General features: G+C 33.3%; 1 protein-coding gene across 4 annotated transcripts; it reads left to right on the top strand.

Moving 5' to 3' along the window:
- Positions 1–2,616: 2,616 nt before the first annotated feature.
- LOC123556420 (neurogenic locus protein delta-like) lies at positions 2,617–102,188 on the top strand. Of its 4 annotated transcripts, none has more exons than XM_045347088.2 (11): positions 2,617–2,876; positions 94,648–94,752; positions 95,017–95,175; positions 95,540–95,671; positions 96,151–96,211; positions 97,378–97,632; positions 98,441–98,501; positions 99,185–99,315; positions 100,256–100,419; positions 100,786–100,999; positions 101,481–102,188. In XM_045347088.2, the coding sequence occupies exons 2-11, from the start codon at positions 94,654–94,656 to the stop codon at positions 102,131–102,133; spliced, it is 1,929 nt and encodes a 642-aa protein (XP_045203023.2). In that variant the 5' UTR covers positions 2,617–2,876; positions 94,648–94,653; the 3' UTR covers positions 102,134–102,188. The 4 variants fall into 4 exon arrangements, with proteins under 4 accessions (XP_045203023.2, XP_045203025.2, XP_045203022.2 ...); XM_045347090.2 differs by lacking the exon at positions 2,617–2,876 and adding an exon at positions 79,225–79,524; XM_045347087.2 differs by lacking the exon at positions 2,617–2,876 and adding an exon at positions 87,642–88,003.
- Positions 102,189–105,788: the final 3,600 nt, after the last annotated feature.

Genomic DNA, 105,788 nt, shown 5'->3' with positions numbered 1-105,788 from the left:
AAAACAATGAATTTGGGACTCATTTTATCCCAGTGGTAAAGGTCATAATTGGTCTACTAAGTCTTAGGCAGTGATATTAAATATAGGTATACTTTCAAAAGATGGCAGCTTGTTGATATGCTTTGTTAAAAATGTTGGACTTAAATTGATAATCATATATACAATTGCCTGTTAAATTTATAAACTTGATTATGTGCCATTGTTAGTGGTAAATTCATGAAAAATGAAAATAAAGAAACTTTGCAGAAGTTTGAGTTTTGATTTGACATCCTGGTAAATTCATGAAAAATGAAAATAAAGAAACTTTGCAGAAATTTGAGTTTTGATTTGACATCCTAGTACTTGTGTTAGCAGCTCCCTACTTTTACTTCACCAGGCATTTCAGTTGCAGACACAGGGGAGTAAAATCGTTTTTATTTTACTACAGTTCTGCATCCCAAAATCATGTTTCATTTTAACATCAAGACGAAATCGCATTCCTGGATTTTATCGTAATATTTCTTCTTGTTTTTCACAAAAAGTTCAGAGCACGTGAATACAAAGCAGTCGTTTTTTTTTCTTTGAATAAAAAGCACAAAGCGTACAAAACAGGTTGTTCTTGAAGTAAAAAAATAACATCCTGTATGAAACAGAAGTGAAGTTTTATTCTTGATATTTATCACACCTGTTTAAAGACCAGATCAAATGTATCAAACTTTAACTTCTTCAGCTCGAATTTCGTTTCTGTTTAAATGTTCACAGAGAATGCATAACGCGTTTAAGTATAAATGTCGAGTTAAAGATATAATATCTCTAAAAAATTCAAAAACTACGATGAATAAAGTCGAAGTCATTGTGATTCTGTTTTATGACCGTTTAATTACCCTAGCAAAGCCAAACTACTTTCAGCAAAAGACAGGCATCTCAACAATAGATGAAAAAGATTATTTAAATCCCTGACAGTAGAACAGAAGTAGAATAGACTTGTAATTTGTATATAACCGATTAGTGTTCGGCGCCGTTTGTAAAAACTAATTGAGCCGTGCCATGGGAAAACCCACATAGTGGCTTTGCGACCAGCATGGATCCAGACCAGCCTTCGCATCCGCGCAGTCTGGTCAGGAACCATGCTGTTCGCTAACGGTTTCTCTGATTGCATTAGGCTTTAAAAGCGAACAGCATGGATCCTGACCAGACTGCGCGGATGCGCAGGCTGGTCTGGATCCATGCTGGTCGCAAAGCCACTATGTTGGTTTTCCCATGACACGGCTCATTTCATGAATAATATTGCAACGATAGCATGATTTTGTACTTTTATCCAAGGCTAATAAATCAGTTCTGTTTCTCGTGCAATAGTTTCACAAAGAGGAGTGCTGTTTTTGTCACGAAACAAATTCATAGTATACATGTATTGTACCATTTATACTCACTCGGTTCGAGTATTTATAGCCGACTTCGAACCACTCGCCCTTCACCGCTGTGCGTCTTAAATTTGAGGAAACCATCAAGGTAGATTGTTCTAGCCAGGTACGTGCTCGTGTTTGTAATGATGTCGGGAGGGTCACTTAAAGTCTTTCTCCACCATCAAAAGCTGGAAAGTCGCCATATGACCTACAGTTGTGTCAGTGCGACGTTAAATCCAACGTTTTATTCTTTTCAAGAAAGGTGAAGTTATCTGACAGTAGTGTTAAATCGCGAATTCGTTTAGAATTCGCCAATATAAGTATAATTTTCTTACGAAGTTCATGATATAATCAAAGGCAATTCAAAAGAAAGAAGGGTAGATCTTGAGTGTTAGCAACCTAGCCTGGTATTTCAGTCGTGTAAGTAAAATGAAATAAAAACATACGTGAACACAGCAATTTGGCAATCGCTAATGTAAGATGAACGAATAATCATATGGACTTTAATTTCTCGTCTGCTATCCTACCTAAATTATCATTTAACTTTGAATGAAGACATAAAACACATTGCACACGCGTGTGATAAGAAAATCCACCCCCATTGTTAATACCAAGGACTTTGCTGATCAGTAATTTCTCTTTCAAAAGCTGTTCTAAATGTCGGCTACCCACCGTCTCACCGCAAATAGTAGAGCTATGAGAAACGGTTGTCTTGTTTGTGTTTTATTAGCCTAAATATTTAACAATTGCGTCTGTCAGATAGTGCATGTTACAAATGCGGTCGGTTTTTCAGCCGCCAGAACCTTCGTTGGCACTTCAAACGCTCATAATGTACCGATAAAGATAACATAATACATTAACAATATTACGGCTGTTTTGTTGTGTAAGTCGAATGTCGTCTGCTTGTAGAAGAAGGGAAGGACAATGCGCTGATTTATGTACAATAATATCATTTTCTTATTATATCTGATAACCAAAACGGCGCTCCCCCGCCTTTATAAACAAACAACGGCTACTGAAAGAATCTACAAAAATCATCTAGGATACAGACGTCGTTTCAATTACATTTGATCAGAGATAAATCTTGTCTCACGCAACGTTTTCAATGGCTGAGCGTGTACCATTTTATTTTATTCAAAAAATCTAAACAATATACCTATTTAATGTAAGATTATCAGTAGCAATTTGAAAACGACTATTTAAAATTTTTGAAATAAATCCTAAATATACGTTGAAAATTTCAAACTCCCCAGATATAATGTTAGTAACAAACGTTGAAATAATATTTAGGCAGAAAGATTTGCGATTTTAGAAAGAAAAAAAAAAAAGAGAAGCAATTACGTCTTATCGCGTTTTTAAATCTTTGCAATTTTTATCATATAAAAACAGTGTTTCACAGGACGTAACAATATAGCTTTATTTCAATTATAGTGGCAGAATTATAAATCACCATGTGATGTGAGCGGACATGTACCACAAGAATGCTAGTGAATGGTAAGTGTTTTTATTCATAATAATTTCACTTTACTGTTGCTTTGTTATGTTATATTCCTTTAACAGCTTATTTGAACATTCAGGAAGACGAGCGCATATGTATTCAGTTTTGTGTTGTGCCATTCGTTCAATTTGTAATAACAAACGTGCAAATTAATCTTCTAAAAGAAAATTAAATGTTCTATAAAATAGGGTGTCCATCAGCAAATTAAAAATATACTGGACGGACCTTCTATTAATTTGTCAACTTTGCCTTTTAATTAAACACATGAGAAACGGTAAGTTCATGTCTGAGTTATTTTATGTTTTGGCCGGATATAAATATTTTCATCCAATTCCAACAAATGTGGAAGGCGCCTCTTCAAGAGTAGGGTATGCCCATGGGTATACTTTATTTCGATTTCTCTCGCACTACAACCCACATTGAATTCTCTGCAATTCATGTACAATTATGCTTAATGCTACATACATTTAATGTGATATAGAAAAATAAACTGGTTTAACTGAAAAACGTGAGAAAATAGATGTTTTGAAACTCAGTGATCCCTTAAACGTAAAGGAAAATTCTTTTGTTAATAACAGTTTATCATTTTTTTGTGTTATTTCCAAGTGAAATAATTTGTCTACAGGCGGAGACAATCTAAATAAATGCTAAAAGATCTAAGTGCATCCTTATTTTTATGCTAAGTTAGATGGATGCCTGGTTATTTCAGCGTCTATGGTCTACAGTTTCTATCTGAGAACTCTGTCAAAATGCCACTGTTTCTTTTTTTTTTAAATAATTCTATCATGAACCTCTAAAGTCTTTTGATGAATGAATCGGCTCCAAATTTGAAACGAATTGCTTTTAACTGGTTCTTCGTCTAACGCAGTTGGTGATATTCTTTTGAACTCGAAGAATCAACTCCTACTTATTTTTAATATAGATATAGATATTAACCCAAACCCTGTTAAATTTCTATAATGAACTTGTCCATCTTTCAATTTGGACAGCACCACTTACTATTAAAAGGGGTGTTTACCAAAATATACTGAAATGGCGAACAGTGCAGATCATGATCAGATTGCACGGATGTTCGGGATGGTCATGATCTACACTAATCGCAAAGACAGAATGTGTCGTGTTTAGCATGATTACGGTTAAATTAGTCAAAGTTACAAAATAAAGCAAGTCGTTTTTGTTTATTAACAATATTCGGCTACATTGGCATTCCTCGAGTATAAAAAAAGATCTTGATAAAGGAAATGAAGTTAGCGTCAATCGTAAAATGAGACATAAATACTTAAAAAGCAGTACAAGTGCATTGGGTAAGAAATGGCACCAGTAAAAACTGATTATGAAATATACACAACAAAAATATGTTAGTAAATAACGTATTTGTATAAAAGACACTATTTAGGATTTATTCCTTGTAGTCCCATAGTTACGGAATCCTGTTTGGACCATGTCGTATATCGTCCGTCGCGCTTTGAGGTCGACGCACGACAATGCCACACGACATCGCGGCAATGCGACACGACATGGCCTAACCAGGATTCCGTACATAGTACCAAAGTGATGCATCGGAGAAATCTTTTAGAAGCCTTTTTTGTAGGATCGACATTGCCCAAAAATCGTTGCTATTGTGCTCTTACGAATTAAAATTTGTAATTGTTTCTGGGCAATGATTGAGTATTCATTCTTTGTGAACATTGATGCTATGTTCGTCAGACATACCATTTCAAACAATTATTTCATTTTATTTAGCTTATAACATCAGTTAAACAGCATGACAGATCATGCCTTACATTATAACAAGATGAATTAGATTCATTTATATTTAAAGAGTGGGCACAGCTATGTCTGATACACTGCTATGTCTGATACACTGCCGTCTCTGTCTTTCTCAGGTTAGAATGTAAAACATTTTGAATATCCTTAGTTTTTTTCGTAAGCAACAGCTGGTTTATAGTCATAGAATTGTCTAACACTCATTGTTGCAAGTACTTAGGAAGATTCAAGTATTGGTTTATTATTTTTCTAAAAATAATTTAAAGATGGGTTATGATTACATACAGAAGGAAGCCTTTATTCCTTGCATTGTGACAGAAGTGACTTTTTAATGCCTAATTTATAACACATGCAGGATAGTTAGAGCTTAAAAGAATTCACTGATTTTGACCATTTCCTTATTAAAATTGGTATTATTCGAAGTAATACGCCGAAAACGTTTAATCTAACTGAAGGGAATACCCTCCTTACACTTTAGCAGTTGTAATAATTTGGTCACTCGTAATGACACAAAGCTCTAAAGTTATAATTGTATGAACATTTACAGCAATTAATCCATATTTATATTTTTCGTCCTTACAGTTTCATCTCCCAGTATTTTTAGTCAGGAATTAAAGACTCCAGGTAGGTTATGCTACCCCATAAACCTTAACATTACCCTTGTCAGTTTGGCACACTAGACTGCAGAGATTTATTCAGCTACTTTGATTCAGGCAGAACACATCATTCTGTGAAGAAAGGGGCCGATTGCATCGATTTTGAATAAACTAGTCCAATTTTGATATTTTCTTTTGTGTTCATACTATTGTACATATGCCTAATAACAAATACAATAAAATATTATTAAACTAACACATCATTCTATAGAAAGTAGCATTATACTAAGGCAGAACATAGAATTGCAACAATATTACGAAATTATACTGAAATCAAAAGCAATAGTCCAATGTTTGAATATTTTCCCTTTAAAGGGGAATAACAACAAAATTTTGTAAAAAATGATAAAATATACATTTCTAATAAGGATATAACTCTGTAAAACGGGTATTTTTGTTCTGTAAATAATTCTCTTATAGGATATACTTAAAATGAAAAATGTCTTCAAATGTTGCTCAAACGTAATGCGTCACCTTTAAAACTTGCAAACGTCTACAGCCTAACCGTTTTGAAGGTTTGCTATAAAAAGCATAATTTTGAAAAAAAAAAAAAGACGAATTCTTTAAAATTCTAGCAGTTTTTCTAAACATCGAAATCTCTTTATCGTGACAGGTACCCTTCCTACAGTCACTGCTTGAATGATTTGGAAAATTATTTAATTTTAGAAACGTTCTGTCAGCATTTTTGTTAATTTGAATGACGGCATATATCTTAGCCGCCAAAGATAAATACACAAAAAATGTACGCAGAAATTCCACTGAACAATAGAAAACTCTTTTTGATAGATTTGGTATTTAAAAACATGCAAAAGCAAAATAATACCTGCACATTTCATTTCTATCTGAAGAAAGGTGCGGTCAACAATTTAACGTTACCTTTGGAATACAAATGTACCTGTTGGAAAAGAGACTTTAAGTTCTTCCTATCTACTGGTACATTTTTGTACCTTCAATTATTATGGACAGGAGTGCATACCATAAAAATAGACATTATAATATATGTGTTAAATAGTTAAAAGTAAAATGAAGTAGAAGTGAGAGAAAGTAAATATGTTAAATCATCATTTTCAACTCTGAGACAGCCTGCTTGAAAGAGTCCAAGCTACATGTAGGCATGATAGCAATGTGATGAGGCAGACAATTCAAGAATAAATGCCATCGTGAATCTAGTAGAGACAATATGAGTACAGTATAAGGAGGATAATCTTAATAGTGGACTGGTGGCGGTGGGGTGGGGGAGAGTTGTGTAGAGTCTAAGTTATTGTAAATCTTATAGAAGTAAGGCATAGTAAGCCTGACGTCATTTCTAGTGTGTTTATAGGATCTTCTTAACCTTAGCTCAATTAAGTTATGGAAACACTGGAATAAATGGAGTTGTCGTTTCTCACCCATCTTCTTGCACAGCGCTGCACCATCTCGGTATCATCTAATTACTTTTTAGTGCGGGGTGCGCATCTACTATTTGTGTGTTCACAAGTTAGGGACTGACAAGAGATTTAGGACATGTTCAGTTTTGGTGATAGCTGTTCCTGGGGATAAACCCCAAAGTTTTGTTGCTATTGTGCTGACTTTACTGGTGATGGATCTCCAGAAATATCAACCGCTAGATATTGTTAAAGGTGTTTCTCTATGAAGTGTAGAGTTAGAAGTAATAGTTTCTAGAAATATGTAGGGCCTGTCATTTGTGGTGTTTAACTCCCCGTTTCGCAGTTCTCCTCGTTATTCTAGTTGTTGGTCGTCACTTTGAAGGGTTTTGCAGTCAGAAATGGAGTTGATTATGATATGCCGTCAGAAAAGAGTTACACCCCCGTTTAATAGCTATATATATGTTCACGTACTGTCACGCGACGTTTTAGCAGGTTGAAACTACTCTACTAGTATACGGACGCACGGTAAGTTAAATAATACGTAGCAAGTAAACAACAAACTCTCGCGTAAGACAACGTACGTCAATCAGTCTGAAAAGAAAAAGGATATACAAATGCGATCGTGGTGAGATAAACTGAAAAGTTCGTTTTAAAAGAGTTATGTGTAAGCTAGATCTTACATGACTTTGCGATTAGAGTGAGTCAATAATTCTGCCATGTAATAACAATTCTACGCTTTATCTTACATCTTCAGACGCTTAACCCAATTATAATCAATTATGATCAATAGTACACTATCGTCAAATTATGAATTTGGGCAACACTCCAAGACGCATGACACGTACCATCAGTGAGGGCAAAAACAAATCTCGAGCATGATGTTGCTTCTGTTTTGTTTTAAGCCAGAATTCATTATTCATTTCTGGCCATTTCTCAGAAATGTTATACAAATGTATTTGCATCCTTGCTTTAATTGTTAACAGAGACCTTGAATAATAGATGAAGCACTTGGTTAACTTTATTGCGTTATTGCAGTTATGTCTTTATTTCCGTTCATAAACTGCCGTGGAGAAATAAATTGTTGGTACTTGCCTCTATAATCTTGTATCAATGGTCCACCGAAAGAACTATGTAAAATGTGATTGTCAAAGGAGATCTTCTAGTAGAAAATTTTATGTATCACAATGTTACTAATTGTATGTATCATTTATTTTAATGATTATCAAATAATCAAGGTCTTTGCGTGGCTTATCGGCTGATATTACATGACTTTTGAGTTCATATGCACAAAAATTAATTCAACCGCGAGGACATAGCCCGAGCAGTTAAATATCCAAATATCTGAACAATGAACCGTGGTACCACAAGAGCGCCCTAATGTTGCTGTTTTTTTTTTTGATTTTTTTTTCACGTCCTCGCGCCAACCATGTTCTATCGTTTTCCTTCTTTGTTTAACTGAACTACAAAGTAGGTCATGTTAGAACGTAGGTGAAAGAAAGTCATATTGAAGGAGTCGTCATATTTATGGTGCGCTCTGATAGGATATTTCTTCGTAAAGGTGTAATATGTTTAAAATAATCTAATGAATGACTGACAGTATCTCCTTTCTTCATAAACTATAACAAATTAACCGCGTAAGCTAGATGACGTACCTGTTGAACATTATTTCAGTATTGTAAACTAGTTAGTTCATGGTGTATAACTGATAAGACAGAATACGGAAAAAAAAACAAATCAAAGAAAAAGCATTACATTGAGAAATATCTAATCTCACTCTTGTTTTGTTTCTGTAAAGCCTTAGATACCATCATAATTCATTCTGCACAATATTTATTTCAGACGTTTTATATTTTGGGAGATCTCTTTTGTTTATCAAACTGCTGGATGTTTATGGCGGAAATGATTCCCTGAAAAATGATATTTTTTTAAGCTTCGGACCCCAAATGGGTAACCCCATTTAAAAATAAAAAATGATTTTTGTTAAATGCATTATTATTTACAAATCCAACCCTTTGTAAGTTTTCAGTAATCTTTTTTTTTGATTTCTACCCTTTACGTTTGCATGGTAAAAGCCTCCAAAGAAAGCATGCGTAAGTCTCCACCAGATCTCTCAGGCCTGCCCATCATTCACAGTGACCCTACCTCCACCAGATCTCTCAGGCCTGCCCATCATTCACAGTGACCCTACCTCCACCAGATCTCTCAGGCCTGCCCATGATTCACAGTGACCCTACCTCCACCAGATCTCTCAGGCCTGCCCATGATTCACAGTGACCCTACCTCCACCAGATCTCTCAGGCCTGCCCATGATTCACAGTGACCCTACCTCCACCAGATCTCTCAGGCCTGCCCACGATTCACAGTGACCCTACCTCCACCAGATCCCTCAGGCCTGCCCATGATTCACAGTGACCCTACCTCCACCAGATCTCTCAGGCCTGCCCATGATTCACAGTGACCCTACAGGCATATTTATTAAATGGCGATGTCATAGGAAATTGGGCCTTTTCTGCATGGTAACAGATGCTGCACATAGTTTGAACACTCTTCAATTGTGTAGAAGTAATTACCATATACTTCTCGGACTGATATACTTATTCCACCTATATTTTTAGTTTGATTCGTGAGTGTGTATACATGTATCACTATATGATGCTAAATTCTGATTGTCCTTTTTTACATGCCTGTATACGTCTAGACATAACGAGAATGACAATGTGCAAAGGTAATTGATATGAATTAGGTATTAATGGAATGCAGATACTGATAGATCTACATGGATATCCATCACATAATGTACACAAGATCAATGGTTGACAGTTACATTTACAGTGATTATGCAGGTTGTTTTTATATAAGATATTACTGTTTGTTTTTGTGTATGAAAGGATGTGCTGACCTTAGTTTGAAAATCAGTAAAAAAATACAATCTTCGACTTCATTTGAACAGTAGGATTTACATGTAATTTTATTTCTAATTCAGGCGATGGGTACATATAACATTGACGTCGATAAATACCGGCACACTTACTAAATATCGTACACACTTATTAATTAATGCAGTATACTAATAGACTGAATGTTATTACGTATACAAATAGGTAAAGACGTTAGTTTATTAACGCACGAAGGCATGCATGTGGAAAAAAAGCAGTAAGCAAAAGTGTGAATGATAACACAACAGCAGAAAAGTATAAGCTAGCTTTGTTTAAGTTTTTACAGTTTCTGTCAGTACATTCTAATCATTTTGTATATCGCATGTAGTTTCTTCGAGGACAAGGGTTTCTTAAATTTGAAAAAGTTTGGCCTTTTTGTAGTTAAATGGTTTTACATTGATCAAAATAAAATGGTTTTACATTGATCAAAGTAAAGGCAGTTAAGTAGGTAATGATATTCGTCACCAGCATCTAGTGTCTTACAAACATGGCAATTTTTGTCACTATTGTCTTCGTATAAAACTACCAGTTTCACATGGGAAAATGTGGTTGCCAGTTCTAAAATTCAACAAAAAGTTTCAGGTTTAAAAGAGATACCAATATTTAAGAATATCCAGGACTATACATGGGTTTGTTTCATTGATACGTGTTTATAATCTAACAAGAGGTCATTTCGTATATCAAATATTTTTCTACTACCAAAACTGAAGTTTCATATTCGATCACTGCCAAATTTGTGTGTATTTTAACAGTCCGGCTTTAAACAAGTGTAGAGTAAATTTGTATCCTGTCCAGCTATCTATGTTACCAGCTATACAGGATAACACAGTTATGTATCTAACAGCCCTGACATTGTTTTCTTTGATTTTCTCATATCTTCAGATATTTTTCCCATTGAGCTAGGTGTAAATCTACTTTAATCCTATATTTATAGTTAGAGCATAAAGGGTTTGACAGAAAATATTTACAGATTCTATTTCTTTCCTAATTAATGTCTAATGTTTTTACAGGTAAAGCGTCTCTATGAGTGCAAAACTATGGACATAATGATATTCTGTACACTTAAATCTTCAGACAGGTACACATAAAAATCTAGACACATGACGTAGTTTCCAATGATATAATCATTATAATATTTCCTTCTGTTTTATTTTAAGTGAAGATGTATTATAAGTAATTACTTCTGGCGATTTGACAGGTATCTGTAAACTGAATTTAGTTTTACCAGAAAGATTAAATAATTGATGATGTATCAGATTTAATGTATTGCGGCAGCGATTGTATAGTTATGACAGTTCTCGACACAAATATAGATTTGTTAATTAAACTAATGGGCAAGGCGCTTATCCCCTAATCATCAGGTCAAGAGCTCTAGCTAAATATACCAAAATAATATTTTGAAATAATTTGTATACCATGGCCATTTCGAGAATTGTAAATGAACTATGATAAAATACAATATTGTTTTTTCATTTACAATGGACTCACATAGTTTTTCATTTTATCAATAATGTCTGTAAATTGTAGATATATGCCAATGGTATGTATGTACATTACCAAAAGTCTCTTGTAATTCTTTTAAAGAATGGCCATTATAAACTATTAGTGTATTTTAAAATGTATTATATAATATCTTGTATATTTGCACTGTTATTTCTTCTGTGATTATGTTATATTGATGCACGTACATGGACCAGAATTGGCTTAATACATAATAAAGTTATATTTATAATTTTATGCAATTAATTGTATATGGGTAAGACTTAAATAAATGAATGAACACGTGTTTATCCTCTAGAAATTATCCTCTGTAATTGGCCGAGGTGTGTTATTTACGGGATAAAATGAAACAATTAATGCACCTCTACGTTGTTTGTAATTGTGCCTAAATGGAGAGTGATTTATAACTTACTTTCTTTGAAAAGTAACAACAAAACTGTGTTATGAACACAAAAGAAAATGTTATGTTTTAATACCATTTTGTTTTTAATACTGATCATCTATTTCGATGAAATACGATTGTCAACAACAGAAACACTGATATCGTGTATCAGATATATTTATGCTAATGAATGTGCGATTTCTCCAGCAGCGTCTTTTGTCTGCCACACTATTGAAATTTCACCAATTGTTTTATAATCCTAACATGAACCTCTCCCAAATCTTTTGAAAAATAATCAGCTCCAAATTTGAAATAAACTGCTTTTTACTGGTTCTTCTTCTACAGCAGCTGGCGATATTAATCCTACTATATGATATTCAAAGTTTAGAACAGTTTTCGTTCATATTTAAAATGTATTCTAGGTAGGATTCTAGAGCCTTGCAGACGTTTCCAGACATCACCGTTTTGACATTTTGCTATGGAAGCATGGTTTGATTATTTTAAGGTTTAGCAGTTATCTTACCCGTTTAAATGTATGTTGGACCTAAATTTCATTTTTGAAAATACTGTATATGGTTCATGTAAGCAAAAAAAGTTTGTATATGTTCATATGTTTATGTATGCATTATGTTTAAATATTACTCAATAAATGTATAGCTAAACACAGTATAAATGTGTACTACCATTAAAACCTCTGGCGTTTATGGACTTTAATTGTTGAGAGGAGAGGCAGCAAGAGTGGGCCGATCAGCTAGAATTACCCATAATTTCCCAGATAATGTTTGAACAAGCAAAGACATACTTATTGCTTATCTAACTTTAAAGTTGTGGGTAGGGAGTAGGTGGCAAACTCATTATGCTGGTTCTCTACTCTCAAAGTTAGGACGCCGCGCCTCCCCTGCACCGCCACCCCACTGTTCCTAACCCTATGAAAAACATTGGAACTTTTTCTAACAAACGACTATTATTGTATGGCGTTTAATTATGAATTACATATATTTAATTTATATATTAAGTAAAATTGATTAGATTTGATGAAGAACTTCAATTTTTGAAATAAAAGTCTATAGATACGATATTTTGATGAAAAGATGCATTGGATAGCTTTAATGGAAATCGTGGTACCGCTCCTGTTGAACATTAGAGATTATACCTACCTTTCTGACGGTATTTTTGTTAATTCAAGTAACGGTATGTTTCTAACAGTTATTTTCTTAATTTTGAGGTTACCAGAACGGTTATATATTTTTCCTCTTATAGGGTGTGTGTAACCCCTATCTTGGCATATCTTGCATGACTTTCCAACTTTAGGATGATTAAATGATTTTGTTATGTAATAACAATTTCTATCAATTTCTATGAAAGTTTTGTCTTACATCGTCTGACACCTATCCAAATCAGGTTCATTGATGATCAATAGAATACTGTTTAGATATCGATTTGGGCTGCACTCCAAGACTCCTGACATGTACTTTTACCGTGGGCAAAAGCATCGAGGATGACATTGCTTCTGTTTTGTTTTAAGCTAGAATTCATTATTCATTTCTGGCCATTTGTCAGAAATGTGTAAACAAATCCTGGATTTAATTGTTAACAGAGACTTTAAATTATAGATGAAGCACCTGGTTTAATTTATTGCAGCAATGTCTGTATTTCCGATTTTAATCTTGACATTTCCTGATATTATCGCAGTTTCATGAATAAAGCGCTGTGGAGAAAGCAATTAATTCTGTCTGCTTTCTTCCTTAGCTTTAATGTAAAAGCTATCTTGTGTCAGTTGCAAAATACCCACGATAATAATAATAATTATAATATATACTGTCAAAAGTTCTTTATTTCTAAGAAAGATTCTTTAGTCACCCGATTTTCCATGTAATAATGTTAATAATATTGACAAATAATACAATAGATCATACTGTAGAGACCCTTATAATTATTGTGTAGTTGACTTAAGCGAGTAGTATGTTAGAAACAAAACTAATTTTAAATCAATGGATGATAGTGCGTAAGTACGTAAATAAGTAAATTGTTTATTTATTTAGCTGACGTTCATCTAACACAAGTTCTCATAAAAACAAACACTTGTATATCCTTTCCGCAGCCTTAACGTACTAAAACGTATTAGCGTCTGATGGCCCTTTCACGCTTCCGTAGAAACAACATTTATTACACGAAACTTATTTTGAAAATATTTCTGAAATGTCTCGGTCTGCAGCTCTCAAATACGGTAATATCTTACATCTGAGGCATAAACTGACACTCTCAGACAACATCAAAAATGACATTTTGAGCGATTTGATGAGGTTCCAAAATTATCAATGTACCCTTGGTCCGTTACGGACCCCTATGGGATTTGTGTTTATCCAGAGCTCAAATATTTTTCCATAGATTAAAAGCTGACATGCTGTACTAAAGCCCAGGTAATTTCAATTTGTAATTAAGTGCTGAAAATTGGCTCCCCAATAGCAAAATAAAAACAAAGAAGTCCACGCGCATACATTTAGACGGGGTGACCCCTGCGCGTGACCCCTGACTATCTACGAATCAAAATGCGGCTTTCGTTTTCAAGTTTAGCATTTCTACTTTCATTTTATTTACTTCCGGAAATAGCTGAATGTCGAGTGACGTCATTTTCTGTGTTGTCAAAAACATATATATGCCTGGCGAGATTGCATAAATATGTGCTGGCCGTCCTAAGGATATACAAAAAATAATGCATACCAAATATGAAACATTGGAAGCGCATAGGCATATATAAACATTTATACAAATATATATACAGCAGAAAACAAACAAATTTACTCTATATTTTGTTCATCTAGCTGAGGCATGATTGATACGATACGTATTTGGTACATAACATTATTGTCTGTGTTTGATCGTAATGTGAAAGACAACATTAGTTTAAACTGATATTTTGGAAGTTGTTGACGAGTACAAATATCTAGAAGTTCTTTTTAGTCGAAGTGGTTCTTTCTTTAAAGCTTAAAAACATATTGCTAAGCAGGGAACTAAAGCTATGTATTGTCTGTTGAAAAAAAGCAAAAAGCATTGTGTTTACCTATTGCTATGCAAATAGAACTTTTTTCTAAAACTGTCCAACCTATCTTATTGTATGGCTGCGAAATCTGGGGTTATGGAAATATAGATGTCATACTTAGAAAGATTTCAATTAAAATTTGTAAAACACATTATGAATCTAAAATGCTGTACTTCAAATTGTATGATATATGGGGAAACAGGTGTTCAACCATTGTCTGTTGATATTAACACAAGAATTGTATGTTATGCTATTTTGCTTAGTCATTTTAAACATAGTAACTCAAATAATGTTAAAAATATTCTTCTCTCCTGCAGACTTGTCAATGTATGGGAAACGCATGAATTTCCTAATACAAAATGGCTTACCATGAGTGTTAAACAGACATTGTCAGATTTGTTTATTAATGAATGATTTCCATTGTTAGAGAACTCCAGCAACTGTAGAAACTATAGACTATTTAAGCGTACTAATGGTTTTGAACAATATTTAGTTAATACTCAACGTAACATTTTTAAATATATTATTAATTTCAGAACAAGAAACCATAAGTTACCTGTTGAAACTTGTAATTGGAATGGAGTACCACAAAATCATAGAACTTGTACATTGTGTAACTCAAATATTGGTGACGAATTCCACAATCTAGTAGAATGTCCAACACTTATTGATGAAAGAACGAAGTATATCAAATCAAAATTTCATAGATTTCCAAATAATTTACACTACGAATATGACAGGAATATGAACTATAATACTGTATTCTACAAGTATAGCCGGGATGTCAGTTGTTCGCAGTTCGAGAAAATGCTAGATTAAAGTCTAAACGTTCTGGATATGAAATAGTACTTCACGCTGTTTTCTGTTGCAGTTTTAGTTATTATAAATTTATAAGTAAGTTGCTTCATTGTTGACATTTAGCTATTTCCAAGTTTTGGTCAGGTGCTATCCAGACCTTTGAAGTTTTTTTGCAATAAATCTTGTTCTTTTTTATCTGCAGTATATGACAGACAACATATCCATTCTTCATAATCTATAACAAGTAATCCGAGCTAAGTATTACAAGGTCACAATCTAGTCATATAATAAGAATTCAAACTGTTACAGGGAAAATGCATTATCTTATCACACATTTATTACGTTCCTGAACTAGCTTAGATACTATTTGATAAATTTATAACTGCAGAGATTGTGTTTACCAGATGTTTATCACTTTTAAACTTCTCTTAAATAGATCTTCATTTAAATCTAAAATGAATATTATAAGCAATACTGAACATTAACACTTAGATTTTGATTGTTAGAATGTAGTTAGATGCCCATTTTTAAACATAGAATCTCAGGTTAAAGTTTTGCATGTAAGCAGGTTTCTCAGAAAATACCAGGCCAACTGCTTTTAAACTTACAGATGTCTTTGGTACTTTGGTATCATCATATGCCATTACAAAGCAAGTTACATAATTCTAGCTTTTATTTTATTAAAATTATGTCCTTTTTCTACATTGAAAACTTGTGACAGTATTAAACTGTTTCTCCGGAACTACTTGATCAAAGGTTGTCAGATTCTTCACACGTCTTTGGCATCATCAGTTGAATTCAGGGGACAAGTACATAATTCTTGCTTTTATTATGACATACTTATGCCTCTTTTTATCATAGAAAGTTTGCTTAAAGTTTTGCATGTAAGCATGTTTCTCAGAAATTATAAATTTGACAAGATCTTTTTAGATTCTCATCACGCCTTTGGCATCATGGGATGATCTCACGTTGCAAGTTTCATAACTCTGGCTTACTTGTTTACAAAATCATGCCCCCTTTTCAATTAAAAAACTGTCGCTTAAGCATTTGTATGTAAGGTAGCATTTGGTCGAAAGGGTTCGAACAGACGAGGAGCTGATATTAGAGAGCTATTATTACACTGTTTTTGTTAGCGTGAGTTGTGCCTGTTGTATCTTAGTTGTGTCACCTCATATGTTGCTTATTAAATATAATATCATACGAAATGAATTGTCATATAAATCATTGTACATTTGGCATGTTATTTGCGGGCAATGTACCATTAGCTATTTTGTGATAGATCATATTCTGAATTATGGCTAAAATCTTTTTTATACGCATAACTATGTGACCGATATTTGTCTGGGCTTACGTATGTAGGTTTATGGTGCAAAACGTTTTCCAATGATTGCTATTTGCAGTTCTACTTTTCATTCGTTTTTGTTACACTGGATCAGTAAAAAGATAAATAGATATAATCATTTTAATGAATAACATTTTGACACTTAGTTTTTTATACATGTTATTGCAAGAGATATGAAAATATTGTTGACATTTTTTTCCGTGCATGAACACGAGCCGCAGCAATTGCTATATTAACATATAGCGAAATCGCCTACACATGAATCTACGATAAAATATGGTTGCCTGTTACATTTCACCCCTTACGATTGTGACATAAGAAATTCTACTTCTGTTCCATTACATACGAATTATTTCAAGGCCAAACGGTTGAAAACAACATTTCAAAAACATAATTATGATAAAAAGTCATACTGAAGTATGTGTAGGACTGCAAAACACGTTTTGATCTCTACAAGCGAATTCAATTAGCTCAAGTATGATTCAGCGGTGACGTCATAAATGTATGACATAAAAGTTATGCTTGTAACGCGTAACACAGGGTCTTTGGTACGTGGCATTCCCTGTTTGATAATTGTCTTTGTTTTAACATAATTTGATTATTTTGTTCGTAAATAATTAGCGAGCTGTTAGATAACTAGTTATGAATACTTCTCAAAATTCCAATAATTTAAAAGAAGGAACAAATATCTATACGTTCCATTGGCTATGCAACACTTTGTAACCATGAAGGTAAATTGTAACTGCATATGATCCGAATGACGTATTACGCTAAAAATGTAGTACTGTAAAATACGAATTATTTGCGTTGTTAGAATCGAAATGATAAATATGTTCCAATAATTTTATGAGTTAAAAAATATGAGTAGAAACTAGTCGTTCGGATGCGAATAATTAAACCACTCGTGCTACGCACTCGTGATTTAATTATTACGCATCCAAACTCCTGCCCATATTTTATTAACTGATAAAATGTGGGAACAGATTTATTATTTCTAAGAGCTCCTTTATAATAAGGAAGCGTCCTATAACAGAACATGATAATACAAGTAAGTTGTACACAGCACTACTACGCATGTCAAGGTCTACACACAATCTGTCTGAAATTGTCCTGCTTATCAGAGTGCACCAGAGAAACATCGGCCTATTAAAATTCTACTTCAGAGTGCATGTTTTGTATGAAGTAGATTGTACCTATAAATCTTACATATCCGCCAATCACTTTTATAAATCATATATAGTCGAATTAAAAAATGTTTGGAGAAAAACGTGCACAATTGAGATGCAGTATTTTTGGATAATATCCAATACCCATCTTTCAGCAAAGTACCTTATATTTTCATATTAAAGTTGTACGTCAAATATTGTTTTGATTTTGGACATGTAGTATTTAGTAATTTCAACCAGTTTCTCGTTACTCTAGGCCACTTTCCATAAATCTACTGTTTAATGTGTAGATATGTGTGTTGGGGGGGGGGGGGGGGGGGGGGAGCGTTCTGTGTTTGTAAAGGATATTCTTACAGATTTCAGATGTCATTACAACTATCACAACAGCAGACTTTACGGTATGTTCGCTTGGTATATTCTTAAAGTTCGCACTGTGTTGCAATTTTTAAACAACTTTTATCGTACCGTGTTTTATATTTTTTTATAATTTATGATATTTCCTCAAGCTCAAGTAGAGACAGATTTCAAGGTGATGGCTACTGTCCACGTTTGCAACGTTTGCAGAGAACTCGTTTCACCATTAATTTTGATAAAAGAATCGTCAAACTATTGGTAAGCAATTATAAAACACAAAATAAAACTGTCAATAGCATTTTTTAGGGTGCCTCAAGTAAAAGGATTTAATGAGACAGAATTCTAACTCCAACATTGAAAAATAAAGGTCGAGTCCTTTGGGACTGTTTTAAATTTTGCTCACTTCATTCAAAAATAACCTTTTGGCAGAAGTAAAACCTACCTACATTTCTTCCACAATATGTCATCTATAGAGTAAAGGCGAAATAGAGAATTTAACCGCATGTAACTCTGTAATTTTTAAAGATGTCTAACTCTACCTCCTTCTGGTTCAGAGATAAATTCACTTTGAACAGCAAGAAATCGCTTATTAAACTTTTGTACAATAAATCAATAAAATGTCTTGAAAAAAGTAAGAACTGACTAGAAAGAAAGGAATATAAGGAACAACATTTGGTCCCAGTGGGGCTTGAACCTATGCCCACCTGAACATTTTTAGTCAAAGTAGGTCTATGGTAGGAATTGAATACTATTCAAAATGAGGTATGTTAATACCTTAAATGCCGTATGGCGAATGTAAAGAGTGTTCGCGTGCTTGGACTCGGTGTATATATTATCTGTTCCTTTGGGATTATAGAGCCCATTCAATTTTTTTATATAATAGAATTACGCTTAAACCAGTGCTTGGGGACGTAAGAGGTGTTGGTCAGAAAATACCAATTGTTTTCCAGTAGACTTCCATTATAACATATTGGTGTGTACGGCATTCAGTTAATCGAAAAATGTGTATCTAATAAATTATTTCAAAGAACTGTCTTAATTAGTTCCCCAATGTATCGGTCAAAAACAATGAATAGTGATACTTTATTCAAGTTGATTTCGTGTGAATGAGATGACCACCTGTTTACCTCGTTAGCATGGCGGGAGAAATTCTTTTGATAAAACGTCTTTTCAATACACATATTAAGCTGTAGCAAATCTTGTCAAAATGTATAGGATAGTACTGTAAAATGCAGTTTGCTAAAAATAATCACTTCTTTTGTTTATTTACATGATTGACCAATCAGAACGTACAATCATTTCCTTATTCCCGGGTATTCCCAGATATACGCTTACCTTATTCACATAAATTCCCTGTACATGTTTGAATTGGTGGTCTATGACCTATTGCACATCTAATGGCCTGTCATAAATAGATTCAGTCAAATCTAGTCTGCCATTATTTTGCTGGGTTACATTTTTTAAGGATCTTCTTACAGATTTTATTTACAACTTTCCGATACTCTAATGATGGTATGCAAGTGTGTCTAATCATTATAGTGTCGTGCTTATATAAAAATATATTTGACCAAGAGCTATCAAACCTCACAGGATTGTTATTCAGAATGTAAAGTTGTACACCTGGTGGTTGAATAGAGATCTTACTGATTCAGACAAGAGTTATGGCCCTTGACGTTGTCAAAATATGCACGAAAAGACATTATTTGATATTAGTATAAATAGTGTAAAAGCTTGTGTAAAAACTAGGGAAGGGTGCTCTGATACGTTTTCATGTCCCATAGGTTTGCGTCAAGGATGTAATTCAAGTCCGATTCTCTTCGATATGTTTATAAATGAGATACACATTATTAAGTAGTAATAATATACGAGGTCTTCAGCTTTTCCCAGATACTATTGAAATATATGTTTGCTGACGACATTGCTCTACTATCTGACACAGTTTTTGGTTCGCAAAAACAATTAGATATATTGCATCAGTTCTGTATTGAACGTAAACTGTAGTAAACAGATCTGAAACAGAAGTCCTTGCATTCAAAAAGGGAAGTAAATTGGCAAGAAGAGAGAAATGGTCTTATGCCAACACTGAACTAGAGGTTGTAAATGGTTTTACGTATGTTGGAATTCATTTCTCCAGTAGATTATCTTTGTATAAAATGACTGAAGAAATGTCAGTTAAAGCAAAAAAGGTATTTCTGCACATATTTAATTCTTTTAAAAATATACCAGGTTTGCCAGTTAAGTCGTTTGAAAAAAAATTTTGATTCAAAAGTTTCATCTGTACTTCTGTATGTATCAGAATTATAGGGGTTAAAGAATCCAACATGTATAGAATCTGTACAAACGTGTGCATGTAAACGCCTGTTGAAAGTACCAATTAGAGCATGTAACGACGCAGTACTTGGAGATTTGGGAAGATTACCCATCTAAACGTTGTATTTAATATTGGCTCCATCTGCTAGATTTACCAAGAAATAGATATATAAAACTGTGTTATGAAATGCTTTTAAAAAATAAAGAGCTTTTTGTTTTAGAATATATCGAAAGACTTAGAGATCAGTATATACAAGGCTGGAGGTCAAGGTGTATGTCTAGCAGTAAATTATATCACTGTATCAACTATAAAGCTGACTACAGCACTGAGATGTATTTAAAGGTGCTTGATATTGAAAAGTTCAGAAGTTGCATGATAAAGTTTAGAAATTCCTGTCATAATTTCTCAATCGAAGAAGGTAGATACTATGATATGTGTAAAGACTTTCATCTCTGTCAGTACTGTACGTGAGGGTCCTATTGAAGACGATTATCATTTTATTCTAATATGTCCATTATATTCTGATATTAGAGAGGAATATTTAGGTTACCAACTTTAGAAAAAAAAAGTTTAATGTCAAATACTGAAAACAGATGTAAATATCATTCGCAGTTTAGCTATGTATTTGACTTATTCTTTGCAGAGAAGGGACGAATTTATGTCAATGTTTAAAAATAGCATGATCTATATTTAATATTATTCATTGGTCTTTGGATAGCACTAATCAAAATATGTGTTACGAGTGTTATATATATGCATTTGAATTGACTGTGTAAATACATGTCACAGTATTTAATGTGTAACCCTTACTTTACATATTGTATTATAATGTTGACTTTATATTGCAATGTACTTGTGTATGGGCCGGAGGCCTTATTGTGGAATACACTTTGAAACTTCTGATGTGAAGTTGTGCCATGCATAAAAGGACATTAAAGGTTGTTTCGCACATATCTTAAAAAGTATTTGATTTAGGGTCATGAAAGTCGTCAGGAATATTACTCACCAAGTGAAGTTGTGCACCTGACATTTTGTTTGAATTTCTGTCCATCAGACCAGAGTTATGGCACTTGACTTAGTCACATATATGCATTAAGAGCGTAAACATTTGTGTCCCATGTATCTTAAAATGCACGTGACATAGAGTCACAAAACATTAGACGATTATTATATAACGTGTGAAGTTGTTCACCTGGTGTTCTCTTTTGGATTTCTCTCCTCTAGACCAGAAGTATAGAAAATACACAAGTGCTTAAAAATTATGTTGATACATCTTGAACATAAACATTTAGAGTCATGAAACCATATACATTGACAGGAATCGGGGCCCCTGTGTCCTAAGGACACATGAAACGCATATAGTTAAGTTAGTTCTGCACGTTTGATAAACCGGAAGTGATGGCGTTACGTCATTTATCCGGATAACGTAGAATAAAGCCTGTATTCGGCGTACGGAAATGAAAATCATTTTATGAATTATTGGCAACCCGTGAATAAATGTATTACAGTGGCAACGTTACTATCTTCCTATACACACGTTAAATAATTCAAAATAATGGTTTAAAAACAGCATAAAATGTGTGGACCACTTTAATTATGAGCAAATATCTCAAAAATTAACATACGGACTATACATTTTATTTCACCATATTATAGGCCATATGTTTATTTACGACTGTGAGAAGTTTAATTAAAATCTACATTGTAGAAAAAAAATTATTTGCTAAAATGTTATGAAAATTGTGATTTTCCCATAGACTTCCATATGAAAACTTGCGCGAGAGCCTATTTTTTTCTAATCAGTCTAGCAAAATATCAAGCACACGACCCTATCTTCTTTCTTTGCTGATTTTTAAAAGTATATTCTGAGGATTTAAAAAAATCAGGGTTTAATCAAATTCTACATTGTAGAAAAAAATTGATCCGAACGTGCAGAACTACGTTAATGAATAATTAGCTTGTTTTGTGGAAAAGCCTTGCAGATTCTGCAGCTTACACGACTGACTAAAAAAGATAGAAATGTATTTAAGTTGATATGAAAGGCCGAACTGTGTATTTTATACTGATATATACTACAGTCGCCGTTAGAATGTAAACAGGACACTCCATCTGAAGCTTTTTGCGTTTGAAAATAATTATATTATGACTTATTTCAAAATATATAAAAGTACAATTTAGAGATGCACAGCTTGTTTGTATCATAGGGTTTGCTTTCAATCCATTACCGATACAACACATCATCACGTTTTCACAAATTCATTTTGTAAGATATTTTGCATTTGTTAAAATCAGTATTAATTACAAGATTTCATCACCATATTTCTGTCAGCAAAACAGTGTCACCTGCATTTTTCAAATTCTTATTATCAAAGGAGTACACATGTTCCGTCTGTAATAGTTTACCCTTAAACTACCCGAATTCTATGGAACAGCTGTGTACATTTAGCATTAGTGCGCATATTGAGGATTTTTCTTTTCGTATCATACCAGAAGAGCCAGTGGTTTTACTATAGAAATTACTGCATCACAACTTTCCAAGTAAACGTCATAAAGATGCAGTATTGTTTTTACAAAAATAATTGATTGAAGCAATTTGCAGATTCGGAAACTATAGTAGCATTATTATCTTAAGATTATTTTCTTCTCTTTTTCGAGCCAGCTTTTTATTTGCATTTCAATCTCCTAATCGTTTCAGGTGGTAATGCTTCCATTATCCATCTTAACTAAATAAACTTGTAATTGTGGTTAATGCATTGACTATGATACGTAAAGCATGTATTTGGAATAAGGAAAGTATCAAATGCCACAATATTAGCAAAGTTAGTACTATATCTACCAATTTGCTTTGTTATTCAGCAATGGTTAAAATTAGCATTTAGCATGTTTCGACATTGAATATTAGTGCATGAGAAGGATAATATCTTGAATAAGAAAGTCAATATTGGGGAAGAATCAAACTGTAATGCATAACACCTGATTTCAAAGGTATCTGTAATAAAAAGGTTCCTTCAATATCTATTATAATGGATAAGTTCGCCAGTTCTTCCGGATGGATTATTCAACGGCACAAGTCACTGAAGTCTTTTATATCCATTTGTAAAAGGTTATCGATTCAGGACAGAGCCTGTTTCTTTTTTTCTGATTAGGAATTGAACATAATTATGTGATGTGACATTCAGACAGTTGTTTTATAGTTCGTTCACCAGTTCTTGCAGGTTGGAATGGAAGAAATAACAGAGAGTATTGGATATGAAAGCTGTCTTATACCTGCACATGGAAAGAAATAAAACTATAAAAGTGCGATGTAATTAATTCTTTTGATACAAGTACTGTTTTGTCTGCTTTGTTTTAAGCGAAAATGCATCGATCATGTTGGCCATTAAGCGGACATTTGTTAACATACAGTCCTTGTATTTATTTAGACAAGAATCATTAAATACTAGGCGTAATTCATCGCTGCTTCATGAAAGTACTTGATGCAATTGCATTTTGTAAACATAATGCATTTGGAGAAGAAAGTTTATGTGATTTCATGTATTGTTTTTGTTCATACTGATTGGAACATTAACATGCTGTAAAGTATTTTCTAAAGATTGTTCAGCGTTTTTGTTTTAATGCAGGGCTGCTAGACTACGTTCATATCCACTACTGACCTTGTTCAAACGCTAGTCAGACAATATATCTTTAAATATTTTCACATTTACATGATTCTTAAACATCACCACATAACAAAGACAACAGACATGATGCTACAAGAGGTGTAAAAGAATTCGGCATCTTTGAAAAATGTAGTTTGCACTGCTGACCTTTCAGACACTAGTTGGTGAACATGCTGCATGAATTAATGTTACCAGGCACAAGTTCTTTATGAACTTCTTTACCGTAATACAAAGTTTTAAGAAATCTTGAGAAGGGGAGCGATGGTCTAGTGGCTAAGGTGTCGGCCGCTCAATCCAGGGGTCATGGGTTCGAGCCCCACTGGGGTCACGACCATGACTTCTCATATGACACCATTACTGGCTTTTTCCAGGAAGCGGACTCGAGAGTGGTTCCAATAAGCTTGAAGCTTTCATCACAGTCGAGCTAAAACAAATTCGTATAAACTAAACTAAAGTCATTTTGTATATTTCTGATGACCTGACAATCATATACATGTCATTTACTATGTATACTGGTTGTCGGGTCGGCTGTTGTGTAAGTTATTTTACATCTGGAAATAGCTTTATTAATGTTTGAAACCTTCTTTCAAGATGATATAACCTCGAAATATTCCGACATATATAATTTCAATTAGCCTAAATAAAAAAAAATAATGTGTTATCAGTTTACATATTTCGTTGTTTACATATGTTAAGTGTTATTACAATATCAGTTATATGTCAACTGATAGCTAAGGTATCTGCTGTGGTCAATCCCAATAAGACGGGTATAAATGCGACTACTCTTACTTAAGCAATGACCAATTGGCAGAAAGTCTACCAAACAAGGGGAATAAACGAAAAGTTCCAAAAGCAAAGACTTATTGAACACAAAGTCACCAAAAGCATGAATTAATTGACAAAAAGTCCAAAACTCATGAGTCCACTGAAAGACTAGTGACAAAAGTAACAAGTGTAATTCAGCAGATATATAAGTATGTCTTTATACAAAAATATCAGTTAATTTAACACGATAACGATCAGGACAAATTGATTAGATTTACACTGATATTTCTTATCTTTTAGAATTCAAGCGAGTAAACAGAGTTGGGTAAACGTAAACCGTTGATATATGTCTGATGTATAATGATAAGCAAGAACATAGAAACACTTTTCGTCAGCAAAAATGATCACAAATATGTTATGTCAGAGCACATATTTTTGTCAGTAACAGACTGTAGACAAATAAATTGATACGATAGTAATACGATAATAATTCATGTTGCGTCCGGGTTTATCTAAGATTTGTCAACTTCGTTGATTGAAATCAGTTCTGTTTCATTAATACGTTAGATTTATATTGGTGTCTGTGATAGATTAAATGTATCACTGCATGATAGACTTGATTTATGTTTTGAAATTGCTGTCTGCTGCAAGTCTGCTGTTTGAGAATAAACAACGAAATGAGATATTGAGATATACATTTACTGGAAAGTTTCAAAGAATAATTGATTTGAACAAAAAGGTGATATACATTAACTTTGCATTACCAATCTACTTTTAATATATCATTTCATGGTAAGACTATTCTAATTATAATTTCATATCCATACGTCTGCAATATTTTAAATCATATTCTAAACAATTATTGTGTGATTGTATCTAAGTTTATAGAAAATATTGACCAAGGTGATATTGTCGGAGGCCAATTATACTCTATCAATTTATTTTTAAACGATTTTTAAAAACAAGAATTCAGAACAAATTGGTAGAACAATATGTAACCGGAACCATGGCTTTGTAAACGGTGCCCCATATGAAAGATACTCAATAGTTTATTGTTAAGGCCATTTATGTCATAATTTAACATCATGTTATAACACTTTATGGCACATTGTATAACATTTTTCTTACATAGGTTACATAAAGTCTATAAATGATTCTAGTTTTTAAACAGAAACTACCCTTGCGAAGTCTGTATAATTTACTAACCAGAAAAATGACCAATATGTGACCAGGTTCTTTAGTCCCATATTTTCTGCCATATATTTTGTGACTTTGCGCCAGTATGATTAGAAAATTTAAGAACATAATGATATTCTTTCAGCTTAAATCTACAGACAGGAACCAATAAAAATGTAGACGCAAAACATAGTTTCCTCTGGTATCCTCATCATGTTATTTCATTTTTATTTTGTTTTAAGTGAAAATGCATTATTCGTTTCTGACGACTGACACAGACACTTGTAAACTTAAAAGCCGTGGTTTTAGTTTTACAAGAATGACGAAATAATTAATGAAATACCAGGTATAATGTTCTGTGGCAGCGGTTGCATATCCGATCGTTTTGTTATGACTACCTGCCATACATATGGAGAAGTTTTATGTTCGATTCCGCAAATTTATTTCATTGTTCATAAATCGGATCAACAGTATTTTCTTTTATAAAGAAAGTTCTTCTCTCGTCATTCTATTTGCTTTCTGTCCGTCTGCACTGCACGTACATTCACCTCACACAGGATCCGCTCTCTGTTGGAAATGTACCAGTCTATTAGACTGAGCTTTTATTTCAATATTGTCCCAATTGAACACGGATGAGGTCTTCGAATACTGCAGACGGGTCCTTTGTTGTTCCGTTCTATAAAAGAAAGTAGTTGAATGGCAGAGGTTTTAGTACTGTAGGTCCGAGACTGCGGAATGAAATACCTTTGTGTATTAGGCTGTCTAAATCATTGGACGTTTCCAAGAAAAATCCAAAACCATTTTATTTAAGAGATTTTAAGCACTTATTTAGAACATGTTAGAAGATGTTGCGGTTTGTGGAGTTTTGTCAGCTATAATTTATTCTTTTCCTATACAGTTTATGTTAAAAACGTATTGTACAAATCTAGTAAAAAAAAAGCCGTTAAATCAAACAAATTATTTCAGTTTCAACAACTTAAACTTCTACGATACATTTACAAGATACAATGCATTGAAGTTAACTGTGTATGCATGATCGTAGGCGGAATGCGTCTGTAATGCATAATTTGCATATTTTCGGAATGTTTAAAACAATTGCATAAAGTTTGCTTATGTAATTGGTACTCGGACGAGAAACAACATCAGTTTGAACCAGAATGGATACATGCATAAATTAAGAGTTGAGCGACCTGTGAAGTTTCCACTTTTTTCTATTTTACTATTAGAAACAAATGTAGATGGTAGTGGTTTTGCGATAACTTGTAGAAACACGATAAATATGTGAAGGGTAACTCACGGTACTGTTCGAAGCTTTGAATATAGTAATTGAAAACTCGTTTAAAAAATTTGACCATACACGTAGTGGGTGTGTATAGACCCCGGCTCTTTCGACTGGTAACCAGCTCGTTGTTGAAGTTCACTTCACCGAAAACAGTTTACCACATTATGAAAATTTATTTATAATGGGCGATTTAAATTTATATATTAACAATGACACGAGTGATATTTCTAACTCAATGACTCCCTAGTAGCAATGGGCCTGGAACAACATGTTTATTTCGGTACTCATACAGGAGAACATGGCTTGGATCTATTTATGACTGACTGAGTAAATTAATGGTTTTCATGTAGAGAAATGTTAGCCTGTACCATTTTACCTGATCACTGTGTTATTAAGGTTCTCTTCGATGTTAAAAAAGAGACTATTAGTAGGAGCGTATCATTTAGAAACTTAAAACATTTGAACGAATCAGAATTTTCCAGTGACCTAAGTGCAATAAACGTTGATTCACAGAATATCAACAAGTTTGTGATTTAGTTTGAATCGGAAATTGAGGATGGCCTGAATAAGCACGCTCCTCTAAAAGAGAAAACTATAATTCAGAGAGCCCCCAATGCATGGTTCAATGAACATTTGCAACATCTTAAATAACAAGTTAGAAAGTCTGAGCTTACATGGAGGCGTAACGGTAAAACAGATCAGTTTGAGTCGTATAAAGCAGCAAGAAACGAATACAATTTTGAAATCAAACGTCAAAAGAGAAACACTCAATGAAAAGATAGAAAACGCTAAATGTGATTCCAAGACTCTGTGTGGATTAGTATCCGAACTAACTGGTACCAAATCTGAAAACCCACTGCCTCGAGGAGAGTCTAATAATTTATTGGCCGAAATATTTGCTGACTTTTTTTCATGGAAAAAATAGCAAAAAATACGTCAATCCTTAAGTGAATACCAAAACTTTGAACGTACACAATTTAGAAAATTTACTGAATTGGCTCAAGATGAAGTAAAAAAAAACAACACATCAGTGATTTGAATAATACGTTTTCAGAGCTAGATATTTTGCCAACACGTATTCTGAAATCTCATGTAGATGAACTTTTCCGTAGTATTTGTAAAATACAAACAAACAGTTGTTAGACCTTTGCTAAAAAAGCAGGTCTTGAACTAGTGCCTTCCAATTATCGTCCTGTGAGTAATTTATCATTTCTGTCAAAACTTATTGAGAAAGCTGTTCCTTACAGATTAAACAAACATGTAAATCAAAACAGTCTTTTGCCTAAGAACCAGTCTGCATCACTTATGTGAATCTGCGCTGCTTCTGTTGGTAAATGATCTGCTAAGTAGTATGGAGAAACAGGAAGTCACCGCCCTTATTGCAATTGACTTAAGTGCAGCATTTAACACTGTTGCCCACGACATTCTGCTAGATGTCCTAAAAGCACAGTATGGTGTCTGCAACAGCTCTCCAATGGGTAGACTCCTTCTCAAGGCCTCGTACTTGTAAGGTTAATATCAATAATGCATATTCATCAGACCGCTATCTTGAATGCAGTGTGCCAAAAAGCAGTTGCCTTGGTCCGTGGCTGTATCTCACCTATGCTGGAACTCTTTTTGATGTCATTCCAAAATCTACGGTTTTACTGATGATCATATAGCAAATGAAAGCGTTCGTCCCACATCTGCTTCCGACGAATCACAAGCGGTCGGAGATCTCGAACGGTGCGTAGTTATAATCTATGTCTGGATGAATAGAAAAAAACTGAAAAATTGAACACTTCAAAAACTGAATTTATTATGTTTGTTAGCAGACCTTAATTGAAAAAAATATTTTACAAATTCGATACACATTGTTGGTGATGATATCAAACGTGAAAGTACAATTGGATATCTTGGTGCATTTCTTGACGACGAAACCTTTAGCTTTAAAGATCATGCAAATCGCAAATGCTGTACAGCCATGTTGAATAACCTACGAATTAAGAACATCTGAAAATATTTAATGAAAGCAGCCAATGAAATTTTAGCTTTGTCTCTAACTATTTCACATCTGGATTATTGCAATGTCATACTGTATGGTGTAGCTAAGGGTGAGATGCGTTAGATGCATGTGTGCAAAACTTGTCCTTTGACAGTTCCAAACAAGCATGGTATGACTTACATTGACTGCCGGTGAAAGCAAGAATTGAGTTTAACATACGTTTCTTCATGTATAGCTGTCACTTTGGCAGAGCACCCATTTATTTAACAGAATTAATACAATATGTACCTAGTAGACAAGGTTTGAGATCGTTAGATACTTCTGAATGTCTTTATGTTGTTCCATACAACAAGTGCAAAACATTTAATACTAGAAGTTTCTGTACTATTAATCCAAAGTGGAATGAACTGCCGTTAGAATTACGCAAAAGTAAATCATTTGATACATTCAAAATAATCTTAAGTCACTATTTTAGAGACTTCATGGCATTGTTTTATTTTTTTTATTAACTGTTTTATATGCGATAACAGCACGTGTTAGTTTAAAAAAAAATGTGAGTTTTTACATTTCATCATTTATATATTTAAGGTTTGTTAAATTAAATTGTACAACGTCATTGAATATATGTCATTGTATAGAAATAGGCGTTCAATCAAATTGATCAGTTCCAGTTTCAGTTAATTTTGTATATAAGTAATATCAAATTTGTTTTGTTTACTTACTTGAACAAACGCAAGCATGAGAGCAAATGTTGACCTTTTATTAAAATGATTACCGCCTTACCGTTTCACACTGTTTTTACAAAAGATGAAATCTTTCAATTTCACTTGAATGAGAAGGTGTCATAGTTATATATCTGGCAACACTGTTTCTTACAAGTGTGACAGTTAGAATATTACACGTAAACTTATATTACAGTGTTTATATCATAATTTTGAGATTAAATCGCATAATTCTGATCTAGTTCATGAAAGACAAAACAGTTTCTATGTTGCTAAAGGCTCCTAATGCCTTTCTTTTTGTTATCAGAATAAAATTTCTTGTTAAATTCTTTTTCAGTAATTGTATTATTAATAATTGTCAAAGTTTGAACACTGATTAACACAGTAGGAAGTTCTATCAAATACACTGTTTATGACTACCTCCCTTTATGGTTTTTGATTTATAAATTAATGTACAGTATTGAAAGTATTTGCTTTTCTGAAAATATGATTATGCATAGCTTCTATTTCGATCGCTTTTTTAAATGCTTTATCATACAATTTTAAGCCTTATGAGAGCCTAAACAAAATCGTTTAACAAGGTAAAATTAATAAGATTCTGATATTTTTATGAAGTAAACGGACATGCTGATAATAGTATATACTAAGTAAATTGTCGGTGTTGTAACCATAGGAAAGTTATTTACTACAATGCAACATGCTTTGAGAGACCCAATGCGGTCTTTTAACACTCGTGGTCTCTTAATGCAATATAAAGTTTGTAAAATTATACAAAACGTAAACCTCAAGAATGCTTTTGCAGAAGACAGAGAATGAAGCAAATTACAACAAACATTCTAGAAGACCGATATCAGAGCAACTCAGCCACCGAGGGCTATGAGAATTGCATGCTATGCACTCTTCCGTCTATTCCGTTAGATACAATGAAGGAGGAAAAAATACACGGGGTCACAGTGGTCAGCAAAGAAACCTATTTTCAAAGTGCATTTGTTTTTGTAATAGCCGAATACATACAGTAGGGGAAACTTCCCGTTCGGGAAATTATTTACGGGGTTTTCCCTACTTCCCGGACACGAAACTTGTTACTTATTATAGTAACAAGCTTCCCGTTTGGGAAGTAAAACCACTATATTTTGTGTAGGTTCATTAAAAATGCCCAGTGCATAAGACTATACACGAGATCTCCAAATTGAATATGCCATATTAAACTTAAAAGACATATCTAGATTTCTACCGTTCAGAATTTTTTTTACTGTCTTAGTATTTTTTAAATATCTCATTGAATCTGCCCTTTTTCTGAATCAACTGCAAAAACACAGGGTTTCCCGATTTGGAAACCTAACTTCCCGATCAGGAAATTCTTCTTATTTGTGAAAACGTGTGGTACATATTTATATCATACTAAATGGAATATCAAGCTAGACGAAGTCATAAGAACCAGAAGAAACATTTCAAAGGAAGATCTAAAAAAAGTTGATAAACTATATAAATATGAATATCACAAAACTTTTGTCATTTTGAAAAGGTTGTGTCTCCTACATTGAAAACTTTTGTACAGAATGCAATGAAAGTAGAATAAGCAACACAGACCGATACTATTGAAAACATGTACATGTACAATTTTTACCTTAATTGATACCAGATCTTTCTTTCACAGTATCTAGTTTGATACAAAGTGGTTACTGTAATTTAGAAATACAAAAAGCAGAAGTATGTTTGTTGCTAAATGTTTATATATATCAATCAATATAAATGCTGATTTTGTTTATGAGGGATACCTAATGCTTACCCAGATTGTTTGTTTTCTTCATATGAATATTTTACAAAAAAAGTCAATTGTCAAAGTGATACAAAATGTATTTTTCAAAATGAAAATTTTTGAAGAAACTTTGGAAATTCAAACAAGTAGCTTTAAGGCATCTGACAAGGAAACACTAACAGATACTGTCATACACCAGAACCAAAAGTCAGTTCTTTAGGTAACTTATTATACATGTTAATATAACAGTATTAAAAAACAAAACGTTAAAATATAAAATGGGTTTACTTATAATGACATAGAAAGATAGCAGTGACAAGTCCCTATAAGCTCATGGTTAGTTTCAAATTATATATTGTTTTGGAATATATAATTTTCATATTTTTGTTTACTTCTCTTGTTAGATTTAACAGAGTCTGAAAGAGCATCTGTTGCCTTTGCACTTGGGTGTGCAGAAAAGGAAGACATATTAAGAGATTGTAATGCTGTATCAGCAATTAATAGAGACATAGAGTTCTTGATTAACTTAGATTTTGATAAATATAAAAGTGAAAGAAACAAAGTAGTTAAATCTTTTCTTGAAGGTATCAATTCTGACACAGTGAAAACCCAAATTCTTTAAGAGCATGTGCTGCAATTGAACGGATTTACAGTCTCGGGTATATGCATCTTATGGCTCCAGTTTCCTTTATGATAAATGTTTTACAATATTAAGCAGCACGTGGTAAATCATCTGTCAGTAGGTTTCAATTTTTAGCAGGACATTTCGAAGAAAAGGCGATGGCGTCACCGTTTATTAGTTTTTGATAAAGTTATTATCAAAGCTATTGACTTCGATCTTAAAAAAGTTATTTACTATCAAAGTCTGCACCAATTCACACAACTCTGATTTGAAATTTGACAGAGTTATGCCCCTTTTTAACTTTGATTTTTTGTTAAGTTTTTGATAAAGTCAAATATCTCTGTTACTATCAAAGCTTTTAATTTGAAAATTAAAATAGTTATTTATTATCAAAGTCTACACCATGAGAAACAATCCCCATTACACTGATCTGAATTTTGACATAGTTATGCCCCTTTTTTAACGAATTTTTAATTAAAATTTGTACTGGCCAAGCTCTTGTTTAGAGTCAAGCACTGATACAAGTTCAGCGTGCTGTCTTATGAACACCTCTTGTTATCCATCTGGTTGCTATCTTATGTTAATGAAGTGGCTGACACCACAGGGAACTTAGCAACTAGAAATTCCCCTGTCTGACCGTATAGTAGCCTTTGACAACGACCAAATAGTTGGAAAAACATGGTCAGTTAAAGCATGCAGTTGTAACATCATTTTGTGCAGTAAATTTGCATTCAGAATGTAATTTTGACAAGGATATACACCCAATACCTGGTTCCGATAAAGTAAAAACTTATAAAAACTAGAAAATGTAAGGAATATAACAGTCAAGTAATATGATTCAGTTTATGACACACATTATGAATATTTGTACAATTGTTTAAACAAGGTATTGAAGATTATATTTGAAGAGCAGAGATCCACATTTATTGAAAGCAATGTTTTGATAGTACTGACAATGAAGAAACTGAACAACAGAAAAGTCAAGAAATAACATATGCATTATGTAGCAACTTTTACAAGAGGTCTAAAAAGTGTTTTGTGTGTAAAGTAAATCTAAGGGAAAAACAAAAAGGATTCAATGAGGACAGTGAATCGGGTTGTTCAGTTCAGCAAGGTGATGCAAAAAAAAAAAAAAAAAAGAACAAGAGCACCGCCTACGGGTGCCATCGCTCGTCTGCAAGTACCAGACAATATGTAAGAAAAGAGTTATAGTTAAGATTTTCTAAGTACAAAAAATGGCCGTAATTCTGACAAAATGCAGGTAAGAGTTATGGTTCTTGAACTACATACTTCCTAATGATGACAAACAAGTGTGCAAAGTTTCAAAGCTGTAGCTCTTATAATTTTTGAGAAAAGGCGACCAAAACAAAATATTTAACCAAGAAACTCAAATTTTCCATATACAATTGAAAGGGCCATAATTTTATCAAAATACATATCAGAGTTATGGTTTTTGGTCTATATAGTCCCCTAATGATGAAAAATCAAGTGTGCAAAGATTCAAAGCCTTAACTCTTACAGTGTTTGAGAAACATTGGACCTAAACAAACTTGTAACCAACGCAGACACCAATGCCGATCAAGTGAAGACAATACCTCATAGATCAGACGAGCTAAAAATGAAAAGTGAGAAGGAGATTACGTTTATATTAGAAATTATGCTAGAGTCACACCAGACAAAATCTTGGAATGTACCTAAAGTAAACATTCAAAATATTGACCCACTGCCTTTGAACCCAAACTCATAAGAGTCTGTTAAAATCCTGGGGCACCAGACACACAAAATGACAGGATCACAACTCCTTGAAAACTTGAAACTTGAAATTATTGCTGTTTATAACAAAATAAAAGAATAAATTTTCTGAATGCTTTAAGTTTCCTGATTGTGAAGTAACTTAAAGGCTAGGTTTCTTGATCGGGAAGTTAGGTTTCCGATTCGGGAAACCCTGCTTTTGAGCAATTTTTGAAGAAAATGGTCAATTTCAGCGTCAAAAAAATTTTAATAAGACATTAAAAAGAATTTTGAACGGTAGAAATTTAGATGTATCATTCAAGTTTAATGTGGCATATTCAATTTGCAGATCTTGTGTATATTCTTATGCACTGGCTATTTTGAATGAAATGGGTCTAAAACTTGAGATATTGCTTCCCGAACGGGAAGCATGTTACTATAAAAAGTAACAAGTTTCCCGTTCAGGAAGTAGGGAAAACCCATAAATGATTTCCCGAACGGGAAGTTTCCCCTACTGACATATGTCGCCGTTGCAAGTATTTAAACCAGGTGCAGTTTCATGTACATCAGTCTGTAAAATGACCGGACAAGAATTCTCCCTTCAAATGATACAGAAGAAACAAGAGCTGTCTCCATAGGATGACACATGCCCCCGATGGCACTTTGAATGAATAGTAATGGCCGATGTTAGAGTTTAGGACCTTTGACCTACGGACCTGGGTCTTGCGCGCGACACGTCGTCTTACTGTGGTACACATTCATGCCCAATAGTTTTAAAATCCATGCATGAATGACAAAGATATGGACCGGACACGCCCATCAATGCACTATCATGAAATATGACGTTTAACGTCTAAGTGTGACCTTGACCTTTGAGCTACGGACCTGGGTCTTGCGCGCGACACGTCGTCTTACTGTGGTACACATTCATGCCAAGTTATTTGAAAACCCATCCATGGGTGACAAAGATATGGACCGGACACGCCCATCAATGCACTATCATGAAAAATGACCTTTAACGTCTAAGTGTGACCTTGACCTTTGAGCTACGGACCTGGTTCTTGCGCGCGACACGTCGTCTTACTGTGGTACACATTCATGCCAAGTTATTTGAAAATCCATCCATGGATGACAAAGATATGGACCGGACACGAAAATTGCGGACAGACTGGCAGACCGCCAGACGGTTCAAAAACTATATGCCTCCCTTCGGGGGCATAAAAAGTATATGGTATGAACACAAGGTCACACTTTACATGGAATCTATAAATCAAATAATCTGGAAACATTCCTTATAAAATCAAAGCGATTACACTCAAATTCTCAACGGCGCCTACCTTTAGACGCTAACCTTTAGACGCTAGGACAAAAAGGGTGAATGGATTTAATGGTATGTGTTAAGAATTAGTGTCTGGTTTCTGTCAAGCAAAATAAAACTTGACGGCTGTATTCAAAGAACGAAAGATATAAAATATATAAAATTGTAACAAATGTGTAAATGTAGATGTATTACAAGTACAAACCTTAGCAAAGACAATAAACATTGTACAGTGTGTACAAAAATTGGAACAAAATTAATTTCAATAAACCAGGTTTAGTCACTTCGGCTCAGAAAGCTGGTATCTTTTATCTTTATTAGTTATATTACAAGAACCGAATGATTGTTTAGATAGCATACAATAAAACGTTTGTACTGTTCCAAATTTTACTTCCGTCTTCTTTCTTATCAGTGTGCACAAGCGTTTTAAAGTTAACGTCAGAATACCATATGAATATGTTAACTTGGATATACCTTGACATGTTTATAAAGATTTTGAAGTTAGAAATATTGTTAAACATTTGTAAAATTGAGTGATAAAGTGGCGGATTTCTGTTTACAGGTTTATTACGCATCTTGCACTGGAAGCGTGATCACAGCATGACAGTCTTCCTTCTGTACCTACCGTTAGACTTTTAAGACTCCATTGAATTTTTCATCCCAAGGAAAATGGGTTTATTATATTCTGCCGAAGGCGGATGGATATAGTTTTGGCGTTTTCCGTCCGACTGTACGTCCGTTCGTCCGTGCGGACGCGCATCCGTCCGTCTGAAGCTACTTAACTTACGCAATGGCCAATTCATAAAAGGCCAAAAGGAAATAGTCAAGTGATCGAAAGCCCCAACAGTAAGGACTGATTGACAGAAAATCCTAAACAAAGAGTCAATTCACAAAAAGTTCCACAAGTAAGGAACAATTGAAAGGAATTAAAAAAAGCAAGTTCAATTTGCAGAAAGTCGCAAAAGCATGGGACAATTGACAAATTTTCCCAATGACAAATGTGACAAATGTTAGACGGCAGGTTTATTAATCTGTCTTTATACAAAATGTCAATTAAGAACATGATTATATAACGATCAGGACAAATTGATTAGATTTATACTAATAAATTTTTATTTTTAGAATGAAGCGAGTAAACGAGTCGAGTAAACATAAACCATTGATACCTTCCTGTTATATACTGATAAGAAAGAACATAGAAACACTTTTTCGTTAGCAAATATGATCACAAATATGTTATGTGAGAAAACAGTTTTGTCTGTAACACACTGTAGACAAATAAATGGATACGATAGTAATACGATAATAATTCATGTTGCGTCAAGCTTTATCTACGATTTGTCAACTTTGATGATTTAAATCAGTTTTGTTTCATTAATACGTCAGATTTATATTGGTATATGTGATAGATTAAATGTATCACTGCATGATAGACTTGATTTATGTTTTGAAATTGCTGTCTACTGCAAGTCTGCTGTTTGAGAGTAAACAACGAAATGGGATATACGCTTCCTAGCAAATATCAAAGCAAAATCGGTTTGAATATCCTAACATAGCATTAGCAATATATATTTTTTTTTACTTTCAGTAAGACAATTCTATCCAATAGTCATAATAATGATTTTACGTCTATACGTCTACAATATTTCACATGTTGGAAATAGTTGTTGTAAGGTGATGAGATGACAGTTCAAGTTTATGGACCCGACCAAGGTGATACCCTCCGAGGCCAACGGTCTATCAATGTATTTTCCAACGTTGGTAAAATAGGAATTTAGATTAAACAATTTGATAAGCCAATATATAACCGAAACCATGAATTTGTAAACAGTGCCCCTATGATAGATACCCAATTGTTATGACCATTTATGTCATCATTTGACATAATGTTTTTACACTTTTTGACACTTTGTATAACACTTCTGCTTCTGTTACATTAACTCTTTAAATGATCCCTGGTTTTACACGGAAACCACCCTTGCGAAAGTCTGTATAATCTGCTAACCGGACAATGACCAATATGTGACCAGGTTAAGTTTAGTTCATCATTTCATTCCATATATTTTGTGACTTTGCATCAGTATGATTCTAAATATTCTTCCAGCTTAGATCTTCAGACAAGAACCAATAAAATTCTAGAAGCAATACTTAATTTCCTCTGTTATTTCTTTTTTGCTAAAAATGTTTAAAGCGAAAATGCATTATTCGTTTCTGACGACTGACAGCCACTTGTAAACTTAAAAGCGGTGATTTTATTTTTACAAGAAAGATAAAATAATTGACGAAATAACGGGTATAATGATTTTTGGCAGCTGTTTATTTCCGATCATGTTGTTACAATATTACCTGGTAGAAATATTGAGAAGTGTTTTGACTGTTTATGATTGGAGGAAGATAAATCAGTCTGACAGTATTTTTTTATAAAGAAAGTTAATCTCTCGTCATTCTATTTGGTGTCTGTCTGTCGCAAATGCACGTACGTTTATCTCACACATGATCCGATTTGAATAGCTTTATATCTATTTATGTCTATTTTACTGAGCTTTTATCATAATATTTTTGAAATAGAACGTGATTGACGTCTTCAGAGACAACATTGTTCCGTTCAATAAAAGGAAGTCTTTTATCGGCAGAAGTTTTAGTACCGTAGGTCTGAGTGATATACATTTGAGTATAAGGCAGTCTAAATCATTGGATGTCTTAAAGACGAATCCGAAAACATTTTATTTGAGAGATTTTTAAGCGCTGTCTTAGAACACAACAGTTAGATGTTGCAGTATGCGGAGCTATATTGTACGCTTTTCCTTTTAATGTTAATCTGGATATGATTTTTTACGTAATATTGATGTTTTTATTGCAGATCCATCGTAATGACAGTTTATGTTAAACCCACATTGTACAATGCCATTGAATAAATTCTTAATATATATAAATAGGCGTTTAATCAAATAATAAATTCCGTTCATTAACACAATAAAGGGAATTTATTAAAGTTAACTATGTATACATGATAGTGGACGGGTTACGTACTTTAGTAAATGAAGTATACTTCAACGCCTGGCGGGTTGCGTTCTTAAGTAATTGAACTATATTTCAACCTCTGGCCGGCTTCGTTCTCTAGTAAATGAAGTATACGTCAACGTCTAGCGGACTACATTTTAGCTCACCTGTCATGTAGTGACAAGGTGAGCTTTTGTGATCGCTCTTCGTCCGTCGTGCGTCGTCGTCTGTCCACAATTTCTTGTGAACAGGATAGGGACCACATTTTGCAATGAATTTTAATTAAACTTGCACACAACTTGTATTGGCATAATATCTCGGTCCCTTGTGAAAACTGGATTTCAGAGTTATGACCCCTTAAAGGGCCAAAATTTACTATTTTGGCTTGTGAACACAATAGAGACAACATTTTGCAATCAGTTTTTATCAAACTTGCACACAATTGTATTGACATTATATCTCGGTTCCTTTCAAAAACTGGCCAGATTTCTTAATGGATTCTAGAATTATGGCCCCTTAAAGGGCCAAAATTTGCTATTTAAACCTTTGCAGCCATATAGAGACTTCACTTTTAGTTTGATTTGATACAAACTTGCAAAATATCTTTAACAACAATAGATCTTGGATTCCGTGATGAATCCATCAGATCCAGTCATAGTTTCCAGAGTTACGGCCCCACTGCATATAGAGGTTCATTTATGGTTTGATTTGACACAAACTTGTACAGAATGTTTTTCTTGATGATTTCTATGCCAGATTTAAATCTGGTTTATATGGGCTCAAAAACTAGGTCATCAGGTCAAATCAAACTCAAAGTTTTTTAAGACTACTGAGGCCATATTTATGACCCTATCTTTAAGAAACTTGGTCAGAATGTTTATTTTGATGATTCTAAGGCCAACTTTGAAACTGGGTACTGTGAGATCAAAACCTAGGATACTAGCTCAAAATCAAAAGCTTGTTAACACTCTAGAGACCATATTTATAACCCTATCTTCATGACAATTGGTAAGAATGTTTATCTTGATGATTCCTAGGCCAAGTTTGAAACTGTCATATGGAGTAAAAAACTAGGTCACCACTCAAATCAAAGGAAAAGCTTTAAAAAACTGCTGTAGAGGCCACATTTATGAATCTATCTTCATGAAACTAGGTCAGAATGTTCATCTTGATGATTCCAAGGCCAAGTTTAACAGGTGAGCGATATAGGGTTATCATGACCCTCTTGCTTGTAAATGGAGTACACTTTAACGTCTGGTGGACTGCGTACATCAGTAAATGAAGTATAACTCAACGACTGGCGTTTTAGAACAAACACAACTATGAAAAGGTTCTTACTGTTGCAAAATAATGTATACGTATTCTGCAGTGATTAACAACTGTCATTCAGAGAAACGAAGCTTGTTTGCAAAAGCAGAAACAGTTCAGATTCCATTCCTGTACTTATTTCAAAAAACGAATTTATTTGATAAAATTTTCTCCGCTACTTTTCAAATCACTACAGACCATTATCAGCAATTCGATTTTACCGCAAAGTTTTTTTTTTCAATACTGCACTGACAATCGTAATATCTAAACTGATTAAATAGTTTTTATCTGTGATGCCTAATTTGCATATTTCCCGAAAAATTGCATGGAGTTAGCGTAAGTAATTTTGTTTGTGAAATATAAGAATTCTTTTGTTCACATACTAGAGCATGAGAGCAAAATATTAAACTTTTATTTAAAGGATTACTGTATCACAGTTTCACATGGTTTTCAAAACGATGAAATCTTTCAATTTTACTTGTATCATTTATAAAAGCAATTTGCTAATATGGAAACTATACCAACATAATCACTTCAGATAAAACAAAATTCACTTTGAAGTTGAATTATAATAGTTTGATACCCGTCTGGCACCTACTGATAAGCACAATGTCAGAAATAATCATACAGTGAAAGAAAAGTTTACATTGTTAGATATCTGGAAACACTGTTTTTTAAAAGTGTAACAGTTAAATTGAGCAGTAGGAGTATTGCACGTTACATTATATCATAGTGTATATATCATAATTATGAGATTAAATCGCAGAATCCTAAGCTGATTTGGGTACTAAAGGTAGTTTTGCATGTTTGGATCAACATGTTTTCTACAATGTAGAATTTGATAAAATCCTGATTTCAATACTTTAGAATATACTTACACTACTGGATGCACATGCCATCAAAAGGCTCATGAAATTGGCCTTAATTTTTGCCAGACATTTTTAACAGAGTTTTAACAGGTCACCATTAAAATTCACCTCTTACTTTTTACTATTTAATGGCATTTTCATGACCATAGCTTTAATGCCATATATCAAAAAGCCATGTAATAAGTACATTAAAACCCTGGTAAAATATACCTTGTTAAAATGACTTTGAGATCCATGAAAAGCTGCTAAAAATAGACCATTAAAATAATTTGATTGGCTCCTTAAAACCCCATGAAAACCTCTTAATTGGCATTAAATTAATGAGCCATTAAAAAGGTACCCCTTAATTTCACATTAATTAGTAAATACTAAGAAGGTCATTAATTTTAAGCTCGACTATTCGAAGAATAGGGGAGCTATCCTACTCGCCCCGGCGTCGGCGTGAGCGTCACACGAATGTTAAAGTTTGCGTACCACCCCAAATATTTTCAAAGTCCATTTAGATATTGCTTTGATATTTTGCATATTTGTTTACCATCATGACCCCAGTCTGTAAAAAGGAGGAGAAAACTCTATCAAGCATTTTAACTGAATTATGGCCCATTTTCGACTTAGGATATGCTTATTGTAATGTTAAAGTTTGCGTACCACCCCAAATATTTTCAAAGTCCATTGAGATATTGCCTTGATATTTTGCATACTTGTTAACCATCATGACCCCGGTCTGTAAAAAGGAGGAAGCAACTCTACCAAGCATTTTGACTGAATTATGGCCCCTTTTCGACTTAGAATATGCTTATTGTAATGTTAAAGTTTGCGTACCACCCCAAATATTTTCAAAGTCCATTGAGATATTGCTTTGATATTTGACACACTTTTGTTTAACATCATAATCCCAGTCATAATGTAAATTCCTTACCCCACCAACTTTCGTATACAAATGCTGATTATTTGGACAGGAAAAACAGAAAACAGAAAAGTGGCATGCATCAATACGTATTTACCCTTACCAAAATAATGTAGATTGATGTTATCAAACAAATTAGTATGTTTTCATCTGACTTTCATTGATATAAATCCGATTTTTTGTAGGAACACAATTTGGCAAACATTTGAAGAAAATGGCGTAACTGCATCAAGGGGAAATAACTTTAATGCAACTAAATATATAACATCATGATATATTATAGACGATGTGTGCGTAGTATGTATTTATTGTGATTAAAGTCCATTTGAGAACAATATGGAACTGGAATGATAAGCATTCAATGGGGCAAGCACAAGCCAAAACAAATAAAAATAAATTTTGTGTTTCTGAAGATATAGGAATCACATTTTACAGAATGTAGGATTTAATGGGCATCACATTGCTGCTAAGGGCCATTAATTTTACGCTTAAATGTAATCGTACAAAAACTAAACATTTAATGGGCATTAAATCAAAGTTAAGGGCCATGAATAATCCTGTTAAATTCAAAAAATACAGAATATCATTATTTTTTCAAAGCCATTAAACATTTTAGCTACCAAACCAAATTTTTAACGGCATGATTCATGGTCAAAAATGGATGTTTTAATGGTATTTTAACATGTAACCCATTAATATTGTGAAACCTGTTAAATAAAGTGATGCAAGATTTAATGGGGTTAGTTAACGGATTTTTCTATTTGAATGGATATTTTACAGGGTTTTAAACCATGTTTAATGGCATGTGTATCCAGTAGTTTTAGAAAATTCGGAAAATGAAAAAATAGGAATCGTTTGCTTGATTATTTGCCAGACTGATTTAAAACATTTTGACCTTACACAAGTTTTCATAATAGGAGCTAATCTATGGGAAAATCAGACTTTTCGCAAATAGATTTTTAGTATAGATTTCGATTAAACTTCTCACAGTCGTAAATGGACCTATAATATGGTTGGTTTTTCTGCTTACACTTGAGATATTTGCCCATAATTAAAGAGATCCGCGAATTTTAAACTGATTTTAAGGCATTTTTAAAACATTATTTAACATGTCAGAACTTTAAATATCATATTTTAACTTTAGAAAATCAGTTACGCTACCTTTGTAACAAATGTACCCACCAGTAGCTGTTAATTCATAATATGATGTTCATTTCCATACGCCGAATCCAGGCATATACTATGCCTCCCTGATAACTAACGTTATGTCAATACTTCCGGTTTATCAAACCGGCAGAATCACCTCAACACAATTGGTATCTTAACGCAACATAATCCTCACCAATAGTTTTGCAGAAGACTATGAAGTAACACACAATTAAGGGTACGACGAAATATTCCAGAAGACTAATATCAGAGTAGTTCAGCACCAGAGGGCTACTGTCATGCAGCCTTTAGATACTAACAAAGAGGAACAAATACCCGTGGCCAATAAACTTATTTGAAATGCATTTGTATTAAGTGCTGTCAAAATACCTATGTCGTCATCGCAATCAATTACCCCAGGGACATTTTCAATTATTTAATACATGTGACTAGAATTGAATATGTCTGGGAAGTAGCCAGACATGAGAGTTTTACCTCTAAGTAGAATAAAAGAAAGAAAACGTGGTGTGGACGCAAGATATGGTTTGTTCAGTATAAACTAATGAAATCAACGCGAGCACACTAAATTGCTCGACGGCACCTTCTCTTAGAAAGTAGGATAAACTTCCGACGAGATGGATGAAATAAATGGTATGTTTTTAGAATTAGTGTCTGGTTTCTTTCAAGCCACCAAACACTTGACGACAGTATTAAAAGGACGAAAGAAAATATATTAAGAATATGATTTGAAAATTCTGCTAATACATATTGATTGTTGATGTGTTTATGAGTGTTGATGAGGTTCAAATACAAACCTTACCAAAGACTGTAAACATTATACACTGTGTGCACAGAAATGGAACAGAACCAATTTCCAGAAACTATGTATAGTGGCCTTGATGCAGAAAGATCGTATCTTTTATTTTTATTAATTATGCTTATAGTACCAGAACTAAATGATTGTTTAGATATTGTACAATGTAACGTTTGTACTGTTCCAAATTTTACTTCCGTCTTCTTCTTATCGGTGTGCACAATTTCCTATGAATCTGTGAACAAGAATATACCTTGATTTTTTTGAAGTTGAAAATATTGTTAAACATTAGTTAAATTGAGTGATAAAGTGGTGCATTTCTGTTTACAAAATAGTACGCACTTTCTCATTTTTAATTGCACTGGAAGCGTGATCACCGCATGACAGACTACCTTCTGTGCCTTACTTAAGTCTTATAAGAATTCATTCATTTTTTTTTTTATTCCAAGATAAAGAGGTTTATTTTTTCGAAGAATGTATTTTGTTTATTTACCAAAGATTTTAACGCAACAGTCGGTGTTTGCCAATATCATTTTTACTTTCTTAGTTAACATTTTTGACATTTTACAAACATTTAGGAAAGTCAGTTGTCAGTATCATGTCAAATGATAACTGAACAAAATCAGCTTTTGCAATCACGTGATATTATTTACTTAATATCTCAACCCGTTTTTAAAAAGTTGAAAAGTACGAGTCGATAAACAAATTGCATTTATGTAAGACACTTGCGGCTCGCAGCTTTATTTGTTATTGGAGTTACGTAAAGCACATACGGCATGTGCCTGTTTGTATTTTTGAAAGTTATATGCTCGATAATTATTCCGACAGAAACGTCTACAATTTGACCCTGTTCAGGTCAGGTCAGAATATTCCTCATGGAAGTAAGTCATCCCAACACACGTTCTAAAGGATGAATGAAATGAACATTTATTTTTATCAAGTACTTTCACGACTTTTCACTTCTTTCATTATTTTCAAATTTCAGCGATATGTACCTCATGTAACGCTTACGATAATTGCATAAACCAAGTGTTGCGTTAGAATATTTCTTGAGTAAACGTACTAAAGGCTCATGTTGACCTATTAACAATGGTGGATGGATACTTCAAAAGTTTATTCTCTGAAGCTACTGGTCAGAAATACTAAAACCTTGGTAAGAAGCATCCTGACAAACTTTACACTTGGTCCCCTTTTGGTGCCGCTGCAGCTAAAATTAGAAATACATTTAAACGACGTCTTCTGATGAACCGCATGATGGATCTTTATCAAGCTTGGTCAGTAGCATCATTATAAAGTCTTCTCTATTGTTTACTTTGTTCAAATCGAGGCACTTTGCTCCTTTTTATACGCCCGTTTGAAAAACGGGACGTATTATGGGAACGCCCCTGGCGGGCGGGCGGGCGGGCGGCGTCCACAGACCTTGTCCGGAGCATATCTTCTACATGCATGAAGGGATTTTGATGAAACTTGGCACAGTTGTTCACCATCATGAGACGGAGTGTCATGCGCAAGAACCAGGTCCCTAGGTCTAAGGTCAAGGTCACACTTGGAGGTCAAAGGTCAAATTCAAGAATGACTTTGTCCGGAGCATATCTTCTTCATGCATAGAGGGATTTTGATGAAAGTTGGCACAATTGTTCATCATCATGAGCAGGAGTGTCATGCTCAAGAACCAGGTCCCTAGGTCTAAGGTCAAGGTCACACTTAGAGGTCAAAGGATACAAGAATGAAAACTTTGTCCGGAGCATTTCTTCTTCATGCATAGAGGGATTTTGATATAACTTGGCACAAATGTTCACCACCATGAGGCGGAGTGTCATGCGCAAGAACCAGGTCTCTAGGTCTAAGGTCAAGGTCACACTTAGAGGTCAAAGGATACAAGAATGAAAACCTTGTCCGGAGCATTTCTTCTTCATGCATAGAGGGATTTTGATATAACTTGGCACAAATGTTCACCACCACAAGACGTAGTGTCATGCGCAAGAACCAGGTCCCTAGGTCTAAGGTCAAGGTCACACTTAGAGGCCAAAGGTCAGATACAAGAATGACTTTGTCCGAAGCATTTCTTCTTCATGCATGGAGGGATTTTGATGTAACTTGACACAATTATACACCATCATGAGACGAAGTGTCATGCGCAGTTCCCTTCTTTAGAATTACTTCCCTTTGTTGTTACTATAAATAGCTTATATTGTAACTTTTTCATTACTAGTCGTAGGGAAAAATCGAGACCACTTTTCTGTAGTACAACATGCATGCTACATCCAATTTTGAGGTGTATTTTGACCAGTCTCTACCTGGTAAAGATTTTTGTGTGGACTTACAATTTTTTTTTGATTTTTTTTTTTCTTTTTTTTTTTTTTTAAGATTAACTTCCCTTAGTTGTTACTATAAATAACTTATATTGTAACTTTTTTATAATTGACCGTAGGGAAAAACCAAGACCACTTTTCTGTGGTACAACATAGATGTTACTTTCCAATTTTAGGTGTATTTTAAGGTATCTCTACCTGGTAAGGAGTTTTTTGTGGACTTAGAAAAACAAAACACTTAGTTATTACTAAACAACCACAAAATTAAAATTCCATTTGCAAATACAGGTGCTAGAGTAAAGAAATTTGCTGTGACGGGCGTATATTGTGACATTCTTGCACTCTTGTTAGGGCTAATAGAGTTAAAACCAGAAATGCAGTTAAACAACATTTTTTCTTGAAATCCCTGATGAATATTCATTAAAATTAATCTGTAAATATTTCATAACTTCCTTTGTTCTTCTTTTGAATGGGGCACATGAACCCTAAAGCTAAAAGCAGAAATATCTTAAATGACATTTCCCCTTGAACCACTTGGTGGACCTTTATTCCACGTGGTCCGTATCATCCTTGTAAGATCCTCCATCAAATATGTTTAGATTAGGGCACTTGAAATTTATTTATAATATGAATTTCATCAATAATACACAAAACGACGTAATCAAAATTTATGAAACTTCATTCCGTAAGATACAATTAAAGTTGTCCATTGTAAACACGCGCGTTTGATTTCTATTGAATTTTTTTATGCATCTTGTGAACGTAGTCTAGCGGCCCTGTGAAAATAGACAAATGCACCGTTAGAGCTATTTTTATGTTAGATTAAATTCGATGTACTTTATACAATAATGAGAGACCCTTAGACACGTTATGGGTGAATGACACCCTGTTGCAGTAAATACAGCATGAACAAATCGAATGCAGAAAACGAAAGCTTTTCTCAAACGCAGTTTGTTTACATATACGTGATTGCATCAAACACTTTCATGAATAAAAGCGAGAAAACAATCACTGAAATACATTTTGTCTGTAACAGACTGTCGACAAATAAATGGATACGATAGTAATACGATAATAATTCATGTTGCGTCAAGCTTTATCTACAATTTGTCAACTTTGCTGATTGAAATTAGTTTGGTTTCATTAAATAAGTCAGATTTATATTGGTATCTGTAATGGATTAAGCGTAAATTGATGTCTACTGCAAGTTTGCAGTTTGAGAGTAAAGAACGCGATGAGATATACGCTTCCTAGTAAATATCAAAGCATAATCGGTTTGAGAAAAAAAGAGATATATCCTAACATTGCATTATAGGTTTCATATATCACTCTTGTAAGACTATTCTACTTATGAGTTATACCAAAAATTGTATGTGAATACGTCTGCAATATATCAAATGATATTTGGAACAGTTATCACATGATGATGAGGTGACTATTCAAGTTTATGGACCTGACCATGGTGATATTCTCCGAGGCCAACAGTCTATCAATGTATTTTCAAACTTTTTTAAAATAAGAATTCGGATTGACCAATTTGATAGGCCAAATTAGCCCATATTTAACCGAAATCATGAATTAGTAAACAGTGCCCGTATGAAAGATACTCAATTGTTATGACCATTTATGCCTTTATTTAATACTTTGTATAACACTTTTGCTTACATAGGATCTTTAAATGATCCTGGTTTTTACACAGAAACCACCATTGCGAAAGTCAGTATAATATTCTGACCAAACAATTGAACAATATGTGATCAGGTTAATGGTGTTCATTGTTTTATAGTTCCTTATTGTATGCCATATATTTTGTGACTTTGCGCCAGTATGATTAGACAATTTAAGAGCATGATGGTATCCTTTCAACTTAAATCTTCAGACAGGAACCAATAAAAATATAGACGCAAAAACTGCATTCTCTCTGGTACAACCATCATGCAATTTCTTTTTTGTTTTGTTTTAAGTGAAAATGCATTATTCGTTTCTGACGACTGACAGACGCTTGTAAAATTTACAAGAATGATGAAAGAATAAGCGAAATGTCGGGTATAATGTTTTGCGGCAGCTGTTGTATTTCTGATCATTTTGTTATGACATTTAATTTACTTGATATAAATATTGAATAGTTTTATGTTCGATTTCGTAAATTCGTGCGTTTTTTTTTTTCATTTAATTATTTATGATGAAATGAACATAAATCTGTCAAACAATATTATCTTTTATAAAGAAAGTCCATGTGTCACCATTCTGTCATGTCTCTGTCTGTCGTCAGTGCACGTAAATTTACCTTACACGGGATCCAATTTGATTTGCTCTCTTTCATGTACAATTATACTGTTGGAAATGTACCAGCTTCTTTCTAAATATTGTTCAAATACAAACTGGTTGAGGTCTTTCTTCAATGAAAGAAAGTCTTTTCATGGCAGAAGTTTTAGTACTGTAGGTCTGAGTGATATACCTTTAAGTATTAGGCAGTCTAAGAACTTTGAAGTTAACTTCAGCCTCTGGCGGAATACATATTGCAATGAATAAAGTATACTTCAACGTCTGGAGGATGACGTACGTCAAAAAATGAAGTATACTTCAAACCTCTGGCGTTTAAGAAACAGATGACTGTGAAAAGATTCTTACTGTTGCAAAATAATGTATACCTATTCAAAGAAACAAAGCTTGTATGTAAAAGCAAAATCAGTTTAGATTCATTTCCTGTCTTCGAGTTATTTGATAAACTTTTCTTCGTTACTTTCCAAATCATCAATTTGATTGCAGCCCTTAGATGTTTCAGTACTACACTGACAAATAAAAAATCAGAAAATACTTTTCATCTGTAAAGCCTAATTTGCATATTTCCCAAACAACTGCATAGAGTTTGCGGAAGTAATTTTGTATGTAAGTAATTTAAGATTTGTTTTGTTCACGTACTTGAGCAAACGCGAGAGCAGGCTTGAGAGCAAATGTTAGCCTCATGGTTTTCACAATAGATGACATCTTTCAATTTTACTTGTATCATTTATAAAAAGCAATTTGCTAATATGTATACTATACCAATGTAATCACTTTAGAGAAAAATCACTTTGAAGTTGAATAATAATAGGTTGATGCCTGTCTGGCACCTACTGATAAGCACAAAGCCAGAAATAATCATATAGTGAATGAAATGGTTACATTGTTAGATATCTGGAAACACTGTTTTTACAAGTTTAAGAATATTACACGTAAACTTATATTACGGTGTTTATATCATAATTATGAGATTAAATCGCAGAATCCTGAGCTTGTTCAGGAAAGAGAAAAAAGTTTCTATCTTTGTAAGATAAAATCGTTTAAAGTTAAACTTTTGTAACTGCCTATAAAGATAACGGATGGTTTGATAATAGTGTATCCTAAATATGTTGTCGGTGTTTTAACCATAGAAAGGTTATTTACTGGAATTAAGGGACAGTCGAAGGAAAGGTCGAAATACGGTCTTTTAATACATCTGGTTTCTTACTACAATATAACTTGTGCAAAATTATATAAAACGTAAGCCTCAAGAATGCTTTTGCAGAAGACAGAGCATAAAGGAAAATACAATTAAGGGCACGACGAAAAATTCCAAAAGACCGATATTAGAGCAATTCAACCCCGGAGGGCTACGAGGAACACCTGTCAGTTATGCAGTCTTTCGTCTGTTTATTTAGATACAATCAAAGAGGAAGAAATACACGGGGTCAAAGAAACTTATTTTCAAAGTGGATTTTGTATAAGCCATAGCCAAATAATATGTCGGCATCGCAATTATTTACAACAGCAGCATCTTCAATTATGTTCTTATTGTGATAACAATTAAATCGGTCTGTAAAATGACCTGACAACGAGTTCTCCCTTTAAATTAAACAGGAGAAAGAAACGTTTTATGGATGCAAGATCTGGTGTGAACGCAATGTCACACTTTAAATGGAATCTCTAAATCGCGAAATCAGTAAAAACTTCTTATGTAATCAAAGCGATCACACTTAAATGCTCTAGAAACTAGGACAAACGTCCGATGAGAATTGATTTATTCGTACATGTTTAGGATTAGTGTCAGGATTCTTTCAGGCCATCTAAAATTTTACGGCTGTATTCAATGAACGAAAGAAACTGTCAGACTATATATAATTGTAACAAGGCAGTCTGAAAGACAGCTAAATCCCCCGCCACTGCTATGGATAGTGAAAGGGTAAAACCTTTGATTTTAGCTGTGACCTTGACCTTGAACTGACATGGCTGACTCATGAATTCTGCATAACATCTTGATGAAGTGATCATTTGACAAAAGTTTCATGAAAATCCTTCAAGGGGTTAAGGAGATACAGAGCTGAAACCTTTGATATTCAGTTGTGACCTTGACCTTGAGTTGACATGGCTGACGCATGAGTTCTTGATGAGGTGATCATCTGACCCAAGTTTGATGAAAATCCTTTAAGGGGTTAAGGAGATACAGAGTGGACACCAAATGGAAGGCTCAAACCTTCGACCCTTAGTTGTGACCTAGTCCTTGAGCTGGCATGGTTGACTCATAATTTCTGCACATCGTTCTGATGAGGTAATCATTTGACCCAAGTTTTATAAAATTCCTTCAAGGGGTTTAGGAGATATAGAGCGGACACGAAATGGAAGGCTCAAACCTTTGACCTTCAGTTGTGACCTTGACCTTGAGCCGACATGGCTGACTCATAAGTTCTGCATATCGCCTTGATGAGGTGATCGTTTGACCCAAGTTTGATGAAAATCCTTCAAGGGGTTTAGGAGATATAGAGCGGACACAAAATGGAAGGTTCAAACCTTTGACCCTAAGTTGTGACCTTGACCTTGAGCCGGCATGACTGACTCATGGGTTCTGCACATCGTCTTGATGAGGTGATCATTTGACCCAAGTTTTATAAAATTCCTTCAAGGGGTTAAGGAGATATAGAGCGGACACAAAATGGCAGGCTCAAACTTTTGACCTTAAGTTGTGACCTTGACCTTGAACCGACAAGGCTGATTCATAAGTTCTGCACATCGTCTTGATGAGGTGATCATTTGACCCAAGTTTCATGAAAATCCTTCAAGGGGTTTAGGAGATATGGATCGGACACGATTTTGTTACGGACGATAGGACGGAAGGACGGACGGGTAACAATCCATTTTGTTCATTTAACAAATCTTCCAACGTAAAGTTTTTTGGGGTTTTTTTTGTCAATATCTGTCTACTTACTTAACTAACACTTTTGAAATTCTACACGTTTGGAAAGTCAATTGTTAATAACATGAAAAAAAACAACAGCAAAATCAAATATTGTTATCATATAACTTTGCTTATTTTAATACCTAAACCCATTTTTAAAAAGTCGCAAAAATGAATCGATAAATAAATAAAATGTTTGTAACTTGTTCGCAGTTTTATCGTTAATTGGAGTTATCTAAAGCATTTGTGTCTAACTGTATTTTTGAAAGTTGGAAGTTAAATACACGATAATTGTTCTGACAGAAACTTCTGCATTATGACCCAGTAAAGTAGTAGCTAAGGTAGTAACTTATCCCAAGACTAGTTAGAAAGAATACAAAATGAACATCTTTGTATTTTTTGTCGAGTTTTCATTTTTTTTGTTAAAATTACATTTTCAGAGATAATTTCAACACTGGGGTTACTGTACGTTTTATAATTTGTTTTTGTGATGTTTACTTATTTAAGTGATACAATTTCCTTATGTATTCCTTTGGTTTTTCAAAAATTGGGCGTGGTTGTAAAATGATTAAAATTATAAAATGGCTTATATTTTATTTTATTTGAATTTCTGTATAACAGATACAAATCCTGACAAAATCCAAGCGCATGTGTATTAAGAAGAAAGATTTTTATAGGCCATTTAGAGCTAAAAATATAATACATTTAAACGTTCGCTTGATGGATCTTAATTACATTTGGCCTGTAGACGTTTCCCATAGAACCACTTGGCGGATCTTTATTACAGTAGCAGCCTTGTAAGTTTCTCTCCCAAATTTGTTCAAATGGGAGCTTTTGAAATGTTTTATGTTTTTGTTACACTAACACTGAATGATACCATTCGACATATATTCACGGTCAGATAGTCAAGGTCAGGTGAGAGACTTAGGGCCACTGTGGCACTGCTGCTTATGTATTGATATATTAAGTGTATGTACTATTTAAACGATGATATTGGTACTTACTTGTATAAATTTCGCTACATAACAATTATAGAATAACTTTTATTCACCGATTTTGGGCCCTTTTATTCAAACGATAATACCGGTACTTACTTCATCACAGTTATAGAATAACTTTTATTTACCAATTTTGGGCCCTTTCGGGGATACAATTTGATGCAATAACATATTATCAAAAACGACTAGAATTTACAGTTAGTATCGAGGAGTTTCCCCTGATTTATCACTGCATAATATTTAAATGACTAGAATATTGAAAGGAAATGTGGTAGACCGAAATCAAAATGTCAATTTGTCTAGTCTAATGAAGTTTTCATGTTTCTAGTAAACCAGACACAGGGGAATAATATCAGGGGAAAATCCTTGACACTAAGTAATAAGAAAAAGAAAAGATCTACAGTTTAATATCAAATCGTTATATTATACCAATATCACATATGAATAATTATGGTGTTGAAAACAAGATGTTACTACATATAATCCATTGTTTAATGTAAACTCATTAATGTGTTTCTTCTTTAAAAGTAGTCGGCTGTATATAATGACAAAAACTTCAGTTTCATATGCTTTGCACGATGTAATAAAATGTAATTCATTTTAAGGAATCGTTAATCTGATGGTATGTTCTTATTTCTTCCTATCTAAATTTTTAATTTATGCGAACTAATCATAAGTTTTGTAAAACACTTTCTAACATCGCATTGTAACAGTCTATACGAATTTATGTACATTTAATTCATATATACATTGTACATTAATACATACAGTACTGTTCATTTTGATTGGGGACATCAAATAAACATCTGCAGACACTTAACGTCGTTATTTATATATACTTCTTTTGAAAAAGACATGCGACATTATTCTATCATTTTAAAAGAATGTGCGGTCGAACTGGTTCAGGACAACATTTTTTATCCTATATGCATTTTGTACCTTTTTAAATATGCAATTCATTTGCAATATTACAGATAGAAAAGTTTTAAACGAAACAGTTTGAAAAGAGATCTAGATAGATATTCTTTATTTCCTCTATGTAGAAGAGCATATAATATTTACAGACAATGCAAATGTAATTAATACACAAGTTAAACATTTACAGCCAGTTATAAACACATATTAACAGTATTCTTTATATACATGATATATACAATTTCAAATGTGCAATTATATAGGAAGTGATATAACAACAATATACAACATGTAGACCTTCCATTTTGACTCTGCACATAAACTGTCAATTGGCTTTTCAGATGTTTATCACATTATAATTCTAAGAAGCGGAAGTGACAAATAATGGGTTGACTTAGCAACAGTTTTAAAAAGGGATACTCTTTTTTCATCTTCAATATTAAGGGTTGGAAACCCCGACAGTAGCTCAATAAATTGCTCTTTGTAGTTTAATGAACAGAAAGAGAAGTATTTTTCTCTACCTAATAATGTATGTATTCTTTTCCATATCTGATGTCTGTTAGTGTCTTTAAAAGGGCTTAGTGCTGTAAAATCTAAATTTTCTTCATCAGTGATTACGTCCTATAGTTATAACAATGAGAACAGTAATCTAGATTATAAAAAAACGTTTAGGACACCATTCGTGCGGAAATATTTTAGTATAAAGTGATGAAAGGTATATCAAATGTTTGAGGAAATTATGGCAGTAAAATGTAAAACGCATAAATGAATAACCTCTGCATTAAGGAATAGTAGTCCGCCCATTAACAGGAATATATAACGAAATACATAGTTACACATTTACAATATGTACTTATCAGTAATACACAAAATGACGTTATCAAAAATTCTAATTTATCTATCCTTAATATACTGTACAATAAGTTAAAAAGGCCATGGCCTGTTCAGTGTAAGCAACGAAATATCATCCGGCCTTCAGTCTTTAGATTTGCATGTTGAATCGGGTCAGTTTTGGAAGCGGATACATTGTGTGGACGTAGTTTAGCTGTCCTGTGAAAATAAGCAATTTCACATATTCTTTTTCTTTGTTAAGTTAATGCGTACTACAATGACAAGAGACAGTGGGCACATGATTGACACGTCATGTGTAAAAGACACGCTGTTGCAGTACCTATCTCATAGTTGGATCAGCATTAACAAATCGAAGCTTTTCTCTTATTTACGGACACGCGATTTTCCTGAATAAAAGCGGGAAAACAATCAATACCACAATAAATTGTACCTGGTAATCCATCCATTATTTAATGATTCTGGTTTGATGTTGGTTTAATGGTCAATACGAATGATGTATTTTCGCTTAAAACAAAACAAAAGTAAAGATAATTGTATCAGCAGAGATGATTATATGGCACTTGTAGATTTTTATTTGGTCTCGTCTGAATATGTAATACGTTTTAATGTCTTAAATTACACAAGCGATACACTTAAAATAAAAAGAAATAGTGGGGAAATCAAAAGAGTTAAAAAATTGAAGAAGTAAAGATTGACATCAGTGTCATATCAAAAATGTTTTAGAACGTCTTTCTTATTAATTGATCAGGATATGAACATATGAACATTTTGTGACGTGTTATTCAAGTAATTATGTTCGTCTACATAACACTTGTGATTCATCTATTTTGTTGACCGAACTCGTTCAAATTATTACAATTGGTGGCAAATACTAAGTAACGGAATGGTGCTATCGGTCGCTTTAATCCACGTGCGTAATGTGGATTGCATTTCCATGCTTACCTAAGATTGGCATCCTTCTACAATAATTTGTTTTCAGATACAATACTATACTATGCAAACTGTCAAATTTATTTTTTACAAAACAAACTAGTAGATGTTTTTTTTCATGCAGTAAAAATAACATTTCAATAGTCATATAAATTATTTTAGTGATTTTCTTCGTCCATTTTCCCCGATGCGGATCAAAGGAACTTTTTATAGATTTTATCATAATTTCTTTATGGCACAGTAGTCGTATGATTGCTACTTGGACACTTTTATTTTTTCGCACTGTTGATGGTGTTTTCTGTCAAAGTTTGATTTCTCATCTCTTTGTCAGTATAATATGAGTTTAACTTCATATAAAAAATATTACACATTTTTGACATGGAGTATATAGATCTATATGACATTATTATAGTCCGACGAAAAAAAAAAAACAACATTAAAATTTATTGTACTGAAATTGCGCAATGTGTTCTGAAGATGGAACCGCGATCAGTTGATATCTTTCTGGTATTTACAGATAAGCAAGTGTACGGAAACATTCTGTAATCCGCCAACGATAAATGATACATCACAGTTTCATTGACGTCAATGTTTGTACAAGACAGTCTGACTCTAGGTTATGCAAGCGGTTATGTTTGATATATTTTGTCTACGTAAGATGTCTTTGACGTGTTCATATTTCAAGCTTGAAAAAAAATTAGTAAAACTTCTGTGGTATGTACAGCTGTGTGTAAATTTCAAGTACATTCTTGTTGGTTGAAACATTTTTATTTCGGCAATATATGAACATGGTTTTTATTTATAAAAATGTCTGTGAAAACATCATTTATTATGAAGATCTTCAGATAGTGTTTGCGATTTCTGGATAAACAAGGAGTTTGCAGTACTTAATTGATGCGTGACAATATTTCATTTCGTCTGTTAATGTATTCATTTTGTGTATGTAGAACCATAATGCTTTAATGTTATTTTAACATCGTGTTTTGAATCAATATTATTTTGTCTTTTGTATATATTTATTTGAAGACAAACAAACTTTCAACTACCTTGCACCTATATTCTTTCTTCTGGTGATATTTTTACCATCAGACAACTTTTGGTAGAAACTGGATGTCGGAATTCTTTTCTTTCACAGCAAATATCATTCTATAGTTTCTGTGTACCTGCTTGACACATAACATCATACATCTTGATATCATGACTGGAATCCAAAATAGGAATTCTTCATTTATTTGGCTGAAATTCCAGAAATGATAAAATGCCTGATTTCTAACGCAAGTTTGTGTTAGTGCCGTTTTCCGTTCATATCGGTTTGCAATATATTTGTTCGGTTTGTTTGATTTTGGGGTTAGCGCCGTTTTTCAACAGTATTTCAGTATAATATATAGTAAGACTTCAAAGGTCAAACCCTATACAAACAGTAATATTGCGCAATATATGTTTTATTTACTAGAGGTCTCCGTGGCCGAGTGGTTCAAATCACTTGCCTCTCATCAATGCGGGTTCGAAACATCGCTCTTCACGTGGGGAAGCATCAGACTGGCTTAAGGAAGATCGGTGGTTTTACCCAAGTGCCCACCTACGCACGAAACAATATCTGAAGGGGCACCTATGGTCTTCTTCACCATCAAAAGCTGGATAAGTCCCATAGAACTTAAATTGTGTCTGTTTGATTATATACCCTACAAATACAAATACTACCATTCATCTAACATGATTGTAGTTACCCACAAATACGCTAAAAGTGTTCAAAGAATGTATCATTGCAATGATGTTCTGACAAAATCAGCAGGATTCACAGACATGAAGAAAGTATAAAGCATTAATGTTTTAATGGGTTTATAATTCATCTTAATCTAAATAAACTATAATCAAGAAAATCTGATAATAATCACTAACTTTCATCATCCTACGTTTACCAATTAATCATGTTTGCGAAAGCGATCAAAGTCTTAAAGATACGTGCATACTGACAGAAGATTATTACCGATATATATTTTGTACTTAAAACGAAGCAAAAATAACTGGTTCAATTTTGTTTTCTTAACGCATCATTTCGTCTTTTTCACTGTATTAAATGTTTTCTAGATTTCAATTTCCTGTTAAGGCTGATTCATTGTTTCGTAGTTTGCTCAAATCTTTAAATTATTTTGCCTAGAAATCAAATAATGCACTAACACCATTGCAAATTATCCTGACTTTGACAAAAGGGGGATGAGAATAGAGAATGACAACATTGTTTGTGAATACATATATTTGAACGTAAGTTGTACGCGGGCTGCTAAAATAACGTAGTATTTTGGAATGAAAAGCCGTCTTTTGTATATAGAGCAATGGGAGATATATAATTGTTATAATTAGCAATCTTTGTGCAATTCGATCATACATTGTTTGTAACATTTTGTTGACATGCGAAGCGCATAGAACGTTAAAATTACCATAGTTACGCATAACCGGCGCAGTCGCTTTTTCATCTGTCACAATGTTCGCATTGATAGAAAATAAGCTAAAGCGCAGCACCTAGTCAAAAGTATGGCGTCATTCGGACATAGGAGGCGGAAATAAACCATGTTTGAACTCAATAAGTTTTGCTGATGATAACGCACGTAAAGTCGTCGTCGGCTCGCAAAGATATTCAGACATTTGCTAAATTATGTGGAGATTTTGGCAACACTAACTGTAATTTATAAAATAATGAAGCAGAAGCCATAACAGTGTTCGGTCATCTGTGTCTTGATCTTCAAGTGGTATATACGATTTGCAAATGACCCAGAATTGCTAAAAGACAGTACAGGTCGACAGAGAAAAATACGCGATTCGACGTTAACGTCAATTTATGACGCCTTCGATAAAGATCAATTGCTCATTATGCCAATCCAGTCTTAGATGCTTGGCATAAGTGTTCATATTGCTTTCAGTATTCGAACTGAACAACTTCTTATGACTTAGGTTCTGTTAATCAAACTTAATAAAACAAATATACATATATAGTCATGCAAACTAAATGAAAGCGTCTCGATGAAGTCATGACGTCGTTGACGTCGTTGAAATACAGTGCGCCGGGTTAGTGTAAGTGACCTTTATTCGAGGAAGCGTAACTCCGGATTGTATGATCATATTCAAGTCAAATTCGCAGTGAATTAAACAGAAAGATTATTTCTTGTTTTGCTTCATTTTCATTAAAGTATGTAAAAGTTAAGAGATAAAGTCTACGTTATTTTGAACAACCCTCGTACACTGTTTATTTTAATTTCATTGGATATTCAAACGAAATGGCAAACTGATTTTTTCCACTGTAAACAGATGTTCATTATTTTTGTTTATGTATTAACCCTTAGCCTGCTGCAGGCGAATTTAACAGCCTTTGCAAACAGCTTGGAACCAGATCAGACGCCGATTAAATCGGCGTCTGATCAGGTTCCAAGCTGTTTGCTACTCTGACAATATTTCTTCCAATTTTGGAGCAAATTGAATGAACTTTACAATTTTAGCAGACGAAATTTCCAGCAGACGACAATTTTTTTAGCATGCTAAAGGTTAAGCAGGTTTTGATGCACAGCTTGTGTAGGGCTAACTGAGTATACTTGTGATTGCACGAAACATATAGAAACATATAAGGAGACTATTATAAACCTTATGAAGAGACACTTTGGCCACACCAAATTGATAAGTTGTTCATCGGATTTTTTTCTGAAAAATTTGAGGCGGCGAGCGAAAAAATAATTTAAATATTTTTTTTGGTTTTTGAGAAAATCAGGAGCGAGCGAAGAGCGAAGAAATATATTTGTCTTCATTTGTCTCTCGACTGACTAATAAAAACCTTAAAATAGAATGTATAGCCCTTTTAAATTAAAAAGTAAGTCCCCAGGGGTTGAGAAAATCTGACATGCAGACGCACAAAAGAGTGAACCCGGGGGAAAAAAGGTAATAACATTGTCATACAGTACACTGTAATCAAATAATGCATGCTTTTGAAAATGCTGTTAGAAAATATGTAATAAACAACAATGCATAACCTTACACCATACTTATCACATACATATGTGACTTGAATATTTACTGCTATGAAAATGTAGCATTCTTAGCTAACTTTACAAAGCTTTTGATACATCAAATATCTATGTGAGTGTTACTAGATCTATTAAAGCTTCTGATTTGAAACTTAGAACAGTTATTTACTGTCAAAGTCTACACCAGGAGAAACAATACTCTTAATTCTGAATCTAGACAGAGTTATGCCCCTTTTTAACATAGAATATTTTTAATTAAGTTTTATATAATGACCAATAGCTCTGTACTTTAATAGCTTCTGACTATTAATCCCCTTTTACTGGCAAAGCTCTGATTCAGAAAAGTCGAGCATGATGTCCTATGTACAGCTCTTTTTCTAACTTTAAACTTTCATAACATATTAAATTTGTTGAAACAAAGTCTCAATTAAAGTCTGAAATGGAGATTAACGTGCATTAACATTAGTCTACTAAATGACTGGAAAATTTGAAAATCAAAACTGTTCTGAAAACAACTCGTAATGTAAATTCCTTACCCCACCAACTTTCGTATGCAAATGCTGATCATTTGGACATGAAAAAACAGGAAACAGATAAGTGACATGCATCAATAAGTATTTACCCTTACCAAAATAATGTAGATTGATGTTATCAAACAAATTAGTATGTTTTTCTTCATCCAGTTTTCAATGAAATAAATCGATTTTTGGAGAATGTAATTTGGTAAACATTTGAAGAAAATGGCGTAACTGCATAAAGGGGAAATAACTTTAATGCAATTAAATATAAGTGTTATGATTTATTATAGACGATGTGGCGTAGTATGTATTTATTATTTTGATTAAAATCCATTTGAGAACAATCTGGGACTGGAATTATAAGCATTTATACACTTTTACGTCCGTAAAAAGTAGTGCACCAAAAAATTTTGGATCGATTTTTTTCAATGGGGCGAGCGCAAGCCGAAAAAAAAAAAAATTTTTTTGTGTTTCTGAAAATATACGAGCGGCAAATCCGATGAACAACTTTTTAATTTGGTGAGGCCTTTGCTTAAAAATATGTTTTATGTTTTCCTATTAAGGTAGTTCTGCACGTTTGATAAACCGGAAGTGATGGGGTAACGTCATTTATCCGGAAAACGTGGAATAAATCCTGGATTCGGCGTACGGAAATGAAAATCATTTTATGAATAAATAGCAACATATGAGTAAATATTTTACAATGGTACTGTTACTGTCTTTCGAAAGTAAAAATATGATATTAAAACATCTGACACGTTAAAAATTCAAAATAATGTCTTAAAATTAGCGTAAAAAGTGCGGTTCACATTAATCATTGTCATATATCACAAAATTAAGCACACGGACCTATACATTTTATTTCAACACATTATAGGTCATATGTTTATTTACAACTGTGGGAAGTTTCATTAAATTCTACATTGTAGGAAAAAATATATTCGCAAAATGCTATGAAAGTTATGATTTTCCCATAGACTTCCATTATGAAAAATTGCGTGAGGTCTAATTTTTTCAAATCAGTCTAGAAAAAAATCAAGCACACGACCCTATCTTTTTTATTTGCTGAATTTTCTAGGTATATTGTGAAGTTTCGAAAAATCAGAGTTTAATCAAATTCTACATTGTAGAAAAAATTTCGATCCAAACGTGCAGAACTACCTTAAAGCACTACCAGCTCAATATTGCATTAGACATGTAATGGTTCAGTAAGAACACAAATATTCAAGAGTATGTAAAAAGCAAAATTGCTAAAATAGAATAATACTGAAAAGATGAGACAGTGTATTCGTCAAGATAAAATACTGGAAATATTTCTTAAATCTATGTTTGACGCCCGATAACCACACACAGAAAATAACTTTTCATTTTATCTAGGACTTCTTTGACGTATAAATGCTTCAAACAGAAAAAAAAAGAAAAGGTTCAGTTGAATCAATCTGCAGATTCAGTTGATAAGGAAATAAGCTTTTCAACAGTTGGTTCTGCTTGTTTGTTGTTTCGTTCAAAAACCACTGCATTTTATGTCTACAGACGACTGTCAAGAATATTTCTCACCAACCTGATTGTAAAAGTGCTTACTTTTGTTCAAGCTTACAAAAAATGTAGAAAATAAAAAGAATATAATCATTTATTCCGGCGAATACATTTGACTATGTTGCTTTTAGTGTGCCATTTGTTCAACTGTGTCTACTTGCGTGCATTTTGCCGTCTGCTTTCAGCCTACGTTCTATGTACAGATGCATAGATGATATTTATTCAGTTTAAAACACACATTTACAAATTATGAACACAGTATTTTACACATTTATTGCACTTAAAGCATTTGTTTTTGCAAATTATTAAAGACACATTGCAAGAATATCAGTCCTCGTGACGACGAGTATGTAATACACAGTTAAGTAGAAACGTTTGTCTGTTCGAAACTTTCCGTTAAGTGTGCGCCCACATCCCATTTTCGTTGGGATGGAGAAGGGGTGCCTATAGTTACCGTCAGTCCGAGGCTGTGTTGTGTGCATATCTAAAAAGTATTTGACCTAAAGTCATCAAACCGCGTAGGATTGTTAATAAGCATGTGAAGTTATGCAGGTTTTGTTTGGGATTTCTCATAGTCAGACTGGAGTTTTATAGTTCTTGACGTGGTAAAACCATGCCTAAATACCTTAAAACTCTGTCGCGTAGATCTCAAAAAGTAGTTGACCTAGGACCATGAAACATTACAGCAATTTTATTCAGTAAGTGTGAAATTTCGTTCAACCAGTCCAGAGTTATAACCCTTGTATATCAAAAGGTGTTTAACCTAGAATCATGAAACAATAGGGAGTGATCTAATGGCATGTGGAGTTGTGCACCCGATCCTTTATATAGTAAAAATATCGTAAAATATACATCTAGACCTTAAAAACTTGTATCGTATATTTTTGAAAAAAAATATTTGTCATAGAAGAGACCCTTTACATCCGCCACGGGGCACTATTTATAATTCAGTAGTAATATAAAAATATTTCTGTGACAAAGCAAATCACCCTAATTTTATGGGGTTATTTTTACAAACTTCCGAAGAGCCATGACTCTAATTACAGTGTTACAACCCATGAAATAGCAAAAATAGTTGATGTTTTGTTCTTCATGCTCATGGCTCAGAAAGTATACGGCCTAGAATTATGAATATTTTATATAAAATGATTAATGAGGCTATACCCCCTTAAGACTGCAAACAATTGAATTATTGCCGCTTATTTGTGACAAATGTACCAGTGGGGACACACCCTGTTTCCTACAGACACATTCTAGTTTTCATTTAATAAGACCATTGATTGAAATCATAAATGTGCTACTAGTACTATTGTGATAACGGATGGATAAATAAATAATAAAATAAAGAATTTGTTACTGTTAAAATATAAGATAGCACTAATGTTACCGCGAAAGAGCGATGCGATCAAGAGAACACACAGCACAATTTTAAGTTAAGATAACCAGTCTATTGTCCTAATGCTGCGTTTTTGTACTGCTTGTTACATAAAGATAGACATTACTGTGTTTACAGATCTAAGTAATGATCCACAAACCATATCACAATTGTACTTTGTCAAAATCAAGTTCACGTACAGAAAAAATAATTCGTGCAAGTCGTTGGACATTTTTGTACATTATCAAAGTTTATATCAGTGTTGAAATGTTTACATATACTACTTGGCAGCTTATTTCAGTCACACTTTATAAAGGAGTCCGTTTAAAGTTACAAACATTTTGTCTAAATTTTCACGTACGGAAAGATCCGTGCAGTGTAGCTTTTTATGCAAACACAACACGGCACTTCCGTCTGTTTCCTGCCGTTCAATGACATGAAATTGCGAAGGTATCTGATTATTTGATGTTGGGAAATTGAGCACATTAGCTTGTTGAGTTGCATGAAGATGAGTCTTCTTTTATTTGTAAATAAAAATGTTCATGTGCTCCGAATAAGAATAGTTTAGTAAAATATGACAATTTATTATAAAAACAATGAACTTGAACTTTAGTGCCAGAAACTGCAGAGAACGTAATCAGATACATTTTATTCTGTATATAATCCGATAGTACCTACAACAGGAACTGTTAGCCTTATAAAAGTAGATTTTTGCCCTTTTAAAATTCTGTTCATGTGTACTTAAAACATAAATAATATTAGTAGTATTCATCTGGAAATTGATTTTTATTCTTCTTCCTTACATAAGTGAGCTAAGTGAATGCACATGGTGATTGTGTTAAGACGAAATTGTTTGAATGGATTGTCAAAGAAAGTAAGAAAATATGATCTTATATTAAAGGTATATTAGATCAAATATTCATATCTAAAAAAAAAAAAAACAATTACTTCATACCGGTTAAGTAAATGTAAGATAAATAAGTTTATGTGTATTAACAGTACAATGCATTACGTTTAATGTAGAACAAACTGTATAAATGTATAGATAAACACAGTTTAAATGTATTCTACCTGAACAGAACAGAACAGATCTTTTATTTGATAAACACAGATTACAAAACATACATTTTGTAATAACATGTGAACAAATATACATATATATATACACAAAGGTGGATACAGATCAATGTGGATTTGGGATGGTGATCACACATTTTAAATCAGCAGAAATGAATATCTATGTTAAATCAATTTAGAAGTCCTTTAGTAATACATAATTTTCTAAAGATATTAATGGGTCAGTGCACTTACTTTTCAGCTGCTATTTATAATTTTTGTTACAGGTAGGCAAAAAGAGAACTTTCCTTGAAACAGATCAGAACAAAATAAACTTCAATTTGTTATTCCTCATCGTCATTAATCAACTCAAAAAACTTTTTGTTTCTTAAGACTATGTACAATATTTTAAATGAGATATGATCTTGGGCTGAATAAGTAAATGAATAGTGAATGAAGTACTAGTGTTACATCATAACACTAGGCTACTACTAGAGGACAGCATGATATCCATAGCAAAAAGTAAATACAACAACAAAAAAAGAAATCAACAACAATTACAGCTGTGTTTCGTATCTCAAAATGTTAGTTACATGCATTGTCAATTTACCGTATTTTCATAATATTGAGTAGCCCGCCTTTCTGATTGATTGACACATCACGTGACCAATTTCGCGGTTTCAGTTGACTGGCTACTCTGACCTAGAGTAACCCGTCAATGAATTTACAAACAAAATACGCGTGTCTCTGTTGGAATGAGGTTAATCCGGTTACTTGCAAGGTTAGTTAATACTTTTGCATAATTATATCTAATAATGGATGCGAGAATTTAATACTTCGAGAACAATAATTGTTAATTCACATTATATTTAGTCTATTTAACTGGGACTTCGCTGAATTATTGTAAATCATATTATGTTTGATATGTCAAGATGGTGACGTATTTGTGTAAAGTATCTTGTACTTACTAGAGTGGTCATTTACATTATATTTTATGTACAGTATTTTATACGTTTATGTAAAATGATTCATCTAAATGGATGTGACTCAAATGAAATACACTGTATTAATAATATTACATCAGCCACTTGTGTTTTTCATGGCCATATTTAACCAATTAAACATCATTATTTTACATATAAAGTAGAAGCTTACATGACAATAACAGTATAACAATTCTGTAAAAATATCAAATCATAAATAAAATTTAGGTTCTTGAGAACCGGCGAATAATTTTTTTCACAAAAATACTCAATCTGGTCAGGAGCTGCGTGTCGGTAGTTGACAGTAGGTCTCTAAATTTAATAATATTTGGCCTACGGTAATATTTCAGTGGTACATATTTTTTTCTTTCTTCATTTAAGGACGGACATATCAGGAGATAATGCAGCTCATCGCCCAGGTCATTCGAGGGGCAGAGCGGGCACCTTCTTTCGTTGTGTGGCACATGACTTTGCGACCATCTTCCAACCTCAATAGGGAACCTGTGATTGCCATTACCATTAACAAAACTTGCTGTTTTTTTTTTTTTTTTTTTTTTTTTTTAAATCAGATGTTATTGCATTACATTTAATTATGAATGTAGATTTACATGCAAACTTGAATTATATCTTAATTACGTTAAATACACCAATAAGGAGTTTATAGATTTGAAGTAAATATCTATAGATAATATATTTTAGTGAAAGATGTCCATTGGATATTTTTAATACAAATGAAATTATAACAACTATGATGTACAGAAATTGATATTATAAATGTTTTCTGTTACATGTGCACTGACCTGTTTATATATGCGTGTTAGACAAGATTCTAAAAGATACCTATCTACAACGCCAAAGTAGGCCTACGCGTATTTCATCCAGAAGATAAAAACAAAGCGTTTTGTAATTCCGTTGATATCATTTTATAGGAAATAGCAAAAACATTTCTTAAATTTGTTAATATATGATTGTTCTAAATTACTTTTCACTTGTATTCCCAGAAACATCAAAAGTTTTTAAATCTAAAGGCGTAAGTTTGACATCTTAAAATCTTAATTTCGGTAGTGATTTGCTGATATGAAAAATAGCTTTAATTTATTTCATTAAAATACAAAGAGGGAAACCGGAAAAGAATAGAAAATACTGAATTTTACAGAATTGTGCGATTATGATTAATATACGTGTCTACATCTGAAATTATATTTAGTCTTTAGAGGCTCGCATTTCTTACTATTCTGGTAGTGAGGAACTTGTTGGAAACACTTCGTTTATTTTGTTCAGGGAAGTTTTCTCTGGTTATATCTTTTTTCAAAGCTGTGGTAAGTTTTTAAAACCATTTTACGTGCTTGTACTAAAACATAAAAGGCCGTAACATTTAGTATGTACTAACTTTATTGTAACGCATATTAATAAATATGCGAAATTAATCAGCGGGATATTTTTTATTATAGGGACCTGAGATTTAGCTCACGAAGAAATAAACCACGAATTTATTACAGACACTGAATATTTTAATTTATTTTGTAGCCAGTTCTTCATTGCATTAGAGTACTTAAAACACAGCGAAAAATATTCGAAAACAATGGAGGTCTTATTTTTTTCTAGTATTCCAAGATGTGTAGGCACAAGCCAACTTATGCTTTAAACTGTATAATAATAAAAATGTCAATTATGTTACCTATTCCGTAGACCATTACATGAAACATATCTGACTTGTATCAATGTAAGAGATGGTTGTTGACACTTTATACACTATTTATTGATAAAGGTTAAAAGCTCTTCATAAAACTCAACATTTATTGGTATTTGATTGCTCGAGCAGAAGTTTTTTTGTGTGTTTTGTTATCAAAAGAAATGTTCATTCATTTCAGATGTCAATTCTTTATGTTGTTTCAAAAAATAATAAAATTCCATGTAATCGGGCCTCTACGAAATCATTTAAACCACCATCCATGATGATGTTATTTGGCTTAATTTTGCCCCATGTTGATTAGACACTGATAATACCATACTGAGGTATCAGTAACCTTTTGCTTTTTTTCGGCGACGCCGTCTAAATCCGTTTTCGTTTACATATACCACGTGACTTCAATTTGCAAATCAAACTACTTGATAACGCATTATAGATAATTTATCAAAATGGAATATTTATGCAACGCTCTGCCTTATTGGACGAGAGTGTCAATTTCTTTCACTCTGTTGATTGTGCTACGCTGAGTGAAATGTAGACAAAGCGTTTATCCTAAACGACGCTGTTCACAGTTTTAAAACTTTGGCTCAGTATATTTAGCAGGAATATTGATATATCTCAAAATGATAAGTAAGTTTAATAAATATGATAAAAACCTGTTCAAATACCAACATATATCAAATTAAAGAAAGAGCTGAATACGGTCTGCGTATCACATGAATAAGGGTGTGATAAGTCTTTTATGTAGAGAAGTGCTTTTTCAAAGATTTTCCTTGTTACAGTTGTCGTCTGTATATGAAAAGGTATCTTGCTTTTATGACTTATTCAGATTGCATATTAAAATGAGTACTTGTTTGCTTTGATATATTTGTTATAAATTATTTAACTGATTTATTATTATATATGAATGTTTTTCTTTAGTATGGTATGCAAATATTGAACTCAGTTTAAATCTGTTTTATTATATATATGCTATATAATGACTGAATCTCATTGCACTGAAATGAAGGTGCGCTGCATACAGTTTATCTATATGATATTACGGTCAAACTTTGCTTATGAAACAGAAATATTGAAATAATTACAATTGTATATTTTGCTTGACCTTCACATTTTTATAGGTGTGACGTCATTGTCCGAAGATTCATGAATAGCGAATATGCATTTGTTAAAGCGGAATCAGTTGGCCTATTTTAGAAATAAATAAAAATAATAAATAAAAAATACTTTAATTGATTTTTTTCTCATGTATTCTAATCCATCTTGATTTGTAGCATCTTAATTAGGCCCGCAGCCAACTTTGTTCAGCTGGGACATTTAACCACTTTTAGGGGCTGCTAGAGCTAAAACTAGAAATGCCTTTATACAGCGTCTCATGAACAGCTTGGTGGATCTTTGTCATACTTGGTCGGGAGCATCATTATAAGGCCCTCTTCCAAATTTATTTATATAGGAACTCGGGCCCTATTAGGGACCACTATAGCTAAAAGTAGATATGTCTTTCTTCGCATTAACCACTAAAATGTAATGGATTTTTATCAAACTCAATGTGTAACAATATCGTAAGGTCACCTGCTATTTTGTTACAAATGGGGATAGGGACCAATTAAGCTAAAATTATAAACACGTTTAATGACCTCTTCTCATGAACCGCTTCATGAATCTTCATCAAACTACTGCTGTAATTATTCGTCTAAGGATAAACGAAACAAAATTGCAAACCTACGAAACCTTTGCGAAAAATTAAAAGAAAACCATTTAAATTGTTACAGTGCGGTGTTAAGTTTTGCAAAATGTTAGATGAAAGATGAATGTTAGATGAAAAAATCATAAACTTCTTTCCTTATTACAATTCGCCGACCATCATTTTTAAAGATATTTCTTGTTAACACTTCATATTAAAGATATAATTATTAAAATGATTAATTGGTTACCACCACTGGATATCTGTTGAAAAATGGTTTGGTATACCCCGTATAATTCCGTAGTTTTTTTGTCACCAATTTAACAAATTGGAACCTGGCCTATCTTTAACCTTATTACTTAAGGCCAAAAAGGACCGCAATAGAAATGTAAGTCTCTTATATTCCATATATCTGTAATAAAATTTGTATAAAATGTCCTCTGGAAGCATAGAATGCAACATAACGTAACGTTTCTTTAATAAAATAGTATCCACACGTGTTCTAATTTTGTTGCCTATATTTGAGTGCGTGATGAAATGTACCAATTATGAATGTGATTCTCACGTGTCTTTAAATATGCAGTCCGAGAGTATATGAAAAAAACACATTTGAAACTCTGAAGCTTAGTTGAAAATCCTAACGCTAATCTTGTAAAACAGTAACTTTATTAAGAATGAAACGTAATTTCTACGTTAATAACGACGGGCACAGCAATTTAATTCCCGTCTTGTAGTTTTGTCTGTAGATAGGCAAGCAATCATCGATCCAACAGAATTCAAGCATCGCAGTCTTTTTTAGTAGCGAACGCTTAACGTGCAAGATAAAGTTACCATTGTGAAAATGTTCAATGTTGTCAATGGAAATATCTGCATCAGGTTGTTGTTTATAAGCTATGATCACGATCACACGAGATTCTAAACAAGAAAACTGGATTCTGAATGGATTTGTTGTACTAAATGGTATGATATTATCTTAGGCAGGTATATAATAGCTTAGACGGAGTCTGTGTCAGTCTATAAAATGTATGATGTATTTGCCAAATTACTTTTGTGCGTTCGAATCAGAGATAAAATATGGTATCATAAAACTATTTAAATTGGACATTTTAAAGATGTTAACTTGATTTTGTAATGCTCTAGTGAACAGGCAATTTTTATATTTCAATAATTTTTGTTTTATATTTTTCACGCTCATGGTACAGTAACTGTTAAATGAAAACTATCAACAATAGTAAATATGGGTTTAACTGATAAATATCATCATTTAAGCACCATTTTGAAAAATTAAATGATATTTATATTCACTAGTTAATTATTACTGTGTTTAAAACGTGTATATATATGATGAAATTATCGGACAGTGAATGCTACCGTATTATGGAGTTTTTACTTAGAAAGTTCAGCCTTTATCCAAACTGCAAGGTGTGTTACCCTTGCACCTATATGGCGCCTGTCTTCAAAGATGTTACGAACAGAATGTTCCAAGATCAATTATCATATCTGAACCAGACTTTAGTAACAAAAACTGTTCGTTTACTTACAATTCTCATTAAACAAGTAAGCACCATGCACGAATGCGGTCGAAAAGTTAAAAATACAATCTTCGGTATCTATTTTAATTAACGCCAACTATTTTTTTTTCAAATTATCAGAAAATATTACTGCACTTTATTGTTTACATTATAAATGTACGAGGGCTCTTCAAAAATAACGTAGACTTTTTCTCTAGCTTTTAAACACTGTAAGGAAGCAAATCAAGAAATATACCATCATGATCTGCAATCTTTCTACTAACGGCAGTGCAAATTTGACGTGAATATGACCATGCATTCATGAGTTACGCCTCCCTGGAAACAGTCGCTTACACGAACCCAGCGCACGGTGATCATATTTTATCGACGTTAAGGACGACGTTCCTTCATTGTGATGCTTTTCTTAAGTTTGCATTAATTCATATTTGTAAATTTATTTTGACACGCATCTCGGACAGGGTACTCAACGTGAGTACTTGGTCTTTATCTACGGCATCATGCATTGGCGTTAACGTCCATTCGCAGTTTTTCCTTTTTTTCCCTCCATCTCCGCTGTCTTTTAGGAATTCTGGACCATTTGAGAATCGTTAAAAAAGACACAGACGACTGAATACTGATGTGGCGTCTGCTTCATTGAATTATGATTTACATTAGTTGTTCGCCAACATTCCTCCATAACTAAGCAACTGTTTTATTATCTATGTGAGCCCATGACGACATTACATGTAGCATAAACAGTAATACTCACTCAGTTTAAACGTTGTTTTCTTCCGTCTCCCTCGTCGGAATGACGCCATACTCTAGGCACATGTCGCCCTGACGTGTTGCTGGACTTTGGCGTTTTTTTGGGGGCAAACAAGTATACTATTAGTACGAATATTAGCAACTGAATTCAAATCAAGACAAATCAAAAACCGACTGCGCCGGTTATGCGTAGCTATGGTAATATAAACGTTCGACGCACTTCGCCTATCAGAAAAAAATATTACAAAAAAATGTATGACCAAATTATAAAAAGATTCCGAATCACAACGATATAGTTCATATTATTATTTACACAATATGCAAAAGTCTACGTTATTTTTGAACAGCCCCCGTATGTACTGAATGTGGAGAAATAAAATGCCAGGCAAATAACTTTCTGTTTGTTCGTCCTTCCTGCTCAAATTGTTCTTTAAAATCTGTTTGTTCGTTCTTCCTGCCCAAAATGTTCTTTAAAATTTCAAATGAACATTAACCAGAATTTATGCAATCAAATATAAACAGTTTCAGTTTCAGTTTATTGGCAAATCAGCATTTATACAATGCCTTTGGCTATTTACAAACTTATTAAATAAATATGGCCAAGAGGTTGAAAATATATACATACAATACAACAAACAAATATGGTACTCATTATAAATATTACACATTTCTAACAAGCAAGCAGCAATAACTGTAAGTTTTTCCTTCCTATTTTTCATTGCACTATACACATATTTTGTAAGATTTCTAATGGAACTAGACATAACATATGTACATTTGGTAACAGATGCCCAAGAACTATTTCTGATAAATTTTTGGCGTAAATGTGCAAATGACGGACAACAAAGTAAGAAATAGTATTCACTTTCAACTTGATTTCTGGTATAAATTTTACATATCCTGTTTTCTCTGTCAATTCCGTGGAATCTACCACTTTCAATTTCAAGACTATGTGAACTAAGCCTAAATCTAGAACATTCTGTTTCACTTTGTAAAACATCAAGATATTTTTCAAATTTAAATTCTGTTTTAAACTTTACATAGTATTGCATATTTGGCTGGTTACTTAAAATATCGTTCCAATTCTGAACATATTGATCTCGTAATCGTTGACTTAACAAAGGAAAGTATTTAATATTTGCATCAAAGTTCAACATAATATCACTATATCCTAACATATCAATAGACGTTTTCACATTATTACACCAGTTCTTATTATGAGCGCCATAACCCAAAACAACTTGTTCATTATAAACCTGGTTCATCAATGAGTTCTGATTTTTCACAATATTCAACCAATAATTTAGAGACCTCTCTTTACAAATAAGGGAAAGCGGAAACCTACCAAGTTCTCCAAGAACAGCAGCATTTAATGTTTGCTGACGAACACCTAAAATATTTTTACAAAATTTATAATATAACCTATCCACGTCCTGAAAATTGTAAATACCCCAGACTTCGCAGCCATAGAGAATTATGGGTACCACCAGGGCGTCAAATAATTGTAATTTTGTTTTAATGCTCAGACTTTCTTTATTGAAAATTGACAACAAATGATTGTAGGCTTTGAGAGCTTGTTCATGTAGACTTTTTACAACATATGCCATATTACCTGTATAGAAGAACTTGACACCTAAATAACAAAAACTATCAACAACTTCTATTTCTTCAGTATTAAAAGTCCAAACAAAATCTAACCTGCTTTTTTAGTTCAAAAACGCATATTTTTGTTTTATTTACATTTATTTTGAGACCCCACTTATAAGAATATTGCGCAATTGCATTAAGTTGCAGTTGCAAACTCTGTTTGTCAGTAGTGAACAAATCAATATCATCAGCAAACAGTAACATATATATGGAGAGCAAATTTACCTCATTTTCAGACACGTTATTTAGATAAATTGTCTCCCTTATATCGTTAACAAATAGTATAAATAAGAGAGGAGAAAGTGGTTCTCCTTTAACACCAAGTAAAATATCGAAACAATAAGAATAGGACATATTGTGACATTTTGTATCTTTGATACATGATTTGACATTTTGGTATATAGCCTTCACCATTTAAGTTGCTTTGCAGCTTACACCCGCTTGAATAAGTTTTACCCATAATGCATCATGAATAACAGTGTCAAAAGCCTTTTCATAGTCAATAAAAGCACAATATAACTTTTGTTTACTAGCAAGGATATTTTGAATAATAGTGTGTAGTATAGTATATATGTATATTGTACTCTTATATGCTTATATGTTTGTATATGTTTGTATATTATGTAGACCTTGATTTACTCTTTTTCATACATGTGACGGATGAGGAACTTGTATGTTCAAATCCTAGAAATAAATTCTGTTCTGTTCTGTTGTTCTATAAATATACAGTCAACTGTACTGTGATTTTCTCTGAAGCCAAATTGTGCTTCGTTAAAATATTTTCACTTTCACACCATCTATTAATTCTATTTCGTAAAGCAAGAGAGAAAATTTTTGACATAACATTAACAAGGGTAATTCCACGATAATTAGATGGATTGTTATAATCACCTTTCTTATATATAGGCACAATAACTCCTTTACACCATACTTCTGGATAACAACCAGTATCATATATAACATTAAACATTTGTACAAGATAAGGAGATATAAAATCTTTAGAGTCTATAAAAAAAAGTCTGCTACATTGTTGTTAAAATAACAATTTTTATGCCTGTTTAAACCAGAGATGGTTTTACAAATTTCATCAACAGTAAAAGGACAGTCTAACTCTTCTATATTTACATTTTCATCTAAGTGAGCAAAATCATTTATGTCAAAGTCGTTTGCATTTTGCGTATTGGCAGTTTGCTTAAAATGTTCTACAAAATCGCTCAAAGAAATATCATTTTATGCTTTAGATTTCTTGTTTTTATATTTACTTATATACTTCCAAAATTTTCTTGAGGATGACTTACTAATGGCAGACAGATTTCTCTTTTCTTTAATTTGATACAAGCGTTTTGCTTTACGCTTAGCTTTACAAAATTCACTTCTACTTGATAAAAATAGCATACGATTTATATTTGTTGGGTCATTATGAAATAGCCTTTTATGTCTGTGAAAGGTAGCTTTCAACATTTTACAATTTTTGCCAAACCACAAAGATTTTTTAACCTTCTTATAAACAAAACGGCTTTCTTAGATCGCTATGCAGAAAAGTATATAAAACAGAATATTAACGTTGCGTATCCAGTGCCATAAACAACAGTTTTCCAGGCTAATACAGAAGCCACCACCAGCGGATAATAATTTGGCTACAAATAGGTTGAAGGATAATTGACATTTATTTGATCGATAGCCCTTACTAATCAATAACGCTCACACCAATCGATGTGTCGCACGTTATTGTTCTATCGTTCTCTTTTATTGGCTTCATGTGATACCTTTGAAACCAGCCGTACAGCATTCAAAGCCGTCGTTGTGCGCTTGGCTGTTTCCGGCAAACAGTCAGTACATTGTAATAGTTTGAAATGTTATGAGTTGTGAAATATATTTTGAAAACGGAATACCTATACATAAGCGGTGAAATACATTTTAATAGCGTTTCCTACGTTTGTGTAATTAGTAAGCTATGTGGAGATGGTGTTGAAGATAAATTCCATCTTTGGCAAATAAATCAGTAAGACATCTTCTTTGTTAACGCTTAATCATTCAGGATTACTTCAGTTATGATGTCTGTCTGATCGTCTATCTCAGTTTAGCCGTATCGAGATTCCGAAGGTCAAAGTTACAACAGCTTAGTCATGTTTGGTCTATTTTAATCAATTAAAAGCTGTTAAGACATTTTTTAAGAAATATTACATGCATCAAACACCATAGATTATGATTATATAAATGGCAGGGTATTTTTTTTGTACAGTTCACTTAGTTGGATTTTTTTCAACCGCATACTCTGGTTATATATATATATTATGTTAAAACGTCCTATTTTCATATAAGAAACAACTCAACATTCTCCCGTTTAGCTATTTTATAAGAATCTTTCACTGGTTGAAGGTGCAAATGGAAATTTCTGGCTCTCGGATAACTGTTTTGGCGGTAACGAGGCTTTAAAACAAATGTTTTTCTTTTGAGCGCCTTTTCATTATAGTAGCGTATGAATTTACGCATTCATACTTAAATTGCAGTACGTGAGTCATTTTTCACCCTGGGGTGCAAGACGAATTTTTCTAACACCTGCCAACACACTGAAAAACCATGTCTGGCATGCAAGAATACAGAGTTACGTGCGTTAAATCGCGTATTTCTTTTGTTGAACCCTGCTCACGTTATAGTGAGGAAAAGTAAACACATCTCAAAAGGATAAAAACAAGGTCACAGACTAGACTGGACACTGTGACTGGCTTCAGAGGACATAGCTTATTCTAAAAGTATCCAATTCTGCAGTATTTGGGCTTAAAACTGAAATATCAAAAATACCCTTTTAAGACAAATCACAGGCGACAGCAAGGGTCCTCTATCTGGTTCTGTATTCACCAACACGAAGCGCCGTCTCCATTGTCAGACCTCGATTCTTCAAACTTTTCTGAAACGCTTGGCCTCCATGTCTCTTTTGGTCAGCCTCTGTTCCTTTTACCCTGAGGTGTCCAACGAAGGGCTACTCCGGGCAGCAAGTTGGGAGGCATGCGATAGATGTGTCCGAGCCATCGCCAGCGTCTTGTTCGGATGGACTCTAAAACTGTTCTGTTGCTCAGTTTTTCATTTGAGATGGTTGGGCCAAAAGATCTTCAGAATACGCCGTAGGGATTTATTCAAGATAAAACAGTTTCTACTTTAAAGACAAATCCAGCTGTATTTAGCTATATTTCAGTATTTTCAAAATTGCACTTAGAGCAGATACGGAGTAAGGCATGGTCTGACTGTTAAACGCATTATCAAACTAAATAGGTATTGTCTGCATTCTATATAAAACTGAAAACTTTTCAATGGCTTATGCCTTTAAGGTGTCTGTAACTTTCATTTTCTTGAAGAAATTGTCTGCGTTGAATAAAATAAAAAGAAACGTATGTGTGTGTAGAGGAGGGGTCGGTTTAGGTGGTCATGTTTGATGCAAGAAAAGTATTAACAGTCAAATAAACACACGCTAAAACGACAAATTGTAGTGCCTAAGTTTCCATGACAAAGTCTGTTATGCTGTCACTGTTACCTAAATGTCAAACACGCATCAGTCATGTGATTTCATCAAGCAAATTGATTCCGCTATTTTGCGCGCGACATTTCCCTATTCAGGGTTTGTATACCCAAACAGATATTTTTCAAAATTAAGAAAACAAAAAACTTCCTCGTTTAAAGGCTTGTCTAAGAATTTTAACAAATGTAGGTAAAGAGCGAGTATTTTAAAAAAAGTTAACACATCAAAATGTAAATATTGAGAAAAAATCCTTGATATTTTAAACCGTAAGACAAATCTTGGCTTTAATATCTCTTATTAGAGCAGTTTCGTGTTACGTTTGGATGCATTATTTCAAATTATTTACCAAGAACCATAACATCAATTTCATGCCGTATATCAGCTGCTTGTGTTCTACTACCGTACTCTTACTATTAAGCTTATACATACTCGAGCTCAACTTATGCCACGAAATAGCTGACAATTTTGTTTCTTTATAAAACGTGTGAGGCTTTTTAAAAATATAGATTGAACAATAAACATATACATCTTTTACGGACACCTTTACATTGTCAATGGGGCTTTTCATACAATTGATAGCTTCCAATATGACTTAAGCTAAATCTGCGTTAATATGTAAACTCTCCAGCTGGTCTACCCTCTGTTGATGGTTCTGGGTGCCTGCCCATTAACACAAAATAAGAATGTCTGTAAAATTGATCTGCAAAACAAACTAGATATTACAGTGCTATCTAAATGTGTAAGCAGCAACAACATATGCTACAAGGATTTGTACTTTTGCAAGTTGAAAGTGAATCAATAGTCATTTCTGTCTAGAATGTATTGAATGTTTCTTTTTCTGTTCCATTAATGTATTATATGTTATGATGTTTTAGTAACATTTTACAGGTAGTATAAAGTGTAAACTTGAACATTTCCCAAGACATAACCGTTCACTTTAGTTTAAAGTGTCCAGGTTTATTGATTTTTGTCAAGACTAAAATTGTAACCTTTTATTTTTTACACAGTGCTTCTGCAGCTTATTCGTTGTTGTTCACAGACTGTTGAGAAAATTGAACTTTATTTTCTACGCAAACGAAATTACAAATGTATTGATGGTATAGTTATCTATTGCTGTTCTTGAACAGGAGCATCTTGCAAGTTTGTAATCCTGAGTATAGTTAATTAATTCTATTCGACAAACACGCAATTTTTGTACATTTTATAAAAACAATATAGACTTTGATTATAATTTCCCTTCTAAAACCAGACATTCCTAATAAAATATGGTAACGCATCAATAGAAACTATACAACTTTGACGTATTTCTGGCTATATGTTCCGGAAGTACAAAGTGCACTGCAATGAAATATCTAATTTCAAGTCTGCGCAAAGTTTCCCCAAATATTATGTTAACAAAACAAACGAGATGCTGAAATACTGCGTCTGGTATTTAACATGTTATCATTACAAAAGGTATCGCTATAATAGCATCTGTTAAATTGTCGTATATGAAGTCGGTGTTCAAATGCACGATTGAAAATACAATATCCTTCTACCTATAAAAAGTAATGTTGCTGAGTCTAGACTGTTCTCTCAATAATTTCATCTTCTTCATAAATGTACATTATATTAGCTTTCTCTAAAAGATAGATTGTAACCTTTGTAGACATGATATTGAACCATCTGCGTTTTGAACAGATCAAGACAAACTCAGAAGTATTCAGCAATAGAAAGTACTGACGATGTTCATAGATTCAAATAATCATATATTGATATGTTTAACTTATCTCTCCAGCTACGGAACAAAAATGCAATTTAGGAATACAAAACGAGATACACCACTTGTATATTTTATATCACAAAAGAAAGAAATTAGTTAAATCATTGGATTGGTTTGGAATTAGAAATATGATAATTACACTTTGTGCTGCAATGGTGAACTGTTACTAAAACATCGTACTACACAAACACTTGAAAAAAAATCTATCTATGTGAATATAAAAAAGTTTCATCGATGGAATTAAAATTATTAGAAAACTGTTAAACATATTTATTGTAAAATTGTTCATTTATTTTCTCTTTTGTACAACTATAACCTACTACAAGATTTGTGTATACGTAACAACGAAGCAATTAACTGCTTAATAATCGGTAGAAATAGTGTAGTTTTGTTAAACAAGTGCAGTAATTCCTTTAAACTTTCACAGAACATCACTCTACTGCACAAATTTGAATTACTGCTATTATATATAAACATCTTGACATAGTTAATTCACAAAGAAACAATTTAAAATATAGAATTTAATTAAATCATAAAGTACACATCATAAAAATATATCACTTGTACACTAAAAGGCGTAAAACCATATTCAAATGAAATATATAATAAGAAAGTATAAAACAAATTTATCTTCGAGTTCATCAGAATACATTTAAAGATATTCGATTCTATGTAATATAATATATTATGTCTGAGCTAATAAAACTGAAAATAATATGGGTAGTGTTTTAACTGTAGGTACCAAATTAACAGAATCTAGATTGTAGTCCATTAACTCCTGCTGGGTTAAACGGTTAATATGCGATGAGAATAAACGTCCCTGAAATTGTTTTATGCAAATACTCCTGAAAATTGCGGGGCTCAATTAATTCTTGAATGTAACTTAAATGAAAGGAATATCAAATCTGCAGCACTAGCATTATGACAGGATATTGAAGGATGTTCTGAATGCAGGTTATACAGGTTGAATGCAGGTTAAAGACAAGTCATGAAAACAATTAAAGACGAGATATAAAGAAGAAAAATTTGGAAGTACGAATTGGACACAAAGCTATTTTTCTGGGATAATTAGTATGATAAAATGGCCAGCTTGACTTAAAAAAAAATTTTTAGGGACTTATTAGTGGAGTACGAGTACTAGTATCTTAGCTACTTTGAAGTAACACAGAGAGATTCCACATTGTTCTCATAAATGCATTACTTAGTAACTAGAAATAAAGGCCCTCAAAAACCTAATCATTTAAATGAAATGCATGTCCTTTTATAAACAAATATAAGCAAAGCGTATATATATTTATTATGACTTAAAATTCTCCTAGAACACTCCAAAGATTCCAGTATATATTCGCATTAAGTTACTTTTACAAACAAACAAATTTTAAATATACATGAATTGGTTTCTAATAATCTATGTGATTTCTGCAATATCAACATTGGAACCACTTGCATGTTTTAGGGCATAAACTCAATAATTTGTTCGGAGCTCGAAATATCCAACATACAGTAAACTTTATAATGTCTTAACACTTGGTTTTGCTGTAACTCTGTGATTTCAGCAGGTATGCAAATTTTGATTCCATACCTCATGTTTTTATTTCGATGTAAATGAGATGTTTGGAGCCATATAACCTATACTGAGTTGGTGCGCCGTAAAACCCAAATAAATAAATATATAAATAAAGGCGTATGTTTCGGTCGTCCTGGAATTACAAATAATCATAAATTGTTATTTTATGCAAACTGTTCATTTAAGGAATGAAATATAGTAACACAATTCCAATTTCAAAAATTGTGTGGACAATATATATTTGCGTTTATCCCCGGAAAACGATATAGATAAAATGAAATACAGATTAGACGTACATATTTCATCATGTTTCAATTTGTCCAAAACTGAATTGAAGCAACCCCTGAGCTCATTCTTAAAATATAAATTGAATACTGCTTAGAAAATGAAGAGAATCCTACATTTTCAGACCCTTTCTTACAATTTTTGTCTGTTCTTCCTTCGATCAACGTCACATCTTAATTATGTAACAAATCCTTCCTTCTACATCAATATGCACGCCCGACAGCAATATCATTTTACAACAGCGCTATCAGAAAATAATGAAGAACCACTTTGTCACATTGCTGATGGATAACTTAATAAATAAATCGCCGTTCATACCAAATCGTGGTTTACAATGGCATTTTGGTATTTAACTTTCACGATACCAATAACACAAGAGACAAACGAGTTCGTCTTGGAGCATTTGAGATCTCGCACGTAAACCACGATTGTTCGATTGTCTGTTTCTTGTAAAACGTAATAGATCTGCTACATTTAGAATGCGCATTTTAGCGACTAAGTGAAATTCCATTATGTTATGTAAAGAGAACCTTGGGCTGCAGAGTAATAAGAGGCGATTGGTCTGTAATAGGTTTATGGAATACAATTAAAATATTTGTGTTAAAAAGTATGGTTAACATGTTATTGCTTCATAGTTCTGCACGTGATCAGGAAATATTTTTCTGAATGCTGTTGTCAATAAATTATGCATAAGGAAGTTTTGTGGAAATGTTGATCAGTAGTTAATTGCAGACTAGAACACATTTAGAGAAAGTTTAAGGCTTATTTGAGTGATCCAAGTGTTCTTCGTTTTGAAAAGACAAATGTTGGTGTTTATGAGAAATGTGCTCAGAGTTATAGCTTAAAGTATATTTAGTTAAAGGTAAGCTGTGTATTCATTTGCATATTTATCATTTATTTATACTATTTAATCATAGTTTTGTAGAAGAATCTTATGTTCATCGTAGAATACCCAGGCAAAACAAAAAAGTCTAAAATGATACTCTTGTTGACTTATTGTTATTCAATTACAACATAAGGCAGTGCTTGTTATGGCACATAAATTGAAAGTGTAAAGGGGGTACGTACACGTTGTGTTTGCAGTATTGCAAGTTTTAATATAATTGTCACCATATATATTTATTGTAGAACTAGTCTAAAGGGAGTAGCTTTAAAATTCCACATTACATTGGCAGTAAATGCAATTACATTGGCAGTAAATGCAATTATATTAGCAGTTAATGTACATATAATTAAAGGTGCTACTTTCGATTGCTTTGTTAATGCAATATATTGATTTTTAACAAGAATCTTGTTCATCAAAAGATAAAAAGATGAATATAATTTGCCAATAAATTACAAATGGAATGAGAAATGTAATGCTTTGGTAAATAACTACAGATACATTAATGTAATACTATTCCAGTACCTTTGACAAATGGAAATTGTTTTCGAAGCATGCGCTTTAAAGTAAAGATTTCGGTGGAAAAGTTTGTCAGAGTTGCTGATGCTGTCAATTTAGAATTACGTGAATTACAACATGAGCTACACTTGCGAAGGTGATAACGGCCACGTGTCAAGTCTTACATATGGAACCACCATACCGGATCAGATTTCATTAGTAGCAGAATATTTAGATAAAAGTTGTAAGAATGAAATAAATGCCACATATGGATATGGTGTTTTTAAAGTCCTTTAGTGTATCAGATAATGATGATGGGTTTTGCTTAGTTGTGATGATAATGATAGCATGTTGCAAAAGAAGACAATGACGATGTTTATGTTGTTGTGAATAATGATAATTTTGCAAGTTATTTGTCAAAATATCTGACGTCTTAATGTAGTTACATAAGTGTCCAGTCTAGTTACTTATACATTTAATTACGAACATGTCACTTTAGTTATATATGAGTCCTTGTTACTGTCTAGTACCAGCACAGTATACAAGTATTAACTTAAAATGTATGTGATTTTGTGTTTATAAGTTGTAATAAGCACATGCAGCGTCCTCTGGACTACTATAAACATAAATGAGAGGGGAAACAATTTGGCCACATTAAGGCTGAACGATAATTAGTATGTATATGATCTTCGCTCTTACTTACCGGTCACGCTCGCACCAAGTGATGGGTCCATGATAATGTTGTACCGCTCATTTTTTATTGACTTTCTGTGATAACGTTGAAACCAGACGTGCATAAGTTCGTCAGAGACTAGTGATATCCCATACGAACCAGCCATTTCGCGCGTGCCTGTTTCTGGCACATATAAAATAGTTACATAAAAAGGTGATAATGTTACAATTTGGTGGATACATGCATGTTTAGTGTAGTACCATTTTGGATAACGGAATGAAAACTGTTTTTAACGTATTGGTCAAATGGATTTTTATCTCTTTGTTTTCTTACTTCTATATTGTTGAATAGCTGTAAGCTGTATTTCACTTTTGATACAAGTTTATTTTATAACAAATACAACAATTACGTGTCGTTTGTTTAGCACAGTACGTTCCAGATTATTTCTATCGTACTATTATCCTGAATAACAATACAATTCTTGGAAATGCGCTTTGAAATATCTTAGTTTCTGGATTTATTTCGTTTTATCATATTGTCCGTATAACGTATCTATCTTATTCGCCTTAACAAAATTGTGTTATCCTTTGTGGTCTTAGTTAAAATGATCAATGCTCTAATTAACAGTCTGAAAGCAAACTCCAACATTAGTTCATGCATAGCTATACACATAACGGATGCATAAACAAAAACAAGAAATAGATTACGAAATCAAACAACAAGCAATTTAATGTCCGCATATAGATTTCAAAAGATGAAAGTGCATATTTATTAAACAAATTGGGATGTTTAGAAATATTTGTACGGCAACTAACATTTTATCTCAACAATGAATATTGTTTTCATGACGAAATTGCATGTGTTGAATCTTACACATTTTCATGTTGTATAAATACATGGTTTTAAACATATTTTCTGGTGGCCAGTGGGCATTTTACCTTATATCGGTGAACTGTATTGTTGTCAAGTCTAGCGTGTCTGCAGAAATTACATTCAATAATATTGGATTGACAATTGCATTGGGTGAACAATATATTAGTTTTCAGTAAAATTTCAAGGAAAAGTAACAGGTGGTAACAATTATAGTGGAACTGATACTGAACAAAGTGTAATTTGAACAAATCAATAGGAACTCAAACGCTGCTAGGTATAGGAAAATATTTGATGTTCTTAAATGTTTTTAAATAGTAACAGTACCCTATAACAGATGATTGCCTCTACCAGTGATCTTAAGTATTATAAAAGTTCAATACGAAAAGTGGCAAGCGCGTCATATTGTTTCATTCAAGCATTGAAAATGTAAAGGTAAAGGTAAAAATAAAGTTTATTAATCGTCGCGCTACATGAAACAATGAACATAAGCTCTGTAGAGCTACTGGCCCTATTTTAAGAACACATTATACCATACCCAAGCAATTTGCTGGTACCCATTTACAGCTGGGTCGAGTGAGGCAATCGTAATAAAGTACCTTGCCCAAGGACACATGGCAAGTAGCCAAGAATCGAACCCGGGCGCTTCACCTCCTTAGAAAAGCGTGTTAGCCCTCTCGACCAATGCGTAAACTGAAAGAGAAAGCAACACGGTAAAGCAACATAGTACTTTGTCGTCGATATGAAAATCACGAGATACAGCATTCTTTTAAATTCATAGCATGGAAAAACAACTTTGAATTTGCCTGCTAAACGTAATTAGCAGGAGCATTAGTTAAAGCTGAAGATAAGCCTGTTTGAATCTGTAGAAATACAGAGGTTATGTAATAAGAAACAATATTACCTTTGCATAAATATTAATTATACCGAGATTCTTACTTAATGATAAGATCCGGCTACACTTGACCAATAATTGATTAAGAAAAGCCGGAAAAAAACTGCATGTGTGAAATGGGTAATGACTGATGCCTAAATATTTGATGGTTCTCGGGACGGTGTCTGATTGCAAAAGTTTCTGTAAAGCTATAAATAACATCACAAGCACATCTGCAAAGATCAGTACGCATTCAGATAAATGCTACAATTGTGTTGATTGCCCATGAACATCACGGAAATAACTTCACAATACACAGGTTATTGAAATAACGTGACATTAAATGACAGGTGTCATTGAAGACTATTCACATTTATGATTCTGTAGCAGTATGCGTTAATGAATATATAGGATAATTGTGGCACTTATTTTTTTAAGCCAAACAACTACATTCAGTTTCAACAATATATACAGCAGAAATAACATTTTCAATGCTTCAGCAAAAGTTTGACACATATGGATGAAGTATAATTGAAGTTTTATATCATGGTTTGCTCCAATTTACCAATCACGTTCACACCAAAATGATGAGGAGCGAAAATCGTCTGAAAATTGACGTGTCAACTACCGTTAACATACGACATGACGGAGTAAAATGTAGGGGCCTTCAGGTTTTAGTATGATAAATAAAACTTCCTTTGAATGTAAGGAAAAGCAAGAGACTACTTTGTAATAAGCCTATGGCGAACAAAGAAAGCCTTTGTGCTAAGAAATATGAAATTGTTAATCAATTTTACATTTGTATTTGTTTACATGCTGATGAAAATTACAGTGTTCACAAAAGGGAACATTGTGGAATTATTTATCAGTAGTTGATTGTAGAGTATAGTGGAGATTTAGAGAAAGGTTTATTTTTCAATTTTTGAAAATGACCAACGTTTGTGCTTATAAGAAATGTGCGAAGATTCATATCTTTGCGTTCGCTTAATTTTAAGTACATAATGTACTTAATACCAAGTTACTTGATACAAATATGTTTTTCTTCATTGCAGGCAATGCAGGCAAAAACAAAAATGTAACGATTGCTGATATTATTTTTTTAGAACGTTCTAGTATCGGTTCATGTTTAGCTAAAATAAAAAACGGAAGTATACTTGGTATTTGGTATGTTTTATTTTTATTGCAGTATTACTTGTGATCCTATATACATTGCAGTGATCCAGCTTAAGGAGTGCAGTTTTTAAATGTTTAAAACGTTTGCACTAACATTAATAGTTTTTTAATATAATATCTGTGCTTTGGCTGGAAGCCATTTTGATTATACTTTTAGTGCCATCTTTGAAATAGTATTAAAAGTGTCTTCAAGATATTCATTAATAAAAATTTAAATACATTCCAAAATACATGGTGTAACACAAATAAATAGAAAAATTAAAAAATATATAACTGTCGTCTAATTTATCAATCTTAAACAAAATAACAACAACAACATTTTACCTTTGTAGCATAATACTCTGAATTCCGTTAAAGTGCCGCTTCAAATGTAAACATTTGTCTCTGGATTTATTAACATGTTCAGTAATTATCAAATAAATTTAGTGGAACTTTGTGCTTATGTCTGTTTTGTGTTTAATTATTTTGAATGCATCGATGCACGATTTTGTTGTTAGCAAACCTTGTATTATCAACTTTTTGCTGAATATCTGGTACAATATCTGGAAGACATTTCACCAACACTAAGCAAAGATTATCTAATTAACTTTATCTGGCCTTTATCGTTAACGAAATAAACACACCATCTCTTATCGAGCACGTAACAGCATTATCTCATAAGCGCGCACCTTCATGTGTTGAACAATTGTAAAATCCAATAGAAATCGACTAAATTGTGTAGGCATTGTAAGCAACAAGACCAATTTAGAGTTGTAATAAAAACAAATATTAAATAATCTGTGTCTTTTTTCATACAACAAACTACAATACCATTTCTAATGCACTCTGTAGAGCACTTTCTCCTACACCTAGTTTAAATGAAAGTTCTGTCACAGTTGTTGAAAAAAATAGAAAGAAAACGGGTCGTGGAATAGCTCCGTGATGGTCTGTTACACCAAAAAGACGCATACTTGCTCTTATCCGCACATTACACCACATCTTTTGAATTTGATCTGCAAATCTTGCTATCGTTGGATGATAAGCAGCAAAATCGTCCGATTAAAGCCTTCGCCTTACATTAAAATGCACCAGAATAGAACCTAGAAGTTTTACTTATTTCGACCGATTTACTAGCTTTATTCCTATGATATGAGTAAAAATGGCTACCGTACTGGAAACGAGTAACAAAGTTAAAAGTTTTGTTTTTTTTTGCCAAATAATAAGCCTCCAATGTCATAATCGAACAAACTTGGAAGATATATGACATACATTTATTGCACCGTTCGAATTACTTTGTTCGCGATATATCAAATGGTTATGGCAAAAGAGCGTTTGCAATAAATCTGTAAATTAGTTTCTAAAAGATATATTTCAATGACGAGGAACTCTAATATCATTAAACATATGAAAGACTGAAAGGCGCAATAAAACATTTAAACTCACACTTCATTTTATATTAATAAACAAAAAAAACCCAACAAAACTTTCTTTACTCTTCAAGTACTTGGTTGTTCTTCACGTGTATTCCAAAAAACATCAAAGATTTTTAAAGTCGTAAGTTTACAAAAACTTAAATTTAACTGAAGTAGATATTTGCAGATATGAAAAAAAAAAAGATTCAATAAATATGATAAAAACACAAAGAAAAAGAAAACAGAAAAAGCGTAGAAAATACTATGGAATTCCATAAACGACAGCGTCCTGCTTACTGCCTACTGTTTATTGCCCACTGCTTACTGCCTAATGCTTACTGCTTACTGCTTATGGCCTACTGCCTATTGGGCAGTGTTGCATGTTCCATTACTGCTCACCAGTTCATTGTTTTCACTTTGAAATTGTGAATATTTGTTAACCACCATAACTCAAGGCAAGTGTACATAACTCCATCAAAGTTTTGGCTGAATTATGGGCTGCTTTACCTGGAAATCTGTTAAGTCCACAATTTGTCTTAACTAATTCACACATGGCTTTGAATACTTGTTTACCATCATGGCTTCGATCTGTAGTCAAGAGGACATACATTTGTAACTGTGAAGGATGAGTGAATTACAAAGCTGTTTACTTAAAATTCTATTTTTGTTTCCAATTGAACTGTAGTTTTTTAAATAGGTGAGAGTGCTGTCCTTCCAACTGCTCTTGGAGACAATCAAACTAACTTCTTCAGTACCAGTATTGGGACCGTTCAGTATGGAGCGGGTCACTGGAAAAGGGGCACTAAGTCTGTGACATTTGCAAATACATGAAGGCATGTCTGACCTATACGAGCAACCTGCACAGCTGGTAGAGTCCATTATGTTGTATGATGCTTTACATTCCTCATACTAAGTGGGTTCCCTGATAAGTGGGACAATAAAAAATGATTCGGACAGCCAAAAATTTAGATATTTTTACACTGAACATATAAAAATATGTTTTGCTGTTTTGGACAACATAAGTAATAACTATATCAAAGTCTGGCTCCATTAGAAATATTTAATAGAACGCATTCCAAGTAAAGTACTTAATTTAGATTCACATCGTGAAGAACAAATTACTTTAAATCAGTCTCGAATATACAAAAGATTATAGGTAAGTGTAGATTTCTCGGAAGCAGGGAGCCTCAGGGCCACGCATTTGCAAAGTAGGCCCACAAGAATTCGTAACGGATAAACATTATAGACGGGTTGCTTCAAATATCCAACAAGTACATATTAATTTTATGCATAAAATATATAGAAAAAGGAGGGAGGAAGGGGTATGGGGTAGAAAAGGGGGGAAGGTGAAAGTGTAACAAGGATGAATATTCAAAAGGGAAAGTTACGTTCCTTAATCACAGTTACCCTACAAAGACACATAGACCTTTCATAGACCTTTCATCTGACTGTGCGTAATAGAAGGAGTGGGGTTCCTGAGAATAACCTCATTATTCGAGTGGCTCCTACGCTTTCTGTTTTATGTCATGGTCCGCCAATATGAACAACACATTCGGTTACTAATTTTGATTAACATTCCATTTTAAGCGTTGGTACTATCACACGACAAGCGTACTCTAACTGAAATAAAGAACGGTTTTAGAAAGTTCAGCATTTCCCTACAGTATTCTATATGTAGACGAGACCTAAGACATGTTCTTTAACTTAATTAGAGTACGGCTTATAGCCACGCCTCCTCCTCAGCTGAAGAATATTACAGATAGAAGTTAACAGTTATAATGACACTGCAGGTAAACCATGATACAAAGTCACCTTGTTATTGTATTAGACTATTTGATCACGGCAGAAACACTTATCTTGACGATGTAAGTATTTCTCTAATGTTTAAAGATCTATATTCACAAACAATTGATACTTAATTTGGTTTATAGTAACATCGATATTATTAAAGTTATATTGCGACTTTCCCAGCTTTCAACTGTGGAGGAAGACTCCTGATGCTCCTCCATGCAATTTTCAGGCATGGTGCACATCTGTCCTTCCATGTCGAATTCTGCACTACATAGGTACAGATCCCACGTCAGTGAGGAGCAAGTAGTTCTAAATAAACGGTCTTAACCACTTGGCCACGGTCCACCACTGCCACAAATGTCGTGTTAACATCCACTGTAATTTCACTGTAAGGTACATGTAGATCAAACTACTCCATTTTTAAGAGTAGTAATTTTAGGAAGACTAAAAGCTGTAAAAGCTGTTATGGATAAAACACATAATACTACTAACATGATTATCAAACCAATATCAATTAGTCGGTAACCACTTACCAAAATAATATTGAAATACTCGAGTATGTATACCAAATATCTTGCCGTTTCTGTTTTAGCATAATGCTTAGTACAAATCCTAACACCGATTTTGTTCAATTATAGACACTTTCGATTTTAATTTGATTACACTTAGAAAAAAACATATCGTCTAATTAAGTATCAACGGAGAAGGCAATTATCTGTCCGGTAGCTTTGTTAGTAGATAAGCAAAAATCATCGATCCAATAGAATACAAGCATCGCAGTCTTTCTGTGGCAGGCGCTTTAAAAGTAAAAGGTGAACGATGCAAGATTGAACTCCGAGTTCTGAATTATTCAGCGCTGTAGGAGGAAGTGTTTGCGTCAGAGATATTGTAATTTTACAATAATAACGCTCACATGAAATTTCAGAAACTTTAAAACGTTATTTATTGAAAAGTTCTATTGCGCAAAATGATTGGATTATACAACAAAAAAATAATTATTTTATGCAGGTTCAATGATTCTTCTAACAAATTTTGTGTTAATCTGTAAAATTCAGTGATGATCAAATCTTCAGATGTTTTTTGTGTGATTAGGAAATGGAATAGTATATGTTTTCTTAAAGAATCAGATTAAAAGGGTATTCTAGACATGCTGAAGCAATATGGATTTTGTAATATTTAAATGAAAAGGTAAATTATATTTTTATATGTCCATAACATCATTTTTCATGTCTTGCAGCACCATATTTTTGTGATGATGATTAATGAGACAAATGTTCTGCTAATACTTCTTTCCAGTAAATGGTGTTTACGATACTGTTAACTTGCCAATTCCTACATATTTAAGAAGGGAAAATTTGTTTTTAGTTTGCATTCGTCGTAGTTGAATTTTCAAAAACAAATTTCTGGTGAGCTCCGTCCGTCGTCGTTTACAATTTCTTTAAAGAACAGATATACCAATAAAAATGGTCCCCTTTCAGATTCCTTCAAATTTAGATTAAAAGAAAAATAACTTTTAAATATTGTCCCCAGGAACTGCTTGCCCAGTTTTGAAATAACTTCACAGAAATGTTCCAAAGGTAACCCTCAACAAATTAATTCAAATCATTGTATGTCGTAAAAAACATGCCGCCAGGGGTGTCGGACTAGGTTTCCTTTTATTGGTATATGGAATTCTTCTCTGAAACTGTTGTTCCGATTTCGAAATAGTTTCACAGCAATTTTCCTTTGACGACCCTCTACTAAATTCCTTCGAATCATTCTGTTTCTTAAAAAAATGGATGTATGGGAGCAGGGCTTGTTTTCAATATGTGACTGAAAATGTTGTCCTCTTAAACTAATAGCCCGATTTTAAAATAATTTAACAGCAGTGTACCTCTACCAAATTCCTTCAAGTCATTTTGATTTGTTGAAAATTGGCTTTCTGGGGCTGAGGCTAGTTTTCGCTATATGCCTACATGAAAAACTTTAAAATAAAAATGTCTCTGAAACTGTTGGCTTGTTTACCATATGTGGCCATTTACAAACTCGCCCGATTTTAAAGTAGTTTTATGGTATTTTCTTTGTTCTAAAAGTATGCAATACAGCTGTGCGATCTGGGACCATGATGACCTTCTTGGTTTCTATCTTATTTATTTGTCAATGACAGTATCGACATTCTTGAATCGTTTGTTAAGCATCATAATTTGGTATAGCTCTATATAATTGACCCGTCTATACTTTAACCCTCAGTTTTGCTGGGCTGAAGTCAAATCTTGCAGAAAAAATTTCTAACGTCATGTAATAAAGAGTTCAATTTAATAAGAGAAATTTAACTGATAACTGATCATTCAGTAATTCGTTAAGAGTAATACATTTCTGCTTATAAAATTTACTAAATGTTAAAAATATATTCTTTATGATTAGCTTTACGTCCATAAACTTTTGAAAATTAAGAATATAGAGTTTCTAATTGTCATTGAACATTTGCCGCTGAATGTTTATAGTGTACTTGACTGCTTAAATAATATGGCATGTGCCTTATGCAACGTTTCTTTGGACAAATCCAAGAATAACTGAAAACAATTTGGCTGCATGGTTGACATTTATGCAGTGAATCGCCGGGTACAGTTTGGTTATATATGATTATCAAAGACATTAAAATATGATTGGTCAAATTTAATGCATTTAAAGGCTGTTCTCATTTTGAGTTATCAGTTATCTATGTGTAGATTGCTATAAATTTGAATTCCACTTTTGTTACACGTTTGACAAGAAACATAAATAGAATGTCGTTTATTTCACTATATGTTAAAGATATAATTTAATTTAGTTACTATACTACCGGCTGATTCAAAACCAATTCCAATGAATTAACTATTCTTGTATAAAAGCTACCTTTTCTCTGCACCCAGGCTTACATTAACAGGAGATAAACCGTGTATTAACAAGGCAGTTCATGTGCCATTAATACAGGGTTTTTTTGGAAATGGTGAGCCAGGACTGAATACTTATTTTTCGCAAATAGACATCTGGTATCTGCCTCTTGCTTCTACCTTAAAAATTAAATGATACAATCCAGTCAAAAGAATGTTAAGCTGTGTAGGTTACTAACCACACGCACTTTCATCTCCGCCATATACCCATGTGCTTACTCGTTTTCTTATCTTGTTTACTCTATTAGGAAGGAGACGGCTCATTTTGTCAATAACCGTGGACGTATTCAATCGCATTTGAACCATGCGATTGTTATTTTTAGGAAGCGTATCATCCAAGAACAGGATAATGGTAAATAAACTTTGAAAAATTGTACCGGAATCGTAGTCATCACCTATTAAAACAGTACATTCAGTCTTCACGTCATTTATGTTGCAAGAATAGTGGCAAAACACGTTTTGTACTGATATGTGGTGACAGAGACTGAACGCATCAAAATCAAGGGCGTCTGCAGACGTTTTTGAATAAAATATATGTATTTTCCCGATATTGCAATTACAGTATTTTAATTATATCTAGAAAGAGTAAAATATAAAAAGGATTAGTTTTTGCAACCTAAGGTTCTGGGAATAAGTAAAATCGGCCATTTGATCAAGCAACGAACGATTATGTGTGTTTAATGTAATCAGTTATTAAATACACGTATTATGTCCGACTGTGAATCTCTGCAGAAATGCTCAACCGTACAAAAACAAGTCTGCGTTCATATGTTTAACTGCAGTGATGATGCAATCTGCAAAAAACTACTACCAGATACATTTGCAATCTAAAACAAAACTGTCTACAAAATATAGTGAATGGAATGGAAATCGTTTGACTAAGATGAAAATTATACCTTTGTTGATCCGTAAGGTAATTATTTGATTGAAAATGTCGGACGGTCTTTCAATAGTTCATATGTATACGATATGTATTATATCTAGATTTATACAGGTACACTAAAACATAACCTTGAATATTTCCAAAGAAACAGTTACGTCATCATAGCTGAAAATATAAACCAAGCTCAGTTACTTCAGTATTTGAACCATAATATTTTATATGCATTGACACAAAAGTAAAATAAATAAAGTAAAGATAAAAATCATTTCAGTTAGCTGGAGAAATTGCTTTTGTTATTGTAAACGAAATGGCTGATCATGACGTAATTATACCATAGTTGCTGAACACAAACATCTGGCATTTTTGTTACACTAGTTATAATTCATTATTTGTGTTCGATTAGTAAGCTCAATTTGTACATTATTTCAAATAAGAATAATTATTTAATAACACAATAGAGCTCATATTTCCGTGAATTCGAGGAGTTTGATCGGATTAGCCGAGATGTTCAAGCATGAAGAGCCACTTGTTTATCATTTCTGAATCCATGTGCGTATTACGTGTTGTATCATTACTGATTTACATCCATGCAGCTGTAATATCCACCCAAAACGTTATTGACAGCATATATAAGCTTAACAATTATTTCCTATCCGAGACTCAATTCAAAATTTGTTTTTTTTTTATGCGGAGAGCAAATTAACAGAAAATTAAAAAAAATCGATGCAGAAGCATATTTACTTAAAATTTCAAGAATCAAATTAATCTTGTCTGCTGTCATTGTATATGTCAACCATACCTTTAATGCTAGCCTCTTCGGGACTTTATCAGTGTGTGTAAGTCAGCAATGTTTAAACTTGTATGAACACCAGACAAAAATATAATCCTGTAAAATTACCTTCCTGAAACCAGACATTCCTTCCATAAAATTTGGTTATGCATCACCAGAAACTATGAATCGTTGACGGATTTGTGGCTTCATATTACGGAAGTACAACTGCAGTAAAAGCTTTAATTTAAAGTCTGCAGTGTTGTCTAGAAAATGACAGTTCCTGTGATTGAAAACCGCATGTTTAGATATTTGTTTAGCATCGTAGATGTTATCATTATAAAATACTATTCTTTAATGACGAAACGTATACATTCACATATACTTGTAGGTACGAAGGTTGGTATAAATTAACCATTTTAAACGCCAGATGGATCATGTAATGAAGTATAATCTCTATACCAGTGAACTGTATTGTTGTCGTGTCTAAGTGTATCTGCACAAATTTCTCAGAATGATGCAGCGTTGATAGATTTCATCGACTGATGTATTAACTCACTGCAAAATTACAAGGAAAAACTGTTGTATTAGTTGGCGCAGAAACGATATTGGATTGGGACGAACAGGTTAAGTTGAACTAAGTGGTAGTTTTGAAGAAATGAAATTATATTACTGTAAAGCAGTTTTATATTGGCTGTTAAACGCGATATAAAATTATCATACACTACGTCGTTAGTACATAGAGTTTTAAATAATTGATGCACAATTCAAACAGCAAATAGGAATTTTACTGTTTGATTCCTCCTCTTTACAAGGCGTATTTCTTTCCTTATAAAAGAGTCACTTTGACATAATTCCTCATTTTAAAGCAGTCCGAGGTTGAAATAAACGATTAAAAAAAAAAATTACGGATAAGTTGGTAATACAGTATTTTGTTTATAAAGAATCATTTTAGTTAAATTAAATAATTTGTTTATTTGAAACGTAATGTCTAATTGTTAGGTGCAGTAACAGGCAGGAAAAACTTTAGAAATACTGAAAAATATTCAAAATATATAAATATGTTTCACTTGTTTGCAAATGACATAGTTTATCCAGCACAGTACAACATGCAATGGAGTAAACACTTACGCACTCGTACAAAGTTTGACATGTATAACTACAATCATTTAAGTGCAATGATTACAAAGTAAATGCAATATCCGCTCGATTAAAACTGTTTCATTGATGGAATTTAAAAAAATATACATTGTTATTTTGATTGTTAGTTCAGCTGTGGTAATATTGCTACGTCTTCCTCGTAAACGACAATGTAAGGTAACAGACTGCAAAATTTGTTCCAGACCCATCATTTGTTTTATACTCATTTAGGCGTGTACTATAAGCAAAATGGATAACAGTGTTAATTTTATATAAAGAAATCACACTATTTCTTGAAATCATTGGATAAAAATGACAAGGAACTAGTCATTTTCCGATATATTTATAATAATTATGATACACTATTATGTAAAAACGTTACAATTACGAAACTCCGATAAATGTGGTTAGAGGTTATTTTATCAAACAATTTTGGCAATAATACAATAGCTTTTTTAAACAATTTCTCATCACCAAGATAACTAAACATATATGCCAACAATAAGGAAAACAGAAATAGTGTTCCCCTTACTACAATAACAGTATCAGAGAGAAGAAGATAACAATTTGGTCTAACAGAGGTTGAATGATAATTGATGTTTATTACATGGTTCGCTCATACTTATCAATCACGTTCACACCAAATGATGGGTTGCAAGAGCATTTAATATTGACGTTTCACGATACCGCTAACATAGAACATGGATGAGTTCGTCTTAGCTGTAGAGATCTCGCACGTGAACACGATTGCAAGCATGTCTGTTTCATATAAAATGTAATGGGTCACATACTAAGAGACCTATATCATTTTTGTGGTCATAAGCTGTATAAGATGAGCCGTGCCATTGATAACCATATAGTGCTTTGGACCAGATGAATCAGACCACCTGCGCATCCGGCAGTTGGTCATGATCCATCTGTTCGTTTAAAGCTATGGAATTGGAAAACTGTTTAGCAACAGCATGATTCTGCCAGAGATCGCACTGTCTGGATCCATGCTGCGTCAAACCCATATGTTGTTTTCTATGGCGGTCAAGTGTTTGATGTACCTTATAGAGACGATTAAAAATCATTTAATTGTATAAGTGTTATACTTCTAAATAAAAAAGAAATGAGAACCTTTAAGTTTTTAGCAAGAATAATTCGAAAGTGTTACGTCACTTTATACAGTAGTTTCGTAATACAATCCGCTTTTATAATGTTTGATAAGTGGTTTAGCTTTTAAACTTCACATTCCTTTTCCAATGTTTTCTTGGTTTTAATTACAATATAACTCACGCAGTTTGTTCAAAGTTACCTTTTGTCATCTAGGCATTTGTAGCGTAAATTTGTATGTATAAGAATTCAAATACATTCGAGAATGCACAAAAATAGCCCAAACGAATGAATCGTGCTTGTACGGATAAAACTCCGACATCCGTTTTTTTTTCTGGCAATTCAGACATAAGCATTAATTGCATCGCTCCTATAAATCGGCTCTACCAGTCTAACGTTAAACACCATAGTCAAAACTTGAAGAATACCTTCATTGTTATTGATTTCTATTTCTGGTGTCACTGAATAAAACAATTATTTAATAGTTTGCCAACCAATGGACAAAACTATTGACCCTCGGTACTTTGAACTTTTTTAAACAAGTAAATTATGTTTTTGCTGATGTCATGTAAAAACATTTACTGAGGGGCTTTCCAGTCAAAAGATAAACTATCAATCATCGTCCATCGGACGTAGGGTAAACACTAAGTATATGATTTGTCTCTAATTAATTCAATAATAATGTGGTCAGTGTTTATAATGGATACAAAGTCGCAAGAGTTCGTAATTCGAAATATGTGTATCTCAAAACATAGTAAATGTACTATATCTGGAGGACATTTAATCACAATTTTAGCAAATATCTTATTAACCTTATATTACATTCACTCATTTTAGCAGAGATACGTATATCTTTTAAGAACACACCTATTTGGTGTAAAAGTATGTACTGCAATTACAGGTTACCTTTACTGACCTGCTGGTACCAGAAACTGGATTATTCTTATCATAGAAAACAGCTTTCCTGCATGACCTCATACAACTAAAAAAAGACAAAACAGAATGACCGTATGTATACTTTTGTGTCTTTCAGATATAAATGATAGACAGTTTCTGTTGTGACGTACTCAATGGTAACCTGATGTCAAATCTCTGGGTACTCCAGGCCATTGTCGTACTATGTCTTGTGGGCCTAAAGGTAATAATTAAAATACACACCATTTGCTTAAAGTTGCAGCATCAAAAGTATTTCAGTTTACTTTAACTTCAACATGGTTAATGCAAGAGAGTGTAATTTAGAACGTTTCATATATTGAAGTCAGTGTAAATTGAATACCATGCTTTACAATTATACACAAAGCAAACAACCAAAATGATGCCGTTTTATAATTAAATTACTTTCAATCATGCGCCCGCACGAACGACTACCAACATATCTTTAATTACGCTTGTGTATATTTAGGTAATGTGTTCAGGTGTGTTTGAAGTTTCCATAATAAAGCTGAACAACAACAGAGGTGTAACGTACAATGGCCGATGTTGTAAGGGGCCATCGACTTATTCTCCTTGCTCCGAAGAATGTGAGACATTTCTGACCGTTTGTCTCATGAACTATGTTCAGGTAAAGAGAGCATTTTTTTTATATTGGTTTTATGATAAATTATTTAAACGTCAGTTTTGAATAATACTCCGCTTAATACATTATTTATTTTTCATTTAGAATGTCTAAATTTAAAGCCAATGCCGAAACTATAGTACTTGTATCATTTGGTACAAATTTCCTAATTAGATCATCTGAGTTCAAATGACATTTTTAGCATACTACTCTTGTAAAAAAAAACTCGATTTTATGTAAAAGATAAAATATAGAATTTTGGAATTAAGCCAACGCAACATATCCTAGACACATTCAGATTTAAGATAAACCTTTGAAGTAAATTCAAACTGTATTTTAAAATACCAATTGAATAGTTATTTCCTTTCAGTCAATGCCGTCGCCTCGATTGTGCACGTACGGCTCTGCGATGACTTCAGTTCTTGGTAGAAATAACATTGGCTTAGACCAAATCAATGACGGCGATAAAGTTATCGAACTACCAATAGACTTTGCATGGCCGGTAAGAAATACGTATATACATATATATCGCATACAGCGCGGTTTCCTGTTGAACACAAGACCCCATTGCAATGTAACTGATGTTATGTACACAATAGATATGTGCATAGAAATGCATAGAAAATGTGTAACATATAGACAATGTAAACGAAACGAAACACAGTGGTACACTTCTTGATATGGTCATTGGCGAAAGCATCAATGGGGAGCTCTTGAAAATAATTACGATCAAGTGAATCTCATAAACATACATATTTAACAGAATGACGACTTGTAAAACACACTAACAAACACAATGAAAATGCTCAGACATTTTTTTATTAGCACAAATATGCAATATGTCTTCTTTGGTATCTTCTTTTAACCTTGTTTTGGTTACAACAATATGAACATAAGTTAATTGTTAATTGAAACCATTCGCCGATGCCTATATAAATATCATTAATCAAACCTGCATGTCTTTTCCATTTATGTATTAAGGAGAAGTTCACTTTGATCGTTGAATCATGGCATGCAGTGAAAGGAGTGGTCGAGGTCAAAGGTATGTAATCATTTATAATTAGTTACAGGTCATATGAATTTTCATCATCATCATCATCAGACCTAAGGTGCACATTCGGACATTTTTTTCTTCATTGAGGTCAGGCATTTACCTTCCGTAGCTGGATGATTTCCTCACATGAAAGAACTATGCAACTGAGATGAGGTTTCGAACCCACGACTCTGAGAGCAACTGATTTGAAAACAGCGACCGTAATTACTCGGCTACGGATACCTGAAACATTTTAATAAAAACATTGACAATAAACTTTTCTTTCAGTGATTTATTTGCTTCTATTTTTGGTATCTGAAATGTCTAAACTATGTTCTGTATGTCAACAATATTCAGTTATAAGAATTCGGTAATGTTTGGATTAACATTTATAAAATGTTTGGATTAACATTTATATGGATTGCAAAACTTTTAAAGTAGCTAACAGCTAGTGCTTGGGATCATATGTTTAGAAAAGGTCCGATGGACACGTTGCAAAGTTCTGATGTACAGAATTAGTATACCGTACGGCAATGTGTGTCTAAATTTGCACAATCCTTGCAGTGGCAGAAAAGTTTATATTCTTTGTTAGTTGTAATTAGATGAATGTTTAATTGCCAAAACCTGAAGAGGAAAGGTGATTTTCAAATAGATAAGACATGTACAAATACATGTATACACTGTTTTTAATAAATAATAGCCGTGTTAATCAGCTCATTCATATTTGATATATGAGGTTACAAGTATCTATACATTGTTTGAGATTATAAGAGTTAGGTTTCTACTGGTGTGTTTAGTGAACAATTTGTTAATCTAGATAGTTTTAATCAGTTTTTAACAAAAATATCCGTGCGCTCTTATGTTTGTAGTTACGCAGATACTTTGAAAAGCGAAAACATTGGTGTCGTGTAGTTTAACATGTAAATATATAACATGACCTAACTTTAAGTGTCAATATCATGATTTTATGTGTTTTCTAGTACTTCTAAAAAAGAATGACCATTTGCATATCTTAATGTGGTTGGATATATGTTTTATATTGGTGTTTGTATATGAATGAGACATACGTTAAAACTGTTAAATGTTAGCCTCAAATATTGAATGTTAGCCCTGTTTTGTGAAAAATAAATAAATAAAAAACACACTACAACACAATTATGTATATATCATTTCAGATTCTACCCAGTTAATAATTCAGTCATTTATATCTACCACCCTTGTACCATCAATGGAGTGGTCAGTGGATACTACACTTACACCGACTTCCGAGCAAAAGGTTCGCTACCGTCTCGTGTGTAACAGACATTACTATGGTATCGGATGTGACGTATTATGCAGACCACGTGATGATCAGTTTGGACACTTTACCTGCAGTGAAAATGGTACAAAGATTTGCAAAAGTGGGTGGATTGGAGATTTCTGTGATCAACGTAAGCGTTTATTTGATTATATTTTCTTCTTTTAAAAGAATTCATAATAAATTACTGCAATCTGACTAAAGTACTTGATCTTCTAAACGAAGATCTGAGAACGACCCATTCACATTCGTCTTCTGTATATTTTGGATTTCCAATATTGCTATTTTTATTTTCGCAAATGTATTTTTGTTTGAACCAATCAGACAACTTGTTTGAATGTCAAAGTGTAAGAAAAAAATTGTGGTTAATCCAGGGCTCGAACCTGGGACCTCTCGTTTGAAAAGCAGCTGCACTACCGACTGAGCTAACCGGCTATCTGAAATCTTTCGACATAGAAATTGTTGATATCAAAACCCAAGTCTTTATAAAGCTTGCAGAATGCTGTAAGGTAGCTTTTGATTGGCTAGCGGAACGGTTATCAGAACGAGGCCATCAATAGCTCGTTGTCAGATCCTATGCGTAGCGTAATAGGAGATGTACTTTAGTCAGATTGTAAATTACTGTTCTTTAGTATTATCCACATAGAAAATGTCTTTGTTCTGTTTGCTGTTAAATATTAATTTACGTTCTTTATTGTTTAAGAGAGTTTCTTTAAATATTCCTGAAGAACCAGGCTGTATACATGTCACGTACAGCTATTGATTATATAGTGACTTTATTGGTTAAAACATTAGAATAATAATAATGGATATGTTTATAATGTCTTCGTTGTTGTCTTGAATAAAGTGGATCAGTTAGCGTCCAGTTATCACGAAAATCTTTATGGCTTTCTTCAGTTTCATTTAGATATATTTTGTGATTTTGTATTTATATTTTACAGCATACTGTAGCGAGGAATGCTTGAAGAATGATGGACGGTGTGAAAGGCCGCATCAGTGCAGGTACTTGTAATTCTTCAATGAATCGGTGATTTCTAATGATATCGATCCTGTAACTTTTGGTGCATTTCATTGCGGAATGAAAGCTTTTAAATTAAGCTCACACCACAAACGAATTTTGCATGTCACAAATGTCTTTTTATTGGCAAAACAAACTTAGGCAGAACGGGTGAATACGGTCTCGGACGAATACGTTCTGTCTCTCGGATTGCATTGTCATCATCATTTGTAAATTGGTAAAATACGCAGTACCAATACTATAGAGATATATATACCTCATTCCCGTGGTAACGAACTGCTGTTTATTTGAGTGTACAGCCAATGGGCGGATCTAGGAGTTTAGACTCGGTATTGAGAGGAGGACACTGGGTGATGGGATGGTATGGGATGCATGTCCTCTCAGGAAACTTTGGGATTTTCCCAAATGTTACATCAGACGTAAATATCAGCAACATTAGTTTTCACATTTATATCTTTAAATTTTCTAAACAGAATTATTTGTCCCAAATATTAGATTTGACTTTGACTGTTGTTCTGTATCGCCGCTTGGCAGATCTAGATACTTTACGATAATGACTGACGGGCGAAACGATCCAAATGAATGTGGAATGTTTGAAATTTTAGACCTTTAAATGGTGCACCCACCCCCTTATTGCTAAAAACATAATGTGCCAATTGTTTTGAAGATGCAAGTTAGGTTGGCAAGGAAAGAATTGTGAAGAATGCAGGCCATATACCGGATGTCTTCGTGGTTACTGTCTCCAACCTTATCAGTGTATTTGTGAGAATGGCTGGACTGGAGATTTGTGTGATATAGGTATAATTTGTTGCTCATATCAGTTAAATTTTCTCGGTTGCAAATCATTATCGGTTTCTAAGAGATTTTATAAATAGTAATACATTACATTAATGAAGCTGCAATATGTAAATGATATTTGATTGTATGAATGTAATATCATTCTGGCATTTTCATTGGTTGAAAAATGGTCAAAAGGTCAGGAGATTTTCTTTTTGGGTAAGACTTAAGATAAATGGTTAAATACCACATCAGTAATAGGGTTTATTTGTGACCCTGAGCAGAAATATGTTGGGTCAGTATGAAAAATATGAGGACTTGGCTAACGCCTGTACCTCATGCCTCTTTATTATACTGAACCCACACATTTCATAACAAATCCAGTAATGAATAATCTTTACGAGTGAGCACCATTTGCAGTGTTTGCAGCCACTCGTGGAATTGTAAGTTATAGTGTTCACGAGATAAAATATCGATTTTACCTTGAAACTGATATGTTTTTCGTTTTTATGTATTTTAAATGGTTTCTACCATAATTTATCCATTTTACACATGCAATGTCACGGATATTGCGTCATTATGTCACAGTGTGTCGAGGTTACGATATCTATATATTGAAAAAGTTGTCAAAAATTACATGGTGTTACCAGATTTCCTTTTACATTTTATTACCTTTATGTTGCGTTTATATCTATGTGTATATCTATATTTATCATTATTGAAGTATATTTTGCAAAGAAAAAACAAACTAACGACCAGATTACTTACATTCTTTCGCATTCAGTTGTAGCAGTGAAAAGTAAAAATGATAATTATTTTCAAGAAAATACAAATTTTAATTCACTGATGTAATCCAGTGTTTCAATAAAAACTATAATACAGATGAAATTATTGTTTTTAAATGTCCTAGCACGAAAGTAAGTTTGGCTATCTATTAACATCACTCGCCATTAATTTGTAGACTTAAACTACTGCACCAAAACACAGCCTTGTATGCATGGTGGAACATGCATTCGAGACCTGATGGGTAATTACACATGTCTTTGTGCTCCTGGCTTTGGGGGAAGAAATTGTATGAACCCATTATGTTATGATGGTTACTGCAAACATGATGGAACATGTCTGGTGGGTTTATTAACTATTCATTAATAAAGCTTCCATAAAAAGTATAACAGAGGTATATTAACCCCAATAACCCGTAAATGTATTCAAATATTTGATACTCATAAACTGATATGTATTTGAAATCTGTACTTCATAATTTGCTGCTCTATTTGTAATGCGACCAAATATATGTGTAACATAATTACATTTTCATTACAACGTTACATTGTTTGTTAAAAAGTAACGTGGCAAGTCTTAGTATATATCTTCACCTAACCATTTGGTTTTATATCCGAGTCGTTAAATTACTATTGAAGAACTGGTAAATGTTATTTGCGTATGTTTACCCACTATCTAAATATGTTTTATATGTGTGTGTTTTTACAGACAAGAGGTGGGGTAAGAGAGTGTCATTGTTCAGAAAAGTTTTACGGTGGCCAGTGTGAACACAGGATACTATCTTGTATGGAATTACAGTGTCTCAATGGAGGACAGTGCCAGACTGGAGAGTTTGGTGGTTATTGTACTTGTCCGGAGAAATACACTGGAGAGAGGTGCGAACATAGTATCACACCTTGTTCGTACCTGCCATGTGAAAATGGTAATTATGCTTTTACGAGAAGCAATTGATATAAATTGAACATTCGTAATTTTCATCAATTTAAATTGAGAACGTTCTTTCTAGGATGCTATGTTTAGGAGTTTCTTATTTGATTTGCACGACTGTGTTACAGTTGCAGTTCACACTGATGAAAAGCTTGATACAATTATTTGTATTTGTATAATTTATATTTGTTCAAATATTAGTTGAATATCGCGCTATATCTGTCAAAAAGAACATACTTCATTAACCTTTATCCTGCTGGTGGCAACTTTTTTTGCCTTTGCGACCAGTACCAAGATCAGCTTGCACGTCGGTGCAGGCTGATCGAGGGTCTGCATTGTTCACTATTGTCAGTAAATTTTCATCGGACACCCCTTTGAATAATAAGTGATGCCCAAATTGAATTATGGACCAGTCCATTCTAGAAATTTAACAGGGCAAAGGTTAACTGCAACAATATTTTGCTTTTGTATTTAAGGAGGAGAATGCAGGGAAACTACAAAATCTTCTTTAGGTTTTAGATGTCTATGTCCTCCTGGGTTCGGTGGATTACATTGCTCTGTAGCAATAGATCCTTGTGCCGGTGTTAAGTGTTTTCATGGCGGAGCATGCAAATTTAAAGCAGGCGACAAAAAGCCAAAATGCGCGTGCCAAAATGGATTTGTCGGTGAATTCTGTGAAATTAGAACTGATCCATGCGCTGGAGTGAACTGTAAAAATTCGGGTACATGTAAACCGTCTCCAATGGGAAATGGATTTTTGTGTCATTGTTCTAAAGGTTATCATGGAGAAGTTTGTGAATTAGAGATGAACCCATGTGAGAGTTCACCGTGTAAAAATGGCGGGTCATGTAAAAATTATATTTCAAGATTTCACTGCATTTGTCCTGAGACGTTTTCAGGAAAATATTGTGAAAGAACAGAATTTGAAAATAAGCATGGCCACGTGTCCCCAACACAAAATGATGGGACATCGGATCAAAATGACCTTGACATGACAGAGAGAAGCAATACCTCTATAAATGGATCAAACTCGTCCTATTCGACAAAGATTTTATGGAGTTTGATTAAATTGTTTATGGTGGTTGTGTTGGCTCGTATCTTAAAAAGATCTCTTTTATTCGAATATTGACATTATTCCTCATGTTAATATGTGATAAATGTATAAATATAGATTGATAAAATCATGTGTATTTAGTTTTGTTTGATAACAGAAACATAAAGCAATTATTGTCTTTGAACTCTGATGTCTCGGTATGAACCGGGCCTGTGTATTATCCCCGTGTGACAAATACTAGCGCGATGTCTAAGAATATTCTTTCACTTCTTTTGAACTTGGAAATTAACCATCATGCTATTTATCTGACTGCACAACCTTTTTGTAAATTCAGCACGGCCAAAACTTTGGCCTTTTTAAAAAAAATATTACAAAGTATCTAAAGGATTCCAATGAGCAGGCAGAGCATACTGCCTTTTAACTTATTTTAGCTTATTCATGATATGCTATAATATGTAATCAGCCAAACTTTTAGTTTTTAAAATACGTGTGCGAATTTATCTAAAGCTCCTTGAAGTAAGTAAAACAAACTAAAGCTTTGTTTGTTTGTTTTATTGGGTTTAACGTCACAATTTAGTTCATATGGCGACTTTCCAACTTTGATGATGGAGGAAGATCCTAGGTGCCCCTCCGAGCATTATTTCATAACAGGCGGGGACCTTGGTAGAAACACTGACCTTCCGTAAGCCAGCTGGATGGCTTCGTCAATGAAGAATTCAATGCCCCTAGGTAGGCATGAACACACATCGGTGAGGGGCATGTGACTTTAACCACCCGGTGAAAGAGTCAAATACAATATGAAGCGGTCATTAAATTTAGCCTATGTAATGTATGGTCTATCGATCTGTGTAATAAATGTGCATGTTATATAATGAAAGAAATTGAGGCATTTTCAATAAGTGGTAGTGACACCATTACAGGTTAATCCTTGGCCTACGCCATTATGGTATTATTGCCCGAAAACGTGCATAATGACAGTAGGCCCAAAGGTCATTATTCTCGTTTAATGCAGTTAATACAAGGGCAAACAAGCGTTAATGTTTTCAAGACCTTTGTCGTAAGGTTTCTGCAAGCAACCTAAACTAACTAAAAAACATCGGATAATTTTTAAGATGGAGCTGGTAAGCGAAAAGATGGCATCATATAAACTACGTTTTCAATATATGCGTGTGTGTCTGTGTGTGTGTGTGTGTGTGTGTGGTAAGACAGTATTGTTTGGATTTCTTCATTTGCTTGTCAGTAGGTAATGCAAGCCCCAAGCTTTCCGTTCGTACCATAAAATGCCCGAATCGCCAATGAAGAGTTCGAAATCGAATGGCGATTTCCAATTGTCATTTCGGGTCCCGAAATACAACAAAAAGACCTGCCTAAAACGCCTACATGCTTGATGAAATTATCAAAAAGGCTTCCAATCTTATGATTTTATTACAATTGTTGTCTGCCAATGTTTAAAAATCAAATCATAAGACATTATATAAACGTTTTGGCACGCAAGTTGACAAGGATGGCTAAATTCATGACATGTTGCGATTTGAACATATGAATATGGCACTATTTCATCATAATTAAAAGAAATTGCTAAAAGGTATGATAAAGGGATAAAATTAAGGTAGAAAACTGTTTTTCTATTAATTGTAATTAACTATTCTGAGCAAATGGTTAAAAGCACTGCAAAAATATTGTTTTGCTGGGTTTGACGTCACACCGTCACAATTATAGGACATATGGCCGACTTTCCAGCTTTGTTGAGGAAGACCCCAGGTGCCCCTCCGTGCAGTATTTCATCATGAGCGGATACCTAGGTAGAACCACCGGCCTTCTGTAAGCCGATTAGATGGCTTTATCACATGACGAATTTAACTCCCCCGCCCACCCCCCCCCCCTCCCCGAGTGTGGCTCGAACCCACATCGGTGAGGGGCAAATGATTTGAAGTCAGTGACCTTAACCACTCTGCCACGGAGGCCCCTGCAAAAATATTGATGCAGATATCCAGCGTGACAGCCAATTTAAGTGTTCAATGTCACGCACAAACATGTCATTCGGGTTCACGACCACACCTACACATATGACACCAATACCAGTTATTCCAGGAAGCGGAATCATGAAATATATAAAATATTTCTTTAAACAATTGAGCTTTATATTGGTTTTGCAAAAACACTCAAAATTGAACCTACTTTAATATGTAATTTCTGCTAGACTTTTGAAAACGTATTTAAAATACTCAATATTTCAATAATTTCAAAGAATTCTGCTACAGTTCTGATGCTTTTTCGGTCACGTCGACTTTGAAGATTCTCTTTCCTGTAGCAGAAATAAAAACTGTTTACGTCTGTTATGTATGTTATGTCTGACGGTAGGAACTGATGAAATAACGTGCCATGCTGTATGAATTTTATTGAACAATATCTGCATATCTATATAATTTTGTTCCATACATCAACTGACGGAATAAATTAATCATATAACATTATCGGTATTCTTATCTTATATAACGCTTTTGAATAGTATTCCATCACAACTATGATGTTAATCAAGTTGCGAACATTGCTGTTTAGAAAATGTGCTGCATTACCCCAATCCCCAACATGCAGAATTCAACCCCATTCCATATTCCCCGAACTTCTTATAAGTATGAAGTGTAAATGGTTCCATTAATCTGTTTTTAGTCACTGTCATTTTGATAAGTGCTGCTGCATTGTATAAATTGAAATAATGAGCCATTAAAACGTATGAGCCATAGTCAAGCTGCGCAAACTACCTCTGCAACGGCGCCGACCCCAACACCTGACAACCGAAGAGCGCGTTATGTTATATACAAAGTAGACTAGTGAAGTAGCTGTTTTAATAGCAATTAAATACATTGTATCACTCATTTATGCAAACCTTTAAGAAAGAAACAGGTAAAAATACATTAACTTTATTGATAAAGTATTCATTTAGATATATTTTGTACAAGCATACATTCAGAGCAAATAGATAGTTTAACAAATGGTCATTTCCCTTATGATAAATAACAGAAACAAGATAAAATGGAACAACGCCTTGATTGCTTTCTTTCCAAAGTCAAATATAACCTAGTCCATGTAGATCACCATCATCCTTACCTTCCAGGAACTTAAACTACCTTATTCCACAATCACGCAACAACATTACTCAAAGTAATTCTTTCCAAAACAATTGACCCTAAGCAATGTACAGTTCAGTTCCAGCCTTGGCTTATTTTCAGGCCGCTGGCTATTGTACTACTTATTTAAGGTTTAATCATATCACTGACATCTTGTTACCTTTCACTTTCTGAGATCTTTCTCACTTTTTATCTGTTCACATGATTCGCGCCCATGCCATATAGTCGTCCATTGTGCAGAGTATTACTTTAATATAGGTGTAGATGGCCCTTCCTTGATCGGCTCTGGGGCTGTGTATTTTGGTGCTCTGTGCTTCCGAGAAATCTACCCTTACCTATTATCTTTTGTTTAAAATGTGAAAATTATTGCCTTCTTCTCAAACGTTTTATTCTCTGCACCCTTAGTTGCATTCGTTTTCCTCTCCAAATAATTATAACGTTGTTTCATGAAAAAAATATGTAAATCGACTGATTACACAAATGAGCGATTTAGAATACACTATTCTCTTGAATCCATTTTTTACGGATATTTATTATTTCCCGGACAAAAATGTGAGAAATTAAGCGTAAATAGTGTGCAACCTACTTTTTTGACCAATCAG

Source organism: Mercenaria mercenaria, chromosome 5 (genome assembly GCF_021730395.1).
Source record: "Mercenaria mercenaria strain notata chromosome 5, MADL_Memer_1, whole genome shotgun sequence".
NCBI lineage: Eukaryota > Metazoa > Mollusca > Bivalvia > Venerida > Veneridae > Mercenaria > Mercenaria mercenaria.
This window is presented reverse-complemented; position numbering and strand designations above follow the sequence as displayed.

Coding starts and splice junctions, on each gene's coding strand:
- LOC123556420 (XM_045347088.2), top strand. CDS start 94,654: ATGATAGACAGTTTCTGTTGTGACGTACTCAATGGTAACCTGATGTCA. Junction 95,176..95,539: donor GTCTCATGAACTATGTTCAG/GTAAAGAGAGCA, acceptor ATTTCCTTTCAG/TCAATGCCGTCGCCTCGATT. Junction 95,672..96,150: donor CAATAGACTTTGCATGGCCG/GTAAGAAATACG, acceptor TTATGTATTAAG/GAGAAGTTCACTTTGATCGT.